Raw genomic sequence first — 138554 nt, forward strand, 5'->3', positions numbered from 1 at the left:
ATTTGAGCACAACGTTTATTCTGTAGTATGTGTCTGTTAGGTCTGTGTGTCTCTGCAGTCTGATGTGTTGTTCAAGTCAGCTGTTGGATAGAATAGCCAGAAAGAAAAGCAATTATTGGAAAGCTATTGATTTTTGCATATTGTTCTTATTTACCTGCTTTTTAATTCTCATTTTTAAGTAATTGCTTTCCTGTGATTTTTTTGGGGCGGGGAGAGTTGTGATATTTAATTGTATCAGTTGCATAAAGAATAGTTTTACTTCTTCCTTTCCAATTCTCAGATCTCTCTAATTGCTTTTTTTGTCTAACTGAATTGGCTTATATGTTTGGTAAAATGATAAATAGTGTGTCAATGCGCGGCATCCTGTCTTTTTTGATTCTTGTCCTTGACATTAGCGGAAAAAGAACTTCTAAAAGATGTTCCTCATTAAGTAAAATACTGGTTTTTGGAGAAAAATATATTTTATATATGTATCATATATATAAATGATATATATGTATATATGCTACATAGACTCATATTAAGGAGCATTTATTAATCACTATTTTATTGGATTTTTAAAAAGACAAATGAGGAGTTCTCACTGTAGCTCAGCAATAATGAACCTGAGTAGTATCCAGGTTCAATCCCTGGCCTTGCTCAGTGGGTTAAGGAACCACTGTTGGTGTGAGCTGTGGCATAGGTCACAGGTGCAGCTCGGATCTGGTGTTGCTGTGGTTGTGGTGCAGGCTGACAGCTGCAGCTCTGTTTTGACCCCCTAGCCTGGGAACTTCCATGTACCATAAGTGTGGCCCTAAAAAGACAATATATATTTTGTCGTATTCATACATATGAGTGATGAATATTAAATTTTGGCAAATATCACTATCTTGCTAATATTGAATCAACCTTGAATTCATAGAATAAATCTCACCTAGGCAAGATTTCTTAAACTCTAATGTTGGATTCTCCTTGCTTATAAGATTTTCACACTGATATTCATAAGTGATATTGGTCTGTAATTTTATTTTTATTTTATTTTATTTTTGTCTTTTTAGCACTGTACCCATGGCATAACGGAGGTTCCCAGGCTTGGGGTGGAATCAGAACTGCAGCCGCTGGCCTATGCCACAGCAACGGCAACGCCAGATCTGAGCCACGTCTGCGCCCTGCACCACAGCTCATGGCAATCCTGGATGCTTAACCCACTGAGCGAGGTCAGGGATGGAACCTATGTCCTCATGGATACTAGTCATATTCTCTCCTACCGAGAAGAGAACTCCCACAATTTTATTTTTGGATGGAATCTTTGGTATGATTTAGAATCAATGTTACATTTCATAAAAATAATTTTGCAAATTTCCTTTGGTTATATGCTGGAATAATTTAAGTGGTATTGGAATTATTTGGCCTTTAAAGGTTTAGAAGGATTCCCCTATAGAACTCTCTGGGTCTGGTGCCTTTTTCCTTTTCTTCATTAGAAAACAATTTTTAAGTATATACACTGAAAAAATTCACATTATAGGTGTACAGTTCAATGAATTTTCTCAAATAGAATGTATTTGTTTAATTGGCATTTAGATTGAGAAACAGACACTGCTGACCTAGAAGCCCCTCATGCTTCCTTCCACTGACAAGTTTCTCACTCCAAGAGCCCGAAGCCTTTTGTCACAGTGCTCTCTAACCAGCCTCTGCATTCCCTCTCCCCACCCCCTACATTTTAACTAGTCTGTTTAGATTTCTTTTGTCTCTGGTGGGGTCAATTTTGATAAATCGCATTTTCCTGGAAAATCATCTATTTCGTCTAGGCTCTCAATCTGATTTACATAGAATTATGCAAGTTAGTCTCATGATTGGAAAGTTTCTACCTGTTATCTTGACAAATCCTTAACAATGACAGGCTGGGGAGTTCCCTGGTGGCTCAGCTGGTTAAGGATCTGGTGGTGTCACTGCTGTCGTTATAGGTTCAGTTCCTGGCCTGGGAACTTCTGCATACTGTGGTTGCAGCCAAAAAACAAAACAAAACACAACACAAACAAACAAAGAAAAAACTACAGGCCCTGGATGTATCTTTCTAGACATTCCATCAAAATCCAGGCAACAAAAAATTATAAATACATGTGTGTATGATAGTGTTCGTGAACAAATACTTCCCTGTCTGTCCAGCAAGCTAGCTATTTAATCTAGCCATATAAGTCTTTATCTTGCTATCCAGGTATCTATGTGTATTTCACATGGTGGAGAGAATGAAGGGCATTTGCAAAGCATTTGGCTTCCTGATGAAAGAGAGTTGCCTGGGCTGTCCTCTTCTTCTTTCTGCGTTGGCCTAAGACATCATACCATTTTGCAACCCCGAGAGGGAAGCCAAGAGAATCGTGGAGCCATTGGCCCTGCTATTGATTTAGAATCAATGTTACATTTCATAAAAATAATTTTGCAAATTTCCTTTGGTTATATGCTGGAATAATTTAAGTGGTATTGCCTCCAGAATTCTTGGTAAGTGAGAGATCAAAACCTCTGTTTGTGCCTCTCCAAGTCACGCTTCTGTTATTTGCAGCCGAATACCTTCTTAAATGATACAGAGCCTAAGACAGACAAAAGCAGCACATTTTGGTTTTTCCTAGTGTATAAATGTTTAAACACAGGAAAATCATCATGGAGACACCAAATCCCTCAACTCTAAAATAGAAACCTGGGTAGCAACTACACAGATTAAGTGCTTCTTACGTGGTCTTTTTCATGAAACCATTGTTAAAAGCATAGTTTGCATAAATTATTCACATTGTTTTAGATATAATTTACCTTTTTCATTTTTGTGCAATGGGATACAGGCTGGGCACATCTTGTGCAGATGATAGGGTATCTCTTTCTACGGTTTCCAAGTGATTATATGGGATAATCCACAGAAAGGGCCTGGGACAGTGGGCCTGTCCTGTGTAAAGTGCTCTGTAAATATTAGTTAGCATGCTTGAATAATTAACATTAACCAGGAATAGTGACGCGTGGCGTTCCCGCCGTGGCTCAGTGGGTTAACGATCTGGCTTGTCTCTGCAAAGGCGCAGGTTTGATCCCCAGCCCGGCACAGCGGGTTAAGGGTTTGGCATTGCTGCAGCCGTGGCCTAGATCACAACTCTGGCTTGGACTCGATTCCGGGTCCGGGAACTTCCATATGCTGCAGGTGTGGCTGAAAAAGAAAAAAAAAAGTAGTATCGTGTTACTGAAATGACTAGCTCCTTGTCATCCTGTGCGTACCCATGAGGAACGTCACCTCCCTGAGAGGCCCTCCCTGGCCAGTCTATCCAAAGTGGAGTCCCCCCCAAAATACCTCCTATTCCCCAGGGCCCCCATCCTGTCATCATCTGTAATTCTTTCAATTCTTTGGTGCATGCGTGTCTCCCCTGATGGACTATAACCCCCCCAAGAGCAGAACTCCCAGAAGCTGGCATAGACGCTGTATTCTCTGTATATTTGTTGAATAAAAAGATGACCGAAGTTGTCTAAGAAACCATTAGGATAAGAGAATGCCATTTGACAGAGGGCTTTGCTGAGGAGGTCGTTTCTTTTGCTATAAGTTTCCCTCATTTAAATAAAAGTATAGGAGGCTAAAAAGTTTGCCCAATTCCATACCCTCCGCATAGGAAGCCTCATCAGGGGGCTTAGCAGTTTATTATTATTATTGTTATTTTTTTCGTCTCTAAAAGATCAAAAAATAGTTATGCGTAACATTTGGCCTATAAACCTTTATAAAGTTTGGCCCAAATCGTTACCTTTCGGAAAAAAAGGTAAAAAAACCCAGTGGCTTCTTGTAGTCAGATATTGAGATGAAACCATCATTGGCTTTCTGACGATCCTAGAACGGAGGTCTTAACACAGCCCTGCAAACGCTATGTTTGGTGCCAGGTGGCAGGGAAAACGGAAGAGTGTGCGCCCAAAGGGTAACCCCCCTGAGAAGGGGTGGCCAACCCACGAGCGCCTGCAGGTGGCCCCACGGCGAACCTCTGAGCCGGGGGGGGGGGGGGGGGGAGGCGCACGTGCAGGGCCGTTCCGGAGGGAGGAGGACCCCCCTTCCCGCCTGGCCCCCAGCCGCACCACCACTGGATGTGGAATCCACGGAGCCAGGCAGGATCTCCCCGTGCAGTCGCCTCCGACGCGCGACATCCGAGGCAGGACAGCAGGAGCCCTCTTTTCGCCTTTCTCTTCCCGAACGACAGGGCCGTGCAGTCGCCGCACGCGGGTTTAGAGCCCACCTTCCCGTCTTTCCGGCCCTGAGCTCCCGGGGCGAGTCGCTCTGGCCTCTCTAGGCCTCGTTTACGTGGTGGTAAAACGGCGGTCACAGGTGAACCTGTCTCCTTGGGCGGTGACGTAGTTGGCACACAGGCCGTGTGGGAAGCCGGTGACATTTACTGCCCTCTTTGTAGATGGCATCACAGGGCCTCCCCCGGGGCTGACCAGCAAGGAGGTGGGGCGGGCGGGGTTCTGGGGCATAGTTTTCTACGTGTAAATGTGCTTCCGCCTGAGACTGTTCTGATTTTGACGGCTGCGTGGCTGGTGCTATGGCAATAATCTTAGATGCATTGTTCAGAGAAGGTTCTAGAATGTCTGTGTGGGCGGGGCGTGCAGGCGGCCGTCTTGGATGAGAGGCTCGGGGCTGATGGTTAACCTTGGTCTTCCTTGGTGCTTCTCTTGGATGGGTGTTTGGGGAAGGTGGGCTTGTGGTTGCCCAGGTTTTAATTATTTGTGCGTATGAGGCCTATTTGGGAGGATTATGGGAGTTTAGGGCTGGTCTTCTGGCTGTATTTGCATAGCAAGTGCCCATGCAGAGTGTGTGTTAACTGAGGAGACTGTGTTAATCTGGGGGGCTTCTGAGGGTCGTTTTGTAACGAAATCTACCTAGTGAGCATAAATTTCATCGGTAATAAATGTCATATAGAAAGCTTCGGGGAGGTTTGTGGCCACGGAGTATTTGCTGCTTTTTCTGCCCCCATGGGGCACATTTTTCTCACTGCTGGTACACTCTTCTTGAGGATTAATTGGCCGGGATTAATTTGATCTGGAAAACGGGACAGGAAGTGGGCTTTGGGTCTAAATTACGGGATCAATTTGCTTAGTGTCCCATTGATTGGCCAGTTTCAGAGGGTACAGTGGTTGATGCAGGGGCAAGTGGATGTCTCCTTACCACCCCTCCAGGAAGCCACACAGTGGGTGACCACGCTCATGGTGGGTGACCACGCTTAAGGGATGAGCCTGGGGGCAAAAGACTAGGGAGCCCATGTGGACCTCAGGTCCAAGCTGCAACCCATGGAGGGGTCACTGGGTTTGATGTGGGGCCCATGAGCTCTGATGGCCCACCCCGTCCTCCCCAACAATGGTGGGAGATCATTTTATTTGTATGGCACCTCATTATGAGTGAGGTTGTGTGGTTTCCCCAATGGTGATTGATTATTTATACCCTTTTAAAAAGTGAAATTGCTTGTTCATGTGTCTTGCCCATTTTTTGTGACGGGCTTGCTTATTAATTCTTAAGAGCTCTTTGCTTATTAGCGAAATTAACCCTTTGTTACAGATTTTCACTCAGTCTCCATCCCGACCCCCACACACATTCATATTTGCTTTTAATTTTTGTAGTCTTCCCCGACCCCCCATCATGGTTCTTGGATCTTAGGTCATGCTTAGAGAGGCCTTCTATAGACCAAGATTTTAATTGTGCAACTAGCCATTTTAAAAGTATTTTTTGTGTTTAAACATATGTGATTGACCTACACTGAGTTTATTTGTATATGGAATGAGGTAGGGATCCAGCTTAAATCTTCCCCCAAATTGCTACCCCTTTGCTTTCTAATTGTTTGATAGCTTTGTACCAGCTTTCTCCCCCACCCACCCCCCACTTTACTGAGCTGTGATTGATAAAATTATAAAAGATACTTAGTGTGAAATGTAATCATTTGACTTACATGTACATGGTGCACCATTTCCTGAGTAACTTCCACTTTTCCTAATTTGAAACTGCATTCCTAAATTCCTCCCACCTAATTGAGTCCCTATCTTAAAGCTGGATAGAGAGCCCCCAAAATCAAACACTTATATTGGGGGGACTAGGTAAGCAGGTGCACCATGGAACACTATGTAAGGGTATAAGGTGGTAGACTCTTTGGGTAGGGCAGCAATGATCAGACTATAGAATTCTTTGATGGGGCTTGATGGTTTTCTATGGGGCATGGGTTCAGCAGGGGTTATGGTGGACATTTTTCATTGTCTGCAAATTGTTTTCAGAAACCCAAGATTAGGTCAACAAAAACAAAATGGCAAGACTTTACACCCACTTTTAACCTTGGGGCCTTGTCACCTCAACATGGGGGCCTCCCAACTCTTGATGCAGTCAAGCTCTGAGCAATGGGTTATTTATTATTATTTGCTCGAGACCGCAAATAATTCACGGGAGTCACGTCCTTTGCTCACTTTTAATTTTTATTTTGAATTTTTTTTAATGCTGCACAACACAATATTTATTTCATTTGTTTCATTTGTTTCATTTATTTCATTTATTTCTTTTATTTCTTTATTTCTGTTTGCTGCTATTATTTTAGTTACTTAAAGAGAGAGGGAACGTTTGTGGCCTTTTTTTAATTCTTTTTCTGTAGGCCGCCTTAAGCTTTCTAAATTTGGAATATTTAAGCAAGCGGAAGGGTAAATGGGGTTTCGCAAAATCACTTGAGGGACAGGAAAGGTTGCTTTGTTAATCAGGCCCTATGGTGGGTGATCAACCGCGTGTACAATTACATTTCACGTTTAATTAATTGTGCTTAAGGCCTTAATTAAATTTAGAGGTTCCCTTCTTAGAGCAGCTCGTACTGACGGAGGTGCATGCGCTGGATGATGTCCCGGCAGTCGTTGAACACACGGCGGATGTTCTCAGTGTCCACAGCGCAGGTGAAGTGAGGGTAGCAGTAGTGGCGCCCGTCTCCACTAGCAGTGCTGATTCTCTGTGGGCACGGGAGGAAACCCGGTCAGTGCCACCTCTCCAGAAGCCACGCCCTCCCTTGGGGGGTGGGGTCCTCTACCAAGGAGCCCTCACCCTTTTTTGACATTATGTGAAAACACACCCGAGTCAAGGGGCGCAAGGGCTAAGAGACACACTGGCTACTGGTGAAACGCCAGTGAGGAACTGGATGGTTTGATCCCGGAATTTAGAGTTAAGTAAATCTACACCCCCTAGGAATAAGAGAACCAGCCAAGAGAGGATGAAAGGCAGGCTCTACGCACCAGAAATTCATCTCGAATGAAGTACTTGGCCCGGGTCACGCGTGGGTCCTCTCCGGGCTCGGGAGTTGCTGCAAAGAATATAAATATTTAGTTACTCAAGGAATTAAAATAAGGGTTTGTGTTTTTTTTGCTCCCCCACAGATCCCTAATAGTGTGGTGGTAGTGGGGGTGGGGGGGGGTTCCATTCCTGAAGGCTGTTTGTTCCTTCAGGTGCTCTTTAAAATCCAGAAAAGAAACTCTTTAACATGTGCACGACCCACAGGACCAGCGGGGAACCGACCCACTGCAGGAGGCCACACATACCATCCTCAGGAGTAGTGTAGCGAGCAAATTCTGGAAAGTAGTCCTCAATCTTCGATTTTCCAGCAAGGACTTTCTCAGCCAGCAGATCTTGCTTGTTGAGGAACAGAATCACAGAGATGGTGCGCAGCCATCTAACACAGAGGAGAGCGGGGTCAGTGCCCGGGAAAGGGGGGCACTCTCTCTGCAGGGGGTTGGGGTGCCTGCACAGGAGTCCTTCCTATGCATCATGCAGATCCAGGGCCTCGAGCTCAGTGGGGAGGACGCCAGGGGGTCACCGCACAAACCTGTTGTTCCAGATGCTCTTGAAGAGGTTCAGAGCCTCCTGCAGGCGGTTGGTCTGGTTGTCCTCCCGAATGACCATGTTGTAGCTGCTGCTGGCGACCACGAAAATGATGGCGGTCACGTCTTCGGCACAAGAGAGCAAAAACGATGCAGTGTTAGAAGTGACCATGAGCCTGAACCATCGGGGGGTGGGGGTGGGGGGGGGAGGAAATACCCTTAAAGAGCAGAGAAGCCCAGGGCTTCCATACCGTTGAAGCATTGGATCCATTTGCGGCGCTCGTCACGCTGGCCACCAACGTCAAACATGCTGCAGGAGAGAGAGGACGCCTGGTCACCACGAGGGCTCACACGGGTCCACCATGCTCCCTGCCGGGGGGACCTCGAGAAACCTATTTTTCTTTCTAAAAAAAAAGGGACCGTTTACTTACTGGAAGTTGACTTTGTCCACCTGGAACTTGGTCTCAAAGATTCCAGAAGTCAGGACGCGGCAGCGGAGCAGGTCCTACAACAAAGTCTCAGATTAAGCGGTCTCCCCAAAACCAACCCCAATGTTAATCACTGCCGACCTGGAGCAAAAATGCGGACTGGCTTGGAAAGAAGACTCCGCATCCTCTGCCCTGTGAGAGGGGTGCGTACCTGGTCGCTGGGCACGTAGTCAGCCTGCTTGATGACGTCAATCTTGTCCAGGAAGCTGGGAGCAGAAGACAGACACACGGGGTGACCACACGGTCGGGCCAGTTTGCCCGCTACTCCTGCCCAGCCACAAGGTCCAGCGACGTGGAAACGACCATCCCATGAAGTTCATTAGGTTCAAGACTCAAAGCGGATGCCGTACAAAGGTTCGCGCAAATACGATTTACGATAAATCAGGACCCCTGGCTTACAGGTACAGCACAGGCCAGTTGGGGCGGGGGGGGGCGGGGGGGGGGGGGGGGGGGAGGGAATCTGATCTGGTTTTAATTTGGAAAGACTCGTTCTGTGCAAATCCATCAGCCCAGGGCCCCAAATCAGGCCTGATTGTGTGCCACTGGGTAATGCCTGCGTAAAACATTACACCCTCAGATTGTTTGGCTTTGACTAAAATGGCAAGTCGTTTGAAAACTGTACACTTCCATGTCAGGGAGTTTTTGAAAAAAATGAAAGAAAAAAAGGGCACGCTTAAAAGAAGCAAGGATTTTTTTCGCCCAAAGGACGAGTGAAGATGAGATTGCTGGATTAACTCAGAAAGGGTATCTCTCCTTTTAGGAAGTGGCCCTCTCGGCCCGCACCGCACCGAACAGGAAACAGACACCAGTTCCCTTCCGTCCTGCTTGGTCCGTGAAACAGACCAGCCCAGAGAGGAAACTTTCAAAGCACCTCACCGCCATCCAGGTTTGGGGCCCCAGGCAGGCAGGGGGTGCGCACCGTGGCGGCGCGGGGTCTGGGGGTCTCAGGGGTGAGAACGCGCTCTAGGGAAAGGCCATGCTTCCTCCCGCCCTCTCCACGGCCACGAGCGCTCCCAGAGTCGGGAGGCTCTTTGCTTGGGTTGCCCGACTGGACACACTGTTAGGAAAAATAACTTTTAAAAGATTGGACTGAGGTAAATTACCAGGGAAAGTTAATGTGGAAACCAGCTTTTTTTTTGGGGGGGGGGCCGGAAGGGGGGTTGGGAGGTGTTGGAAAGTGAGCTAATCAGAGAAGAAAATCAAAGCGAGAAAAATTTAAAGAAATTCTATAAGATGGTGCCTCCCCCCCCCTTTCCTTTTTACCAGTTTAAAGTTAGTCTGGCTTCGAGGATACACTAACTTGCCCAATCAGGCTTACATTACAGCACCAGGCCAGAAATAGCTCCCCAGCCGCCCTGGCCTCCAGCACGTTGCCATGGCAACCGAACCACAGGTCTATAAATAGCTCATCAGCACCAAATCTTGTGAGAGAGACATCTGGAGGGGGGCCAGCCAGAGCCCAGCTCAACAAATAAAAACAGGCACCTTAAGGAACGGGCACGTCCCCAGGATCTCGGCTGTAACCTAAAGGCAGTTACGCCAGAAACAGGCTGGCTACTAAGAAGGCAGGGCTGTTGGAATCGGCTGGCTGGGGAAGAAGACATTTTAAAAGGGTCAAGCTCTGTTCTCTTTTTCTCGGAGTTTCCTTAAAACTTTCCATAAACTGTGCACATGCTGCCATTTGCAGATAAAGCTGCAGGCATGCGTGGATAGGGCTTTCGAAAAACTTTAAAAAAAAACTTTTGAAATGGTGTGCGATTTAAAAAAAAAAAAAAAAAGGCTGGCTAAACTGAATTAATGAAGTTGTTACACCCCGCCCCGCCCCCCCCCCCCCAGGGCCCTTAAGAATGGGATGGTTAAAGCTGCCTAATCCTGTACCTGTGCTTCTGACTTGGATCCAGAAAACAAAAGGCAAACAATTCCAGGATTTCCATGTGTTTTGTGTTACTATAATTAGCACTTCCAGCTTTAAGCTCAAACTTTTGAGAAAATCAGGGACTTTGTTGAAGAAGGGGTGGGGGTGGGGGGTCACGGCGACCAGCCCAGATGGACTGTTTCTCTGTTCCTTGAAAAAATATACAAGTTTGCTTGCGTGTTAAGTCACAAAATAGCTGTAGGGGTGACAAGTGAAAAGCATCGAGTGCCCTTGCTGTGGGAAAGCAGGGCCAGTGAAGGGACGTGGACAGCTTTCACAGACCCCAAGAGGAGCTCGGGTGCTGTGCAGATGACGGGGTTCTGGGGAGCTGGCTTTGTGTCTGCTCTGTGCACGCCGTGGCCCCAAGTTCCTCAGGCGCGGGGCTCCTGGGTAATGCAAGATTTTAGCTTTTAGCTTTTGGCTCCTGGGTAATGCAAGATTTTACCCAGCCTCGTACCTGGGTCCTGATCACTGAACATTTTCCAAAGCAAAATTGTTGGAGTTTCAGTTACTTACACGAGGGGCTGACACAGGATTATCGCACTGTCAGAAAAGACAGTCCAACTTGAGAGCACGTTGCCTGAGGCCGCTTGGTACGTGTGTGCGACACGAGCAAACAGAGGGTCTCTTTGAGGTATTCTTCACGGCTCTGAAGGCCATGTGTCTACCGCATGATGCACAGGGTAAGACAGGTGGTCAAGCTGCCTTAAAGGCAGCCTCCCGGCTGGGCATTATCAAGCCCACTGCAAGAGAGCCTTGAAGGGACGGGAGGACAGGGCAAGGACCCCTTGGCAGGGGAGGCCCCTTGAATGAGGAACAAGGACAAGAAATGGCATCCAACATGGTGCCCACGCGAGATGAACCACACAGGGTCTTGGGCCCTGGCAGCTGCTGTGGTCCCTTACAGGCGGGGGGAGGTTGGGGCGGGGGCAGCACATGTCTGTCCTCACCATTCCTCTTTGGCACGTTTTTCAGTTGCAGTAGATACGATACAAAATTTCCACATTATCCGAGGTGTGAGAGCTGTCCCACCTCCCTAAATGCTTGCAGGTCAACTCAATTAATTACTTTGAGCTCATTAATGACGAACATGGCTTTATGGCAGGTGATTATCGCTTTGCTCTGCCAGGCATTAAGTGTTTATATAAAATAACGTAGCTGCACTAAAACGTGCCATGAAGGCCCCTAGAAGATAAATGCATCAGACTAGAACCTTCTAAAGGCAGGTGAGACTACCTGGCTGGCTGCTAAGAAAGTACCTTGGGGCGGTGGGAGTGGAGGTGTGGGGTGTGCCCCGCGGGGCTCGGGCGGGGAGGGCACTTACTACTGGGCGCAGTCGATGAGCTGGTACTCGTTGGAGCGCTCGTAGCAGGCGCGCACGCCCTCATCCTCCCACAGAGCCTTGGCGTGCTCGTAGAACTCCTGCAGGAAGGACCAGGGAGAGGGGTTGGAGGGGGCTGCACGGCGCCCGGGAGACCCACCCCAAGGGCCGGTCCCGATGTCCAGGCAGCTTTAGGCAGGAGCGTTCCTATAGGACGTCGGCGGGCTCAAGGGCCCCCAAAGTCCAGAATTACTGCCCCCGGGTTGTCATCAGCCTGTGCGTCGGGGGCCTGGGGGGGGGAGAGGCCGGACTGGGCCGCCCAGGAACTGGGTTTCTTCAGACAGTCGCTTCTACGGGAGGGTGTGAGCTGGTCAGGAGGCTCTGGGTGGGGAGACAGGACATGTCTTTGTGATGAGGTTGTGGGGCACGTTTTCTCAGCTTTGGCCAAAACTATGCCGGTCGGGAGCTGCTGGCCAGTCTGCCCTGGTCAGTCGGTTGCCTGTGCTTCTGGGGACAGTCTGCCAGGAAGAAGCCAAGGGCAAGCGACCTCTGCGTTGTTCTCAACGGCAGTAGGTCACAGGTCACAGGTCACATCAGGTGGGGGCACGCTCCCCTTTACAAGGAAAGAGAAGGTCTCTCTCCAGTGTGAATTCAGAGGGAGAAAGATCAAAAGCGTGTGCAGCTCGGTGGCCGGAGGACCAACCAGCTGGCATGTCGCTGTCCCCTGCCTTTCTAACAGGCTGCCTTCTTTCTCCTCTTCCCAGAAACACAAGTCTGGCCTTGGCGTTACGTGTGCTGGGTTTGCCGCGTGAAGTTTTTTCTATCTTGAAAATGTTACCTGGCCATCCCACTAACACTGCTTCCTCGCTAGCAGCGGTTTGCAGCCAAACCCATTTGAAATACACAAACACACATTCCCACGAAAGCCTGACCCATGGCAACAATACGCCATTGTTTTCGAGTCAGACAAGCCTCCTGCTTCTGGGCCTTACAGACATGCCCATCGTTCCACCTTGTTCCCCGCTGCCCTCTGATAAACTCTTCTTCCCCCACAAGGGGGTCCAATCCTCTATGCTCGGGCCGTGGGCAGTTTTCTTTCTGAAGCAGGCAAACCCTGTCAATAGGGCCCTGCTCGCCAGCCAGGGCGCACACAAGACAGTCTCGGGGTTGGGATGTAGGTGAAAGTCTTTCTCTTGCCCCCAGACAAGGACTTCAGCAGAGGTTCACGGGCAGATGGCTTAAAAAGAGACTGCCCTGCGTCTATAAACCTCCGGAGCTGGCGCTGTACTCCTGTGTTCCTTGCTTTCTCAGGGTCCCCCACCGGCCGGACGAGGGTCGCTGGCGCCGTGCTTCATACACAGCTTTGTTTGTCACAAGATGTACAGGAGGGAGTAACTAAGGCTGCCACAACTCAGGACTTTTTTGCTCATAAAAATGTGCACTCGAATACAGTGAGAGCGGCAGAGCTGAGCCGTAATGTTTCCTCGGGGGGCCGGGGGGCAGATCTACAAGGGGTGACAGAGCTTCCCCTGTCCGTCCTGACCAAAGCCTGAATGATGAGGATTAGCTGCTGTTGTTTCAGTAATACTCCTATCAGTGTCCTGGCCACCAGCAGCAGTGTTTTGCCGGCAGTGAGGCTTTGACGCAGGTGTGCCTGTGTATGTGTTGAGGGTGGGGGGGTCCCTGGTGGTCTGCATGTGTGTGTTGTGGGGGGGGTGTGCGTGCTGGGGGGGAGTCCCTGATGGTGCGTGTGTGTTTGGGGGGAGTCCCTGATGGTGCGTGTGTGTTTGGGGGGGGGTCCCTGGTGGTGGGTGTGTGTTGTGGGAGGTCCCTGGTGGTGCGTGTGTTATAGGGGCGTCCCTGGTGGTGCGTGTGTGTTATAGGGGGTCCCTGGTGGTGTGTGTGTGTTTGGGGGGGGGGTCCCTGGTGGTGGGTGTGTGTCGGGGAGGCGTCCCTGCTGATGCGTGTGTGCTGGGGGGGGTCTCTGGTGGTGGGTGTGTGTTTGGGGGGTCCCTGGTGGTGGGTGTATGTCGGGGAGGCGTCCCTGCTGATGCGTGTGTGCTGGAGGGGGTCTCTGGTGGTGGGTGTGTGTTGGGGAGGCGTCCCTGCTGATGCGTGTGTGCTGGGGGGGGTCTCTGGTGGTGGGTGTGTGTTTGGGGGGTCCCTGGTGGTGGGTGTATGTCGGGGAGGCGTCCCTGCTGATGCGTGTGTGCTGGGGGGGGTCTCTGGTGGTGTGTGTGTGTTTGGGGGGGGGTCCCTAGTGGTGTGTGCATTGGGGGGGGGGGGGCGTCGCTCACGGGAGGGAAGTCAAAGTCAGGCACGTTCATGACGCTCAGGATGTAGTCCACTCTGAACTGGTTCTCAGGGTTGGCCAGCTCCACCGGAGGCACCAGGTTGCTCATGGCGGCCACGATGGTCTGAAAGGGATGGAGCAGAGCGTCAGGGGGGCAGCGCCGTCTGGGAGGGAGGCTCAAAGGACACAGAAAGGACTGAGCACGTACTTCAATGGCCTCTTTCAGGTTGTTCTTGATGTCCTGCACTTTGGTGGCCTTCTCACTACAGTGGGATTGAAAAGAAGAAAAGCCATCATATTGCATGATGTAGGTGCACGGGGCCACTGCCATCACAACATTCCAACTAAAATAGTATTCTGTTCTCGGAGGAGTCGTGGGGTCCTGAATAAAGGGGTAGATAACCTCCCAGATTGCGTCTGAGGACATGTGCCCAAAGGGGGCAGGCCACCAAATCGGCATCTGGACAAGGATGAAGGCTACTGTACCACAAGTGGGCTGGTTCCTCTGCCCTGCAGATGGGGGTCCACTTCCTTAAGGCCCCCACTGCACACCTGCACTTCCTACGAGGCTCATCCTGACCTTTTAATAGCGTCCCTGTTGGGAGGGGAGTGGCGGGGATGATGTGTTATTGGGGGAGGGGGGGTTACAGTTAGTGGGGGAGCAAGGGTTCAGGGTCAGCCTGGGGCTGGCATGCGGGCAGCCAGGGAACGCAGCTGGTGGTGTTAGGTGCAGATTCGAGGCGGGGGCCCTGCTTGTTTCAGTAGTCACTGTGCTTGTCACTGCAGCCAGCAGCAGGGGCCATCTCTAGTTGATGCCGTTAACATGTGATTAACCCCTCAAGGTGAATAGAGGGAAACGAAGACTTGCGCCCCGGAGTCTCTAATACCCAGGGCTTCTTGGGGGGGGGGGGAGGAGGGGCGGTGTGGCCCACGGCCCCCAGTTAGGAGCTTGGAAGCGATGCTCGGGATCCCTAGCTCGATGTGCAGGCCGGCCTTCGGGGATTGATCTGCATTCAGGGCCCCTGGGACCCCAAGTAAAGGCCACGCTCTTCGGCTCTTGGGTGCCCCCCCCCCCCCGCGCACACGTTGAGTGTGTCCTTGGGGGTCTTTCGGAAACTGTCCTTCATCAGCGGCACAGCCAGGGAAGGGGCTTGGGTTTGTGTTTTTGGGGGCTAAGGACCTCCTGCCCGCGGCATAAATTGTGCCACGACTGTTTCCCAGAGATCACCTCCGGGTTTCCAAGGGGGGAAGGACCCACTTGCAGGACGCACCTACTGGCCGGGGCCGTGACAGTAGTGTCACGGGGGCCCAGGGAACTGAGGCTGGGGGAGGGAGGGGCCCGTGAGAGGCAGAAGGGACAGGACTCGTGTCCTTCCTGCTGGCTCGTTCAGGGAGGGCGCTCGAGAGTCCGTTTCTGCAGATGCCCCAGGGACGTGGAATTAAACACAGGACCTCTGGCGTAGACACGACAGGACGCTGACAGGGACACGCAGCGGGGTGGCTCCCCACGGGGAGGGCGGCAGCTGGTCCTGCGCTGGGGGCGGGGCGGGGGGCGGGGCCTCGCCTGCAAGGGCCCCGCCCCCAAAGAGCCGGCTCTTTGGCTCCTTCCTTCCATTTTATCCTTTCCAAGCAAATATTTGCCTATCTGTTTGCGGGGTGGGCCCTGCCCTTTTCCGGGGTCAACCCTCTCTCAGTGGCACCGGCCTTTTAGACCCTGCCCCTTTCCTATAGGACTTCGGAGTTCCTTTAGAGGTTTAGCTTCGTTCTCATCAGCGGTGATGGGGCCTATGTTTTTGGGGTGGGGGACGACCGATGGGAGGAGGAAGCCCCCCGTGGCCAGTTAAGTGAAAGTGCTGCAAATCCGAACTCCAGGGGCGGATATGAGTGAGGGGTGCGCTGCCATCCAGGAGTGTGGGATTCGTGCCCCCAGGCCCCAGGCTCTTCGTGAGACCACCTTGTACTTATAGGGAAAGTCCTGACCCCTCGGCGGGCCTATCCTGCTTTGTATGTTTCTGGATTTACTAATAGTGTCTAAACTTGGTGCTACAGTCTGAATCAGTTACACTAACGTGAGAATTTCTAAAGGACATGCGTTTGATTGTCCCTAAAGATCACCCACGAGTTCAAATTAACAACCCCCCCCCCACCGAGGGACGAATCCATCCCCATTCATTAGAAACAGGCTCCGTTTCCACTTGGTAATGAGAGCCATTAACCTTCGGTTTTAAGATCCCACAAAAGTTAAAATTAGATACGTCCGGGTATTTAATACCCAAATGAACACAGAGCAAGAGAAAAGTTATTTCCAGAATCCAGGTTCTTTCATTCAGTTTGATATTTTGGTCTAAGTAGTAGTATGATAATTGGAAAACTTCCAGTCTTAAATACGGATATTTTGAGAACGTGTTCAGTATTCATCTACGTATGTGAATAGACGTGGGAGTATATCAAGTATAAAACAGCTAAAATAGAAATCTAAAATCTAATTCGGGTGTGTAATACTAAAACATAAAATCCCTCCATTGAAGCAATTACTTTGTAGATGGAGATATTATACTGGGGGCTGGCAAGTTTATCATAATTTTTACTATGGCTTAATGAATTTAACGTTGATTGTGAAATTCAGAGAAACGTCTTGAGATGTCTCTGACTGCTTAACCACTCCAAACTATGTTACCAATTGCTAGAATTCTGAGGGACTGAAAAATGGGGGCTGGAAGTACCTTTAAGGTACCAGAGCCCCTCCTCCCCTCCCTGCATAAAGCAAGGAGTAGCCCTGCCTCCACCCCCCACCTAGACTAAGAGTTAGGGGGAGGCGATGCTGTGCCAAGTTCTCTATCTTTTTTTTATCTTTATGCTTTTTTTTTTTTTCCCCCTGGGTGGGAAAAGACAGACAAAAGAAAGACAGAAGACAGACGCAAGATACAGGGATTGCTGAGACATGCAGAGAATTTTTATTTATCACATGTTAATACTTAGATTTACTTGTAGAACAGAGTCACAGAGAGACGAGCAGGCTGTTAGTAGGTATCAGTAGGGGTCAGGGGTCAGGCATAGCATCTAGTACACGATACACAGTAGGCTGTTTAAGAGGGAAGGACTTGCCATAGCTGTCAGATGCCAACTTTTGGTACAGTAAACTGTCAATCACTTTTTATGTAGATGCCTTTGGTGGGGGTTACACTACAATATTGTCAATTAGGGATTTCATTACATTTTTTTGTGGTTTTTTTAGGCTTTTTTTGTTTTTTTTTTGTTTTTGTTTTTTTTTTGTTTGCTTTTCAGTTATCTTTAGAGTTTAGGTAGTAGGGCCCATCCCCCCTCCCCCCACAACAGAATAGTATTCTTATTAGAAGAGTTCCTAAGACGGGCAATTCCAGCATGCAAAGTGTGATAGGACATAGCCGGGAAGGTGAGCGAGTGAAGCCATCATCTAGGGGGAATATATTCTAAAAAAAACAGATGAACAAACATGTGTCAGTTAACTTTGTCCCGACCCCCCGGTATCCTTTGCCCCTCCCCTCCCAGGCCACAGAAGCTATTTCTTTGAGATGCCCTAGTCTAGGTCAGTCGGCTCCGCATGTTCTCAGGAGAAATAGCTGCCTCCTCACTGCGTGCGGAATACGCAAGCAGTACTGGAGCGGGTTACCTGGCATGCGTGTGTGTGTGTGCGTTTGTGTGTGTATGTGTGTATGTGTCTGTGTGCGCGCGTGTGATGGGTATTGCGGATGCAGGAAGTGAAGAAAAAAAAATCAATAATGAATGGAAAAAGATGGAGGCCATCGTGAATTTCCTACCCACTCGCTAAAGTAAAGTGCCTTGGATTAAAATAAATTTGACACATTTAAAAGGGACCAGAGGCTTTTCAAGATCATTATCAAATGACCTTCCTCCTCAAGGTGCCAAAGTCCCCCCCCCCCAAAAAAAAAAAAATGATGGTGTGGCACCACGTATTTTAATAGAGGTAAAAAATTTTTTTTCCTACGCGGTCTGACATTTTAAAATCAGACCAACTACTGGATAGAAGGAATTTATTAGACAGTTTTAAAGACAAGTAGCCAATTCAAATGGAACGCTGGGGGGCGTGGGGGGGACAGAAACCATACAGAAAAAACATCAGTTCTCCAAATCCGAAACTGATGGTCTAAGGCTGACATCTATAGCTCCCCCGAGCTGGATCGAATTATACTTTAAGGATGGCCAAAGAAAAAACCAGTTTGTTTTGCACTTCACTTGCTTTGCGATGTTAAGAAATTGTGTTGTCCGCAGACGTATAATGAGATGGCTGATGGCCCTTAAATCATTTTGGGTGTCTTCCCCGGGCTGCGTCCTCAGTTTCCCGGTATGATCTTCGTGTGTGTGAAGCGTGTGTGTCACAAAGTTTTTCTGTTTTTGAATGTGCCTACCCATCGCTGTTGCTCCTTGCAGCCTGCGGGTCCTCTTCGCCGCCCCTTTTAAAGAGAGATTGAAAGCTCACCTAATCTGCAAGGCACCGCAATTTCACAAAAACCCCACACAGCCTCTCCACATGCTCAAACAAAGGGCCGCCATCCTCCCGTTAATTCCTGGGCCGCCTTTCTGGCTAAATTGGAATGTCTACTGAGACTGCAGGCCTAGAGGGAAGCATTCCACACCTTTGCTGCAGCATTAGCAGAGTCCTCTGGAGACTCTGGTCGGTACAGAAGGGATGGATAATTATTTTCCTGTGCTTTCCCTAAATGTACATGCATTAGGGAGCTCAAGGAGTGCTTTATCGCACAATTCTTTGGAGAATGATAGCAGCGCACGAGGGCTCTGACTGTCCGGGGACCTCCGGCTTCGGCATGTTGCATGTGAACACAGACGGCAGAGAGACCTGGGTGGTGTCTGCCCCTGGTTTCCTGCTGCAATATTCATTTCCTCCCCTCTTGTCGTCGGGAAACTACCTATAAGATGTTTTTCTTTATGTATAATTGTTCCCCATAAATTGTCATCAATTAAGTGTGTCTGGACCATGAGGCAGCAAAAAAATCAAAAAGAACCCCCCCTTCCAACCGCCCCCCCCCCAATCTTCCTGAATGGCAGGAAGCCCTCCTTAAAGGAGGGCAGAGCAGGAGGGCTTCAGCCATCTAGGGGGGGTTTGTAATTGATTAGCTTATTAGCTCAACCAGTGTTAATGGCACTCTTTTTTTTTTTTTTTTTTTTCCAAACGTAAGGAAGAGAGTTAGCGTTGAGTTAGGAAAATCCGCATTTGACCTCTGCATTTCGGAAGGTCAGAGGAATATTACATGTTACTCTGAAAATGTCCTCGGCACAGCAGTCTGCGGATAGTTCAGGCAAATTTAAGAGCTCAGCCCAGCCCGGACAAAGCGCACATTGACGGAGCGGGAGGAAAGGACCCTGCAGCCCCCAGACGCCCTTTGGGGGGTAGACGCCCCATCTCACAGAGAATTCCTAGGGAAGAAGGAAACTGCTTTTGTTGCAATACCGCAGCGAGGAGAAAGAAAAAAGGAGGCTCAGTTTGGACGAGATAAAAGTAAGGTTTCTAGACTCACACGAAGAATTCCCCTGGAGGTCACTTTTAGAGGCTAAATATAACATCCTCAGAGATTACCTATGGCTTCCTCTACAAAGCTGGGACTGCCGCTTCCTCGTTTTAAGAAAGAAAATAGAAAAGAGAAGTTCTGGTTTAAATGCTGCATCTGCGTTACAGACTGGGTCACTGAGGAGCTTTTCTCTCAAAATTAAAAAATTGGGGGGCAATCTGTAAAGTAATACAACTTGAAGTGAATTATTTCAAGGATGTCCTACCGTCTAGGGGACTCAAACTGAGGTGAACAGTGGCTGTGGCATCCTTTTAAAAATGCAAGCCACGTCCAGTTGTCATCAAAATATTTACCTAGAAGGTACATGGTCAAATCATTTTCTTCTTAACTCGTCTCATGGAGAAGGGCTCCCCCGGCAAGTTGCAGGGGGAAAATTATGCAAGATTTTTCTTTAGATTACAAAATCATAGCTAGAAGTCTATTGCAGGCTTTTTGTTTTAATTGACCCATGGCGCTTTCTGGTGGCAGGGCTTTATCAAAATGCGTATCAGCAATTAAGAATTTCAGGATTAGTTTGTGACAAGTCAACATGACTTATTTTAAAGCTAAAATGTCCATTTCTAATGGGTGATGTCATCCCCCCCATTATTTGGCCTAAGAAATTCTAGAATTTTCCAGAAAGAGCTGCCTTGAGTGCAGTTCTTTTATCTCTGAAGGGTGGTAAAATTCACCTTTGTTTCCCCCCATGATCCGTGCCCAGGAGGCGACAGGAACTGGCTGCGAAAGTGACTTGACGTAAATGAAGCCGCCTGACTCAGTCTCCCCTTCTGAAACTCACCGGGAGTGTAATGAGGGACACATTTTCAATCGAATCCAGGTTTAAGAAAGGGAACAGGGCTGCTAACCTGCAGGTAACTGCAAACTAGTGCCTTCAGGTGTCTGCAACTGAGTGAGGTTAAGTGCTCTCACTGCAGTGAAAGCTGCGCGGGTCTGGGCCGTGGGAGGGACCCGACACCCCCCTGGGGTCTGTGTTCACGACCAGCAGGACCCCGCTCGCGGCCTTTACGCCCCGCACACCGGCCCTCTCTTTGAATCTTTATTCTCACTGCGGCATTGTCACGTTGTCCTGTACCAAGAGGCCTGGAAGGACTTTTCAAAGGCAAAAATGCCCCTTGATCTGGCCGGAAGTAGCTAACTTAAAAGGGCTCCTTTTTCTTTTCTTTAGGTGAGATTATCAGTTTTTAGAAAACTATGATTTGACCCTGGTAATTCCAAAGGGGGGGGAGAGGGCATGAGGAATTAATAAAGGCGGACTCTTCCGACTTTGTCTAACGTGAGAATATTTTTGAAACATTGTTTCCCTAATAGTTGAAACCCTGCTGCACTGGTGCATTGCGCTGAAATCCGCTGGGGGGGCGGGGGGGGGGGCGCGTTGTCGCTGCAGTGGTCAGCGTCGCCAGGCAAAGGGGGTGGCTGCGCCCAGTGCCAGCCACGGTTGGAGACCCACTGCACCAAAACCTGCCAGCAGTGCTGCTGCAGCCCTGTCACGGGGCCAACACGGGTGCTGTATTATTATTCCTATTACTGTTTGTTGTTGCACCAAAGAGGAAAAGGACGGGGTGGAGCGGGGGGACCCTCAGGGGCGCTTCCCTGTATTTTCTCTATGTAAGGTGAAAAAATTAAGTGGACATGGGCTGTCCAGCCCCCCCCCCCAGCTACCTAAACTTCCTAAAGGTTAGTATACAACGTGGAACTCCGCCTGTCACAGCCTGGACACTTACTCTCCATTAAACCCATTAACATGCAGGATCCTCATCTGCTTCACAATGGTGCTTTTACCAGATTCTCCAGCACCTAGAAAATGAAAGTAAGTCTCAGGTTAAGAAGGAGGCATTTCACACACTTGGGCAGGGAGAGAGAGAGAGAGAGAAAGAGAGAGAGAGAGAGAGAGGACTGCTGTTTTCTCCACAGAAGCAACACGCAAAAAGCAAACCAAGTAAGAGACTTGCAATTTTCCTTGACATTGCCGCGACGCCGAGCAAAGGAAACAAACAGCCAACTTTGTGTCGACCTGCAGTATTTCACCATCAGAACAACAAACAAGAATTAAAGGTTTTGCTATGCGGAGGTGTTTTTTCCCTTTCTTTTTTTCTTTTGGTGGTTTCAAAATTGGTGGGGTGGGCAAAGGGGCAAAGAGAGAATGACGCAATTTTGTCATGGGGTGGGGGGGGAGAAAATTGAAGTTAAAATTGTGAAACTGGATTTTTGAAATGAGCCTTCTCTGGTTAAATGTACACATTAAGATATGAAGCCACATAATTCATTGTTTGTCAGACGTTTCATGGTTAAAATACCCCAGGATTCACAAACAATGCCCAGAAGATCACACTGATGCAGGAACGCAGCTTCTTTGCAGGTTTCTCCCCCCCACCCCGCGCGGGGGGGGGGGGGGCGGGGGCGGGGGCTACTTAAAAGTCAACCCCTAAGCCCCACAAAATCACATTTTATTATTCACCCCCCCCCTTCCTGCAAACTTTGTCTTTCTGAAGATGAACTCTCTGGATACAGCAAACATGGTGGGGGGGGCACAAAACCCATCAATTTTCTGTCATCTCGAAAAACATAAACATTAAATACAGCACTTGAGAACACCCATATTAGCATATTTAAAGGACAAGACTTTAATCACAGGGAAGAATATTCCTGGAAACCACTTAATTTCCAAAGATTTCAAACCTTTCTCAACTAAAAGAGCAAAGAGAAGCACGTGCCCCCATTTTAAATCACCTTTCATTTGTAAAAACATGTATTTTCTGTAAAACAAACAAACAAACAGTTTCACCCAGTTAGAAGGAGGATGCTAGTTTCTCAGTTGCAAATAGATACGCTAACAAATTATCCTGAGGGGACCATTTTTTTTTTTTTTTTTTGCCCTCCTCCCACACAAACCTGTTTGGGTTTTTAGCCCCCCCCCCTTTTTTTCCACTTTTAATTTTATTAATTGTTTTGTTTTACTGCCCAGAGAGCAAAGCATTCCTCCTTCTCTTGCCTTTTCACAAGGCTATGATCGATATCTGTAAAAAGTTAAAATTAGTTTCCACAGAAACATTGATTTCAAAGCAAACACTGTATCTTAATGAGCCTCTCTCATAAATTAAAATATTAAAGGCCCTATTAAGAGATCCCATGAAGAGAATACACAGTATTCATCAGAATCTCCAACCTTCCTATTTCACAAGTGTTCAGATGTGTAGCACCTCTTTTACAGGCACAAACAGGTTTGTGCCTCAGTTTCCACATTTATGAAATTAGAAATGGACTGAAAAAACGACTGCAAGATCTTTTGAGGTACTGTAATTTACTCGATTTTCATGGTGTCAAATTAAGATGGATTAAAAAGAGGATTCTGGGCATCATTATGTTCCCTCTTTTTCGGGGAGGGGGGCATTATTTGCTGAGAATCTCCATTTTAAAGTGCAAATGTGTGACACTGGCTTGGGCAGTAAACCCCAGCGCCAGAGGCTGTCAATCTACTTTGACAAGGGCTAGGACACCTGGGGAAAGGTTAGCCCAGTGATGCAAGGTGTGTGGAGAGCAACAGTCTCAAATTAAGTGGAGACATTGTGCAAAGGTGTTCGAGATTTAAGGTACCGTTAGCATGGCACTTGGCTGAAATTAGTATTCAACTAGCAAGCTAGTGTGCCTAGGAAAGATTCTAGACTTTTCTAGGCTTATACTTTGAAATCAAATCATATGCATATTAATAGTCACACAGCATAATCCCACCTTTAGAAGTCTTGCCAACACTCCAACATATGTATCATTTAATTATTGTCATTGCAAATGCATCAACACCAAAGAGACTTATTTTCACTTAATTAGTAATTTTCTGCTTTAGATGAATCTGGACCCAGGAGAACAAAGACGTGACCCATCAAAAGAAGCCAACCCTACTCCATCACAAAGAAAAAAAAACAGCCCTTTTATATTTTATTCTTTACAATCAAGCTGTTTTGTTGATATGCGACCATGAACTAGGTCTTAACCTAGCAAATTCACAAATTAACTCAGCCAAATTAAGGAAGTGGAAAACTTCCATACTAATTAATGCTTGTGTGATTCTTCTGGTCATTTCAACAATTTCTCTTATGCTTCTTTTACTTATTTTTTCCAAAGCAGCACCTTGGAGGAAAAAAGGGGGGAAAGGGCCCTCTCCTTATAGTTACCACCACCACCCCCCACGCCTTTTTTTTTTTTTTTTTTGGCCAGAGAGGAAAAACCGCAATCAAAAGAGAAAAACCCAAATCCAAACAACCAAATGTCACTTGACAAACAACTAATTAATGTATTCTCATCTCCTTCCACCTGGGAAAAGTCTTTTTCCTTAAAGCGCTCTCAAGCCCCCCTCCCACCTTGAAAAGGACAGAAAAACCACGCCATTTCCAGACCAAGAAGCCATTTCCAGACAAATGTCATTTTCCAGTTCTGATTTGTGAATGTCTTTTTTTTTTTTTTTTAACAAAGCACTCTCAATGTGGCCGACTAACAGGAAAATGTGTGTGTGTGTGTGTTAATGGTTTATGGGGGGGGCGCTGCTGCGGGGGGGGGGGCGGCAGCTGCTACAATTAATTCTCTTCTTTGCTTTTCAAAAAGCCTGCATATCTGGAAGGGGAAAAAAAGGTCATACTGTAAAATGACGTGTCATTTGGCTTCACTGGGCACTTAGCGTACTAACTCCATGTTTTTTGTTTTTTGTTTTTTTTTTTCGGGCTCATTTTATTTGATTCTCCTCTTCCTTCCACGGCCCGGGACACGTCTGCTCCGCGCACACAGTGTGTCCTGCCCGAAACGCACCAAGTCGCGCCCAGCGGCCGCCGCGCTCCCTCCTCCCCGCCCCCCCCCCCAGTCCGGCGCCACGACTCGCCCGCGCCCCCTCCCCCTCGCTGCACCACCTTTACCACTCCGGTCCCTTCCGAGGGGCTGATGTCACCCGCCCCCCCCCACTCTCCTCGGCCACTTCCCCAGCCACAGCTCCCCTCGGCGAGGCCCCCTCTGTCGCTGCGGCGCCCCCCCCGCGTCACCCCCTCCTCTACTAGCCCCTTTCTTTCTTTCTTTCTTTCTCCCTGTCCCTCTCCCAACAAATCACACACCCCACGGAGGCGGGTCCCCCTCCCTCTGCCCGCCACCCCATTTCCTGTCCCCGAAACCCTCTTTTTGTCGCAGTCTCGGGAGCCCTGTGGGACTCCCCTCCCCCTCCCCAACACGCACCCAAACCCCTGGCGTCGTGTAGGCCTCGCGGAAAAAGAGACAGAGAAAAGAGCGAGGGGGAGGGCGAAAGAGAGACAGAGAGCGGGCGGGCCGGGGGAGGGGGACCCGCGCCCGCGTCGCCAAGGCCCCCCGCCCCGTTTTGAGCCCCCGCCCGGCCAAATTGCGCCCCGGGGTCCCCCTTCCGGCCTCGCCCCCCAGAGACTGAACCCGCGGGCGGGCGGCGGGCTCGGGAGCGCGCGCCCGGGGCGGGGGGCGGGCTCGGCGCGCGCAGCCTGCGGGGCGCCCCGAGGGGCCCCCGGGCCGGGCCGGGGCCGGCGCCCCCCGCCCCGCCCTTACCCAGCAGCAGCAGGCGGTGCGTGGCCCGGTAGACCTGCTTGTCCTTCTGCAGCTGCTTCTCGATCTTTTTGTTGGCCTCGCGCTGCGCCTTCTCCTCGTTGCGCTGGTCCTCGGTCTTACTGTTTCCGAGACAGCCCATGGCGGCGGCGGCGGGGCGCGGGGCGCGGCCGGGCTGCGGCGGCGGCGGCGGGGCCGGGCGCGGGCGGCCTCACGCGGGCCGAGAGGGCCGGGGCAGCGCCGGGCGGGCGGGCCGGGCGCGGGCTCGGCTCCTCGGGGAGGAGCGCGCGGGGAGGGTGGTGTCGGTCTGACCGAGGGGAGCGCGCGGCTCCCGGCCCCTCGCGCCGAAGCCGAGGGGTCTGATGGCCGCCGCGGGGCGAGGCGGACCAGAGCAGGAGCTGCGGGAGCTGCTGCCGCCGCTGCCGCCGCCGCCGCTCTTATTGCCTCGGCCGGGGCCCCGCCGCCGCCCCGACCCAAAGCTCCGCGGCGGGCGGGGGGAGGCGGGGGGAGGAGGAGGCGGCGGCGGCGAGGGGGGTGGAAGGAGGAGGAGGAGGAGGGATGAGGAGCAGCCGCGGCAGCGGCCGCGGCGGCGGGGAGGGCGGGAGCTGGCGGAGGGAGGCGCCCCCCCGGTATCCGGGGAGGGGGGTCCCTCCGCCTGCGCCCGGCCCGGGACGGGACAGGCCTGGGAGACGCCCCCTCACCCCCCTGGCTCGGGCCCCAAACGGGGCCGGCCGCGGGGGGGAGAGGGGGCGTCTCCGAGCCGGTGACGACCCCTCGCACGACGCCAACGCTCCACCCCCCGGGCCGCGTCGCCCGGCGGCCCCCGAGGCCGAGGCCCCCCCCCCCCACCTCCCGCGGGCGCCGCCGAGGGGCCGGGGTGGGCGGAAGGGGAGGGAGCGCGAGCCCGAGCCCGGACTTAGGAAAATTTTCGAAAAGAAGAGAGAGACACAGAGAGAGCCAGAGAGCAGGGAGTGTGGAAAAAGCGAGGCGAGCACGAACCAAAGGACAGAGCAACCGAAAAGGAAAATGTGTCCAAACACACACACAAATGCTCAATAAAACTCCACACTACACAGCGATGGTGGTGTCTGGTGGCGGTGGCGGGGGAGGGGGCGGGGGGTCTGACTAGACGAGCCGCTCGTCGAGCCCCCGGCGCCGGGCGCCATGGCCCGAGCCGAAGGCACCCGAGGCCCCGGTGCGCCCGCGGCCTTTGCGCTTGGCCCGGCCGCCCAAGAAGGAGAAGAAGGCGCAGCCCAGGAACATTCGGAAGCAGCAGGTCGCCCCAAAAAAGAAGCCGCAGCCGCGGCCCTGCTCCGGGCGCTTCTGCAGCAGGAAGTCGAGCACCCACGCGGGGCTGCGCACGGAGAACACGAGGAAGGCCAGGAGTGGCAGGTGGGAGCTCAGCCCGCCGATCTTGAGCAGCCCGGACCCCCACGAGGTGCCCCTGAAGCCTGGAAAGGCGTCGGAGATGTCGTCGTCGTCGTCGTCGTCCTCGTCGTCGTCCTCGTCCTCGTCGCTCGAGTCCGAGTCCGTTTCCCACTCGACCCAGATCCTACTCATGCCCACGGTGCCGGCGCCCACGCCGCCCCCGTCGGCGCCCTCCGCGGCGCCCTCGGCGGCGGCGGCGGCGGCGGCGGCGGCGACCCCCGGGCCTCGGGCCTCCTCCGGGGCTTCGGGCACCTTCTTCTTCTTCTTCTTCTTCTGCATCTTCTCCAACTTCTTCCTCTCCTTCTCCTTCTTCTTCTCTTCTTTTCTTCTCTGCTCCAGCAGCTTCTTCTCGATCTTCCTCTGCTCCTTTTCGGTGAGGAACTTCTCTTTCTCGGGGGGCGCGTCTCGCGCCGGCTTCTTGGGGGGCTTCTCGGCGTCCCCTTTCTTCTGCGGCGCGTGGGGCTCGGCCAGCGCTGCAGCCACCGCCGCAGCTTCGGCAGCAACCTCGGCCGCAGCCGCCGCCGTCTTCCTCTCGCTCTCCGACATTCGAGCTTTGATCTTCATGACCATCTTCAGCATGGTGGCTTGGCCACCTCGGGGTGCCTGGCTCTCGCCTGGCCCGGGCGCCCTGCTTGCCCCCGGCCTCGGGCTGGCCGGACCCCGTGCGCCCCGTGTCGGGGGAGTCGGCTGCGATCCCCGCCTGCGCTGTCCCGGGGCCGCAGAGCGCGGCTGCCGGGCTTCGGGCTGGCTGCCTAAGAGTTAGCGCCAAAAAGGATGAACAAACGAAAAAGGGGCGAGAACAAACCAAAAAGCACCCAACAACAGCGAGAAATCAAAAAGCACCAAGAAATGTCAAACAACTCAAAACAGAAAAGTGCAGAGGCGCGATGGCACGAGTTTGCTGTTACCCTCAGGCGCTCCTTGGTTTAGGCTCTTGGGCATGCCAATGGAGAAGAGAAAAGAGAAAAGAGAGAGAATTGGGGGGTGCCCGGGAGGCACGGGCAGGGCGGCAGCGCCGGGGCGCCCCTGCCCCGTCCCAGCCCCGCGGCTCTTGCCCCGCGCCGGGCGACTCGCACTTCCGCGGGAGGCCACGGTGCACCCGGACTTACATGTGAGTGAGGTGCACTCACACGCAAGGCAGTGCCTGCCGGCCGCCCGCCGCCGCCCCTCGCCGGGACAGGGGTTCGCTCCAGCCGCGGCGCCGCAGCCTGGAGCCGGAGAGCCAGCGAGCGAGCGAGCGAGCCGCGCCGGGCCAGCCACCTGACGCAGCCCGCTCCGCGGTGCCGACGCGACTGAGTGTCCCCTCCGGAGAGCAGCGCTCCTCACCAGCCCGATGACGCCCCAGCCTCTTCAGAGGACCGACCCACCGCGGCGGCCCCTATAAATCGAAGGGGAAGCCGAAAAATCGGCCCGCCGGGGACGCACCCAAACGGGCCGCCGCGCACCCTAGGGGTGCAGGCCGGTGTGGGGGTCGCAAGGGGGTGGTCGAGGGGCGCGGGCGGTGCGGTGGCCGGGGGCTCCGGGGCGCCCGAGGCGGCGGGCGCCGGACCCCGCCTCCCAGACCTGCCTCCCAATTTTCGGTGAGTGGTGTAGCCCTGGGCGGCGTGCAAAGTGTGCGACGGCGGCGCTTACCCCTGCTGCGCGCCTCCTTACCTCCAGCTTCCCGGTTAGCGCACGCGGCGACGGCCACCCACCCCTCCCTCCCGGCGGCGGCGGCGGCGGCGGCGGCGCGTGCCCGCGGCGGAGGTAGGTGTCGGCGAGCTGAACGAATCGCGCGCGCGGCGCCAGATCGGCTGGCCGGCGGTGCTATGTGCGCGCAAAACTAGCGCTGCTGAGCGAGGCCGGCGCCGGCGGCGGGCGGGAGAGGCGAGCGGTGAGCAGCGCTGCGGAGCGGCGCCCCGGAGTCCTCCCCGGGCGGGAGAGGTGCTGGGCCAGGGGGGTCCCACTGTTCTGCGGCCGGGCGCGGGGGAAGCTCTGCAACAGACGGAAAAGTAGTTTATTGACCTCGAATGTGCCGGAGAACTGTTTAAAGAACTTTGAACCCAAGTTGAAAGCCAAGAGACCCTCTCCCTCGTCCCACACGAGGATGCGGCAGGGCGCACTGGGTTAGGAAGCAAGGCCGCCTTCTCCAGGACTCGGCGGCCGCCGCTCACTCTTCCTGGGACCTTGGCTGAGGCCTTGGTTGAGGCACCTTAAGCTCGGCGGGTGTCTGCTCGGGTACCGTTCATTCATTCACTCAGTATGACTTTGGCCCGTGCGGCCCACCTTGTGCCCAGGTGAGTCGGAGTCGCCTGGCCATCGACCGAAGACACAGCCACTGCCCTTGGCGGGTTGCGGCCAGCCTGCTGGCCAACCCCCCCCGCTGCAAAGTCACCGTGAACTCTCTCCCAACTAACTTTTTTGGACTTAGATACAGTCCGTGAGACTTCGGATGTTTGGGGGATGAAAACGCAGAGGAGGAAACCTGTCTGTAAAGGGAAACACAGCAAAGACACCTAAGGCCCTGGGGTGGCAGATTCCTTCAGGGGCCTTGAGGAAACCGTGGGTATCGTTTTAAAGTCTTTGAAAATGGAAAGACGCTGTTAACCGTTCGAGGGGACCGCTGAAATCCCCCCCTTTCCCCAGTCTGCTCAGCTCAGCGTAGGAAGAGGTGTAGCAGATGTGGGGGTGTCGCCCATTATTTTTCTCGGCCCCATCAGGCACACCTCTCTCCCCCGCCTTCTGCAAGCCCTCTCTCTATGCATCTGAAAGACAGCGGAGGGCAATTCAAGGTCACCAGAGAACACTTGGAATTGAGAACAGGAAGCAAAATCCGCAGGCCAGACCCTCAGAACCTGCAGCTGCTACCTCGCCCGACTGGGGGGGCCTCGCGGACTTTCTCCAACTCTGCTGGAAAGTTGCCGTGCCTGCCCCTACCCTGCTCGCACCCACATGAGCCAGGTCTCAATCCCACTTCGGATGTGGCCTCACCTTCCACACGAAAATACACCTTCCCTTGACAGAAGCGCGAAGGAACTACTGTTCCCCTAAACAAAAGCCGATAAAACATCAACCCATTGACCGAACGTTCCCGCAAGCTACCCTGATGGTGAGGGCTCACCACCTGTGAGTCCATGGCTGTTTGCAGGGATCAGGACTCAATCATTCACTGGCTAGATTAGAAAAATACTTGAAAAGAGGGCCCAGGCTTTTATGTCTTTGTATATTAAATAAAAACCTCTTGGTTGAATTGGACTAATGGATTGTCATTTTTAAAAAAAATATGGTGAAGACGCAGAAGGAGGAGGAACAGGCCAGAAATTTTTGTTACGCTCCATTTGTTCAAAAGCATCTTCCTTCCTGCTTCTCATGTGGCAAAGTGCAAATACAAATACATTGTATTTAAGAGGAACAAGGTAAATAGTAACCAACGCAGCCCTGATACTTATGCCAGGAGCTACACCTTACTGCAGTAAATATAATGAAGAGTCTCCTTATTTGGAAATCCCTGAGTTGGGTCACCATCTCCCCCCTTTTAGACAAACATCACACCTGAACTTTGAAAGGGGTGAAGCTGTCCCATGTCATATGCTGACACCCGGTCCAGCCAAAGGCACAATCAGGACTATTGTATAAAGCAAGGCCAGGCTTCAGTCATTTCCACTTCTAAGCTGGCAGGCCGTCCTTAAAAATTAAAAAAAAAAAAAAATCTTTTTTTTGTTTCAGCGTAGGTTTCACCTATATTTTATTATGACCAACCACCGATGGACAAATAAAGCATTTACGTTGTAAATAACGCCAGCAGGTGGAAGCAAGGGTTTACAGGTAAGCAGATGACACTAAGAGCTCTGAAACACAAGCTCGTTTGTGGTCTGTTGGGCTTTCTGTTTTCACCCGACACAAAGTGAAAGATGAGAGTTTACTTAATTGGCGTGGGGAGCTGATACCGTCTACAGTTTTCGGTCTAGCATTTGACCTACCCGGACCTTAAAAGTTTTAGTTTAAAAAAAAAAAAGTCAGGTTTGGAGGCCACCATGCGTGACCTTTTCATATGAATTAGTAATTTATTTTAATAGGTAGTTACCATTTTAAGTGCGTGGTTTATGCTTTGAGAGTCGTGCAATCCATTAGCATTATTCTTGGAACAGTCTAGACTCAGAGAGTTTTCCAGTGGAAGGGGCCTCTCATTTGGCTTGGGGAGAGATGGAAGTCGTGGAAATTCCAAGCTCCAGAGAGGGGCACGGGGCCAGAAGGTCCCGGGTGCCAAATGCCTAGGGAGGGCACGGGTCCCCAGCTCCAGGTGACCCGCTTCACGTCGAAGCCAGCAGGTTGGGACAGCAGCACACCCCTACCCTGAAACACCAGGTCACCTGACGGTGCGCCTCGGCTACATACGCCGCCCCACGCTAGACCCAGGGACGGCCTAGCGCCAGACCTTTCCAGCAGTGCGTAGTTCACAGCCATGGATGGATCCCACGGCAGCCTTGGAACGCCGTGGTCATCGCCATGGGTGGGTGTGTTCCTTGGCTCCCGTGCACCCTCCTGTCTGAGTAAACGTGCCTCGTCTGCTGGAAGCCGTGGGCTCGCTGCAGCTTAGACTCTAGAAAACATTCTGGCACCTGACGAAGTCATTGGGTTTTTGGACAAGGGTGTTCTTCTCGGCCTTTCACTAGATGGGGTCACTGTGAGATCCCCGAGAAAATATAATTCTCCAAGAGCCCAGGGAAAATATTATTTTAATAACCTAGGACGTGGCAAATAGGTTTCCACTGAAACAGAACACTTAGCTGTCAGGTTGTAATAATAACGTCGCAGCCCCTCAGTGGTGCACTCTGTCTTTAAAGCACATTTCGCACTCTGACTAGAATTACTGGAGTCATTTTTGCAAGTGAGTGTGACCTGGGGCCTATGCTGTACAGCTGCCGAAAGCAGGTATTCTAAAGAGCCTTCTCCTAGTCCCAGTTAATCCCTGCTGAGAAGGTTCTATCACTGAGGACCATAAAGTTCTTAGAAACCTAATTACCGAGAGCACCTTTTATCTTGTCATATTCACTAGGTGTCATAACATCAACCACAAAGTAACCCTGAACTTGCATTCAAAACGAGACACGGTGTTCGGCTTCGGAAGGCGCCGTTCAGAAGGCTCGCGATTAAGGAGCAAATTCCATGGCCCTATGAAACTCCCTGATTGAATTTGCACCTGCCCATTCAAAGATAATCCATGTTTAATTCAGAACCTACTCTAATCCAACCAACATGTGGGAGCCAGTGGCCATCGCGTGGGGACCCAATTTCCTGAGCCAGTGGCTTTGAGACACCCATCAAACATCCTCAAACCCTGGTGCACAAAGGGAGGTGGCTGGGGGCTTTGGGGCCTTTCTGGGTCTTCCCTGGCTCTGATGGGCAGGCCCCACGGAAGAGAGGAACCTCCCAGTCCCCTGGATGCCCCGTGCCCGAGGCCATTAGTGCCTTTCCTAGGACAGCCACAGGAGCCCCAGAGGGAGATGGAGGGGACTTTAACAAAGCCATGCTCTACCTTAAGAGGAGGAAGCAATACAATAGAGCATAACTCTGGTCCTTGAAAAACAGCAAGAAAACCCCCTTAAACCTAAACAACGTGATACACACACGAGCCCCGAAAAGAGTCTAAATGCATCACTTGGATTGGGGGCTTCCTGACATCAACTAGAGGCCAACAGAACCACTTAGTGGCGACAGTCACTGGGAAAAGAAAAGGAAAAAAAAAGACGGGAACGTGTTACCCTCTACAGGAGGGACGTGAACATCCCTCTGTTAAAATATCTGTAAGTTCCCTTGGGAGGGAGGGGGGACTTCATGGGGACGCAGGTAACGGGAAAACCTGCTGCTTAGAAGTTTTCATTTGGCCTCGAGGATGGAAACGCCTACAGGATGGGGGTGGGGGGAGCTCATGCAGGGAGGACGACTTAAAAATGGGTGTGGGTCCGCTTACTTTTGTTTTAATTTACAAGATGCCGTGTCTAAATCACATTTGGATCCAACATCTTACTAAACCAGTACCAACAGGAAAAACCAAAACACAGAGCAAGTGAGTGAAATCTCGAGAGTGCTGCAGTCCTGTCGGGACCTCTGCTGAGAAACGAAGCCCTCTTCTTGGGCTGATTTTAAAGATCTTGCTTTTTCCCGTGGCACTCAATGCTTCAAATTTAGCTCCGTGTAATTGAGAGTTGAGAGAGCTAAGCACTGTGGACAAACCAGGTAATACATTTCCTCTCGTTAAATGCTGCTTTGTGTATACAGACATACACAGGAGGGGACGGCTAAATACAATGTTTACCTCTTGGGGCGTTTTTCCTTTACTTCCCCACCAACCACGAGTGGCTGACCACTTTCAACTCGACAGGCTTGCGATGAGGTGCTGGCCTCCGTTCTGGACAAGTGAGGTTCTGACTGGGCTGTGGGTGTCACTTGCCTTCCTGGCTGAAACCCCCTGTCTAAACCCACTCCAAATCCACTCCCATCTGCTGTTGGTCAACCCGGAATTAAGCAATTAATGTGACAATCATTAGTCACACGTTTCACATACCCAGAAATGTCGGTACCTTTTCATCGTTTTTGTGTTTGGCCCACACACACTGAAATTGAAATTGACGAACGTGTAATTACAGTTTGCTCCACTTTCCTCCCTGAGTTTCTGGTTTGGGGAGGGGGGTGGGGGCACAAAGACCTGGTCCCCAGAGAGGCTTCCTCCTTTGCACATGGCTGCACATAAGCCCCCCAGTTTCCATGTAGCCTCTATTTGGTCAAAATCCAGTGTTTGCCGGGGAGCTCAGAGGCTGCCCCTCAGCCTCTCCCTGGGCAGTTTACCGAGGGGCCTGGTGGCATTCACAGCAGTCTCCCCAGCCTGGCACAAAAGCCCACGCAACTCGGCGGAGCCTAGATGGCACTGTGGCTTTCTAAAGTCTCTGCTGACCTCTGGAAATTATGAGGAAGGAAGAGCGGTCCAGCCAAAGCATCAGGCGTTTGCAGTCAGTCTGGGGGACGAAAAGGGGATGTTTTCATGAGCCACAGCCTGGGGTCCCTGCCTGCCGCCCAGAACTGGAAAAGCCGCCTCTGCCTGCTTTCTAGAACATTCCTGCCGCTTTCTTGGACATTCCTGTCTCTCAGCCGCCAAAGTCTCTACTACCTTCTCAGATTACGGCTCCTTTTGTGCTAATTACACCAAAAAAATCGAAAGAATGTCGCTGACTTTACAAAGAACACAAAGCAGGCTTGCTTGAAAACCTAAATATAGCCAATTCCTTTTAGAAGGCAAGGCAGACAGACAACTCAGCTTTCAATCGATGTGTGCTACGTGGAGTAATTGCAGATGGACAATTCATTTATGAAGGCCCAGGTGACAGAAGGGTTCGGCTATTGGGAGGACAACTTTGAAATGTGTGTCGCTTTGCGGGCCATTTACATAAAAAGAGAAGATCTGACTCACGATGGAACCCCCCCACCACCACCACCTAATTGTAAATTTAGACTTGCCAACCATGGCAGGCTCAGAGAAGCTACCAGGAAAAGAGAAAAGACACAGAATGCCAATGAGTACAAAGGCTATGTACTCTGCAGGTGAAAAGAGAAATGAAATGAAAAGACAGAATACGCGGATGCGGTCTTGGCAGCCCCTGTTCTCCGTTACACAAGAAACGGTTTTTTAAAGACGGGATCGGAAAGCGAGGGCTGCTGGCCAAGAAAATTACAGATGACACCTCATCCCTCCTTCTGTGAAATCCGCTAAGGGTTAACAGGTGAACAGTAGCTGCTTGGAAGGATTTATTTTGTAAGGAACATTAAATACTGAATTGCTCATGCCGAGATAATGCTCCAGTTGTGACCCTCAGGGCTGGATTTTTGGACACCGGCTCAAGTGACAGGTGTACTCCATGGATGCCCAGCTTGGCTGGAATTGTGATGCCTAACTCAGTCCCCCCTTCCCCCCATTAATTGGCGGGGACCCTGGAGCCAGGCAGGAAAGGGCCTTTGGCCTCAGAAGACCACATGTGCCCAGCCCGTCCTCAAAAAGGTCGGCCTTGGGGGAGAATGGAGTCACTTCTTCCCAAACAGAAAACAGGAAAATCAGGACCAACCTCAGAAGGCAGAGGACAAGGCACGGGGGAGCCAAGAGGTCCGATGAGGACCAAACCCCTCTGGGCTTTCGGGCAAACAGATCTGTCCAATAATCGGCTCTTGGAGGATTTTAGCAATCGAAGCCAGCCTGGGATTCTAGGAAATGTGTCACCAAAATTGGTATTATGAAAGGAAGTGGCACAAAGCTAGAAATGCAGTCTAATCTGTAAATACTAATTAGACCTATTTTTATCCCAGGGTTGCAGTGACCTAACACTAAGAAGGAAAAACTCTAGAAAACCAGCCCTTCACGTGGGCACGGCATGAAGTCCTTAGGTCTGGGAGTCACAGCGCAAAGCCCCTTCCTCCGACCCCAGGTAAGAAATCAGCAGGTGCTCAATGAAAGGAGCTGATTTTTGAGGGGCTCTGACAGCTGTGGAGAACGGCCAGTGAAGCTATAGAACAAACCAACCCTGGGAGCTCTGGTGTCCCATCGGCCGGTGCGTGGGCACCTCTGAGATGCCAAAGACGGGCCTGAGCAAAGCGCCACAGGGTGTCACCCGGTCTGCAGAGGGGAGGAAGGAGGAGCCTAGACGAATCTCTCCTCGGTCCGTCCCACCAACCGCAAAGACCCCGGGTCCCTATCTTCTGGCAAGATGGTGCCATTGGCTGATGGACAGAGAACCCCCTCCAGAAGGTGATGAATCTCCCATTTGGGGGGCTGGTTCCCATGAGGATGCTTCTCACTATAATGCTACCGGAAGGCATCGACCACCTTGAAGCAGCAGTAGGTTTCCTGCTGCCTTACTCTGCAAAGACCAGTTTCTACCTTCTGAGTACCAGGATTGTTTTCATAATTGGCTCCTTCGAACAGCCTTGCTGTGAAAGAACCTTCAAGGGACACTGATATAAAGCAGAGTCGGACCCAAAGACATCTAATCTGCAAATGAAATGGAGACTCTACTTACTCATAACCATTAGAAGCATCTCAAAGTCTAGAAAAACTAGATCTCAAGTTCCTATCATGTGTTATTCTGAGCACACGCCTCATGGGGGCGCCCCAGAGCAGGGTAATTGAAAGTCATTCTCGGCCTTAAAAGTGAACTTCTTAACTGGTTTTCTATTAATTCAATCAGTAACTAGTCTAAACACATCTATTAATTGAATCAGTAACTAGTCTAAATACATCATTTCAAAGAGGCCCCAGGAGTTGGTTAGATGCAAAATGTGAAAACAAAAACCAAAACACCCGACTGTGGCCTAAGCAGTGTGATCCCAAGGACGCCTACTGTTTTCATCTTAGATATGAAACTTCTACCGGTCATTCACCTTGCAGAGTCTTATAGGTGTTAAATCAAGGTCTTCCTCAACCTGACAGAACCACACGTCCCCTGGATGTACTGAGGGTGCGGGAGACAGAGGGGGGGGCACTTGGTCAAAGATAAAAAAGAGCAAGAATTAGAGAAAAGAAAACTCAAGACTAGAACTCTACAGCAAACATGTAGTTTCTAAAAAATGGATGCCAAGTAGAAGAGATACTGGGGGAAAAATATATGTGTAATGTCCGCAAAACTACCAAAAAAATGTTACTAGCAGCACGAAAACCCCACAGAAACAAACAAAAGGCACCCTAATTTATAATAAGGGGACCCTGCCTTAGCCTTCCTCCCAACACCTGATGCGTCTATGCAGTCACCCAGCGGTCACTCTCTCCCTTCCAGAGACGTGACATTGATCGGGAATTGGTAGAAATTCTGGGGTCTCCTTAATGGGGCTCCTAATAAACGGAAGTCATCAGGTTTTGTCCTTTTTCCCCTGAAATTCTCAGGCATGTGGTAAACTGCTGAAAACACATTCTCAAGGTTCGGGGGCCACACCAGAAAAATAAAGAATGAAGGCAGGGAGGCTTTGGAGGTCTGAGCACACCTGGGCTCCGGCCTGCCTGCACCCCAAAGGGAAAGGAAGTGAGACGGAGGAGAAACAGCGTCTGGGGCCGATATCCGTCCTCTGCCTTGGGCCGCGCGGCTGGCAAACGGGGGGGCACCGCAGAGCCAGCGCCCTTCCTCCCCCCCCCCCAAGGCCTGGCCCCCGAGGGCTCCCTCGGACTATCAGGAAGAAACTGCAGCCCGGAGAGTGGCAGTGAGCTCTGCGCGGAAGAAAAAGAGGACAGAGTCCTGGTCGTGGTCGCTGCGAGGGAAAGGGACCGGGAGGGGATTTTTCAAAAAGAAGCAAATCATGCCTCCCTCCTTTTTTTTTTTTTTTTTTCTCCCTTTCCTACAAAAGCACCTCTTCTCATCCTTACTCCTCACTGGTTACAGCCGAAGACAAAAGGGGGGCAGGTGGCTTCAGCCTCCTCTCCCTTCTAAGATGGCTGCAGGCCCCTGCCCGGTCCTGACAAGGACGCTGCTGAGGGCCGAGTCGGGCGGATTCCCCTCTGCAGGCCTCGCCTTCCCTGCACCTGCCCGTAAGGACCGGCTTGCTCCCCGTCGCCACCTCCCCGCTGCAGCGCGCTCCGGTCTGGCCACGGCAGCGAGAGCCAGAGGGCCCAGTACCTTCGTCCGCCCCCCCCCCCACCCCCCAACCCCTTGGAGCACAGGCCTGTCCCCTCAGATTCCTAAGAGATGACCCACGGCGCTGGGGCTGCATGGGGGGGGGGAGGTCAGGGCAGGTGGGTGGGTGAGCTGAGTCTCCCCAAGGTCAGACAGACTGCCTATCTGTGGACAAAAGAACCAGATGCTTTTTTCAAGATTGAACTTTTGACCACATGGATTGGATGCCTCAGTGTCAAGAAGATAAAAACTCAAGTCAGAAAGGTCAGCAGAAGAGGAATCTGTGGGGGACGAAAGAGCCCCACCACAGTAGGAAGCGGTCCCTTTTGCCAGCCAGGAAAATCCGAGGTTTTCAGGTTGGGCTAAAGGACTCAAAATCTGCCAGAGCGAAGCCATGGCATTAAGAATGGGTTTTTAAAAGGTCGTGTCGTTCCTATTTATTTGGCTTTGCTGCCGCCAGACAGGGGCTTGGAGCCCTCTTTTTTTTTGCACTCTGTAAAATGTAAATGGCCTGAGTTAAGAAGCCATCGCATCTTAACCAGTGTCCATTCTGACGTGAAAAATGAGACCACGGCCTCAGACAGGACAACGACCCTCCTCCTGGCTCTCAAAGCGCCTCTTTATTTCGGAGAGAGGACAGACGCCTCACTTTCCTGATGCCGACGCTGAAAAAATACAGCCTCCTAACGCGGGCGGCGGTGACCCCCCAGACTCAGCAAAAGCGTCTGTGTCTTATTTGTCTTTTTTTTTTTTTCCTTCCAAACGAAAATCCCTCTAAAATAGCACAGAGCCCCTTCAGTCCTAAGTTAGGATGCTGCTCCTGCCTCTTTCTCCTTCCCGACCTAACTGCCAGCCCCTCATATTGTTTTTCAAGCAGAGAAGGGAAAACGGGGAAGATTTTTCTTCCCTCATGTTTCCTCTTCCACCGGTCCACCGAAACCAGCACCATCACGGTTCCTCCTTCTCTGCAGCAGACACACAGAGTCGCCCTGCGTCTAGATAAAGCATCTGCCTTTCGGCTGGGCTCAGATGGGGACACTGCAGTTGTCCTAGAGAAGGGAGCCATCTCGGTGGCCCCGCAGGACCGCCCTCCCGTCCCAGGACCACTGCCCCCCCCCCATTAGATCCTGCGGATGCTGCATTGTGCCTGCGAAGCCTCTCGCCAAACGCAGGAAACAAAGTGGTTTCACTCGTACCCGCCCATCACTCACCTCCCACAAAGCCCCAAGCCCCTGCTGTTTCATTACCCACTGCCCATTCATAATCATCCGCCTCTGAGGTGTCCCTAGCCGTGTGACAATGAGGGTGAGGGACCCCGGAGAAATCGCGGGTTGTTTGGCAGAACTTGCCACACAGGGAGCCTCCTTGGGCGGGGGGGGGGGGGGGGGGGGGGGGGAGAGCAGTGCCCCTGCCTGGGTGTTTTCCTGCAAGGCTGCGTGAACCTCTCAGCTGCGACGTCATTTTTAACAGAGACGTTGGGTCCCTCAGCTACACAAAAGCTGCCACCGAGATGAGCAGGTTGAGACACCTCCCCTTGTCTGGGGGGGTCTGGGCCAGAGGCTCTCAGGCAGCCGGCTCTTGGCGTTTCCAGGGCAGGAGAGAGCCCCACAACGGGCAGTGGAGCTGAGCGCGGCAGATCATGCATCTTCTATGTCTTTTTGCCTCCCCCGCTTCTGCCCCTCCAGCCCTGGCGACCCGTGGGGATCCCTGGGTGCATGTTGCTGCTCTCTTGCTCACATCCCCCAATCCCAGGAGCTAAGGCTGTTCTCAGCTGTGACTGTAGAATCCACCTTTATTTTTCTCCTAACGCTGCCAGCCTGAATCCCAGGGCCACCTTCAGGGGCTGTTCAACTCATGGGGCCAGAGGGGCGGCTTCCTGGAGGCTCAATGCCTAAGGTCAAGGCTGGGATGACAGACAAGCCTGGGCAGTGGAAGGGGAAACCGGGCCCTTTGCCTGATTCTCGCCTGAGCTGAACGAAGCCGACCACATCTGCCTCTCCAGCTCTCTTCCCATTGCTAAGACACTGCCCCTGCCTTCATCACAGCAGCCCAGGCCTGCAGGGCTCGCTCTGGCCTCCTCTGCAGCTGCGAGGTCCTTGAACGTCCATTTGAACCAAGCACCTGACTTGAATAAAAAAAAAAACCCACCCCCATTTTCAGCAATGACACGCATGACCACCGAAAACCTCTCGGCTGCCTTCAAAGCCGGTGGAGCAGAACACAAGCTAGACTCCCCCCTCGGCCTGCACCCAGCAGCTGCCTAAGTTCTGCCTTATGGACTCTTCCTATTCTGGGCTCGTCCCCCCGCCCCCCCCCCTCAAGCAGCAGCACTGGACCCGCAGAACTGGTGCCCCTGCGCGGGGAGGGGGCTTGGCTCCCTCCGTAAGTGTATCTGTCACCCGCGGTGACAGCCTGCTCCAAAGCCAAGCTCGATAAGCTAACATCCGTCTCCTCTTTCAGAGCCCCCTTCCCCCCCCACCTCAAGCCTCCTCCGTACAAACCGAAAAACATCTTGTTCTTTCATTATAATTAAAGTGCTGTCAGGGAACATGGCTGATTTTTGCCGCAGTTGAAATGACCCTCTGCTTCCCTCTCCTCCCACCTGCGAAAGTGGTCCTTTCTCTGCCTGAACGCAGGCCCTCTGGGGACGGAAACGGTGGCTGGAAGCGGAGGGTGCTAAGCAGAAGCCTAAGCTTGGGAAGGTGGGGAGGGATGGATGTCTGGGGAGCCGGCCTCTGCGGCAGCAGGCGAGGGCCCGGGGCCCGGGTCGCTCGGAGCCCTCTCCTCCTGCAGCAAAAGGCTGCATCACCGCTGCTCCACCCACGCCAGGCTGCCCGGTTCCCAGTCACTGTCAGGGGTCGCAAATTCAGCAACGTCTGGAGGTCAATCCTCCCGCTGACTTATCTAAGGGGCAGGAGGAAGCCGCTTGGAAGGAAGTAAACAGGTTCTGGACCTGGGAAGATAAAAATCCAAGCGCCGGCCTCGCTCAGAGGGAAAGCCCGGCTGCATATTTAATGTCCTTGCCGGCCTGCGTGTTTGTGTTGGAAAGAAAGCTGGAACTTACACGCATAATTAAAAGCCCCCCACCCCACCCCCCGCCGAGGGCTGCGAGCCCCTGGGTGACACTCCCGCCTGTGGCCGCCACGCAGGGCCCAGGGCTCTCTCCCCGGTCCTGGCCATGGCACCTCGTCTCATCTTGGGAGAACGTGGCTCTGTCCTCGCTACCAGACAACTTTCTGCAGAGGCCCTTTCAGGTAGAGACTGTGTTCGTGCTTCAAGAGAAAAAGAAGTGCGGGGTGGGGGGGGGAAGACCAAAAACAAAAAGGAAAGGAACCCAGGCCCTGAGTCGTTCTGAGCTGTGCCCTTGGAATCCATGACATATATTCAAACACGCATCATGTGAACAATTCATAATATTCATCCCAGCCTTCAACTAGTTCGATTTTAAGGAAACATGTCAGGAGCTTTCAAAATTAGCTTAATTTCCTCTTCCTAAATATCATGCATCTTGGAAAGGCCCCTTTAGAGTTTCACTGGGGAGCGTAATTGGCAGGCTTCCGGGTTTCCAGAAGGGTATGCTAATATCTGGCAACTCCGAATGGCAATCCAGGCCTCCCTCAATTGAATCATTAGTTGTTAATGCACCTCTGAGTAACTCCAAGCTCAGGTGTGAAGCCAACCCAAGTATCACTAAGCACCACTTTCTCCTCGGGCTGCGACGCGGGACGGTGGGGCTGTTTATGTAACAAGCCAGCAACAAGCTGGGCTCTGCTGCTTCATTATTTGCCGGCCTGGCCTCATGCCTCCTTGCTCTCTTCTCCCCACCACCCCCGACTTTTTTTTTTTTTTTCCCTCCTTTTTTAAAGAAAGCAAAGCAGCTGTATAGGACTCAGATCTTTTATTTCCTGACTATTCTGTGTGTCAGAGCAGTGGACGATGGAGAAAAACGCGGGGCTTGTTATTACCGGCCTGAGCCGGAGTGAGTCAGGCACTGAAGCTTCGATCTGGACCTGACTCTGCCACCGGGGCCCCCTCCCGCCGCCGCTGCTGCCCATTGGTACCTGGGGGGTGGGGGGGTCCTGGGCTCAGGGGGCGGGGGGGGGGGCGACTGCCCAAAGCCCCCTCCCGGTCCCCCGAGCGCTTCTGGTTAGAATGCTGCTGCACTATTAAAAATGGGGCCCTCTCAGCCTTCTGGCCTCAGAGAGCCCTTTATTAAAATGCAAATGTCCCTTAAGGGGAGCCCCACAGCCGCTGCCAGCTAATGGGATTAAGTGAACAGAACACAGCCACCTGCAGGGAGGTGAGGAGGCCTGGCCAGACCCCCTCTCGGAGGTGCCCCGGCCCCAGGTCTCGGATCGGGGACCCTGCGGCCGCCCGGCAGGGGTCAGCGCAATTTCCTGCGCCTCGTGGCCCCACGGCTTTCAAATCACTTCCCCAGGACGGCCGTCGTTCTCAAGGCATCCGGACACAGGGGTCCGGACTCGGGAGGGCCTGGGGCTGGCGGAGGGGAGGTAATTGCACAGAACTAATTCATTTACAGAGGCAGCCTCTGTAATAAAGACGTTTTCAAAGTGACTTGGCAAACGCATTTCTCTGAGCTGGTAAACAAGCTTCACCTCACGTCCTGAAAATGGGTTTTCACTCGCACTGATTGCTGCTCGTGCCTCTCCGGTGAGGACGGTGGAAAGGCCGCACCCGCGCCGCCGCCGGGACCCACGCGGGGCCCAGAGCCAGTCCCCGTCTCTGAGCGCGGCTGCACAGAGGCGCCCCTCGTCGGTGCCCGACCCCCAGACCCTCCCAACCTGTCTGTGGACACACGGACTTTATAAAATCACCTATCGGATGCGGAGCCCCCGGAGAAGGCGGCCCTCCGAGGGCAAGGGATAGATGAGGACTCGAAAGTGTTTGTGAGAGGAAAGCCGGGGATTCAATTCGGCAGTTAAAGGGCAATTTTCTCTCCACGATGACAGGGAATTAATTACACTACTTGAATATCGACTATCTCTATTTGCATTAGAAAAAAAGGCTCAGGGCTCAGGATCTAAGACCGGGGGCAGCTCAGATCCAAGAGGGAGGATGGAAACTAAGATGGAGGGCAGGCCAGGACCTAAGATGGAGGACAGAAACTAAGATGGAGGGAAGGCCAGGACCTAAGATGGAGGATGGAAACTAAGATGGAGGGCAGGCCAGGACCTAAGATGGAGGACAGAAACTAAGATGGAGGGAAGGCCGGGATCTAAGATGGAGGACAGAAACTAAGATGGAGGGCAGGCCAGGACCTAAGATGGAGGACAGAAACTAAGATGGAGGGAAGGCCAGGACCTAAGATGGAGGATGGAAACTAAGATGGAGGGCAGGCCAGGACCTAAGATGGAGGACAGAAACTAAGATGGAGGGAAGGCCGGGACCTAAGATGGAGGATGGAAACTAAGATGGAGGGAAGGCCAGGACCTAAGAGGGAGGATGGAAACTAAGATGGAGGGCAGGCCAGGATCTAAGATGGAGGACAGAAACTAAGATGGAGGGCAGGCCAGGACCTAAGATGGAGGACAGAAACTAAGATGGAGGGAAGGCCAGGACCTAAGATGGAGGATGGAAACTAAGATGGAGGGAAGGCCAGGACCTAAGAGGGAGGATGGAAACTAAGATGGAGGGCAGTCCAGGACCTAAGAGGGAGGATGGAAACTGAGATGGAGGGAAGGCCAGGACCTAAGAGGGAGGCCTAGAACCAAGATGGAGGGAAGGCCAGGACCTAAGAGGGAGGCCTAGAACCAAGATGGAGGGAAGGCCAGGACCTAAGAGGGAGGATGGAAACTAAGATGGAGGGCAGTCCAGGATCTAAGATGGAGGACAGAAACTAAGATGGAGGGCAGGCCAGGACCTAAGATGGAGGACAGAAACTAAGATGGAGGGCAGGCCAGGACCTAAGATGGAGGACAGAAACTAAGATGGAGGGAAGGCCAGGACCTAAGATGGAGGATGGAAACTGAGATGGAGGGAAGGCCAGGACCTAAGAGGGAGGCCTAGAACCAAGATGGAGGGAAGGCCAGGACCTAAGAGGGAGGCCTAGAACCAAGATGGAGGGAAGGCCAGAGCTAAGACGGAAGCCTCCACAGTACATCAGGAGCCCTGACTGCAAACTACAAACAGCATTTTCCCATCCCATCCTTCGCACAAATCCTACATACAGAGAGAGGATCCTACGTTTAGGTGGACAAACTGGGGGCCACCCCCTAGGAGAAATTTCAGCCCTGGAAGCCCCTGGGAGGCCTGGTTTGGCTCCAGGCGGCCCCGACCCGAGAGGGAGCCGGCCGAGGGCAGCTCTCCTCCCTGGCCCTGGGCCGGCCCTGGCGTCCCTCCGCGGGCCAGCCCAGCCCCGGGAGGCCAGCGCGCCTCCGCCAGCGCCTCCCGGAGAAAGGCCTGGTGGGCGCCCCGCACCCGCAGAGGCTCCCTCAGGGCTGCAAGGGAATCCCAACGGGTGAGCCTGTCTAGATACAGTCCCTGGTTTCTCCCCAGCGGATCCCTCTGGGTTTTCTGCAGTCTCGTTACCGGGACTCAACAACGCTTCTACAGAACCCCTGATTTGGTTTGCTCGACTAGGTCGGAGACGTGTTGGGAGGTTGCTGAAGTCTGTTTTTTGACAATGGTTCCGTCCTGTCTGAGCTCCCAAGTCTAGTCCCTATTTAGTCACCCAGTGGAGACCACCCGCTGTCTTCAACTTCCCTGTAAAACCCCATCAAAGGGAGCAGCAGTGTCTCATACCTTCGTCTTCCCCGTGGGGAAGGGCACATATTAGGCGCTCAATCCGTGTATACTGAGTGAATGAATGAATAAATGAAAATGCCTCAACGAAGGCAGACTCACCGACCCGGCAAGGATCTCATCCTTCTGAGAGGCCTGGCAGACGCACAAGTGGCTGCTGCAAGTTAAGAGATGCTACTAGAAAGGCAAAAAGGAAACAAAGCCATTTTGACATCCACCTGAACGCCTCAATTAGGAAATCACTTATCAGTGAGGGAAAATGGGTACAGATGCACCAAGAACTGGGCAGCATCCCATGCTCTTTGCCAAGCTGGACACCATCTACGTGTGAGGTAAACCTCAGCTCTGCCAAGAGTCAAAAATTGGAAAAATTAATTTGTGACAACTGTTTTCATGTGGAACCATGATTTCTCTCATTTCAGCATGTCATTTTCTGCCCAATTCCCATTAAACGCTTCCCCCAAACTCATCCTTTCTTTCTTTCTGAAGGCCAGCCAGGACCCCCTGTCCCCCAGCAATTCCAAAAGGTCACAGAAGGCCCAGTTAATAAGCACATTGGGGGTGAGTCCCCTTTCCTGGCTCTTAGGACAGCAATTGTTTTTCCCGCATGGGCCCCTAATCGGCCATTTTGCTGGGTCTCAAAGCAATGCAAATTTAGCTCCAATCAATTAGTGACACATTTCTAACTGGGGGGGCTTGGGAAAAGTGTCAACTTTTCCTGGTAGAAGAAGTTAACCCTTGAGAACAAACTGCATCACGATCAACCCAGCAAACGTCTCCTGCCTCAGTGAGCTGTGCTGTTTGTTTTCCCCCCTTAAAGGCCCAACTTGCGAGAATGGGGTCCCAGTCCCACAAATTAGGACAAGACTTTTTTTTTTTCACTTGAGCTAATGAATAAAGCACAGGACACAGAGGCAGCTGACGGAATATTTTCCCCACGAACGCCAGGAAGCTGAAATCTGCTCTCCTGTTGCACTTTTTTTTTTTTTTTAAACAGCCTGAGTGATTTGGGTATAACGTGCACTGGGCCCCCCCTCCCAAGCCCTCAGCAATCAATCTTGTCTCCTGCACAATCCCCAGCCCCCCTCCTCACTGACTAGAATTGTCTCTCTCTAATGAACATACCCAGGAGAATAAAACTTGTTTTTCAAAAGTGTGGGGAAGGAAGAAGAGGAAGGGAGGAAGGAAGGAAAAAAAAAAAAAGAAAAAAAAAAGCACACAATGCTGATACTGGGTCTAGCCGGAGCCAAGTTCTCGAGGACAAGCAACCTGTAAACGGCTAAGGATTTCCTCCGTGTCTGAGATGTATGCCTACCGTACAGGGAGTTTGCTTTCACCCTTCAGATTTACCTTGTCTGGTTGTGAGGAATTACCAAACCAAAGAACTCACAAAGATGGGTTTTTTTTCTTGAAGGGCAAAAAGGTCCCCGGGGGGGGGGGGGGGGGGGCCAGTGGTTCTTACAATCCAACCACTCAGTGGGGTAAGGCTTGCAGAGACACTCAGAAAGTCGAGTTTGTGCTAGAAGGGGGCAGAGGACTCCGTCAAAAAATAAAATACAAAATAAAAAATGGAACCATCATTTTAGAATGTGGAGAGGAACATTTGGGGGAGCAAGAAAGGGCCCACTGGGCGAGCAGGCAGCGGTCAGAGCTCAGGGGACCGTGGGGAGGGGAGGCAGGGGCCTTGGTGCTGCCCCCCCCTCCCTGCAGCCTCCCCCTTTGCTCGTCCTACCCTGCGCTCCTGGGACCCACAGGGGACAGCGTGGGCAGTGGGGTGGATGCCCCCTCCCGCCCTGGACTCCTGGGCCTGCCTCCCCAGCCCTCCTCGGCCAGGTCCCAGCCAGCCTGGCCCCTCAGCTGCGCTGGCCGCTGGCCCTGGCCTCTCTCCAGCTCTGCCTGGTGCAGCTTCAATGACTTGCAACCTGATCAGATCGCTTCCCTTCCAGAAGCTAAGTTCCTAGAGGACAGGCAGCCGTCTTGGGTTCCTGGGTTCAGAGCCCAGTTTACCAACGGCGCTTTTTTCGCTCTCCCTTCTCTCTCTGTCAAACTTTTTATTTCATTCCTGTGTTCCCCTCTCTCTCCCCTTCCTTTGGCACCTCTCTCTCTCCAGGAAAGAACAGGCTGGCGAGAGTTGCTTTTTAACCTCAGGGGGGTTCGCAAACGTGCAGGGGAGGAAAGACAAGGGCAGCGGGTCCCTTTGCCCCCTGCGCAACCCGGGCAGAAGGGCTGAGCAAGGACACCGGCCCCGAAAGGACACAATGCGCAACGTGGGAAAAGCGCTAAGGAAATCAGTGCGGCGGGGGGGGCCTCGAGATGAAATGGTGCCCGCGGGTCGCATCCTCTTTAGAGACATCCATACATCTGGGCAGAGGACAGGGGGAGATAAGGAGATAGAAAACCCGGACAGGATAAGGGCGGGGTGGGGGATTTCCTGTAATATTAGAATGTCATTTTAACAATAAGTACAACTTCTGGAAGAAAAAGGGAAAGGGGCCGGGGAGAGTATGGGGTGCGGGTTCCCAGCGCCGAGGGAAGGGGAAGGGGCTGGCCTGGCACCGGGGGGCATTGGGGCGGGGGGACACTGAGCTGAGCGGGCATGGCCCCCAGAAGGAAAAAGGCGTGTGTGTCGTGGAGGGGGGAGAACCGGGCAAAGACACCCACCAAATGCACAGGCCCCATGGCCCCCAAGCCCAGAATGGCAGGATGGGTGTGAAAGCCAAGCTCCCTGGCACCCAGCACAGTTTGAGACCCCAACCCCGAGACCCGCCCCCCTCCCCGCAAAAACCTGCGGCTTTTTTCCCTTGCGCTTCCTAACATTTCATCTAGAAAATTCTAAGTGATCCCACTTCCTGCGAGCTTCCCAGGCATTCCGCGCTCTCTGCTGACCTCTGGTGGGGGAGGCGCTCTACGGCCCAGAAAAGGGGCCGGACAGGGGGGGAGCCCACCTGCCCTGCCTTCCCCGCGCCCCCCACCCAGAGTCCTGGCGCCCCCGCATCCCGGCCAAGGGGCGGGCTGCACGTGGGGGGGGGGTGACGAGCACGAAGGTAAGGAAAGCTTTCTAGACGCCCCAGAAGATTGGGCGCGTAGGCGAAGAATGTGGGAATAAAGTTTGTTAACTTAAAGAAGAGGATTTTCATGGCAGAAGGGGGAGAGCTTTTGCCCGACGTTGATGTATTTTATCAGGTCCTTTGATTTTTCAACTATGAAAGAAAGAGAGGAGGGGACGCATCTAAGGATGGGCTCGGCGGGTAGGTTTCACTGGGAACGGATACGTTCCCATGACGGGAGGGACTCGGGAGGCCCTGGCAGGAGGAGTTCTTGAGGCCCTTCTCGAACAGATGAGCTCATGATTTTACAGCTGCTGCGGGACGGGGGAATGGCAAGGATGCCTGTTCTCTTTGGAACCGAGGAACTTGGCCCCAGCCACCATCAGAGGCAACCTCCCCTCCCCTGGAGACTTGGCCTCAACAAGGCAGAAGTGACCTTCCCCCAAGTCCAGGGTCAGGCCTGGGATGGAGGACAGGGGTCCCAACTTAGCTGGGAAGACTCTTCCTAGTAAGCATGCGCCTTAGCACACAGGGGTTTTGCAGCCCTGAGAGGTTGGGGGGGGGGGGCGGTAGAGGGGGGAAAATGAGAACTAGCCCTGCCATCTCGGTGACCCTCAAACCCCAACGATGTGCTCATGGATGAAAAAGCGATAAGGAGTCCCCCTCAGCCAGTATGTTCTGAGACAGCATCACACATCCACCCCAAATCCTATTCCCTCATTTCCCTGCATCCTCCCATACTGTCTCAAATGCCACCTCCTCCAGGAAGGCTCCCTGGGTTTCCCTGATGGAAAAAGGGACCTCTGCCCACATCTGGAGTTCTTTTCTAGCTCTCGATTGGGGTGAGAAAAAAGTCCCACACTCCTCTACTTCCTGCAATGTGATGGGTACCCAGAAATTATTAATTATGAATCAAGGGGCAAGAGCGAGGCCTAGAGTTTCCTGTGCAATCTGCCATCTTGGAAGGCACGCTTGAAAGGGCAGAGTGTGTGTCTGCGGGGCTGGCGGGCGTCAGGGAGGGGGTGTTTGGCATACCTGTTCTATTCAAACTTTTTAGGAGAGACTTGAAGAAGTTTTACAGTGAGGAGGACATACCCCTCATTTTTCAGATGGGGAAAGCAGGGACCCAGAAGATAAAGGATTTGCCCAAGGCCCCAGAACTGGTTCCCGGAAGGCCCAGGGCACGCACGCGGGCTGAGGATGTAGCGGTCACTCTGATAGTGCGTTTTCTGCCCTGGCTAGGGTCTCACAGAGCCACTAGTTCCAAGCGACAGGATCTGTCCTCTGATAGCCATTGTTCAACTGGAAAACCTTTCAAGCTGGCCCTGGGCCTTGGGGGCGGGGCTGGGTCCCTGGGAAGGAGGATCAGCGGAGGGGCTTGGGGAGCTGAGCCTTCCGCCAGCTCACAGGGAATTCTGAAAAGCCAGGCTCTCAACAGTAAAAGCCGAGCGCCATCTGCCAGCCAGTTTGGAGCAGGCTTGCTTTATTTTAGTGTCTGCTTCCTGGGCCTACATAGTTGGGGTTTTCATGTCTTTCCCTATTAAAAAAAAAAAAAAGAGTTCTTGCTCAGACCACCCCCTCCCCATAAGAATCTTATCTTTTAAAAAAAATCTCAGGAGAAAGAGAGGTGGAGAAAGAAAAGAGAAATCAAGAAAGAAATGAGGGAATATTCCTTAAGAGGCTGGTCTCGGCTTCCCCGTCTCTGAGCTGGGCGGACCTCTGCGGGGAAGGGGATGGCACCCTCTCTCAGTGGAAGGCAGCCCTGGTGGCCTCTGTCAGGATCCCAGCTTCCTAAACTCCTGCCTTGTTCCTGGCAGAAGGAAGGATGTCCCCCGGTGCTGGGGCGTCAGACACTGTCTCCGGGGAGTCAAGGGTTTAGGGCCAGAAGAAGAGAGGAGAGACCTCTGCCGCTGTGGACTTGAGCCTCAGGACAAGATGTCTGCAAGGATGTGGGGTTTGGGGTTGGCCCTCTCGGTGCCCAAAGCTGAGCCCCGAGGGGGACCCCCGCCTGTCTCTGGGACCACCCACCACACTGAAGCCCTTCCCCTGACCCTGGCAGAGTTATCGCAACATGGTCCCTTGTCAGGACTTTGCAGAATCAAAATTTGGCCTTTTCTGGGTGTCACTTGGCAAATTCATGGACTCCTTGACTAGAGCATGGGAATCAACCAAGGTTCCAGGCATGAGAACCCTCTAATATTACCCAGTGATCTCTGTCCACCATCCTGGTGCCCCCCTAGAGAAGCTAGGGCTCCTCTGCCCACCCCCTCCCCAATCAGAGCAACTTGGAAAAATTACAGGCAGTGGTCACCAGAGGCTCTCACTAGAAACCAAACCGCCCAAGGATAACGATTTCCTGTGGGTGCTGGGGGGTGACCGGGTCCCGCCAGGAAAACGTCTGGAGACTCATACTGGGAAAGGGGAACCTCCTTCAAGTGTCCATCTTAAAACCAGCCCTGGCTAGTTGTTGGCAAAACAGAAGGGTCTAATATGCTTCCCTTCGAGTGGTGAAAAAAGGAAGAAATGAAATCACTTAAGTGTTTAAATAGGAAGAGCTATTCGTTTGCTGGCAACCCAACTTTAAAAATTTTTCCCCTGACATCTGGCCATTTGTTTTTGGGTTCTGGCCGGAGCCTTCGAAGCATTTCCTTGAAAAGACGTTGCACTTGGTCTCAGGCAAAAAGTCAAAATCAACACTCAAAAAACATGCCACGTGTAGTTTCGAGGACTCTGCAATAAGATCTTTGGAGGCACTTTGCTTACCTACACTTGGAACCTATTTTAAAAAATGGCATTTTCAACTGAACATGTCCAATATATAATTTATCAAATTACCAATCAGGCTCCACCCTGAAGTAATCTTGACAGTAAAAGCAAAAGTCTAAATTCATACAGCTGTCTGGCGTGGAGAGGAGGGTTTTGTTTTGTTTTTTTCCTTCTAGACTTTGCAGTTAAGTGAAAAGACCACAAATTCCAAGGTCTCTAAGGGGAAAAAAAAACCTTTCGTCCAAAAAAATGAATTCTCTGATGCATCAGTAGCATCTGAAAGCTCTACTAGAAGATCAGAAGAGGGCAAAAATGCAAATATCTGCGGCTCAAAATATAAGAAAGAAGCAACTGTCTGCTCCCAGAAGGGTTACCTGGGGGAGAGGCTGGTTAGGTACAAGCTGGGGGACTCGGCCACTATTTGAAAATAAAATCATGTATTCCTATTGTCATTATTCCAAGGTATTGGTTATAGAATCTGTCCTAGCATAGGGGGTGGGGGTGTGGAGGGCTTGGCCATCTTATCGAAAACCAAGTGCAACTCTCTTGACCGGGAAATGGCCCTGGGTTATGTATTGACACAAGGATGTTTTATTTCTAAAAGATCTTTCGAAGTTGCATTGAAGTACAGCTCATTCGCAGGGCTGTGAACATTTCTGCTGTACCACAAAGTTAAAGGATCAATTTTGCCTTTCTCAGCATAGTCATTCAGTGGCATTCCTTCCACGGCCCCCCTACCCACCCCACTGCGTCACTTCCTGCCCTGAAACTTCAAGTGCTCCAAGGCCGGGGGCGGGGGGGACCTCTATGCTATGAGCTGGTTCCCTGAGGGCCTGGGACGGAGAGGACGCCCCTGGCAGGCCCCACACCCTGTGGGTGGTGGGCACACACTACCAATGACAGGCCCCCCTTGTGTCGGGGGGACACAGGCACAGTGGGGCCCCAGCCGCCCCAGAGCGGATGGGTTATCCGCAGCCATGGGGTAACGAGTGCTAGTACCAATGACAGCACGAATGAGCAACAATAATAGTAATATAACAATGACAATTAGTGCTGGTCTTGTCATCTTGGCCCCCCTTCTCTACAGTGCACGGCAGACAAGGCCAAGACCCTGCCTGCTGTGGACCAAGGCCCCCAAAGGACCCCTGAGTGGCGGACGTGATCGCCTGAGGGTTAAGATCTAGGCAAGCCCTGGTTCACTCAGCCCACTGGTTAGCTCCAGGCCCGACTCAGTTAATCTCAGTCTTGGGCCAATTCATCATTTACTTCCCTGGACGAATTCCCTTTTCTCATCTATTTAGGGTCATCTGGTGACCTTCTAGGTCACTTCCTTTTCTTTGTTTGGCCACACCCACGGCATGTGGAAGTTCCCAGGCCAGGGGTGGAACCCGCACCACAGCAGTGACGACACTGGTTCCTTAACCCACTGAGCCACCAGGGAGCTCCGAGGTCCCCTTCTTTTCAGAGATTTTTGGGAATGATTTCTACCAGGAAGCACCAACACTGCAGTCACCATTTCCGGCGGGTTGCTAGTAACCCTCTCTCTGAGGATAACTTTTTAAGGGGTTCGAGCGACAGCAGGAACGGTCTGCACCTCCCCCAGAATTGGCTGTTGATAATGTTAGGGTGGCGGTTCTCAACTCGGGGTGACATCTACCCACCCCCCACCTCCCAGAAGCCACCTGGCAATGACTGGCATTTCAGCTGTCACACTGTGTGCGTATGTGGCAGTGGTGGGTGGGGTGGGAGGCTGTGTGTGTGTGTGTGTGTTCCTGGCATCCAGTGGGTAGGAGTTACGGTCCCCCTGGTTAGACAGAGCCCCCCGGAGATGCTAAAACCCCAGCCCAGACTCAACAGGGAAAAGTCACAGCTTAACAATAAAAGGCTAGGTTTGACGGACGCCTGGGGGCCATTAAATCCAGGCTTTGTCTGGGGGCAGGGGCGGGACTGGGGGGGCGGGTAAAGGTGGGGGGGACCCTGCTCTGCCTCTGCGGGCTCTTCCCTTCCTCTCTCGTTTTTTCCTGTGGATGTGACACCTTTCTTCTGCCTGTGTCATCTCACCATCTAGTGGCCACCTGGAATAGCAGCTATCTCTGGGCCCCTCCAGAAGCAGTCATGAATAAAATTTCTCTTTGTGGGGGCAGTGGGCAGAAGGACCCCTGAATGACGGGTCTGATTTTAGGAGTAAGTTGATTAAGCATCTTGGAGTCCTAAAAGACCCAGACAGGGGACGGCTAGAAGGAATTAAGATGGACACTTTCTATGATGTTAGAAGCCCACGGAGGCCACAAAACTCAGGCGTTACCTTACAGAACCACCGATAAGCACGCGGCATCTCTTAAAAGGGTGTGTCTGAGCGGCCCCAGCCATTTAAGCAGCGCCACACTTCCCAAGTGCCACCGCCTACTCAATAGGTGGGTTTGCGTTCTTTCTGAAAGGGGCCAATCGGCTACGTTTCCTAAAGAAACTGAGGCCCAGGCCTGTGGTCCCCACGGTCGAGGTTGCTGGGAAGAACAGTAGCTAAGATAGGGGACCTGGTCCCCAGGGGCCACCACGAGGCCTGCTTTGAGTTCTTGCGCCTTCTCATACGAATTACGCTTTCATGTCCAAAAACACCCCACGGCTGCGAACTTACCTGAATGGAGGCTGCCTGCAAGAAATACCTTCACAGCCGTGTGCAGGCTCGCGGTCAGTTTGAGGCAAGGCAGAAGCCTTCAGGGAGGAAAGAGGAGGGAGGTAGCATGGTCTTTGGACGGAGGGGGAGAGGCGAGACCTGGATACACGGAGCTGGACGGCCGGCTCCCTGGAAAGTGGGGGCCAGACACCTTCCTCCGCGGCCCCCGCTCATGAAAGGAAGTTTAAGTACTCGCAGTGTCCCACACACCACGTATGTGTGACAACTTCGGAAGCCCCGACTGAGTCATAGCACATTCGGGATCGGATGGCAATTGCTACCTTGCTACCTCTCTCCTCGCCCCAAACTGAATCATTAAGACACGGAGCGAGCGCCAGCGTTCACGTTCTGTGGGCAGAGCTCGGCGAGGCAACACGCTCGGGAATTCTCCTGGGGTTTCACAAATTACCCTGCGGTGCCCCGTGGGATTCTTCCCTCTAAGTAAGTGCGACAGGCACACGCCCTTCATTTTCATCACCGATCAGTTACCGATCAGTTACCCGACGCCCTGGTGACAGCCCCCGGCACCGCCTGCGGAAAGCTCCTCCAGGCGTCGCGCCGGGAGCCGGGCGCCCCTCCCTGGAGACCCCCGCATCCTCCGTGGGGCTGAGCACGGGGACCCCCCCCCCCGGTCATGAAACGTTCAACGTGGCTGTTGCGAGGTGTTCCCTACCTGGTTCTTGGAGGTCTCCTCCTCGCCGTCCCCCGTGGCTGGCCCGCGTCACCATCTGGCTGTCGGGAGGCAAAACTAGAGACAAGCTTTTTTTTTTTTTTTTGCATGTGGCACAAGCACAGAGCGACCTGTGCTCAGGTCCCCAGGCTCCATCGCAGAAGCGAGCGGATTTACATAAAGGGGCCATCACGCGAGGAGGAGGAGGAGGCGGCAGCGGCGGCGGCGGCGGCAGAGGGGACGGGTGACCCTTTCTCAGGACAAGTTAAAAACAACAAAGAAGGCCCCTCCGCGTCTGGCCGCTCACCCAGCAGGGATCCACACGCTCACACATGTGGCAAGGTGTCCGCGGTCTACGGCTCGGGTTGATCCTGAGGCACAAAACGGGGCCAAAGAGTGGCTTCTGAAATGCTGAGACAGAGAAACAGAATGGGTGCCTAGGCCGCGCCGTCCGTCGCCCGTCTCACGGGGAACACGGCAAACAAAACAGCACCACTGAAGACAGCAACACGCACACATGAAAACAGACAAGACCCCCTCGTTGGGAGAGAAAAGTCCGGGAAGAAAAGCAAATTCCTCATCATAAGGAGCAGCATTTATCGGTGCCAGGCCCTGGGTTAAAGGGTTCTCTCCATTTCCGGAGGGCGGGGGGCGGGGTAAGGTCCCTTCTGGTACCCGGCCCCCCATTTTAGAGGGATTAAGGGAAATGGCACATCCTCCTCTGACTCTTCTGGACATGCCCCTCCCTCTCCCGTTCAGTCCCCTTGGCCCACCTCCATGCCACGCGCCCACCTCAGTTCCTGTCACTCTGGACCTGCGGATGCTTCAGCAGAAGCCCAGAGACAGAGACGCGAGCCCATCTTTCTCTCGCCCCCCGAAGGGATGAGGAGCTTAGGCCCAGGTGGCCACAGGCCAGAAAGGGAATGTGAAGGCCAAAGAGCCTTTCAGTCTAATTCAGAGACATCCACTGAGGGTGGCGTTCATGGGGCCGGAATGGGGTGGGCACCGGGGCCGAAGCGAGATCCCTGGCCTGGCCCATGCGCCTGCCCTCCTCCTCTACTCACTCTTTTAATTGTTGGTGGGAACCCTGGGCCATCGATTGGCCCTGCCCTTTCTCTTTTGCAAAACTGCTGCCCTTCCTGGGGAATCCGATTTTTGAAATGGACCTACCGGCATGTTCATTCCACATTCCAGGAGGAACCGCGGGAAAAACCCTGGGGAGGGGGCACAAACCCCACCGTGGCCCCCGGGGAAAGAAATGGACAGGGGTAGGAACCACTTTCCATTTGCTGAGCCCCGGAAAAGTCGAGGAATGTGGAAAGCCACTGTTTTGCTGGGGGTGGGGGTGGGGGCTAAGTTTTATCTGGTGGGGAAACTGGGTGTATAAAGAAGACACAGGGCTGGTCTGGAGACTTTCAAATGGAGCCAGTTAGGTCCCCTTCTCTAAAAAAATTTGGGTTTTTTTTGTTTTTTTTTTTGTTTTTTTTTTTGCTTAAGACCAACCTTCTCTGATAAAAGTCAAAGGTGATTTTTTAAGGTTATGCAACAACTCTCACGGAGAAGGAATTGGCCCTGACTAAAAGGAAAGAATACTTTAAAAAAAATAATCGCTATGAAGAATTATTATTGAGCAAGAGTTATTTTAATAGAGTCATTAGATCCAGGCCAGGAGATTCTAGCATCTATTAGAGGCTAATGCTAAAAATGGAGGGAGCTAGGCACAAAGTCAACGGTGTTTTTAAATTACCCTTGTAGCGGACACCTGAATAGAGAGAAAAGCTTCTGACCCTGCTGAAAAACACTATCAGGAGGTCTTCAAAAGACTGTCAAGAAAACCTGCATTAAAAAAAAAAGAAAAGAAAAAGTCCCACAAACAAACTAAGGCTGCAGTGTTGGCAGATGAGTTGAAGCAGATGTGGAAACTCAATCTGGGCCACAGCAATGACAGGTATCCAGAAATGAGGAGGCGTGAGTTTCATGGACACGCAATGGACATTTATAACCAGGGAGCTGTCTGGCTCTGGCGATAATTCTGGAAGCAGAAGACTGGACACCTGTCATCTGACAAGGGATTTTAAGAACATACAGAACACCTAGCATGATCATGCCTTCTATTGAAACTATGCTCTATGGCTCCTTGCCCCATTTGGGGGGGGAGGAGGGCACTGTCGTATCTGAATTAGAAACTTGGGGTCCCTTTTGCAGCCTTTGAGCTAAAGGCCCTGACATTTCATCTCTGAGCTTTTGGTTTATTTGCCTATGAAATGGGGGCCCCATGATATTTTTAGGGCCCAAGGCTGATGCAAAGGACAAAGACGACTAGATGAAAGGCTTTTAAAAAGACAAGCAGCATGTGCCATCACTATGTATACCCACTACTCCTGCAGGTTCCTAAGAACTCTGAGGCTACCCCCTTTCAAGCTGGAGGTGGGGGGCGGCAGGAACATACAAAAAAGGGACAAACCCCACTTTCGGGGGTTTTGTACCAGTTTTCCATAGTACATGCCATGTCGGCAAATTATCAAAATTAACTTGGCTGTATAGGAAAACTTTTTTTTTTGGAGAAACAGCCTATAGGAAATTGGATGTTTAAAGGCAAAGAAGAGGTGTGGGGCCTGATAAACCATGCCCTTCCCACTGCACCCACCAGCTCCGTGGAGGCATTTTGAAGGTGGCAAAATGGCTAAACCGAAAAAAAGAAGAGAAAAACGGGGCACCAGCAGGATGAGATGGCTGCAGCAAGGTTGCACCTGGTAGCATAAATAAGTTATCATACAATTAATTGAGATTCACAGTATAAATAAGGGGCCATGGCAGAATAGCCATTATTGTAGGTAGCATTTGCCTGCACGCCTGCAATACATGCAGCAGGTGCTGAGAAATTCTAACTAGCAGTCCCTTCCATTCTTTACAAAACTGAGGCTCTCACCCAGATGAGGTTTCCCAAATATGTTGAAGCCACCAAAATTATCCAAGAAGACAATAGGAAGGCAGAAATAAGTCTGTTATTGGACAGTGTTAAGAAAAAGGCTTCAACTCTTTAGCTCTTCCAGAACTGTAGCCATGCCACTGGTCATCTATCGATTTATCTATTTCTGCCGATTTATCTTTTTCCTTTTGAAGATGCCCTGTCCTGTGGTTAAGCCGTATGGGCAACACAAATGGAGAGGGTATAGAGACATGAACACACACACACACACACATTTTTAAAGCAACAGATGAGTCTGCTTGCCACGAATTCGGACCATGTCAAAGGATGGTCTTGGATCTACACTCTCAGGGCTGCGTCCATATACGGATGCGCTGCTTTGGATGTTAGGAATTAAATGTTAGTGAAAAGCCTTCTCCTAAGTGTCCTCCTCTCCCCCTCCCCAATCAGGAATGCAGACCTCGGCGGGGGGGGGGGGGTACCTCTCTTGTCACTTTGGCTAAGGGAGACCTTGTCAGGGAGTAGCCTGGCTCAACAGTCAGCACTGCCCCAGCAGGCACGCTGGCTCTCTGAACCCCGGTTCACGCTAGGCAGGGCCCAGGGTTCAGTCTGCAGGACTGCACTGCATCCAAACGGGCCTGACCTGGGTGCAGAGCCAGGATGATGGCAGAGTGGCCCCAGCGAATGTCCTTTAATTCTGGGGAGTTTCCCCCCTGGATACGGAACAAGGATAAGCAAGGGGAACTTCTGATATTCTGAAGGCTCAACCCCAGACATGGGTTGTTTGCTGTGGGGTTGGTGTTGCATCATCTATGGCATAAGCCTCCAGCCCTGATTTAAGTGGACTGTGCTCCCCAGCCCCACCCCAACCCCCCAGAAGAGAGCTTCACCACACGGAGCAAAGGAGAAGCTCGTGAGGATTTGCTCCAAAGCTCCATTTCACAAGTGAGGCAACCGAGGCCCCAGCATCTAAGGGGGCCAATTAAGGGTCAAGGGCACATGGTGCACTTGGCTCTCCTGTCTGTCCCCAATTGTGCCCCCCACCCCCGTCACAGGCTGGCTTCCCAGAGCTATGCTTAGAATATTGAAATGGAACTGTTAGCGCAAAAATCAGTTGTCAGCAGGAAAACAGCACGTTGTCATGTGAGGCTCTGTGCCTTTACGGCAGTCAGGACATACGACACGTGCAGCTACCTCCCTTCTGTATGTTCTCGGGGAACTGATGTTGTCATCACTCCCCTGGGTGGGCATAAAGAAAATGACCGTCACATTTAAAACTGTGATTCATGAGAGGCACACATCACAACAGCATACGACTATGTCCATAAGGTCAGAAACAGAAGGCATCACACAGTATAAAACATTTTGCAAACAGATGTAGCACAGCCTTAAAAACACTGATCTTGAAATCCCTTGAAAGATCTTTGACAATCAAGAAATGGAGAGGGGGAACTTTCACTTTTGAACTTTTCACTTAAGCCACAGAGACCACTGCTAATGGCTGCTGTGATGAACGGGAGTCAAGCCCCAGGTTTGAGCTCCGGAGAGTCTAGGGGAGGGGGGCGGGGGGAATTGGGTGGGGCCAGGGAAGGGCTGCGAGACCCGAGAGGAGGGTCCTGGGGAGGGGAGGGGCCCCTGGAAGGTGGCAGGGGTGCACAGAGAAGGAGGGGCAGGGCCAGGGCCCCCACAGGGACCCTTCCAAGGGGGTTATTCCTGTTTTTGTCTCCCAAACCCATATGCAGAGGAAGCTTACCTTCAGCCTCTTTGCCCCCAGCTAAAGCTGCTTGAAAAAATTCGCATGTGAACATCGACAGGTCTCACAGTTTTCTCATATTTTGTCCACACATTTAAAATACACTGGAAACATTTTTTAAAAAGTTTTATTTTAATTGCATTGCAAAGACAGGATGGGCATTCGCTCCCAAGCCATGACCCCTCTCTTTTGAAATCAAGCCCCTCCTACTGTATTTATTCTGTAAACGTGTAAATGATTGGCTTACCTCAGGCTCTTCCCTAGGAAAGAAATGATTTCATATTTTTTAACCATAGCCACGCCCACCCCGCCCCCGGAAGCGGCCCCCGCGTGGTTTGGGATCCAGACTTGCCTGCAGCAGGTTAAGTGGGTTGTTGTTTTTTTCCTCCTCCTCCCTCCATCCTCCACCCCCCCCCAGGTGTGCCAAGTGTGTGCAGAATACCGAATTTATGCGCACAGCCCCGGACTCCCCAGATACCTGAGTGTCTGGTTTTTCAACCGAAAAGGCGGGAGGGTTTGGCGAACGAATGAGAAGTGAGGAAACGCTTAGCGCAAGGGGAAAAAAGAGAGAAAGAGAGAGACAGACAGAAAACAGGTTATGGAGGCCGGCCGGAGGCGGCCCCCTCCCCCCACCCGGCCAGTGGCCCCAACATCGCCCGCTACCTTTTCCGCAGTTTTCACGCCGCCCGCTGCAGAGCGCCAGCGCACAGGTACCCCCGGAGTGTTGCGAACACGCAAAGTTTTTGACCGCGCAATGGCGCACAACACAAGACAGCCCACTCCCCGGTACAAATACACAATCGGCGGGTGATTGGGGTGCCAGGGATGGGAACTGGCCAACACTTGAGCATGTCATGCACAGGCGGACACAATATGGACACCGACACACACCAACAACAAGCTGTCTGGGTCCAAGCGGCCGTGCCAGGCGAGGCGGGGACGCGCCTTCCCCAGCGACCCCAACCCACCACCACGGCCCCAGCCAGCCTAGCCTGAGCAACCCCACAACCCTCCCCGGCAGTTCCTGGCTCACCTGAATCCCCCGCCTTTCTTGCCGTCCCCCACCCCACGACTCGGCGCCGTCTTACGGTCGCTGGCCCTGGTTTGTCCAGCTGGAAACGACCCTCAGTGTTGTAGGGCACCACTTTTCTCCCTAAGGGGCATATACTTCGCCACCCGAGCCCACCCAGGACCCTCCCGTTCCTGGGGCTAAGTTGGGGCCCTTCACTGGAACTTTCTAGCAGGCTCTTCCCGCCTTTGCCCAGATCCACTCCTCCCGCGGCCAGGCCCCGGGTCCCACCCGGCAGCCCAGCCACCCGCTCCCGGGGCGCCCGGGCGGCCCTGCTCTCCACGGGCAGAGTCCGCCGCATTACCTAGAAGCAGCAGGCGGTGCGTACACATGTAGCCCATCTTCTCGTTCTGGAGTTGCTTGTCGATGAGCTTGCTGCGTCTCTTCTCCGCGCGCTTCTGGGCGCGCTTCTCGATGCTTTCCTTGCGTGTTTGTCTGCGCTTCTCCGCCAGGGGAACCTTCTTGACCTTGGGGCCGACTGAGCCTCCGGACTGGGGGCTCTCAGATCCGCAGAAGCAGCCTCCGAAAGCCTGGACGAGGAAGTTGCGGAGCAAGTTGCGCCGGGGCTTTCGGCGGCGGCGGTTTCGTCTGGACAGGAACCAGCGGCGACATCCGAAGGTCCCATCGTCGGATTCGTCTCCGCTGTCGCTGCTGACCGAGATTTCATCGTCGTAGCGGTCGCAGCAGCGCTCAGACCTGCCCCGCCAGGCATATGCGCGAGGAGGCTGCGGAGTAGGCGGGTCGGCAGCCTGGATCTCGGGGCTGGGGGGTCTAAGGAAACCGATCTTGGGTCGGGCTCCGTAGTCAGGGGCGGCCCGGGAGGCAGAAGCAGCCCGGGCGGCTGGGGCTGCCCGGGCGGCAGGAGCGGCTGAGGCTGACCGGGCGGCAGGAACAGCTGGGGCTGCTCGGGCGGCAGGAGCGGCTGGGGCGGCTGGGGCTGCCCCGGCGGCAGGAGCATCCGGGGCGGCAGGGGCTGCCCCAGAGGCTGGACTATCAGGGGTGGCCGGGGCTGCCCCTGCGGCTGGAGCCTCAGGGGCTGCTCCCGCGGCCGGAGAGGCAGGGACGGTAGGGGCTGCCCCGGCGGCTGGAGAGGCAGGGGCTGCCCCGGCAGCCGGGGCTCCATCCCCGGGATCGGGGACTTTGCTTCCCTCTGCGGCAGCGGAGGCTGATCCTCCTTCCATGTCGGCTTCTTCTCCCTCGGCTGGGGGTCTCTCTCCCTCCGCCGGCTCTCTCTTAACGGGGGCTCCGGAGACCTCGATCGGCGGGCTGTCAGGCGCGATTGGGGGGCTGTCCATGTTGACGGGAGCGTCGTCGACCCCATCGGGGGCGATGCCAGCTTCGCGCTGGGGTCCGGAGATCTCCATTGGGGGGCTGTCGCCTGCGAAGTGTGGAGGAGGTCTGACAGCCTCTCGAGATGGGCTGCCGCCGCTGCCTGGGATCCGGAGGGGGGGCTCGTTCGCGGCGGGAGCGAGGAGGACCTCACTCGGGACCGCGACCGGCGCGATCTGGCTGTCGCCACTGCCGTCGATTTGTGGGAGAGCTCGGGGGAGCCCAGGGGGTGGGCTGTCGTCCCCAAAGGCTGCTCCATCAAACTCACATGGCATATCCTCCTCAGGGGGAGGGCTGCAGCCTCCTCTGAAGCCTGCGTTTGCAGGTCTGAGAGCTCGGGGCTCCTGGGGAGGAGCTCTAAAGACCCCCGCACCTGGGCCTCCTGGAGCAAGGTCTGAGACCTGCAAGAGAGGTTGGCTGCTGCCTCCCTGGGCAGGCTGCTCAAACTCAAAGGGCATAGCTTCTTCTGGCGGAGGGCTGTAGCTTCCCAGGCTTGGTATGGCCTCCCTGAAGGCTCTGGGCTCCATGATCGCTGGGCTGGAGGTCTCAAGGCCTGCACCGGCCCCAGGGGTGTCTCCAGGGTGCTCCTGGGCAGGCCAGAAGCCCCCCAAGCTGGACTGCTCGACCTCGAAGGGCATGGCTTCCTCAGGAGGTGGACTGTAGCCTCCATGGGCTCCAGCTCCGGCTTCCTTGATGGCTTGGCCGAGGCTTTGGAAGTTGGGCCGGGAGACTTCTGGGGGTCCACTGGCCTCGCCTTCAGTCTTGATGGGGATGGGCTCGCTGTGAGGCGGTTCGGTCTCCATCTCTTCGGCTGTGCCAGTCCCAGCACCGGAGGCAGCTGCCCCTGGGGCCTCCAAAGGTGGTTGCTCGGGCTGTTCCCCGTGTTCAGGGGGGCTATTGCGTTGTCCTGACATATTATTGCCGTCGAGGCAGTTGCGCACGCCCATAACACGGTGGCGGCTTCTTAAAATAAACTTGGGGCCCCGTAAAACGGAGCACCCAACCGAACTAGGGTGAAAAAAATTTTTTCTAAAAAAATCAAAGTGCCAGTGAGGAAGGTCTCCAACCTCACTTTCCACCCCTCTGAGGTCTGGGGGTTCAGGGCATCAACCCCTCCTTGGTGGCAGAAGCAATTCTATTGTTGCTCATTGAGTCTTGGCTCCTTCTTGGCCACTTTTTATCCTCTCAGGCTGCCCCTGGCACACACACACACACACCCCACCTTGGCCTGCCTCGTCCACTCTTATCTCTTTCTCTTAGCTCCAGGCCAGCCCCGCCTGTTTGGATCAGAGGAGCGCGCCGATTCGGTCCGAAAATCGCTCGTAGTGCTCTTTCTCCGCCACCAGAGGACGCCGGCCGCGGTGCCAAGGTGGCTCCGGTAGCCTGCTCCCGGCGCCGGGAGCCCCGGACTTTGGGTAAGGGGTCTGATGAGCGCAGGCCTCGCAGGGACGTTTTGGCTCCTTCCAGTCCTCTCCCTGACTGATTTGGAGTCTTTCTCCTCTCTTCTCCCCTGGCCAGAGAGCTCTCTTGCGTTGAGGGACACGTGACGCAAGACGTGGGCCCCGGGCTGCTCGAGCGCAGGAGCTGAAACCCTCCCTCCCAGACCCAACAGACTCTCCTCGGGGGGAGGGGGGGACTGCAGGAGTGTTTCGTAACCCCAAATTACCCCAGAACCCCTGAGCCGCAGCCCCCCAGCCCTGGACTGCCTCCAATCTTAAAGCTTCAAGTCTGGAGCGCAAGGCTCTGGGCGCGGGGGAAGGGGGTGTAGGACCGCGCAGGGATGCGACAGGTGGTCGTGAGCCCACCGGCGGAGCAGAAAGGAGGCGAGGGGCAAGGGGCTGCAGCGTGTGAGCACGCAGTTTGTTTTTAAAACGTGTTGGGTTACTTTCCACCGTTTAGTCGTTTCGGTAGCTTTTGTTTGCCGGCTTGCCGAGGCTGGCTCCTAAAAAACACTTAAATGTCCCCCATCCTCATCACACTCTGGGGTCTCCGCAGTAGCCAAGGGCAGCGCAGGCAGGGTTCTTTCCTGTTTATGGGGATGATGAGAAATACAAGGGGATAAGAGGGTCTCGCGCACGCATCACGGAGATTCTCTAAGCGGTACCTGCCGCGGCACGGAACGGGGGGCGCAGGACGCACACAGGGACCCCAGAGAGTGCAGGCCCCAGAGTTCTGGGGGGTCCTACCGTTCGGGGGGAAAGGTTAAATGGAATTTTACTCGAAATTTATGGCTGGTTTAGGGTGGTCTCGGAGATTGAACAACCCCGTGCGCACCGAACCCAACGATACACACCGTGCCGAGCCGGCAGCTGCAGCCGCGGCGCGCCGCTCCCTGCCTCGGGCACCGGCTGCGGGGTTGGTCGGACAGTTCCTCTAGCTTCTCTCCAGCCCCTCTCCACCCCCGTTCTGCCCCCTTTCAGTCCCTCTCCTCTTGCTACGGTCTCCCACAGCAGCTGCTTTACTTTTCCAATGCTTGAGCCGCCACGGCGGCATTAAGTCCGGCCAGAGATCCGGCAGACGTCTGGCTGCGCTCCTGTTGCCGTAGGGCAATGGTGGGCTCAGAGCTGGTGGGGATACATGCCCTCAGCATCGGGGTGGGTTGGGGGCGTGCATACATACTGCTTTGGGTTTGGGGTCTACAGAGGGATTTGAGCCCCGCGAAAAATTTCTGCTTGCGGTTCACGTAACACCCAGGACACGGGCATCAGTTCTGTCTTGCCAGTGGGTGACATGGACCCGTGAGCCACTTTTAGGTGCAAGGCAGCTAGGCAAGAGGGAGGTGGTCCCCTGGCCTTGGGGTGGGGAGAGGTGGCAGGACGAGCGCTGCACGGAGTGGGCTGCGGCAAGCGGCAAGCGGCGCGCACTGCCTGGATCGCTGTATCTACGAGCTGCAGGAGGGCGAACCACGTATGCACGCACGCTCCAATATTGGTAAATCGAACGCATCCCTCTTAGAACAAGGGGGCCACGGCCACAGCGCATCATTGCCCCCGCATCGACCATGCTCGCGGCCGCGCTGCGCAGAAGAAATCTGACAAAGTCGGACCCCGGGTAACGTTTGGAAGCCCCCAAAGGTGTATCGTCTCAGCTCTACGGGTCGATACCCTTTCAAGTGCCAACAAAGAACTTTGGTTCAAACTTTGGACAACTACCCCCACGCGTAAAGTCTCAGCCATTTCGGCATCCACTGAATGGGCTACCTGGGTCGCAACTGTCAACTCACTCTCCTCAGACCCCAGACTGGGTCAGCCATTGGGCCGGGGTCACGCCAATCAAAGCTGCCTGGCGAATGAGCAGGGGGCGCCGGACCGGAAACCGGATATGAGTGGGAGGTCCAATAGGGGGCGCCGCGTTGGAACGCCCTAAGAGGTTGTGAGGCTGGGGTGGGTTGGAGCGGTCGGTGGGCGGGCGTATGGCGGCCAGGCCTGGGATGCCACGAGGCCGGTGGGCGCCGTGGGGTCACGCTTCCTGGCGCCCCAAGTCCCGAAGGCCGAAAGGCGAGGTGGGGGCTCTCGGGAGCCAGCCCTTGCTCTCGCTGATGGCGGTGGGCAAACCCACCCAACACAGGGATCCGCCGCCGGGGCGGGGCGAGGCGAGGCGAGGCGGGCCTGGAGGTAGAGGGCCCCGACCCCGAGGAGAGAGGGGGCTCGCTGCCCCGATGCAGAGGAGCAGCCCCAGATGGATAAGCAGTTGAGGTCCCGGGGATGCTGAGCCCTGCCGAAGTGGAAGGTCAGTAGATGTCGGGGTTTGGAGGCCCAGGGAGGCCGTGATGGGGCCCAAGGAGACGGTCTGCCTTCGCTAGGCCCCGCGCGCAGCCCGGCTCACTCCTGCCCTTTCCCAAAGCGGCGTTCCTCAAGGGATGGGAGCAGGGCCTCTGTTCCGCATGCCCACGAGCCTGCAGGGAGGGCCCCTTCCTTCAGCACGCCCTCTGGCATCCTGGTTGTTTGCCAGGAGAGCACATGCGTGGACGGAATACAGACCGGGCAGGGAGCAGGCCTCTCTCGTGGAGGAAAAGCCACATAAAAATGAAAGAAAAGCCCCCCAGGTGGGGGACCTGGTTGGAGAAAATGCAGTTTCAGATGGGCCTCCACAGAGGGATAGACATCCAGGCTGTGAACAGAAGGAGGGGTGGGGACGGGAGACGATGGCCTACCAGCAAACAAAGATCCAAGAGCAGGAAACTCGGCACATGGCTGGGTAAAGAGAACAGGCCACCTTGTCCGGCTTGGAGGAGCCGTGGGAGAGAAAGGCAAGACAAATTGGAGAGGAGCTCTCTGAGGACAGCGTGGGGTATCAGGGCAAGCAGTTTTAAGGCTATTTTGGTAGGAAATGGAGTAGGTTTGTTTGTTGTTGTTGTTCTTCCTGGTCCTGCAAGTGAGGTTTTGAGGTTAATTTTAGGACAGGTTGAGGCCGGGTGGAGGATGGTGAGAACAAAGGAGCCCGTGGCTGGTCATGACCTTTAAGGCAGAGAGGACCACATGCAGTGAAGCAAGCAGGCGGGCTGAAGGAAGAGATCCCCAAAGACCCCTAGCAACTTCTGCGCTACGCACAAGGGGCGGGGGAGCCAACGTTTGGCACCTAGAAGATCCGACGGACATGCACGGGATGGGGAAGTTGGGGCCAATCTGGGGAGAAGCTGGCACGGTGGCAGAGCCAGTTTGGTTTTAGACCTGGCAGATGGGAAGGAAGGGTCTCTGGGTGGAGATTTTTACAGTCTATTAGGAGGATGGGACTGAAGTTTAGAAGAAAAGGTGAAGACCCCACCCTCAAAATGACAGTATCCTTATCTGGATATGAAATCCCTAGAGCAGAGTAAACCTGCAAGGGGAGAGATCTACCTGGTGATAGAATCTGAAACACTTGGAGCCCTGGAGAGGAAAAGGGGGGATATGCTGCGGGAGAGACCAGTGGGGGCAGGTACACAGGGTGGGGGCAGATTTAGAATTGGTCAGCATTTCTAAATTCGATGGTGGTTTCTGACAGTTGGGGCAGGTGGTTCTGTGCTGTGGGGATTCTCCCATGCCCCAGCAGCATCCCTGGCCACTACCCTCTAGATGCCAGTAGCATTCCCTTAGTTGTAGCAACCAAAAATGTCTCAAGATTTTGCCAAATGTCCTCTGGGAGGCAAAATCGCCCCCAACTGAAACCACTTCAGTGGGCTGAGAAAGCACCCTTAGACTCGAGTAGGAATCACCTTAATTTAAAGATGAACTAGGAAAAAAAAGAACCAGGAAAAAAAAGAATTCCAGCGCTTAACTCCAGCGTTCCCCTTTTTGTCCACTCTTATTTTTCTGAAGGGACTGACTACCAGAATCTGAAAACCCCAAATCATTTGGGCAAGTGGGGGAGTCAGAGCTGAAACTCCACCGTGAGACTTGAAAGACCCCAGAAGTGTGGCCAAATGTTTGAAGAGCTGACTGTCCCGAAAGGCTGCTGGGCAGCCTGGCCCCAGGAGCTGGTATGGTAAGAGCTGAGAGTGATCAGCTGGTGGGTTGACTGGGGGCCACCTTCATGGGTGGGGCTGTCTGGCCAGGCCCCTCGGGGCTGGCCATCTTGCTGGCTAAGACAGAAATGTGGCCTTGACCTGGATAGAGATGGCCAGGGCTGGATGGCAGTGGGCAGCTTAGCTGGGACCTAACCTCACCAAGGCCCAGTTTTTAGGATCTGTCATTCTAATTTAATAATAGCAAAGTCCCTTAGGCATAGATTTCCAGTGCTGGATGGATTTCTATCAGGGAAAGAGGTAAATATTCTACAGGAAAGAGCAAGAAGGCGGAAGGAAAGTTGGTTCATGGGTTCACACACCCATGAAGACGACGACTGAGCTGGGGTGAAGATGAAGTCCCCACGGGCGCAGCATTGAGACAATGTGTCGGGGGAGGAGGGGGAGGGCCCTGGCCGTCGAAATCCAGGTGAAGGTTTCTTGAAAACTGTATCCACTCAGCTGCGTCAAACAATAGATTTTCTGCCCTTGATCCATTAAGAAAGGAATGGGAAACGCTAGTCCTATTTCAGTTAAATGCTGCATGTCTAAGGAAGGGCAGCCTGTTCCAACCAGATGGTCCAGGTGCCACAGGTAGCAGTCAGCTGGCTTGGTGTAAACAGGTGACCCTGAATGGGAAGAAGGTATTTCTTCACTGCTGACTCTCAACAGCAGTCAGTACCTGGGCCACCTGTAGGGACATGACTCCCTGGGCTTCCCCAACTACGTCTTCCACGCCAGCACACATCAGACCCAGCCAGCCATCGTCAGGGGACTTAGGCCTGGGGATTCTCACTCCCTGCCAAAGGCACGGGGCCGTCCAGATTGTAAGTAGCTGCCCGCCTGTCAGCTTGCTTTCTTAGTTCATCCCTGTATCCAAGAAAGAGAAAGCAAGTGCAAGAGGCTCTGAGAGGGAGGGAGCCAGGCCAGAAGAAAGGGACGGAGACCAGGATACCATCCTCCCTGGGTGGTGGCACTTCTGGGGGCGGGGGGAGGCTGGCCTGGGGGCAGTTTGCAGAAGAGCCTTCTCTGCAAGCCCCCTCGTGCCACTGCTTGTCAATGGGTTACTTTCAAATGAGGACAGTCAGTGCACCCGTTGCGAGGAAAAGGCAAAAGCAGGGAGAGGAGGGCCCAGGAAAGAGAATTCTGGCAATGATGATGTTTCTCACCCCCCCCCCCACAACTGTTTTCTGAGTGCTGATGGAGGAGCAATAAGATTCTGAAGCTGTTCAATTAATTACTGTTCAATTAGGACTTGCCGTGCCTGGGTTTCCCTTCCAGCATCTCCTCCACCAGCCTCTGGGCGGGGTGGCGGGGGGTGCAGGCGGCAGCAGCAGCCTACCGCTGTCTGCAGCAGGGTCTGCGCGACCAGGCTCTTTCACGCAAATGCCAACAGCCGGGAAAACACCTCACAGGGCTGAGGGTTAGGAGGGCAGGCAGGGCTGATGGTAAAAGACAGTGGCAACCAGACAGGAAGAGCCTTGACCTGCTCCAATGAAAGGGCTCCGGCTGGAGCCCCAGAGGCCAAGGGTTTCCACCACGAATTCAGCACCCCCCCCCCCCCCGCCCCCGTTCAGCTCACTGGCTGTCCTGGGTGTGGCCCTCATCCTGCAAGCGCTGCTCAGGTCTGCTGCAGCCAGACTCCAGACTGCGTCTGACCACCGGTGATGGTACGGGGGGCCCAGACATTCTCTAGGCACCTGGCAGTGGGCTGGCTGATGATGCAGCAGGGAACTGCAAGGGCCAGTCCAGAGAAGAACAGTGCCGCCTGGGAACGGGACTGGCGGGGGAGGGGGTAGAGTGGGGAGGGGGGCTGGGGCGGCAGGAGGGAGTCCCGGAAGATAAATTTGGCTTTAGTGGAGGCTCTGTTTACAATTTCGGTAATTCGCGGTGGAAATTCCAGGCACCCTGGGGGCTTCTTGGCAACTTGATTTGAATTTAAGGGGAATGGTCTATTTCACCTTCGTGCACAGCCTCAATTACCCAGAGCGAATTTTCCTAATGAAATCTAATTGAGACGGCAACATAAGCCAGGGCACTCAGAAGCCAGCTCTTGCCTGGGGCGGAGGTAGGGGGTGGAGTGGAGGCGGGGACTTGGCTTCTTCATCTGGGGGCAGTCCTTGGCTCTGTGCCCCTCTCACCCCTCAAGTTTGGGATTCGGGACTGTCCTTGAACCGGATTCCAAGACTTAGAATTCAAAATATATAAAGCAAGATTGCCTGGCTTTTAAATCTTTGGTTGAAACAATTGAGATATGGGTATGTCAGCTCTGCTGTACCTGTGAAATTGAAACGTCTGGGCCAGGCCTGTAAGAGACTCTCAGAGGGAAAGCGACATTAGGGGCGACTAATCTGAGATCCCCATTAGTGGCCGTCCACCGCCATCCTTGGCTGTGAAAACGCTCTTCCTAAAGCTGAGCTGCCCCTGCTGCCACCAGATATTCAAAGACGGCCAGGGAGGCTCCCCCTGAGGCTGTTCTCCCCAGCTCTCCTTGCTCCTCCAGCCTCGCGTCTAGGGGCACTTGGCTCTGGTCAGGTGTTTCCACCCCAACATCTGTCTGTCTTCCCTGTGACCCCCCCAAACCTTATTTTCCGTCTGTCATCCTCACATTGCCCCCCATGTAACAGCCACTGTCTACCCTCTCTCCGGGAAGCCTGGTCTTCCTCTGGCCTTTCTGATGGCAGGTTCCCCCCACCCCCATTAACCCGCAACTGCTCATCCTAAAATAAGCCCATGGGATAGAAACAGGCCACGTCCACATGGGAGGCTAGGAAGGCAGCCTCCCAGTTCTCCCCAGGAACAGGGAGTTGGGGGGGTGGGGTGCCATGGCACCTGCTCCTCTCCGATGTCCCCGCCTCTCCTGGCTGAGAGCTGTCAAGAGGGGATGGTGGCCCTGCACTGCACTCTTGGCCTTGGGAGGACTAAGTCCCTAGACCGTGTGCTCTGACCTCTCGGCCATGTGAATTACCTGGGCCCTAGCACCAGCGTGGCTACCAGAGAGGGGTTCGAGGGAAAAAAATGACATCTTAAAAAAGAGAAAACAAACATCAGTTAAAAAAAGGTCACCATATCTATATCTATCTATATATAGATATATATATATAGCTTTGTAATATGTAGCCCCCAAAAGGTTCAAATAGAAAACAAAAATGAGATGGTAAATCATCTGACATAAAAGTTTTGTTTTTGTTTTTTAAGGGAAAAAAAAAGTTTTCTTTATTTCATGGCTTCGCAACAGAAGCAAAATTGGTTTGTAAGGAGTAGGGGGGGGGGAATCTTAGCTGTTAGCAGGTCCCTCAGTAGAGAAACAGGTACACAGTATGCTTCCCTATCTGTGACATAGGAGGGACCGGTTAAGAAAAAAATGCCTGAAGAAGCTCCTGGGAGGGAGTGATGACGGGAAAACAAAACCGGGTTGATCCTAACTGCAGCCTCTGAGCCATTTTTTCAGGTCTAACCTAATCAGGACACTTAAATAATACAGTCAACACCTGTGGTCAGCGAAGCAGCCGGCGGGGCTGTCAGTCTGCTCTCCCCCAAAGCCGCCGCCGGCGGCATCTCTAGCTGCAGCGCAGGGCCAGGCTGGCTCTGCACTGAGATCCGGGAGAGGAGGTGGGGAAACGGCGCACCTAAGACGAACACCACTCATCTGCTGTCACGATGCCATTTCTCCCCTCGAGTCAGTGATAGGATACAGCGGAATTCTCTGTGCTCCAACCTGCCTTCTTACTTACTTATGTATTTACTTATTACTAACTTGCCTCTAAACCATTGTTGTCCCCAAGTCAAAACCAGATTTGAGAAAATCAAATTAGAGCAACGCAAAACAGATTTCTTCATAACTGGTGCTTTTATTTTATCAACGTTTAAAAATCTAGGGGGGGCTCCATTAGCATTAAAGTCATTAATAGAGTCAGATGGGCAGCTCTGGGCTTCTGGAGCGAATCACCTGCAGGGATTTGCAGCAGAGAGTGACGCTGGGACCATCTCTTGAGCTGCTTCATTTTCCACGTGAAGAAACTGATACCGAGGGCACTGGGCCTGACCCTTAGCTCCTGACCCCATTCCTGGGGGGTCAGGAGTTCCTGACCCCCATTCCTGGGGGGTCAGGAGTTAGAAAACAGCATCATAAATGTCAGACCCCGAAGGGTAGGACAAGGAATCCCACCCCTCATTCTGGAACCTGGGGATTGAGGATGTAATTTGAGAGTCTCACCCCCTCTGGCTGGGCAGTTTTTAAGAGATAGACGGGCAGCACTTCAGCTGGCATATGACATCACTCCCTCTGGAAGCTTCCTCTGATTCTAGTCATTTGTTTTTTGTTAATAGGTAACCTTTCTGTTCCGAGACCTATTTTTCCAAACACCATGCTTTCTGCTCCGTTTCCTCTCAATAGCTTCCCTTTGCATGAAGAGCAATGATAATACAGACAAGTAAAATCTAGGCAGGTTGTTGTTATTATTATTATTATTAGAAACCTTTTTTTACCAACACTGAAATTTCAGCTTTCTTCCGCAGTAAACCTATCACAGCTGCTAAAAATGAGGGCTAAAGAGTAAAGGATTGTAAGCAATTGTGGGGGGGGGGAATTTCTAGTACCTTAAAGAGCCATCATCTTAAAACAATTCCAAGCTTGAAAATTCCCAATCCTTGAATTAATAAACATAAATTAAAAGTTTTGTTTGTCAAACCCATGCCAGATTTTTGACACCACACCATGTTTGCTGCAAGATTTTCAGCGCAAAATTAAAAGTGCCCTTTTGTCCAAGAAAAAGCAAATTTCTATTAAGCCAAGTGAGAAATGTGGCAAAGTCCGGAATACTGGCACATACAATTTAACTAGCTTTATTCTCCTCCTCTTCCTCTTTCTCTCTCCATTTGAAACATTGTAACTGGCTGTTAATTCACCTCTGTGGTCAACTGTAGGGTCTGCTTTTTTGGAGACGATTTCCTAAATTGCAGGAGCAAGTTAAGCCCATTCAAATGCTAACTCCCCAGTGCTCCTGGGAGAGACAAAGGACTAGTTGGAAGACTAGCGAGTTGGGAATGCTGGGAGAACTTGCCAGAGATGCCTCTGGAAAAGACAACTAACCACCCAGTGCTTGGGTGGAAAGGAGTTGCTGCTGCTGCTGCTGTTGTTGTTGTGACGTGCAGGGTCTGTGGGGCAAAATCCCCTCTCCCAGGGTGGGTCCCAGGCACTCTAGGGGTTTGGTATATATTCCTCAGTGGTTTTGTAAGCTCCCTGGGGACTCTGGCACCCTGCAACCAGGAGGGAGGGAGAGAGGTGGGGGAGGGCCGCTGAGTGGGGGAGGGCGTGTGTGGGTAACAGGTTTTTAGTATCCGGTAGTTTGTGGAGGAGTGTCTGAAAGACGGCAAACTGTGCGTTCCTAGACGGGGGGACCCTCCCGCCGACAGCTAACCTGGTATATTGCTTAGTTAAGAAAGCCAGCCCCGCCATATGCAAGCCTCTGTTTAAAGAAACAGCCCAGGACTGGGGCGCCGCGAGCTGCGGGCTGGGCACTGAGGACTTTCTTAAAGACTTGTTTATTCATCCTGCTACAAGGCAACATGCTAATTTCTCTAATGCAACGCCGCCGAGCCCTGCAGGGAAACTGCCCCCTCCCCCGCCCCCCCGCCTGCGAGGGCAGCCCCCACACTGAAAAGCACGCCCGAAATGCCAACGGCCCCCTGGCTGCTTTTGCCTGTTCACCCCCCCCCGGGGGGGGCATTTTCCTGGGTGACCTCAGTCTGCTAAGACATCACCAGAGAAAAAGCCAGAACATTTATATGCCACGGACAGGAGCACAGCAACGCTGTTTTGACACTAAGTAGAAATGTCGGCTTCGGGGAGCCAAAGCTTAGGCAGGGTGCCGCTTTCGAGCCAAAGACCCTGCACGCCGGACCCTTTGACCAGTCCCCCGCAGGCTCCAGAGCTCTGGACACATCCGCCGCTGCCCAGGGAAGCCCCCTTCCCGGCATTTACCGGCAAACACCAGAACCGCATCCAACAGTCGTTAGTCAGCGCCGCAGCCCAGCATAACTTAAGTTCCGGGACGCCGCCACGCCTCTCCTAGCTGACCTGGAAGGAAGACCCTTTAACCTGTGTTCCTTCTGGCGACTAAGAACCTGACCCGTCTTTTCAGGTCTCAAAACGCTTCACTTTACCCCCCAAACATTCTCATCAGAAGAGCTCAAACCGTGGCAAAAACGAGACGCGCGCGCATCACCAAAAGATCAATTTCCAAGTCGGGTGAGGTTTTGTGCATACATTTCACTAATCAGTCTTTTCCCCCAGGATTGGCGAGAAAGGCACACTATGCGCACCGAAGATGCGTTACCAGATTGCGGCTGCGTTTGTGCTCCCAACACCGGGGCAATTTCACCTCCAGGTCACAGATTCCAAACTTAGCTCCACGGGAGCCGAGCTGAAAATGGCCGGTGCGCGCCGCCTCCCTTCCCCTCCCCAAGGCTGCCAAAGGCACCGGCCCCTGCCCGCTCTCAACGGCGCCGAAGGACCTGCGTCGGCTCCGGCACCTTTGCCCGAGCTCGGCCGGTGCGGCTCTCTTTCGGGACGCGTCGTAGGGCTTCCCTGAAGATAGACGCGACTCCCTCTCCATCCCGTTCCTTGTTCCGCTTTACCTTTCCGCTAGCAATCACCTCGCTGACCTCTTAGCCCCTCTCTCACATCCTCAGGCTCTCGCGCAAACAGCCCGGGACCCTCGCCAGACAAGCTGCACTCAGCCCCGCCGCTAGACCAGCTGCGCCAAAAGGTTGGCGATGCCCCGACGGGACCAAGTCCGCGCTGCCGACCCCGGTAGCCCGTTGGGCACCTCCCAAGACTCCGGTACCTCCTCTGCTTGCCTTCCAAGCACGGGTGACTCACGGAGAGCCGCCGGCCGGCTCGGAGAGGTTCGCTCTGGGGCGCGCGGGCAGGTGCGCACGGCTCTTTGCCACGGTCTCTGGCCCGGCGAGCGCCCGGAAACAGGCGGTGGCGGCCAAGACTGGCTCACAGCCGCGGGGGACACTGGCGCCGAGGTCCCGCGGCCCCAAATTGGCAGCCACTGGACCTGGGCTCCAGGCTCCGGGCGTCCTAAGCCCTTGCGCGCGCGCCTTTCCCCGGAGCCAGCGGTCTCCGGAGTTCTCGCCCAATGCCAATCTGGTTACTTTTCTCGCATTGCAACTGTGTCGCTGCAGCGCGGCGGCTCTCACTTTCGGAAAGTTGGTGCGGGCACCTCCGAACCACGTTTCTGGCACCCGCCAAGGCCAACTGGTTTGAAACCAATTTCTCTAGGAGGGAAGAAAGGGAAGAAAGCGCGTAAAACGAGTGACTTACCCTTGTCTTTTGGGTGTGCAGCTCGAAACCTGGGGCGCACCCGGGGTCCAGTCGCGCGTCTTGGACACCAGCTCGGAGACCTCAGGCTGTCTCCAACGGGGCGCAAGGAGCGCGCCCCGCGGTCCGACAAGCCTTTGGCCACCTGGGCGCCCGCCGGCGCCCTGGGGGAGATTTGGGGAGCCCTTCCCAACTCACCCCGGCCCCCAGCCTCCCGGGCTGGCTAGCTGAGCCCACTCTCTTCCCACCTTCCTTGCAACCTGCCTTTCCTTCTCCCTCCCTCCTTCCCGCCGTTCCCGCTCCCGCACCGACCCCAGACTCCCCAGTTTAGCCGTGGGCAACCAACCTGGGTCAAAGAAAACAAGGAGAATCTGGGGCGCGTCCTCCATTAGTGACGCCGGATGGGGATGGGTCCCCTCTTGGAAGGGGACTCCGGGGACGGGTCGCGGCGGGTGGGCTTCTTTGGCTTGCAGCGGCGCTGCTGCTTCTTCTCCTCTGCCTTTGGCTCCTCAGACTCTTCGGGGTCCCTCGGATCCTTGTCCTCGGGCTTAGGCTTGGGCTCCTCCCCTTCCCGGGGGCTCTCAGACTCCCGAGTGCTGGGCTGCGCACGACTCGGGGAGGCGTCGGGGCTCTGCAACCTCAGAGCGTTGAGACGCTCGGTGAGAGATTGGGCGAAGCTGGGGCGCTTGGGCAGCACGGGGCCACGCTCGTCCTCGGGCTCGGTCTCGGGCTCAGTGGCGGGAGCGGTCTCAGGCTCGGTCTCGAAGTCAGTCTCGGACTCGATTTCGGACTCGGTCTCGGTCTCGGTCTCAGACTCGTAGTCGAACTCTTCCTCGTACTCTAGGCACTCGGGGAGGGAGAGTTCGAGGTCTGCCTCCTCCTGCTCCTGGTCGGATTCAGGGGGCTGGGGGAATACCGGGGCGGCGGAGCGATGATGGGCGTTAAGGAAGCTCCGGCGCTGGGCAGCCGCGCGCTGCTGGGCGCGGGTGGTGGAGGTGGCAAGGGCGCGGAGGAGCGCGATGGAGCAGGAGAGCCAGAGGAGCGCGGTGGCTGCCCGGCGGCCTATGGGTGGGCACAGATCGCTGTAAGTGTGGCGAGCTCGGCGCCCCTGCTGAGCTCGGGACCTGCGATCCATTCTCACGCACACACGGCGAAGCCGACCCACCCTCTGGCTCTGCAGAGAGCAGCTCCAAAGCGCATCGGCTGCTGGAGCCGACAAAGGTGCCCCTTGCGAGGTAAGAAGCCGGGTCCGGAGGTCCCAGCCCCACCTCGGCGGGAGGAGAAAAAAAGGAAGCCCCTACCTTCCTGACCTCTCAACTTTCTAAAGCTCCGCGCCTCTGCTGGCCTCTCTGAGCAAAAAGGAGGGATGGGAGAAGGGAAGAAAAAGTCTGTCTCCTCCCGGGCTCCTCTCTCTCAGTCTTAGACTCCGCAGCCTAAGACTCAGGAGAGGTGCCTCCGCTGGTCCTCTCGCCTGGGAGAGGAAAGAGGAGACTGAGGCGAGGAGTGTCGGGCGGAGAGGTTCTGCAAAGTTGCGCGCCCGGACTTCAGCCGGGCATGTGCAGTAAGGAGGCGGGGGCGTCTCCCGCGAGCTGCGCGGCGGCGCCGAGCCTGAGGCGCAGACTCTCGTGGGCCGGCAGGTGGCAGGAGGGAACCTTGTATGAGAGGATCTGGGCCGTGCGAGGGGCGGGGGGCCTGGCAGGGGCCAAGGAGCTCAGGAGCGCGCGAGCTAGCCACAGGTTAGAGTACTTGCGCAGCTGGGCCGGGGTTCTCCGTGGGCTCCAGACCCCTCCCCAGCTTCTCCTGGGTTCTTGATGAAATGATCCAAGCCCAAAGCGGCAAAAAAGCAGATGGCGCAACTGCAGATATTTAGGAGGAACGAGCGTCTGTATTAAAGATGCGGTTCCGGGCTTTTTCCAAGGGCTTAATAGTTTAAAGATGGTAACCCCAGGCAATCGTTAATCGTGAAACCACCTTTGGCAGATCTGGTATAGTGACTGTAACCTGAGAAGATTCCGGAAAAAACCACCCCCCCCTCCCGCCCCCGGCGGTCCCAAGCGGCTCATTGCCTCAGGGATAAAAAGCGCCTTTCTTTAGAAGGGGCCCTACCGAGGTGGGTGGTGACCCCCAAACCCATTGGTGGACCACCTGGAGCTCTGGCCGGGAACTCGTGCTGAAGGACTCAGCTAGCTAGAACCGCTAGTTAAGGGGAGTCTTTCTGTAGGTGCACCCAATTTTCCGCCCCTTGGGGGCGCTCCAGGGTGATCCGCTATCAAGGAGACCTCGCTGTGGGCTCAAAGCTCTTTCCATAAAGATTTTCAGCGAGTTTAGTTCGTTCAACAAATATTGAGTACCTAGGACATGCCAAGCTCTGTTCTAAGTGCCGGAGGTAGAGTGGGAAGAAGAGAAAGGAGAGGCTATTTAGGATGTATCTGCGATTAATGAGAGCATGAAACCCGTCTCCCTCCTTACCCACCATGGCCGTTAATCCCGCCTGCATTCTACGGGAGAATATTATTGGATCGACCTGGGCATTAGGGTTAGGGGACAGCTAGGCACCCCCAGATCACATGTTGAACCCCTAAGGAAATTGGTAACCTCTTTCTCAGCCCTGGACAAGCAAGTGAGCTCTGTGTCCTGTAGGGGGGATCCCTGGAGGGGTCCGTGTGCAGGAAAGGATGGCGCTCAGGGAGTGTGGGGATTCCAGCTGTTCTGGGCCGTGCATGCTCTCCTGGTTAAAATGCGGCATGTCCCTTTTGGTGACAAGTCCCCAGGTGGAACCATCTTCCTGGAGTCCATGGAGGTATCAACGAGGCTTCACGGGTGGGACAGGTAGGTTTGGGTTTTCTTGTCTGTTGATTCAAGGTGGGGGAACTTGGAGAAGCATGATGTTTTACCGTTCTGCGTTCCCTTCTGGGGTGGGCCCCCAGGCGTCCCTTCCTGGGGCTGCTTCCTGGTGCCCAACCCATCCTGCACCCACAGCTGTTCCTCAGCATGGCGGGACTCGCCCGCAGGCCTTTCAGCACCAGGCCTGCCTTAAAGCTGTCAAGCCCAGAGTTAAGACCTTATTAAGGTTCTCGCAGCTGTTTTTGATGGGCTGAGGTTTTGTTTCTGTGTCCTGGCCGTGGATGGTCTGGAATGTTCCTGACCTGGCTTCTTGGCTGTGTCTGTCTTGCATCTTGTATTCTTCGAGCTAGTTCGTAGCATTAAAATACTGATTGGTCTAATAAAGTGGCATTGATTTGGCAAACCTCTTAAATGCACAAATGCCTGATTTCTAGTTGCTTCTCCCTCCTTAACATTTTCTGGAGAGACTGAGAGGGTTTTATTAGCACAAGTGCCTGGATGGCTACGGTCATTGCCTGGCTCTTACTGCGGGACCCGGGACCGGGCCCTTCGGAGCAGTAGGTCTCACATCCTGATCTCTTAGCCTCAGCCGAGGGGGTGCGTTTGTAACGGTTCTGCTCTCACGGATCCTGTGTTTCTTTCAATGGCGCAGCTCCACCGACGGTGTGTGGAGCATAAAGACGTCATTCAAGTGATTTTTAGGGCTCACCGGGAAATAGCAGGAATATGTGGGTGCTGCTGAATGCCCTTTCAGTGGAGACAAGTGCCAGCTGTCAGCAACGAGGTGGATTCTGATTCTTTAGGGTACGGAAGAACTTCATTTTTCAGGAGTGCTTTACGGCTGTGATGGAGATGGCGGCCCAGAGCTGATCCGCTCATACAGATACACCGCGATTGCCTGCATTATTAAAAAAATGTGCATTACATAATACATATTTTTGGACTAGATTCTGCATTAGGAAGGCACTTGCTTTGCAGGATGCATGCTCATCAGCAAATGAACATTTAACAAAGCACTGTGTTTAGAGCCCTGTCATGTATAGTTACAGATATATCCTGGTGTACGCTGGACGTTGGATGCAGGCTCCGGGGGTAGGAGGACTGCGCTGAAACACTGTCCCATCTTGCACTTAGTGCCACGGCCGCACGCGCTTGGCTCTGTGCAGAAAGCGCTCTTTAAAACGCATCCCGGGCGTGACTTTCGAAGCGCTAGCTGCTCAGGGAATTCCAAAAAGGAGCACGTGGGGGATGGACGCCCTCGGGTTGTGAGCGGGCGGAGGAGCCAGGGGCTCTGTGGGTCTGCGGTGAACAAAGCGTGGACCCCGATCCCCTGCGGCCCCGCCGGGTGGGGGGTGGGGGGGCTCCTCCACCAGCTGCGCCGGCACCTGCAGTTCCCAGTTCCTTAAGGTTCTGATTGGGATAAATTGTGAAGAATCCTGCCTTCAGCCCTGAAAGGATTGTCCTGTGGAAGAGGCATGAGGATGTATTTTATTTTATGTGGCTCGAGGGGGCCATGGTAGAACCCCTGGGAGGCAGTTGCAACGGGTGGGGTTCGGCTCAGCCCCAGGAAGCTTTTTCTGACAGGCAGGCCTCTGCGCTGGAGCGGCTGTCACTGGCGGCATCCCCTCAAAGGACAGATGACCACGTGTTGGGGATGTTTTGCGTGGGACTCTCGAGCCGGGTGGGATTGGAACTCCACGCCCCCCCGGTTCTTTTCGAGTTGGATGCTGTGTCCATCCGGGGCCCTGGAGGGGGCCGCGTGCTCCTCTGACTCTGCTTCTGTTTCGGAAGCGTTTGAAAGTGCCATTGGCTCAGCGGCAGGAAGGAATGTTTGGGTAGCGGTTTCAGGACACGAGCAAACAGCTCCATGCGAGGGAGCCAGTGGCCGGCGATGGAGCCTTTGTAACTGGCCCAGGGCTCTGCAGCTTGCTGGCTGAAGCGAAGAAATTAGTCAAGTCTGTCTATTAATGACATCGGGGCTCTTTGCTTCCCTTCCCTGAGCTGTCTGGGAAATTTAAAATGAAATTGGTTATTTAGCAATCACACACGGTCACTTCTGGGACCAAGACCCCCCTTCCAGGCATCGTGGGGAGATGGAGGCAATGGAGAAGTGACCGACTCCGCCGTCCCACGGCGGGTGGCTCGATGTGAAATGCCCCAACTGGTACAGAGCGGACTGCCGGTGGGCCCCGAGCACAAGGCCCCCTGAGCGGAGCAGCAGCGGTGGTACCCTCGCGGGGAGAGGGCATCTGTGGTTTTCTGAAAGAGGTGGGTTTTCACCCAGCCTGATGTTGAAGCTCACTGCGGACCGCTTGTAAGCGAGCTGTTCCCGCGCACCTACTGTGTGCAAAGCCCTGCTCTGGTCACTCTAAGGGAGCCGGAACTCATGTGAGTTCTCCAGAGGATGGCCATGCTATTGTCACGGGTCCCTTCGACACCAAGATGTTTTCCAGGATGAGGTAGAAGACGGGTTCTGCTCTGCCAGGCGGGTGGGCACAGCCCTCTTGAGCTTAGTTTTTGGACAATCATTGGAAAATACTACTTTTGGAGATGGAGAGCTTTCCAAACGTTCCTTTGGGTAGAAATGAATTCAGGGAGTCTCAAGTGCTCCCCACTCTGCACTGTGGCAATCAGCCGGAAAGGCTCAACCCTGCTGAGAATTTGGCGTCCGCGCCCTCCCCCAGCCCCCCGCAAAGCGCTCTGGGTGCAGTACACAAGCATTTGGCTCATTTCTCAGGCCATGCTGGGATCCTCTGGCTCCCACCAGCAGAAATGCCGACAGGCCTAAGCTCCTCATTTTGTGATTTTGGGCACGTGCCATCTAGAGCCAGGAGCAAACAGCAGGGGGAATAACCATCTTTCTGGCATGACTGGGCGCTCTCCAGGCCCCTGTCGGGGGTGCAGCGCTCTGTGCCCTTCATACTGAAAGGGAGGCCGTGCTAGGAGTGAACCCCTCTTCTGCCTGGAGCTGCCGGGCGCGCCTCTCCCCTGGCTCTGGGCTCTGTCGAGGTTCTCCCGCCATCCCACGTCCCCCTGCCTGCCTGCCGCTTTTGCCACGAGAGGGGCAGTGGGAGGCCCCCGTGCAGGCTGAGTGCGGGCCTGGGCCTTCGGGTCCTCCTCAGGCCAGCGCTGCCCTTCCTCAGCCCCACCCTGGCACTCTGGGTCACATTCTGGACCCTGGCCATGGGCCTGGCTTGTCCTGGAGAAATGGGGAGACGCCAGTGTCCGAAGCTGCCTGCAGCCCAGGTGGGCTGTTCTCCGGCACCCCCTCCACCCTGCAGCCCCCACGTAGCTGGTGGGCTGTGGTGGGAGCACTGCTGATGGCCCTGGCCCACTCGGCTGTCCGGTGCATCCCCGGGTGCCTGGCCTCAATTCTGTCCAGCTCGCCTGCTCGTCCCACCTTGCTGCCCTCCAGCCACCAGCACTGAATGAGAGCCTCAAAGTTGTTTTTCTCTGCTCTGCTGAGAGGCTGACTCACCCTCCAGACTCGGGGGGGGGGGCGGGGGGGCAGCTCAGCGCGAGTCCGGACAGAGGGTCTCGCCTGTGTCATGGTTCAGGCGGGCGCTCAGCCATCCTTTCAGCTCAGGCCCTTCACGGGATGATTAGACCAATTTCACACGTCCAGTCACCGAGGCTCGGGGAGATGGAGACGGTTCCTGTATGTGCAGAGCGAAGGGCAGGATTGCGGCAATTATCTGCAGGCAAATGACTCTGGGCTCTGTAATCAGTTCGCCCGGATAATGGGGACTCAGCCTCTCACGGCCGCTCTGCTTCGGGCTGAAGAGGGTGCTGAGGTATTTGTTTGTTATTTGCACTCAGCCTTGTTTTTCCAAGAAGCAGGCAGGGAAGGGCCCACCTGCCCGCACAGGGGTGAGGGGCTGTGGCCCCCGCCAGCCAGGCAAGGGGTTGTGGGGGCTCTGGGCCAGTCCACAGGCAGCAGCCCGCTGCTGGGGGCGGCCCAAATGACTCCCCTTTGCTGCCTGCTTCCGGCGGCAGCCCCCCACTCCTCCTCTTCTCCCCCTGAGCATCGGGGCCCTGAGGTGTTGGGCCAGGTGATGGACAGGGTTGACTCCAGTGCCAGGATGGTACGGGTCCCAGTAGCCCCAGGTCAGACACAAACATCCCAAGATCAAGAAAATGTTGGAGTTCCTGCCATGGTGCAGCGGGGTAAGACCCCAACTGCAGTCGCTCAGGTCACTGTGGAGGCGCGGGTTTGATCCCCTGCCCAGCACAGTGGGTTAAGGATCTGGTATTGCTGTACCTGTGGTTTGGATTCAGCCTCTGGCCCAGGAACTTCTATATGGTGCAGGTGTGGCCTTAAAAAAAGAAACACACACACACACAAAAAAAAAGAAAAAAACCCCAAAAACCTCATGAAATTAGAATAAAAGAACAAGTCTTTTCAAATCAGAAATGAAAGCTCATCTTTTTTTCTTTTTTTTTGTGGGCTGCACCTGTGTGTGGCATATGAGATTTCCCAGGCTAGAGGTCAGTCAAATCGGAGCTGCTGGCCTGCACCACAGCCACGCAGCTCCAGATCCTTAACCCACTAAGCGAGACTGGGGGTCAGACCCGCATCCTGTGGCTACCAGCCAGTTTTTTAACCTGCTGAGCCACAATGGGAACTCTTGGAAAACTCATTCTAAGCTGGTCATGACCTCTGGCCTGCCATCTGGTTTGGGATTTTTTCTGATTTTTTTGGCCAAAAATCATTGTAAATTGGGAGCCTTTCCCTTTGCGGATCTAGAAATTCCTTCCCTCCCAGCATTTCACTGCTCAGAAAAGACGGAAGACCAAGAAAGACTTTTGTTTTTCCAAATCACAGAGGTCTGACGGGTTTGCAGCAAATGAGGCCTTGAGAACAATCCATGTGGTTAGGAAGCCAAGCCTGGCAGGAGATCTGCGTGGGCCTCCAGGTGGGCCTCCGGGGGACCCGGGGCCATGACGAGGGAGCCCGGAAGATTCTTTGGCACCAGCTGCCAGCGCCTCCCTCCCCCCACACTGGCGCTCAACCCAAGAGCAAGGGGAATCTGATTCCAAACGGTGCTGTGGATGCTGAGCAGCTGGGGGCTGGAGGTGACCCTAGAAAAATGCGCAGGGATTAGAAAGCTCTTTTTAGATTGTCGAGAAATCTTCATGTTTGTTTGTCACTTTGAAATTTTTCTGACGTTGCTTAATTATTAAAAAAAAATCTGAAACTTCCTGTGCACAGTTGTGAGAAGAAGGTTTTAAAAACCGTCTCTCGGCCCTCGTTGGTGGCCAGTTGATCCCTCCGCAGTTTGCAGTTGGCTAATTTGCGACCTCTCTCCTCCGTGTTAGTGGTTTACAGCCGTAGGGACCACTTGTTCATGCTCTGTTTTAAGATCTGCTGCGGCCAGACCCCTGAGGGTTTGGCCTGTGTATTTTTTTCTACAGAGTCTAAGAATCGTTCTTAGCAAGTTCTGGGATGACCTTGGTGATGCCTCGACTGGAATCGCATTCAACCTATAAATTACCGTGGGAAATCGCATCTTTTTCTCTGTGCTTAGTCCTCAGCCAGGAGTGCGGGGTCTCTTCATGTGTTCGCGTTTCACTTTTTCCCGTTAAGGACTTGCGTTTTCTTTGTCAAAGTCCCGTATGTCACATGCGGAGTTTGACGCGGGACTCAATGCCACTGGGCGTCCCAGGGATTTGGCGTCTTTGTTGCCCTTGCGAACGGCTCCTTTTTCCGTTCTACCCAGGCTGTTTGCTGTGTGGTTGGAGGGCTGGCGTGGCTTGTGATGCCTGTCTTCTCGCATCCTGCTGCCTTTGGGACTGCGTGGTTTACGAGGCGGCAAACGCTGCGTGGAGGCTGCGGGAAGTTTGTAGAAAGGGGGAGGGGCCGAGTCGGGGGCCAAATGCCTTTGCCCCCCAAGGTGAGATGAGCATGGACGGGTTTCCATCGCGTCAGAGGTTTTCAGGGAGGGGACCGTTCTGATGGGGGGGCTACATGGGCTTCCTACCTTGTAGTAGTTCTGTGTCAATTCTCTGGTGTTTTTAATCTTAATTTTCTGTTAGGTTATAGTTGATTTGCCATGGTGTGTTAGGGTGTCATTTCTCTTTGAACGACCGTAGGAGGTAATTTGGATTTTTGATTTTAAGATTTTAGGAGGTTTTTAAAGAGTTTTTTTAAATGTGGTTTTTATTTAGTTTTTTTCAATGGCTTGACTTAGCGTATTAAAACAACCACCACCACCACCTAATTGGCAGCCCAGGCTGGCATTCCACGTTTATTTGGAAATGGTAGCATTGTCTGAAATCTCAAAATCAAGGGCTTGCTACTCATATCTTTTTGGACCTCAGAGTTTGGTGATATTTGGTAAGTGTGGGCTTCTTTTTTTATTTTACAATAGTTTTGGGGTTATTCTTTTGTATTCTTCTAGTTAGTCATGGCATTTCGTTAGGTTGATGTTTTTATTTCTTTTGTTGTTGTTGTTTTGTTTTGTTTTTCTAGGGCTGCTCCCAGGCATATGGAGGTTCCCAGGCTAGGGGTCCAGTCGGAGCTACAGCTGCCGGCCTCCACCACAGCCACAGCCACAGCCACGTGGGATCCAAGCTGTGCCGGCGACCTACACCACAGCTCAGGGCAACGCTGGATCCTTAACCCCCTGAGCGAGGCCAGGGATGGAAGCCGCGTCCTCATGGATGCCAGTTGGGTTCGCTGGGTGCTGAGCCACGCGGGGAAGGCCTGTGCTTATTCTTCTCTCATCCCCTTCCGGTTTCTCCACCCTCGCTCTGTGCCGCCGCCGCCACCGTGTTCCCTGACGCGTAGGTTCCTCCTCGTCGGGCTCTTTCTTTAAAGGAATGTTCTCCTCCTGTGTTTTCTCTGACAGGATTGAGGTGGGTTCGCGATGGTTTGCTGTGAGGGGAGCTCGGCAGAAAGGCCGGGAGGAGAGGCGATAAGCCCGATCGATGTGGGACCAGCAGGGCCCGGGTGTACATTTTGCCTCCTGCTTCTCCACTAACCAGCAGCATCAAAGGCCTGGCCTTTGGCCTCCACGGTGCAAAATAAGGTCTTTCTAGGGTCCAGAAAACCCTGCCTTCCGGGCTGTGGCGTGACCATGGTGGGGGGCACTAGGTCGCACCTAGGAGTGAGTGGTCCCAGGCAAACCGGTACCGAGCTGGGAGACTGACCGATGGCTCAGCCGACGCCGGGGGTGGGGGTGGGGTGGGGGTGGAGATAAAGGCCGAGAGGCGGGAAAGCGCCTAGTCGGAGCCGTCGGGCAAATTGGGTGCTGTCTCTCCGTGGCCTCTCGTGTAGCCTGTCCTCTTATGCGCTCCTCTGCCGACGGACATTCAAGTCGCTTCCACGTCCTGGCCACTGTAGAGAGGACTGCTGTGAACGTCGCGGCGCGTGTGTCTTTGAATTGGAAATCGCTGGTGGCTGCCCAGGAGTGGGGCCGCAGCGTCACGTGGCAACTCTGGTTTTAGTGTTTGAGGCACCCTCCCACTCTTGTCCGTCTTTCGGTTCTTCACGCAGGGAACTGAGTTCTTTCATTTTTCTTTGTTTACTGTTTGTCTTTTTAGGGCCACACCCTCTGATTCCCAGGCCAGAGGTGGAATTAGAGCTACAGCTGCCGGCCTACGCCACAGCCACAGCAACGCCGGATCCTTAACCCCCTGAGCGAGGCCAGGGGTCGCACCTGCGTCCTCATGGGTGCTGGTGAGGTTCGTTATTTCTGCGCCACAAGGGGAACGCCGAGCTGAGCTCTTTTAGACACATGCACGTTCAGGCCGCTCCTGCAGGTTTGGGGTCTGGCTCGGCAGTGCTCTGAGGAGAGCTGACCTCTTCACTTGATTGTTTGAACCTGAGGGCCCCTCCTGCCCTAACCCTGGGTCTGGATAGTTTAACGTTGGAGGGGCCGCGGTTTCAAGACCGCTCCCAGCCTTCGAGATCGAGGCCCTGCCCCCACCCCGCTCCCTGCTGGCACAGACAAGTCCCTCCTGGTGGGTAACTCGGGGTTGGTAGGATTTGTCCTCCAGCAGGAAGAGTTTTGAGCACGAAAGGCAGCACTAGTGGCGGCGGTGGGGGTGGATTCCGGGATGAGAGACGCACCAGGACTTCCCCGGCCACGCGTGGGCATCCTGGCTCGTCCTTCGTCTGCCACTGTTGCTAACAATGCGGCGCTGCAGGCCCATCTGTGAGTGAGCCAATAGAGTTAACATTATTTTTAACGTGTTTACAAGGCGCTAACTCTCATGGCCACGTTTCTTTCCAGTGGACGTCGCTGTGGCAAGAGCAAGTCTGCTCGCGAGAGCGCCTGTTGGGTTGGGTGACCTGCCCACACACAGGGGGACGCTGTTTCTTCCTGAGGTCGCTGCGGAAGCTCAAGGGAAGGAGTGAACTCCGGCGGGAAAGTGGGAGCTTTCCCATTTGACTGGAGGGCTGGGCCCCGAGACCCTGTGCCTGGGGGCTTTGCTCTCTCCACGGGAGGGGAGACGGTGCCCTGGGTGGGGGGGCTCCCCGGTGCAGGAAACAGCCAATTTTAGACAGAGAACGTACTGAGAACTTTCTGAGCTCAAAAGTACCTTCAAAGTTCGAAAAAAATTCCACCGTCTTTTAGAAACAGCGAGATCATTTTTGCTCCAGCTTCAGTTACTCCTGTTCTTCGTTCAGGAGTTTCGCCCCAGCCCCACCCTGTCATAACCACTTAACGCTTTCCTTTAAACCGACTTGCTTTTTTTATGGAAATGAGTTTGGTTTTAAAGGGAAATTATACCAATATCACTTGGCTTCTGGCTGAGTATTTTTTAAATAGCTGCCAAGATCGGTGTGTAGCTCGCGAAACGCACCTCGGAGGCCATCTAGCCCAGCTCCGTCTTCCCCACACACCTGCCAAGGGGTCTCCACCCCCCTCCACCCAGGAAGATGCACCCCAGGAAGGCTGGGAGCCTGGGGGTGTCCCTCGCCTGTGGACTTTGCCCTCCGAGGGGACAAATGGGACTCTGACCCCAGGACGCAGGAAGGCCCCTGTCCGCTGAGGTGCCGTAGGAAGGATTCTGGCTCCAAGCAGCTGCAGCTGTTGACTTTGGGCAGGACTGAATTACTTGGGGCGTATTTTTTTTCCATGACATTTGCCTCCTAATAATAAATCGACAGATGCAGTCGTCTTGTGCTGCCTTTACCATGACATCTGCCAGCACCTCACATGTTTTGGTTTGCAGATGCAGCCAAGAAACAGACTTATCGGGGAGGCCTCACCCTGCGCCCTTGGCCTCCGCGCAGCCGCATCCAAAGGGAGGACACGGAGCCCAGGCTCCTCCGACTTCCTGCGGCGCCTCGCAGGACGCCCTCCCCGGCCCGGGCCCTGGCCTGGCCGCTCATGCGGGGCTTTTCCGGGGATTGGGTGCAGGGAGCGGTGCTCTCTGTTCTTGATTGGCTGCCAGGAAATGCCAGCCAAGAGCCTGTGTCTGGAAGTAGGGATTCACACGGGCGGCAGGATCCGCTTTTCGCAAAGGGCAGAAGCAGGCAGGACTGAGCCAGCGCGTGCTGATAAGCTAAGGTGGCATTCTCAGGGAGCGTCTGATGACCCAGGGTGCCCCTCCTTGTTCCCTCTGCGGGGACACCTTGGGGGTTCGGGGCCGTCTAGTCTAGCCGGCGACGTTTCCCACTGCGCTTTCCCAGCTTGGCCCGAGGGTTCCGGCGCCGGCGACAGTGATCCTAAATCCTATGCCTAAAAGCGGGATGTTTTGGGGAACCTCGGGCGTGTGGGGAGCAGGTCGAGGAGATGGTGTCCAGGCCACGCCGTTCCTGCTCGGCACTCCCGACTCTGCGCTCCTTCCATACGTGCAAACCACCAGGGTCCAGAAGAACTGGCGAGTGCGAGGCTGGGCCCTCAGCAAACTTTTGCTGAATATTTTTGTCCACGTGTATATTTTTAAACGTGTTGTCATGGAGATTTCTAAGTACACCGAGGTGGGGGTGAGCCCAGGGCCCTGGCATGGCTGCGGTACCACCAGCCCCTGTGCGCCGCTTTCCTCTGAGCCCCAGCCTTTCTCCACATGTCCTTTAAAACATCTAAATCCCAGAAAACATGTCCTCTCGCCCCAGCTCTTTCCGAGCTCCCTGGGGTCTGTCCACGCCGCTGTCTTCCTCCCCCTGGAGGAGGGCACGCTGGGGTCACGGACCTGCTCTCCCCGCCTCTTCTCCACGAAGCCTGATCACGGCACAGACCTGGGGACCCCAGCCCGGAAAGTAGCCTGTGAGCCCCGTCTCCTGAGGTCTCCACCCATCGGGCAGATGCCCTTAACAGCCCCTGAAAGGATCGTTGGCGATGCCCCACGCGAAAGGGAGACGTTTCCAGTGGCCAGGCAGATTTCAGCCACGGTCTCTTTAAAAGACCGTGCGATGTCAGTTGTCACTGTCGTGTGGAAAGAGCTGGCCGTGGCCGGCTGCGGGGCCCCCTGGCGCTGTACTAATAGCAGGGCCGTGGGGCCCGCTGGGGCCGGGAGCCGGGGAGAGTGGGACAGCTGTGGCGACATCGCACCACACTCTGGGCACGTGGTCCGTGTCCCTGCCCCGCGCCCGTCTTCTCCTTGTAGGGTCGGGAAAGGGCTCGAGCTGCCAACACCATTGGCGAGGGGGCGGCCTTTAGGGGGGCAGGGGTGGGCAGAGGGTTGGGCGGCCCGAGCTCGGGGTCAGCTTACGCTGTTACTGGAGGCGGAGGCACATGCGGGCCGAATGGGGGGCTGGCATTCAAACAACTGGGGGATTGGGTTCTCTATGCCAAGGCTGGGCAGATATTTTTAAATGTCCCGGGACAAATGGAAGCCCGGTTGGCGGCGGGTAGAGGGGCCGGGGGATTTGGAGGACACCGCTCTGCCAGGCTCCATGCAGTTGGAGAGCTGGGCGGGATTAGCGTCTGGGAAGAGGCCCAGATGTCGGGTTCAGCGCAGAGGTAGCAGGGGGAGCATCTGATGAGCGGTCGGCGCCGGCGGGTGGGCCGAGGGCCAGGTGAGGACCGAGCGGGTGCTGGGGGCAGGGGCACGCCAAGGAGGGTCTGGCGTCTGGGGTCGGCAGGGCTGAGACCCGGCCCAGAGGAGCGCACGGGGTGCAGCCTGCGGTCCAGTCCAGGTCCCGTGTCAGACAGCGCCGCGCGCCAGCCTCAGGGCCGCTGTCATCAGCACCCCTGTCCCCTGTGCCCCCCATCACTGCTCACGCGCCCGGCTGGCCAGTACCCTCCCCGGGAAGGAGCAGGCCCCCGGAGGTCGATGCCTGGTCGCCGCCGCTGTTGTTCCCGGCCCAGACTAACCTGTGACCACCTGCATCCCGAATGGCGCTTGGGAGCGGCCCCCAGGCCCGAGCCCCCCGGAGACGGTTGTCTCACCCGCACAGACCTCGTTTTCGTTAGGTCTGACTTAAGGACCACCGCCGACGCTGAGTCCTGAGCCTGGAGATTTGACTTCCGGCCTAAGGGAGCCTCTCGTCGGCTGGGGCCCGCTGCCCCCCGGCCCCTGAGGCTGAGGGGCGGCCGCCCCCTGTTGGTGATTCATGGACCCGCCGTCCCCGCGCCTCCACCTGGCCCCGTCACTCCTGGCCGAGCAAGGCCTGGCCTCTGGAGGCATTTGCACGTGCCCTCCACCCCAGCAAAGTGGAGCTATTATTATCCCACGAGGAACGAGGGCCTTTGGAATGAGCCTCTGAGCTGCTGGCCGGGGCCTCCTTGACTTTGCTGTGACATTGGGCCGGGAGACCTGGGCTCGTGGACGTTCTCTGGGTGGCCCAGCCTGGGGGGGCAGGGAAGAGGGCATCGAGCCTTCACCAGGGCCTCGGCTGGGCCCAGGAGACCAGTGGGGAGGCCCAGTTTTCTCCCTGCGGCCTCTTCACAGCCTGAACAGCAGAGTGAGAGCAGTTAGGGTGGCACCTCCAGCCTCTCCGTGTCTCGGCCTCTCAGCCGTGGTGATGGCAGCTGAGGAGGCACCGAGGAGGCCAGGGCAGCTCCCAAAGCCGGGCGTGGCCCTTCAGCCCAGGGGAAGGAGGGAGGGCCGTGGGGGGGGGGTTCTCAGGGGCCCTTGAGTCAATTCCTCTCCCTGTGCAGAATTGCCTCCTTGTCCTCTGCGATCTCAACGCCTCTCCCATGTGTCCAGGCCCCTGGGAAGGACCCAGGACAGCTGTGACTCTGGCGGGGCCTTCAGGGCCACCTCCTCGAAGGCTTAGAAGAACTGAGGCTCCGGGCCGTAGGAGCGGCACTCAGGGTGGGAGCAGCACGGAGATGGGAGCAGCACTGGGTGGGGGGCGGGGGGGCTGGTCCTGCACCGCCTGCCGCACGTGATCTGGGCGCCAAGGAGCCTTCCTGGTTTGTTGGTCCCTCTTATTTGCTGTGTCTCGTGGTGCCACCCCGTCCCAGACAGGAAAGGACTGCGTTCACCACCCAGTCTCTACAGCGGCCCTGCCGGGAAGCTGAGGCCCAGAGAGGCTGCCCCGCTGGCGAGTGCTGTGCCCAGATCCGAGCCCAGGTGCCGGGTCGGGCTCCAGAGCCTACCTTCCAAACCACTGCCTTCGAGTGCCGCTGCCTGGGGCGAGGGGCTCCAGGCGGGGTCCGAGGTGGTCTTGGGCTGAGTCAGGAGCCTGGCAGGTTCCAAGCTGGGGAAGGGCCCTGGCACGGGCAGAGCTGGCCGTGGCTTCTCCTCTGCGGCCCTGTTCTCGACGGTGTGGAAGGGCCCCTAGTACTGTGGACCTTTCTGCAGCCCTTTGGGGCTCAGCCTGGCCTCAGATCTGGGTCCTTCTGGCCTGGTGCCCACGTGGTAGGGAGGTTGTCTCAGCTGGGGTGATGGCCGAGTGGTAGGCAGAGCAGTGTGTGCGGCGACCTGACCTCCAACGGCGCCTCCCTCGTGCAGGGGCTGCTCATCTTCATCCCCGTGGACGGGATGTTACCGGTTTTTCTGGGGTTTTTTGGACCCTGGAGAGGAGCAGTGCCTGGGGCCGCTTCTCCACCCCCGATGGGAATCACAGGCCCCGGGGTCAGCGGGGACTGTGGGTTCAGGTGAAGGGGTCTCCTGGACACCCCCGGGCTCCCGCTGGAGCCCCTCCCAGCGTCCTACCTGGATGGTTGACATTCCCGGGGCTCGAGCCTTGGCACAGCTGCAGGACCGACGCCGGTGGCACCCCTTTCTCAGGAGACTCCTTGGGGTGGGGGCTCCTCTGGCCCCCCGCCCACCCTGGACACCTCTTGGACCTGTTCACGGAACCAGCCTTGTGGCCACAGGTAAGTGACGTGACCCGCGTGGGCTCCCTTGTGCGTGTGAGGCCTGGGTGCAGAGGGGGTGGTCTCCGCAGCTCTGTCATCTGTCACGAGCAAGGCTGCACGGTGGGGTCCCCCCCACCCCGGCCTGCTCCACGGGATAGGCAGGAGCATCACGGAGCTCCCCAACTCCTTCCTCTGGCCAGCTGGAAGGTTCCAGAGAAGCTCCTCTAAGCTTGATCCTCGTGCTGTGCCCTTGCCTGGCTGCAGGCCCCGATGCCCTAATGCTGTTACCTCTGAGCGGGTGGTTGGGCTACGGGGACAGAAAGGCCTTGGAGAGCTCCACTCAACCCATGCCATTACAGCCTGCTCTCCATCTGAAAAGGGGCCACAGATTCAAAGCCGTGACTGTTTCTCTCTTACGTTAACGCCAGACAACAGTCCAAAGAGGCCTGTGAGTAGCAGCTGCACCGAGGGCTGTTTTGGCAGGTGAAAGAGACATGCGTGGAAGGTCCATCTGAGTGGGACCTGGGGAGGGGGGAGGCGGGGGCTGTTGGTCCTGTTAACCTTTCCCCCTTTTTGTCTTTCTTTCCACCCAAGCCTTTCTGCTTTCAAGTGTCCTTGGAGCCAACCACAGCCGTGTCCCCTTTGAAGCTCTGACACTACTCCGTGTGGCCACCACAGAGCCTCAGTAATGCCGCCTCCCTGACCCGGAATCTTAATGCTTCGGCCTCTTCTTGATGGGAGTCTAGCCGTGCTCTCCGAAGGGAAGGTTTGCTAAGAAAATAGTTTTGTGAACAAAGTCTGGGGAAGTAAGGCGTGCCCTCTCCCCCTCAGCGCCAAACCGCCCTCGGCCTTCTGCTGTTGCATTAGCTCTCCATCCCTGAGAGGGGGGTCACGTCTAGCTTTGGTTTTTTTGTTGCTGTTTTTTTTCCCTAGTTCGTAATGGCTTTTATTTTTTCCATTATAGCTGATCTGCAGTGTCCTGCCACTTTTCTGCTGCACAGCAAGGTGACCCAGTCACACATACATGTACACATTCCTTCTTTCTCACATTATCATGCTCAAGGGGTCATGTCTGGCTTTGAATGAAGCCCCAGCAAGGTGCCTCTCAGGAATACCTGGTCTCAGTGTCCGTGAGGTTCACCACGGGGCTTCTTTAAGGCGGCCTGATCGGTTCCTAGTGGCCACCCCTCGGCCCGCAGCTCCCTGAGACCGAGGATTTACTGCAAGTTCCCTGCCACATCAGCTGAGATCTGTTTAAAAATAAAAATAAAATAAAGTAACAGCAGAAGAGCTTAGAGCGAACACTGCACCGCTGCATAATGAACAAGCCCGACAGCCATGGTGACCCGGGCTGAGGTAGCCACGAGCGTGCGCTGGCTGCTGGGGTCTGTGGCCTTCCAGCTCCTGGAGGGCAGGGCCGCCCAAGGCTTCCTCCTGCAGCCCTGGCTGCATTCGCAGTCTTCTCACGCTTCTTTAGGCCGCAGCGAATGTTCTCGGGCAGGAGGTCCAGTCCCATCAGCCTAGCATCTCCACGGTCAGTGGCATGGACCTGTCGTGGAGGCCCGCCAGCGGGGCAGGACCCAGGACCCAGGCCCAGGAGGGGTGACCACGAAGAGGCAGCCTTGTGCTTTGTGTGGGAGGGAGCTGCCCGCCCTTTTCGATGTGCAGCTTTTGTTCAGGACCAGGCAGTGTCCCCGCAGCTGCAGGGAGGCTACGGCTCACAGCTTTTCTCCCAGGCCCCTCAAGTCTGGGGCAGCAGAACCTTCAGAAGTGCAGTGTCGAGGCTGGTGTCATGCTTGAGGCCGGACAGAGGCGAGTCTTTTCCACGGCGCCCTGAGCTCGCTGCAAGGCCCTGTCCAGCCACGTTCAAAGGCCCTTTCTCCAAAGTGAACGCCGCTGCCTTTGAACTGGGAGGGAAGCGGGCTGGTGGAGGCAGCGTCCGAGGTGCATGCTTGCCTGGGGGCAGCGGGTGTGTGATTGCATGACACCTCAGGGTGCAGAGGGGGCTGCGGGTGTCCGCCCTGGGTCCCCCGTGGGGTGCGGCTGGGAGGGGCGGCAGGCACAGCCCTGTGGGCAGTGACCATGAAGGACCCTTCCGGAGGGCCCCCCCCAATCCTGTTGTGCTGGATTCAGAGGGTTGGGCGGAGGCTTTCCTGAAGGCTCTGAGGAGAGCTGCGCCCACAGGCTGTGTGGTCAGGAGGCAGGGCATGGGGAGTCGGAAAGGCCGGCCCAACGACATCGTCTGCTGCTCCCCCACAGAGGCCCCACCTGCTCCTCCGGCCCGTGGCGGCCACTGGGCACGGAGGCGAAAACCCCGTCCGTCGTCCTGCTGCTCTGGCCTCCAGTGTCTCCCCACCACCTGGAACACGCCCACCCCACCTCGGCCTTGAGCGTCGGCAGCCCCCGCCCCCGCCCCTTCGTGGGATGCTTGTTCGCTGCCCACCGGGTGATGGCTGCGCCGCCGTGCAGACTGTGACATTCTCCAGCCTCTGTCTCCACGTGTGGTGCCCAGTAGGTGCCTAATAAATGCGTGTGGAAGGAGTAAGTGAGTGCCTCTCTCTGTGTTCGTCCTCCGTCCGTAGGGCTTGCGGGCATCCGGGCTCGTCTCCCCTTCCACGTGTGCTTCCAACCCGGGTTCCACTGCCCCCACCCAAGACCAAGTCGGGTCCCCACTGCCGTTTCCCTCAGGATGGTTTGCTCTCTTCCTCCGTGGCACTTGTCACAGCACCAGGCTGCGGGCCACCCTCCCAGTGCCCGGCTCCCCACCACACGCAACCCCAGAGTACACTCAGAGCAGAGGAGGTGTTCACGGGATGGCTGGCCTGGTGCGTGGGTGGAGGGGCAGATGAGTGGATGGACAGACAGAAAGACGCAGCCACCTGAGACCATGAAAAGAGGCAGCCAAGGGAGAGGTATGTTGACATGCGGGGTGGCGTCCTGACGATTCTCGGGGCGCCCTGGGCACAGGCAGGGGGTGTCCCCAGAATGTGCTGAGTAGAGGCAGGGGTGGGACTCCTGGCCATTAGCACAAGTGAGTTCTTCACTTGGGGTCCCTCGGAGAGACCGGCGCCGGCCCCCATCACAGCAAGGACGTGTAGTTGGCGCGGCATCCCTGGCCGGAGGACCCGCCACCCTCTCACACCCACAGGGTGTGTCCTGGATCCACAGTGGCTTTGTGTGTGTGTGTGTGTGTGTGTGTGTGTGTGTGTGGCGGGGGGGAAGCCCCTCTGCCGGCCCCAGGAGTTATGCCAGCCAGGCCTGGGTGCCCCCAGAGCAGAAAAGGCTCCAGGGGAGCAGCACAGGCTGGCCAAGGGCCCTGAGAAAGGCAAAGAGAGGGACTGCAGATGAGGCTGTGGCTTCCGGGCCATGCCTGCAGCTGGGGAAACCGGTCATCGACTGGAACCGTGTGAGAGACGGGTCATCAGCCCTGCCGCCCCCGTCCCTGCCTTCTCTTCCAAGTGCTCCCCAACACCCGAGATCGCCTGCTCCAAGACTTTTCTCCTTTAAGCCCACATCTCACAGCTGCACACTGGCTGCAGCCCTGGCCTCTGTCCTGTAGTACACCTGCCACCCATTTCCCACCTGTAGCCGCCCCTTCTGTCCCAGGGAAACTGCCACCATCCTCACGAAGGCCGACTTTCCTTCTCGAAGCTTCCCCTCCCCCTCCCCACCAGTGGGCACATGGCCCATGCTCGGCTGGGCTGCCTCAGTGCACAAGTGAGGCCAGCACCCTTCCACGCAGACTTTATGCTCTGGTGGGAAGAGGAAGCCTCAACAAGAAACAGGATTACGTGGGCTTAGCGGGAAGAAACCTGACTGGTGTCCATGAGGACGTGGGTTCCATCCCTGGCCTTGCTCAGTGGGTTAAGGATCCTGTGGCTGTGGTATAGGCCAGCAGCTGCAGCTCCCATCCACCCTCTAGCCTGGAGACTTCCATATGCCACAGGTTCAGCCCTAAAAAGAAAAAATGGAAAAAGAAACTGGTATTATGTAGTGTATTGGAAACATAAATTCTGTGGGAAAGTGAAGTGGGAGAGGGAGACAAAACGCATTATGCATGAACAAGGCGAAAAGACCATCTACAAAGTAGAATGTAGTTGCAAACCATGTGGCTGACACGGGCTTAATTTCCAAAATCTACAGACTGCCCACACAACTCAGGATCGTAAAAACAAACAACCCCATCAAAACGTGGCCAGAAGACCTAAGTAGACATTCTCCAGAGAAGACAATGACGCAGAGAGGCCACAGGCGCGTGCGAAGGCGTCTCGTGTGTCTAATGATCAGCGACGTGCAGGTCAAGTCCACAGTGAGGTTTCACCTCACACCTGTCGCACTGGCCATCACCAAAAATCTATAAATAGTAACTGCTGGAGAGGATGTGGAGAAAAGGGAACCCGCCTCCTCTGTTGGGGGGAGTGTAAATTGGTACAACCACGATGGAAGACAGTATGGAGATTCCCCAGAAAACTAGATGTGGGACGACCACAGGATCCAGCAATTCCGGCCCTAGGTGTTTATCTGCACAAAACCACAATTTAAAAAGATACAGGCACCTAATGTTCACTGCAGCACTATTCACAACAGCCAAGACATAGAATCAAGCTAAATGTCCATCAACAGGTGAATGGATAAAGATGTGGTACATATACACAGCACCATATAACTCAGCCAAAAAAAAAAAAAATACATAATGCCATTTGCAGCAAGATGGATGGATCTAGAGATTATACCAAGTAAGCCAGATGAAGATAAATATATACTGTCACCTCTATGTGGAATCTTAAAAAAAATAATAATGCAAATGAATTTATTTACAAAACAAATGGACTCCTAGGCATAGGAGAAAATGTAGGGTTACCTGGGGGGGGCGGGGGAGGAATGGGGAGCATGGGATTGACAGCTACCTGCCGCCACGCACAAAATAGATACCCAACAAGGAGCTGCTGCATAGCACAGGGAACTATACTCAACACTTTGTAATAACCTGTAATGGAAAAGAATCTGAAGCTGAATGTGTGAGACCAACACAATGCTATAAATCAGCTATAGTTTGGATTTTTTTAAATAAAGGATTAGAATATAATAGATGAGAATGTAATGCATCCCTTCTATTAAGCACTTTTATGAGAATTTTAAAAAGTGTCAGGATTTTAAGTGGGGGCCCCCTCAAGAATTCCCTCCCCTTTGTATCTTGTGCCTGAGGCTTCTCCATCTTTAGCAATGCTGACATTTGGGGCTGGACCATTCTCTGCCATGGGGCCGTCCTGGGCACTGCAGGGTGTTGAGCAGCATCCCTGCCCCCCCCAGCGTGAGATGCCACCCTTACCAGTTGTCACCCCCAAAATTGTCTCCAGGTGCTGCCCAGTGTCTTCCCAAGGGCAGTTCACCCCGGCTGAGAACTCCTGAGGCACTATTAGCTTACATAAATTTTACCTTCACCTGCTTGGCAGGAAGAAAAGAAAAATTCAGCACATCTCCTGTTACCCCGTTTGAACCTGACCTGGACTCTAATGCCCCAGGGCAGCTGAGCTGTAGAGAAACTGCCCTTCCAGGGTCCTGGAGATTGAGGGTGTTTAGCTTAACGTCACACTTGACGGGTGGTCCTGGAGCAGTTTATGTACAGTGGCTAGTGTATGTGTTTCCTGGCTCTCACCACGGCTCTGAGAAGCAGTGACACCCCATCGTGATAAGCACACCCCACACTCAGATTTTGGTTCCTAACACCATTTCCCGATAAAAGGAACCAGGTTCCTTGCAAAAAGAGCTTATTCCTGGGCTGAGACAAGGTCTGTGGGATGAGCCTGGAGCCCCACGATATGACTACCCAGGAAATAGGGGATCATAACCCCACATTTAGAATAAACGTCCATGAGCCACACTGAAGTCAGGAGCTACAAAGCCTCCCACAGATGCTCCCTCAAGGCAGGACCGTAACTTCCACACCCTGACGTCGGCAGCACGTGGGGACCTGCTCCCAGGGTCAAGGGTGGAAAGGAGGGGAATAAAGGTCATAGCCCCGAACCACGACTGCCCGGTCGTGCTGAGGGCTTGGACCTGAACGGACGCAGTGAGGGGGCCCGCGTGTGCTGGGCTTCCTCCGTGCCCGTGACCCAGACGCCAGGGGCACCCTACAGAACACCTGCTAGCACTCCCCAGAATGGTCCTCAAACACAAGTGAGATGGAGTTCCCCTCGTGGCGCAGCGGAAACAAACCCGACGAGTATCCACGAGGATGAGGGAGGGTTCGATCCCTGGCCTCGCTCAGTGGGTTAAGGAGCCGGGCGTTGCCATGAGCTGTGGTATAGGTCGCAGACACAGCTTGGATCTGGTGTTGCTGTGACTGTGGTGCAGGCCGGCAGCTACAGCTCTGATTAGACCCCTAGCCTGGGAACCTCCATGTGCCGCCACGGGTGCAGCCCTAAAAAGAAAAAAAGAAATTAAAAAAACAACTAGTGAGACCAGATTAACCCCTGCAGCTCAGTTAACAATAATGTATCGATATTGGCTTATTGGCAGTGACGAATTACCATGGCAGTGTGATGGGGCAGGGCGGGGGCTGGGCACACAGAAACTGCTGGGTGGCAACATCTCTGTCAATCTGTAACTAAAATACAAAGTTTAATCACTGACTTGGAGAACAGACTTGTAGTTGCCAAGGGGGAGGGGGAGGAAGTGGGATGGATGGGATTTGGGGGTTAATAGATGCAAACGCTTGCCTTGGGAATGGATAAGCAATGAGGTCTTGCTGTATAGCACTGGGAACTGTATCTAGTCACTTATGACAGAGGATGATAATGTAAGAAAAAGAATCCATACATGTGTGTGTGACTGGGTCACCTTGCTGTACAGTAGAAAAGTGACAGAACACCGTAAACCAGCTATGATGGAAAAAATAGAAATCATGAAAAAAAATGTTTAGGAGTTCCCTGGTGGCTCAGTGAGTTAAGGATCTGGCATCACATCCATGGTCTAGGAATTTTTGTATGCCGTGAGCACAGCCAAAAAACAACAAATAAAATAAAATACAAAGTTTACTTAAAATATAGGTGTACATATATGAAAACAGATTTGTCCCAGCCTGTGAGAAAAAGAAAGGCACCAGGCCTTCCCGGATGGAGAGCATGTGGATGCCCACATCCGTGTCCGAGTCGCAGTGTTTCATGTGCATGTTTACAGGGCATGGGCTTCCTCTCTGGTCAAGATGCCAGCCACCTGGCGGGTCTCCCAGTGCCAGGGGCTGGCACCCGCCAGGTGAGTAGCTGCCAGCCGGGTAGGAAAGGTGAGGGCGAGAGTCCTTTATGGGGGGTGGTCTGTGTGCAGGAGCGAGGAAGTCAGTGCAGAGGAGGCGCAGGGTGGTGGGTGGGTGGGTGGGGGGCTTTGGGACCAGAGATGGGCGGTGAGCGTGGGCAGGGGGCGGACGCGATGGGTCTGAGTTGAAGGCGCAGGACAGGAGCTCCTGTGGGCATCAGTGACACGCTGGGCCGGCCCAGAGTATCCTGGACCCACTGCTGGAGGCTCTGTCCACCAGCCTTCCCCGCTGCTGGCAGTGGTTCCCACAAGTTGAAGGAAGAGGCCCGGGCGGGCCTGTCTGCCCCCAGCACCCCACAAGGCAGGATGCTCTCGCCGCGAGGGGCTGGGACGGTGCCTTCCTCCCAGGAAGAGAAGATGCCCGTGTCCTGGGCACTTGCACCCGCCCGCGAATCGGAGCCAACTGGGGCCCGTTTCTTCGCATGCAGCTGTGACGACTGGCCTGCGGTCCAGGCCCAGGGCGGCTGCCCAGGGCTGGAGGGGCTGGCTGGGGCGATCGGAGATCTGCAGGGCCTTTCCTGGGCAGAGTCCTGGAAGGGCCAGGGGAAGAGGACAAAGAGCAGGGCCCAGCCCCCCCCTCCGCCGCCCGCCCTTCCTGCAAACAGTCTGAAAAGAGATCTGCGCCTGTGCCCACCGCCTGTGGGCCCCAGGGACATAGGGAGCAGGATGGACATGGGCCTGCTCATGAGCGTAGAGCCCATGCCTGAGACAGACCCTGGCCGTGTGGTTTAGTAGGGTCTTGACCGGGAGAAGCCAGGAGGGCTTCTTGGAGGAGGTGGCATGCACGTGGAATGAGAAGGAGGTTGCCAGGAGGCTAGGCAGAAGGAAGTGCAGCCATGGGGGAGGGTGAGGAAGTGCGAAGGCCTTGACCTTCCAGGGCTCCCTCAACCCCCACCCCAGCTTGGATTGGACTGAGAAGAGCAGGGGAGAAAGAGCCACTGAAGTGTTTCAGACGAGGGATGATGCATTTGCATTTTGGAAAGTTCCTCCTAGAATGCTATCTGAGGCCAGAGTGGAAGTGGGGACACGACGGGGGGAGGCTGTTGGAGGGGCCCCTTGAGAGGTGGCCGCACTGGGCCAGGGAGAAGGTGTGGGGGAGGGGAGTGCAGGTGCAGGTCGCCCTGGCTGCCGGGGGGCCACCGTGGGCCTGACAGGGGAGGGGGTGCTCTGGGGGCCAGACATTTGATGAGTCTGGCGTGACCCTCTGGTCTTCGGGTCCCCATCTGGACATAAGGGAGCTGGAGGGGCTGTGGGCCCTGAGACATCCGGATGTGTGACATGGTGGCCGAAGGGGCCCAGACCCTGGCACCCACCCACCCCCCCAAAACCCCAGGAACTGAGACGGCAGCCACCCCTCACTTTGATTAAACACTTAGCCGTTCCCCAGCACAGCCCACGTCCACAGCCGCCGGGTGCCCTTTCTGCATGGGTGACTCACCAGAATTAATGTTCATTGGATTTTTACTATAAATTACGCCGCACATAATCTCTCCAGAGCTGGCGAGGACGGCCCCCGGGAAGGCAGGAGCAGGCCTCTCGGTCACCCGTGCGGGGAGGCGCTGAGTCACTGCCTCGCCCACACGCTGGCTGGCGGCTGCCGGGCCATCGCAGGTGGCTTAATGGATGCGGCTGCTCAGTCCACTAATGGGAGATGCTCACCTGGGCCCCGGAGGGGGGGTGGCGGGGGGGACCCGAGAGATCTTATGTTCCTGTGCTGCTGCAGCATGGAAGGGGGTGAAAAAGCAGATCACTCTTTCAACGGTGGGAGGGTCCCCTGGCCTCCCTCCCTCCTAACTTTGTTGACTCTTTCTTTCTGTGCTGACCGGCCGGTGCTGTGTGACACACTGGTGGGGGCAAAGTGAACCAAACCAGGCAGAGGGCCACTGCAGGATGAGAGAAGCACCTGCCAGACTGCTGCCGATGAGCATGTGCAACAGGCTGGCTGGTCCTCCCTGGGGAGGGGATGGGGGCCAGGAGGGGTGGAACTGCAGGGTCAGAGGCTCCGTGGGGAGAGCCCGGGGGGCGGGCTCAGAGCTCAGGGCTCTCGGCCCACCCCACGGTGCTTTGTCCTGGGGGGGGCGGGTGCTGTTCTGCTCTGATGAGCCTGTGGGACATAACCAGAACTGTCTCCCAGGGTCATTTTATGGATGAGGAAACGTGGGCGGGCCAGAGCGAGCGGAGAGGCAGCCAAGACCACTGGGGGCCGTGAAGAGAGGGTCCCAAATGGGGGCTGGGCCCAGGCCCCGAGTCCCCTCCAACAGGAGGCTGCAGGCCGCTTTTTCATCAGCATTGAAACCAGACGCTTCTTGGTAAAAATCAAGGATTATGACTCATCCACCCCAATTCCCCCGGCAATGGAATAAACCAATTTGCTTAAACCTCCACTGATCTAGTACATTTGTCTTTTTTTTTTCTTTTTTTAATATCTGAAGCTGAAAAGAAACCAAAGTTTACACGAAAAGAAAGAACCTGGCCTCGTAGATTGAAGCAGACGTGTGCTTATCTGTTTTCCGAAAGAATTGAATTAAAAAACAAAGCCCACAAACAGAACCTCACGACACCGTCTGCGCCAGCCCCCTCACCGCTCCCCTGGCCTCAGTGCCTGGAATAAATCACCCTGGAGCCCACCCCTCCCGCCTGGGAAGGGCCCAGCCTCCGCCAGTCTGGGGGGCCCCGTCAGAGGAAGCAGTGCGAGGCGTACTCGGGACCGACCCAGCCTGGACTCTGGACGGGTCCCGGGGGGACCCCTCCTGGCACAGGCATCCCGTCACTGTCCCCGTCTGTGGACCGGAAACGGTGGCTCAGAGAATTCAACTAACTTCCTAGAGGGCTTTCCTCGTAAATACCAGAGCTGGGCTTGCATGTCCAAGCCTGACACTTAAACAGAAGGACACCCGCGTCAGAAACCCTCATCCTCCTCTCCCTCCAGACACGGGTGTTCACAGAACAGTGGGGACAGGGGTCTGCTGATTTCAGCGGTTCGCAACTAGGGGCAGTTCTGTGCCCCCCCCCCCACCCCCCCCCTGGTCTAGGGACATTTTTGGTTGTCAGAGCTGGGGGTAGGGAAATGACACGAGCGTTCGGTGCATGGACACCAGGGACCCTTCCAAACATCCTGCAAGGCACAGGACAAGGACCCGCCACCAGCAAGCATGACCCAGCCCGGGCTGCGAAAACCCTGGTTTTCCGACCCTGATAAGGGAAAAACAGGCTAAGTACAATATATGCAGACGCTCCCTCACAGAGAAAGAGCTGGAAAGATAAACACTGAAATGTCGACATTTGTTTATCTCTTGGTGAATGGAGTTGGGCAATTTTTTATTTTTCTTCCTCATGTTTTGTGGTTTGTTTGTTTGTTTTTTTGTACCATTTGAATTTTTTCAGGAACACTGTGCATGTAGCATTTTCATCATCAGAAAAGAAGAGCTGTTTTCATTTTGCAAAAATAAAAATGGGACCCAGGACTTATCGATTCTGATCCTGTTCCCTCACTACCAGCTGTCGGGAACAGCTCTCGGGAAAACACGTCTCTGTCTGGAACGGGAGAAGAACAGCCCTTCTCGCAGGATCTTACAGGAATATAACGTTACGCTGTCCCCACTCTGAGGAGAAAAATGCTCAAGACTTTGGAGAGAGCGCTTTTCCCGCACCCTTCCCCGCGGAGGTGATGCGGCCGCCTTTGCGGGATAGGCGCGCAGGAGACTGCGCTGCCGTGAGGGTCTCTGTGTGCCGGAGACTGGGAGAGAGAGCCGGGTCCAGCAGCCTGCCGTCCTCCGGGGTGGGCGGCACGGGGGGCTCCCACCTTTCGGGGACAGAGCATGCAGCCCCCAGATCACGCGATGTCCTCCCCAGGGTACTAGCGGCAGCTGGGGGGAGGGATGCGGACAGAGATGCTGTCGGGGGTTTAGAAGCCTCCCCAGCCACGGCCAAGGTGCTCCTCGTTCTCCTCCTCCCCCAAGTCATGACAGCCGTCACCAGTCAAGGCCAGATGCCCGGGCCGGGCATGCCCAGTGTTTTAACGAGAGGCCCTCGAAGCAGTGGTGCAGCTCCTCGGTCCGGAGGAGGACGGGCTGCATTTCTGAGCCCCCGTCTGCCTCTCCCACCTCCATCCTGCCTTTGTGGCTTCGCCCCTGGAGACACAGCCCTTCACCCAGGCAGGACCTGAGGTGGCCCCAGAGCCCCCTTGGGCAAGTCCCACAGGGAGGCAGTGAGGCTCGGGGCTCAGGTTTTCCTACAAGTAGCGACAGGCAGGCAGGCCGAGCTCCAGCAAAGCCGTTTGGGGCCCGGTCACCACCCCCCAGGCCTGGCTAATTGGGAGCGGGCCTTAACGGTGCCGCTGGGCAGCGCAGCACTTAAACCAGAAGCTGGGGGTGCACTGGAGATTGAGGAAGATAAAGCCAGTTTGGAAATCCAATATCCCATCTCCCTTCCTGTCTTTTTAAAGACCCATAATTCATAGAGAACCCAGTCAGGGGTATGCAGCTCAAATTGAATTAGCCTTTTTTCCTAAAGACTAAGGCCGGGAGAGGCATTTCCTTGACATGGAGAAAAGAAAAAGCAACTCTCTGGCACTCCTGTCCCCTGATCTTGACCTCCTGGGCCCAGACCTCCATCCCACAAGGACGGGAACATTGCAAACACTCGTGAAACGGCATTAGGAGCCGCGTGCTAATTGCACTGCCAGGAAACTGTCCTGCCGCCGTCCGCGCTCCGGCTGGCGGTGATGAACATCCAGCTTTATTCACCGCGGAGCGGTTGGTCATAGCAACAGGCTGGAGCGAACGTAGGTAGCGGCCATAGAGGACCCGTGAAATAACCCCAACTCCTGCCTTGCGCCGGATTTGCTGGGCAGCGCTAAAAGCAGACCAGAGATGCGCGGGTGTCGTCACTGGGGCTCAGTTGAAGTGCGGTAGGGAACAGTGTGTATGGTACGTTCCCGTCTGTGTTTATCCAAAGGGAAAAAACATATGCGCGTGCACTGGCTTGTGTGTGCCTGCCTGTCCCTGGGCCGCCCGGTTCCCAGGAAGGGTGGGGGCGGGGGAGGTGGCCAGGGAGAGAGGGAAGCCACAGGACACCTCCCTGGACACCTCTTTCTTTCTTTCTTTCAATTAAAAAAGAAAAAAAATGCTTTTGGCCCTGTTCGGGGCGTGCGGAAGTTCCCCAGCCAGGCGTGGAACCCCAGCCACAGCAGTGACAATGTCGAATTCGTAACCCCTAGGCCACCAGGCGTGGCCCCTGCACTTCGTTTCTGTGTTTTTGTTTTTGAGCCGGAAATATGGGCTCAGAAATGAATACATTTAAAGTTCCTTGAAAAAGAACCTCCCCCGCCCCGCCCCCCACCATGCTATCTTGTCCTGCAAAGCGCATCACAGGCAGGCGATGAAGAATTGCTAGGAAACAAACCGCAGGTGCAGCCTTGGGCAAACCCACGCCCCTTTCTGGATCCCAGAATTTTTCAGTTTGCAGTTGTTTCCTAAGACTCTTTGCTTTGCTCATCTTCTGTGATATTTTGGCTTCTCCAAATTACAACGTGCTGACCACAGCCTCCAGTCGTGGGCCACGACTGAGTCCAGAATTCTCCTCTCTGCGCCTCTGTGCTCTAGGCGAGGTGGTGTGCGCTCTGGCGAACGCGCGTTGCTTGGTATGCTGGGAAGCATGGACTTGTTTTGATGGGTATTCCCTGCATGTGGCACGTCATGTAGACTTTTCCCATCACTATGGTCGTGTAAAACTCCCTTTCAAATGATTTACTTAAGTAATGCAGGAGCAAAACAATATTAAGTAAATAATAGGCCAGCTAAGCCCACAGATAGGCACAGACCACAGAGCTGGAACCCTGGAACCCTGGGGGCTGAAATTTGGGACATACAGCTCTGCAAAACACCCCCTTCTCCCCGGCAAACCTACTTCACTTCCCCTGACCTGGCCTCTTGGACTCCCTCACTCACTATGATCAAGACAAGAGGAAAACGAATAGGCTTCTGCAGTGAGGTCTCAATTCCTGTGCCAGGAAGCACCTGCAGGTGTCCTGAAACTAGGTGGGTGGGGCAGCTCCCCAAAGCACGCCGGGGTCTTCTGCTGGGTCTGTCCACCTCTGTTCCGTCTTAGGATTGCTGTCCATTCTCTGGTGTCAATCATGCCTTCAGTGCCACAAGTCCTAAGCTGATAAGGGAAGCCTCCCGAGCTCCAGTCTTTGGGCTGGATCAACACTTGCCTGCAGCCCATTCTCAGAGCTACCTTGGACAGATAGGGCCAGAGGTGGGTCTTCGGATAAAGCTCCCTTTGGAAGATCTAAAAACTGGCAAAGAAATGCGCTGGCAATAGTGCTTTACAGATACTTAAATGCTTGTGAGCACTCAATCCCGTTGCGGAAGCTCATGGGGGGTTCTGATGGAGGAGGGGGTAAGCGTTTGTCCTGACGGGCAGAGGGGGCTCCAGCAGAGCAGGCGGAGGGTGCCAGGTGGAGCCCCTGCTGCACAGAGGCAGCGTCTCACAGGCCCCGGGTCTCCCAGCCACCTTCAAACCCCCAAGTGCTGGTTGCCACCTATCTCCCTGGTGTGAACTCCGTCGTCTCCCCGTTGGTGTGTTACTTTCTTTCAGAAAGTCTGCTTAATCCTTCTGCCCAACTTTGATTGAGGCAAGGTCCTGGGGAGCTAGAGCCTCTGGGTGGTCCACGGAGAAGTTTCTGGAAGGTCGTTTGGAGGTTTCAAGACAATCGTGCAAATGGTGCCGAGACTACTGGGCACAGAACGTGGAGCGTAGAGGTGGCCTCACGGAGCCTACGGCTCTCCCGTGGGAAACCCCAATGACACGACGTGCAGAGAAGCCCAGGCCGGGCTCGCCCTGCACGGTGGAGGGAGTGGGCGTGGGAGCAGGGCCGTGGACTCCGGTGGCCGCACGTGTTGAGCGATGACCGTTTTGATGCAGGTGGCGGGTGAGTGTGAATGGAACTAATGAGAAAAGAATTGTCCGAGCCGGGAAGCCGGGAAGCCGCCAAGGCTCTAGAGGCTGTGACTTCGATGCTGATGGAATCGTGGCCCCTCTCGTACTTTCCTGAACGTGAAGCTTCTGGTTCCCAAAGTCCTGGGGTGGGGGAGGGGGGAGAGAGCCTCCATCTCAGCCTCCAGGTTTCAGAACCAGGTCCTTCCTGGACTCTGAAGTGGGGCAAAGTGGACAGAAGTGAGACTGGAGATGGACGTTGGCGGCTTTGACTCGGCGGGGGCAGGGGGAGAAGGCGAAAGATCGACTCTTTCCACGGACCAAGCACCTGTTGATCAGCACCCATCCCAGATTCCCCTCTTCTGGCTTAAGAAGGGTTGGGGAGGATGCGGGGGGGGGGGCGGGCAGGGGGACACAGGCAGGAGGCCCTGCAGACCCCCGAGGGCCACCTGGGGCCATGGCCTCAGAGCTGGCGTCCAGGCTCCTCTTCCGAGTCCTGCTCCCCGGCTCGGCTCCCTGCTCTCAGGTGAGGAGGCGGGACTGTTTCTGAGGGAGGAAGGGACAGCGCCCAGCTGACATCTGCCACCCCAGCCTTGGCCCCACCAATTGTTTCTCGCGCACCCTGGCCGTCCATTTGGGAAAGCTGCAGGGGGAGATAAGCGTGACCTTGACCTGCTCCAGGGCCAAGTCTGGGAACTCCACCACCCGGCCCCCAGCCCCCTCCCCACTTCCTGGAAGCCAGGACAATGACGGAGCCAGAGCGGGCTGGAGGTTAGGGACCCTCAGAGACGCACAATCTGCAAAGTCAGGTCGTTTCCACAGCCGCCCCCACCCCCGCATTTCTAGGGGAGCCGAAGTGCAACCGAGTTCGTGCTGCGCGAGGGGAAAAGCCACCTTTTGAACCTCCAGCTTTGGTCTTAAGGCAGCACATGGGCCAACTTGTCCAGTTTTGCTTTCTCTTCTCATGGTGTGTGTGAGTCGGGGAGTGGAGGGCTTGGCCACTCTGCCGCTCGGGCCTTTACACATCCAGGTTCCCAGGCCCCACCCCAGAGCGGCCACTCCCGAGTCTCCAGCAGTGGTCCCAGGCCTGTGCTCTGATTAACTCCTACCCCCGCTCCCCCAAGTCAGCCTTGGAAACACTGGCCTCAGGATAATTCCAAAATGGATTCTTCAGTCAAAGGATTCAGGAGAGAGCTGGGGTGGAGCGGGGAGCAACCGGCTTGATTTGCATGGGGTTGGGGGGCAGATAAGTTTTCTTCTACCTGGAGACCTGCTCTCCGAACAACTTGAGGCTGTAATTATACATGCAAAGTGAAGCTAACATTTCATAGAAGTAGCTGGAGAATTCAAGTCAGAAGCAGCACGTTCATCTGAAATACCTAGATAATTAAAGAAAAAATATATTCATGGCATAAATTGCTCATTAATTCACTCCTCCGTGGGGGCACGCAGCTTAAAAGCGGGCGCTGTGATTAATCCAAGCCATATTAAATCCTCAAGATGCCTTTTTTTTTTTTCTTTCCCCTCCCTGTGCCTGGATCGTCATATTTCCTTCCTCTAAAAAAATCATCAATAAAGTTGTCCCTTCGCAAAAATGCATTTCGGATTTGGCTTGGCAGAATGAGCCCCATGGTTGGTAGAATCAATTTGGATGCTCTTTTTCTTTTTTAAGTACACATTTTGAAATCAGATGCATTCTTTCCAGTTCACTGGAAATGCTAATTTTTCTTCCATCACATTGCGAAGTTACATTGTGTGTGGCTGAGCGCATCCTAGCCAGCACAATAGCCCTTCAGAAAGACGGAGGGGGACATGATCCCAATCAGAGGGAGAGCCAGGGAAACGGTTAATTTCAAAGGCCGGCAACTGATTGGGGAGAAGGATCCATACAATTATTTATTTCCTTTAAAAAAAAAAAAAACCCGAGAATTCAAAAACCACTTGGAAAGAACAAGCATCTAATCCTGACAGGTTGATTTTCAAGACCCTCTTAATGAAATTTCAGCACATCTGTTCCGCACTCACCCCCCCTGCCTGCCTTCATTTCCACGGCAGGGCTCCTGGGGTACCTTGCCCCCCCCCCGCCCCGTTTCCTTCTCCCTCGGCTGTTTTATTCAGGCACGGTGGCTGCTCAGTGGTCTATCTGGCGTTTCTGCTGCAACCCCACTCCCACCCCCTGCCCTCGCCCGGCTCCCTGAGAGGTGGGCCAGCCCCCCAGGAGGGCAGGTGGGTTGGGGAAAATGAATGAAATCAGATGCCAAACGTGCAGATTCCATTGTCCAGCCTTTTAGAAAACTAGCTTGTCTGTGTATGTTGGCTCCAGCCTAAGAGTTTGCTCAGTGTCTTCCTAGGGACCAATGTCAAACATTTTCTTTTTTGCCTGGCCACACGCACGGCCCAGGGAACTTCCTGGGCCAGGGATCGAATCCGGCTGCAGCTGCCGGCCTACACCACCACTGCGGCAACACTAGATCCATAACCCGCGGCACCGCAGTGGGAACTCAGATGGCAAACGCTTTTCCATGCCCGGTTTTCAGAGCTGGCGGAAGAGCGCAGAAGCACCCGTGTCCAGCGTCCTCTGGGGCCACAGGAGGGAGGGAGAAACGTGGGGTGTTTCCAGGTGTTTCTGGGAGATTCCTTCCCAGTAGATTAACTCATTGGGAGATTGTACCTAGTATTCACTGAAGGAACTGGTCTCCAGATTTGGGATGACAGGGCCAGTAAAAAAAGAAAAAAAGGGGAGTTCCCGTCGTGGCGCAGTGGTTAACGAATCCGATTAGGAACCATGAGGTTGCGGGTTCGGTCCCTGGCCTTGCTCAGTGGGTTAACGATCTGGTGTTGCCGTGAGCTGTGGTGTAGGTTGCAGATGCAGCTCGGATCCCGCGTTGCTGTGGCCCTGGCGTAGGCCGGTGGCTACAGCTCCGATTGGACCCCTAGCCTGGGAGCCTCCATATGCCGCAGGAGTGGCCCAAGAAATAGCAAAAAGACGAAAAAAAGAAAAAAGAAAAAAGGGGAGTTCCCGTCGTGGCGCAGTGGTTAACGAATCCGACTAGGAACCATGAGGTTTCGGGTTCGGTCCCTGCCCTTGCTCAGTGGGTTAACGATCCGGTGTTGCCGTGAGCTGTGGTGTAGGTTACAGACGTGGCTCGGATCCCGAGTTGCTGTGGCTCTGGCGTAGGCCGGTGGCTACAGCTCCGATTCAACCCCTAGCCTGGGAACCTCCATATGCCGCGGGATCAGCCCAAGAAATAGCAACAACAACAACAACAAAAAAAAAAAGACAAAAAAAAAGAAAAAGAAAAAAGGAAAACCAAGAGGGAGGTGGCTACTTTGTGGTTCCTCGAGAAAAGTCATCAAAAAGCAGCCACCTCCTAAGGCCACATCTCGTAAAAGCAAGAGCAGCTGGACTCCCTAAAGCGATGCAGCAAGAGGCCAGATCTCAGGCCTGATCAAATAGTGTATCACGCGACCTGCGTGGGCCGAGGGCCTCCCAGGCGCTCAGGACACAAGGCAAACCAGGCCTGGGAAGACCACCCTTTGAACCGAGGGCGTCCGGCCTCCGGAAAAGCTGGCTCTCTGTCCCCGTTGGGCTCACATCCCCAGGGAGCGGGACCAGCTTCGGGAGAGGCCTGGCTGTGTTCGCCAGCACTTGGCCAACCAGCCTGTTCCTCCCGCCCTTTGCCCAGGGAAGTCACGGCTCTCTAGATGGGGCCATGCCAGTGCCCCAAAGCCCACGAGGTCCCTCTCTGGGGTCCCAGGTGGTCAGGCTGGGCTCAGAGGGGCTGTGAGTTCTTCTAGAAGCAGACCAGCGGCAAAAGTGCCAACACTCAGAAGAGGGGGTGAGAGAACGGAAGAGGCGGCCCACTTCATTTCCAGTCCTCGGCACCCCACTTAGGCCACCACCCAGTTGGGGATGCATTCCTGGTGGCCCAGCTGGAGCGGAGGGCAAGGCCTGGCATCAGAAAGGGCATTGCCTGTGCCTGCCCCCCCCCACCAAGCTGCATGGACCCCTGACCATCTGCTCCCCCCGCCCCTCTTCCAGGACACACACTGCACACCGTGTGGGCACCAGCGTCCTTTTCCTGCTGTACGGGGGGCCCCTGACAGTAAAGACCTCCTTACGCTTAGATGGGGGCGGCTGAGGGCTCGTGCGTGCCCGCACCCTAGAGAAGGACCACGCTGGCACTGGCCCTTCCTCTTCCCATAGCAGCCCCTCACTGGCTCCTCCCAAAGGCTCCACGCTTCAAGGGGGGGACTCCCCCTCCCTCCCCAGCAGGATGGGTGGCAGGCGGGAGGATGAGGAAGGGAGGGGGGCTCTGGACGGGGGCTGACCCACTGAGGGCCCAGTCCGGCCTGCCAGCAGAGAAGGGTCTTGACATTGTTATTTTTATTTTATTTTGTCTTTTTGTCCTTTTAGAGCCACACCCGTGGCATATGGAGGTACCAAGGCTAGGGGTCGAATCGGAGCTACAGCTGCCGGCCTACGCCACAGCCACGGCAATGCAGGATCCGAGCCACATCTGCAACCTACACCATAGCTCACGGCAACGCCGGATCCTTAACCCACTGAGCGAGGCCAGGGAACAAACCCACAACCTCACGATCCCTAGTCGGATTCGTTTCCAATGTGCCACAATGGGAACTCAGTCTTGACATTTTCAAATGGTTGGGGTCAAAAAAAAAAAAAAGAAAAGAAAAAGAAAAGAAAATCAAAAGAAGAATATTTTTCTTTTTCTTTTTAGAATATTTTTCTTGATTCACAGAAATTATTGATGGGAGCTGAAATTTGAATTTCCCGTAAAGTTTTATTGGCGCCCGGCCACTCCTGTTCACGCACACATATTGTCCAAGGCTGCTCTGGTTGAGGCATTTGCTCCCCGGGCTTCGTAGAAGCTTTCTGAGCCTTGTTCTAAACCTGTGGATGGACGTTCAGAGCGTCTTCTAAATTCCCTGGAACTGTTTGCAAAGGGGGGCCTGGGCATTTTTGTCAGGAGAAAGCCCACCGTTCTCAAGGGGCCCAGGTCCCCCAAACTCAGACTGCCAGAGTTAGTAAAGACCGGAGACCCAACTGCACTAGAATTCCACATAAACTAGAAAGAGTGTCTCATGGGAGCTTCTTCCAGATATTTCCTGGGGCAGACGCCTACCCAACAGTTGTCCAAGGTTCATCTGAAGTTCCAGCGTGACCGGGTGGCTGTGTGTTTATCGGCACCTGACTGGGAGGTCAGGGGGTCCCCGCCCCCCAAGCTGATGCCCCCTTTCTCCTGGTCCCTCCCACGGTCCTGAGTGTCGCTTGGCTCATGTGATGGCCTGTGTTTAAAACCCAAAGGTAACATTGCTTTCCTCCGAATTGGTTTCTATAACGTTTCATGGCATGAGCTGTGCTCTGATTACCGTAGAAATCCATACGTGTCGTTAAAAAGTAAGCCCTGGATGAAACGGCGCGTCCGTGAACGGAACGCAACCGTGAGGGGGCCACTGGGCACCACCTGCCCCCCCGAGCCTCCTCCGAGCTTCCCAGGCGCCCGGGCTGAGGCGAGAGGTCGCTCTAGGTAGCTTGGCTGTTATCGTCGCCGTGGAATGATGGGCAGCGGCCGTCTTTCCCGTCAGCACAGTGCACTGACCTCGGTCTCTCGCTGCTGCAGCGGCTCGACGGATGGCCCTGCCAGCCTGTACGTAGCAGCCCGGATGGACCTCACGTATCTCGTCCCCAATCCCAGAGTCTCAGAACCTCTGGCTCTGATTGGAGAAGTTAAGGCGATCGAGTCTGCTCTAACGTCTTCTTTGCATCAAGGTGATGCGAATTCGTACTTTAAAAGCCAAGGGATTCCCTGCGTGCTCGACGGAAGAGGCAGTCCACTGTCGCGCCCTGGGGTCCTTCCCTGCTCTTTTGGTCACTCTTCGCCTGTTTCTAACGAACATGCTTCTGGGCAATTCCTGGCCTTCCCTGTCCGGGTCGTCACCCACGGAGCCCCCTGCTGAGTCCCCGCCCTCCGTGTCCTCAGGACTCAGCCTCGGGGTGCGCCTGTCTGCCCCCCACTTCAGGCCCCCCCCAGCCTCTCCCCGCTGGGGCCCTTTCTGCCCTGAGTGACCCCTGACTCTGCCACGGCCTTCAGCGAGTACCACCGAGTCGTGGGCAGGAGGGAGGACACAGTGGTCCCCTGCCCGCCGGTGGTACCGGGAGGAGATGAGCACAGGGCTGTCCGCACCATCCTGCAGAGAGCCGAGGTTCCCAAGTGTCAGCCGAGGGCCGGGCCTGGCCCTCGGTCACCCTGCATCCCGGCATCCTGAGAGCACCTCAGAGGCTGGACTGAGCCACCGCGCCTCCTGCAGGCGCCGTGTGGGAGGTGGCCTTCCAGCATCTTGGAGTCGTCAGGTGAGGTGGCCTCAGGGACTGGGGTGGGCGGCCACCAGGGCAAACGCAGACCCAGCAGCTCCTGTTTACGGAGAAGCTTCTGGATGACAGTCCCGGGGTGCGCATTCTGAGGGGGGACAGCAGAGCAAGGCTGGTCCTTCCCCAGACACCTGGGCGGACACGGGCCCCGCCCCCGGAAGCATAAGCTGGCACGAAGGGCTAGAGGAGACTGGGGAAGTCCTGGGGTCGGCGAGTGAGCGCCCGGGATCCGCCCGCCCCACCCCCACTCCACACACCTGCCAGAAACCCCAGAAACGCACCGTCTGCTCTCACAGCAGCCCCGGAGGTGAGGAAAAGCGAGGGCGGGGGGGGCTGGTAACTCGCCAGCCACACAGTTGTAAGCGGCAGCTTGGTACAAAAGAGCATCACAGCCAGTCGCCCCCGATGGTGTTGCTGTGACGCTCATCGATCGCGTACTTCTCACCACGCCCGCGGACCACAGGCTCCCTCACAGCCCTGCTTTACAGAGGAGGAAACGGAGGCCCAGGGGTGTCCGCAGGTGACGGGAAGCCTCCGAGGGCAGGTGGGACAGCAGCTGCCTTTCCTGGAGGAAGGGGAGAGTGGCCGTGTGGGGGCTGGGGCGCCGGGGGCGGGGGGGCAGGACAGCGGGCTGGATGCTCAGGTTCAGCCGGGTCGATATGACAGACAGAGCGCGCCTCCTGGCTCCAGACATCGGGATGGCCCCGCTGGGCCGTGTCCCCTCCAGGCTCAGCCGCAAGCTGACGAGGCTTCCGGGACGGCAGCATCTTCCCCTTTCGACACCATGGGCCACGCGGAGGAGGAGGCCGCCAGAGAGGGGACAGCATGGAGGTAGGAAAAGCGACACCAGGAGACGCGCCGGGCCGCCTGTTCCACAAGATGCTGGGTGGCATTCAGGAAAAAACCAGAAACACAAGTTCCTCAAAGTTAAAAAGAGTCAGCCCTGCAGGCCTTATCAGCACTTCTTACCAGAAAATGAGAAATGCTGAGTTCCTCAAAGTTAAAAAGGATCAGCCCCGCAGGCCTCGTCAGCACTTCTCAAGGCAGAGGGCGTCGGGCCTTCCTGGGAGAGCCTGACCCCAAAGCAGCCCTGAGCGCTCACTTTTGTGCCCCAGCACCTGAGCAAGGCCGGCCTCTGCCAGCTGAGTACCAGCCGTGAGTCCCAGCCGCCCACTGGAGGCAGGGCTGCAGCATGTGGCGGGGAGCCAGCTGCTCCGCAGCTGCGGTGCCCGCTCTGAGGGGCACGGCCCTTAGAGCAGATGCTGGCGAGGCTCCCCAGACACCCCGGCCACCAGGCCCGACGTTCACCCGGAGGGACTTGTCTTTCCAGCTGAAACACGAGTGCGCAAACGGGCGACTTAAGGGCAGGTGTTCCTGGCGGGACCGGGGAGACTTGGGGGCCGGTCTTCCTTCATTTGAGGTGGAAGCAGAGGCCTGTGGGGATGCACCTGTGTGAGGTCCCTGCACCCCGTGGGGGGACCATCTCAGTTTCAGGAATTTGCTGCCAATCCTCTCAGAACTTCACCCTCTGGTCAGGATTATCCCGAGCAAGGGCCCAGCGCGAGTCCAGTCGAGGGCTGAGACTGGCTTCCAGGCCTCTTGGGCGCTTGCCCTGATCTGAAGGTGGGAGGGTATGACTTAGAAAGAGGCGTGTTTCAGCTTCAGGAGCAAAGGGACGGCCACAAACTCTAGCTGTTTTTTGATGGAGGTCACTGAGCTTCACCTGTGCACCTGTTGCCTTATAACTTGCTCCCAGCGATTCCAGGAGGTTTTGAGGGCCCTGATTGACAGAGGCCAGGGGCCCAGAGGAAGTGGAGGGAACTGCTTTAGCAGGAGGCAGGGCCTGTCTCCAGAGCCCCTCTTCTGAAGTCCATTGCTCTTTGGCGCGTCTCTGCCTGGTCTGGACGCCTGCAGTGTGGGAGCCGGGAGCTTGTCAGGAATGCGTCTGCGGTCAGCTGGGTTCACATCTGTCAGGAGCCCCTGTGGCCACAGCACAGTCTAGATGCCCCTACCTGCTCAGCCCCGAGGTACCCTCTGCACCCTCACTGCCCCCCAGGGCGCTGTTCTAGAACAGTGCTGCCCAGCGAGCAGAACCTTCTACAACAGTGACTGTGGCTGAAGCCTTCTCTGTGGGCACCAGCCTGGGGGCTTTTGAATCCTTGGAATTTGGCTCTGCGACAGGAACAGATGTTTCCTTTTACTTAATTTGAATGAAAATATAAAAACCAACACTTGCCTCACTTATCGGGAAACTTGAAAGTTTGCAACAACTTGGGTGCGTGGATCTATGTTTTCCACTTTAAATTTCATGAAATCCACATACAGGCCAAAGTACTTCCGAGGAAAATGCAGCATCCAAATTGCAATACACTGGGAGCAACCCCCCCACCCCCCGGATTTAACTGCAATACACTGCAAGCACAAAATAGCCCCTGGAGTTTGAAAACTTGCTGTGGCAAAGAATGGAAGCTGTCACAGCCTGCTGGAATCACGTCTGGGTGCTCCCGGCCCCGCCCCCACGGGGTGGAGCAGAGGAAGATTTCGGGGAAGGAAGTCCCACCTGAGGATCTGGCAACCTCAGGGGCGGGACTTCTGGGGGGCAGAGAAGCCACAGTTTTGAACACCCCCCTGTGGGATAGTCCCCTGCAGGGAGGGTATCCTAGGTACCCACAGTCTCGGAGCTGGGATTCTGCACATGGGGATTTGAAAGCCATGCTTTCCTCCAGAAGCGGGAAGAGAGGGAGACGCTCCCCGTGAGGCCACCGAGCAGAGGTGAAGACCTGGTGCACACTCTGTGCCGTGGACCTTGGGTAGCGAGGACGCGCAGGCAAGACGCGCCCAGGAGCACTCGCTACAGCAGCTGCTTCCATTCGAAGTGGCATCATGATGACAGGGACAGCTGTGCTAGGAAGCCGACCTGTCCAGGGTGTGCTGGAATGGCCAGGTGCCATTTCAAGTGCTTTATGTTGTCATCAGGCTCACTCTGCCGACGAGGAACTGAGGCAGGGCGGGGGGAGGGCATCACCTGCTCAGGAGATACCTGTAGCAGGTGGCAACGCTAGAATTTGAATCCAGTGAGGCACCAGGGCTTCTGTCTTAGGAGCTTAAAAGATGCCAATGCTTGGAGTTCCTGTCATGGCTCAGTGGTTAGCCAACCTGACTAGCATCCATGAGGATGCAGGTTTGATCCCTGGCCTCGCTCACTGGATTAAGGATCCAGCATTGCCGTGAGCTGTGGTGTAGGTCGCAGACGCGGCTCGGATCCCGCGTTGCTGTGGCTGTGGTATAGACCGGTAGCTGTAACTCTGATTCAACCCCTATCCTGGGAACCTCCATATGTTGTGGGTGTGGCCCTAAAAGACAAAAAGACCAAAAAGAAAAAAAAAAGGTGCCAAAGTTGAGTTAAAACAACTAACCAGGAAACTACCAAGCTCAGCAAACCAGATGGTGCCAGTGGGCAGCAGAGCCAGAGATCCAGGCTTGGCCTGCAAAAGCCTGTGATGGGCAACGGCTGGCGCAGGGGGCTGAGCCAGGGGCCGCCTCCCTGTAGGGGCCAGAGCCTGACACCTGCACACCTTTCTTTGCTTGGAGGAGCACTTGTGGGAAATTGAAGTGGCAGGCGCGAGGCACCAGGGGCTGTTTGGCAGGCGCCTCTCATCCACAGCGGGCTGGGGAGATGCTCCCAGAAGCAAATAATGCGCCCAAGGTCACCAGCCCAGCCCCCCCTCCACCCCATGAGACGCTGTCCATCCTGGAAGGTGGCGTCTGAATGAGTAATTGCCCATGCCACTGCTCCAGGGTGAGCGCGCTCCCACTCACCTTGGCGGGACGGACCTATCCTTTATCTTGTATCTGTGTCTGTGCGTAGCCCCGGTGACAACTCAGTGCCCAGGTCCAAGGGACCCGGGGGACAGATTTGTAATACATGAAGAAAGAAATCTGCAAACAGCCTGCTATGCTCCCTGCAGTGAGAGCAAAGCTGCAACGTGGCTCACCCGGAACCCTCCCCCCTCAGTCCCGTCACTCCTGGACCTGGGGGCAGGCCTGTGACTTTGGACTCGGCGACGGGCAGCACGTCACATCCTCGGCAGACCCGGGAGCACCTTCTCCTCTCCCCACAGAGCCTCGCCCAGGACTCTGGACCCAGTTTGCTCTCATACATAGCTTGTCCGGGGTTAATCTGGCAGCCAGCTCCAAGGGGCGGGGAAGCAGAGGAATGCAACTGATAGACTACAGGTGGCCTTAACCCCTCCACCCCCCGGCCAGGCTAGGTCCAAACTGCCTTAGAGCTGCCCGGGCAGGAAAAGTTCAAAGATAGAAGCTTGGACGCGTTAAAAAAAAAACCAAACAGTAAAACCAAGAAGCCATCACCCCTGTTTGTAAGGCTTTGAGTTCCTCTCTGCGTGGAAGCCATGAACCTGAGACCCTGGCCCGCCCAGGACGAAGTCCCCTCCCCCCATGCTGTGGCCACTTTCACAGTTCATCCCAGTAAGAACCTTGCTGTGCGACGCCGACACCCTAAGGAACTGGGAACGGCATGCGCCTGCGCAGCTGATCGAGGAGCCTCCCCCTGGCGGGGCCTCGGGGGATCGGGGTCCACGCTTTGTTCACCGCAGACCCACAGAGCCCCTGGCTCCTCCGCCCGCTCACAACCCGAGGGCGTCCATCCCCCACGTGCTCCTTTTTGGAATTCCCTGAGCAGCCAGCGCTTTGAAAGTCGTGCCCGGGATGCGTTTTAAAGAGCGCTTTCTGCACAGAGCCGCGCGCGTGTGGCCTCGACTATGGGCGCAAGATGGGACGGTCTTGTGGCCAGCACCTCCCACGGCCTGTTGGGAACAGGCACCGAGAGATGGACGGGGGGGCTCTCCCGCCCGGGCTCCGAGGGGCGGTTGTTGTTCACACTGGGGCTGAGAGGCGACTCCGTGTAAGACCCCAGGCGTGGGATGGAGGCGGCTACAAGACTAGGAGGCCGGGGGTCTCTTCTCCAGAACTTACCGCCCAGGCCGGGGGCTAGGACCTGCGTGTTAATTGCTGGAGAGCCGGGTAGGAACCCTCTTTGGTGCGGCAGGCGCTTCCTGCCGGCTTTGGTCTTGGAGGCCAGAGACGGTTGTCTCTGGAGCTCCCCATGCTGCCTCAATCTGGACGCCGAGCGAGGGGTGGGGAGAGCTTGGCTTGAGGCTGGTTTGGGTCTCTACGGACGGGGTGGGGGCAAAGTCCGTTCCTGGCGCAGTTCTCTGCTGGAGAGAAGCACAGGCTACGTGGGGGCTGGACGTCCGAAAAGCCCCCAGTCCTCACCTGCCCCAAACAAGCCTCAGGGTGGCTCTTTCCTGAACGTCCTGCCTCGGGGACAGAACCTCCTTCCACCCAAATTTTGCAAACGCGTCCCCCCGCAGGAGGAGAGGGGCCTTGTCCATCAATGGGTGTTCTCGTGGAGCTCCTGTTACTTTGGAGGAAAGCGGGGATCACGGCGCTTAAGTCCCTGGCCCACGTGAAACCATGTCGGCTGACTTAAAACCCATGCACTTAACTTAATCCTAACTTAATCCATCCTCCGGCAGGGTTTTGCCACCTCAGCCCTGTCAACCTCGGGGGCGGGGTGCTTCCGTGAGTGGCCGTCCTGTGTGATGCAGGATGCTCCGCGGCATCCCCGGACCTCACCCCTGCCCCCGCCCGGGGCCCGTGGTTGAGGGTAGGTGTGCTCGGCTGCTCTTTGCCAGCCTGCGATGGCCGGCAGTCTAGACAGGCGTGTTCCCATCTTCCACCCTTGCTGCCTTCTGGGAAAGAGGCTGAGGGCCGAGCAGCACACACACTCACGCGCCACCACGTGCCGAATTCTCTGGCCTCCAGCAAGTTCTTGGGACTCTCTCTGTCCAACTAGATCTTTTCACTCCCTGGAGGACAGAGCTAATGATGCTTGGTGGTCCCTGCTGTGCCCTGCACAGGCCGGGCATACAGAAGACGCTAATAATAGCTTCCTGAAAGATGGGACACCAGCGACTGCTTAGAGGGAATTCCTAAACCTGCTCTGGGTGCTGCACTGGGGACATCGGGCTTGTTCATTTTTATTCTGGAAATATCTGCCAACCCACTGTCAGGCCCTCCAAGAGGCCCCCATAATAGGCGCTCAGACCACCTGCTGTAGGGCCTGCCTGTCGCCTGCCATCTGGCGGTGCTCTTTGCTTGTAGGATGCTCTGTCGCTGCCACCCCCATGGAGTCGGGGCCCAGTGGCACCTCGGTCTTGAGCCATGAAGCACCACTACATCCTGGCTCTGGTCACCGTGATGGTGAGTCCTGGGAGGGGACACTCCCTGGGGAGAGGCCGGGGAGCCAGGTAGCGGGAGCCCTGGTGGAGGCGTTAGCCAACCCAGGGGGAGCGGGAAGCTCAGGCGGGTCCTGAAGGCGACGGGGATGACAGAGCACCTCGGAACCCCGAGGTCCCCTGGGGGGACCTCCCATGGCCACCCGAGATGCGTGTCACGCCTCAGTTGGGGCTGGGGGGCTGCACAGCTGTGGGGCCCACTGCAGGGCAAGGCGTAGGCTCTTTCTGGCGTGTGGGCATGAACTTGGGGTTCATCTTTTCGGAGGAAGAAGGTTTGGGGGTGAAGCCTTGCTCAGACTCTACCTACTGAGGCTGAGGACACAACCATCCTGCGTCCCACCGGCTCCCAGCGTCTCGTGGAGGTGGCCCCAAGGCTCTGTGACGGGCGGGCTTGGAGACAGAGCCCACCTGGGTTTTCCTTGGGGATGGCGCAGCTTTGGGTTGAAGGAGAAAGTGCATTTTTGGTCCTGGCAGGTGGAAATTCTTTTGAAGTATAGTTGATTTACAATATTGTCTGAGTTTCAAGTATGTTCAGTTATGTATATTTTATATATGTATATTCAGTTATATATATATATTTATTATTATTATCACTGTCTTTTGAGGGTCGCACCCAGGGCATATGGAGGTTCCCAGGCTAGGGGTCGAATCAGAGCTACAGCTGCCAACCTACACCACAGCCACAGCCACGCCAGATCCAAGCCACGTCTGCGACGTCCACCACAGCTCACGGCAATGCCAGATCCTTAACCCACGGAGCGAGCCCAGGGATTGAACCTGCGACCTCATGGTTCCTACGCGGATTCGTTCCCGCTGCACCACAATGGGAACTCCTAAAGCTTATTTTCAATTAGAGATTGTTTCAAGATATTGACTGTAGCTCCCTGTGCTTCGGGAACTCCTGTTGTTGATCTGTTTCATCTACAGTAGTTTGCGTGGTTTAGTCCCCGGCTGTTACTTTACTCCTCCCCCGTTCCCTTTAACCTTTACTGACCACAAGCTTGTTTTCTCTCTGTGTTGGTTTCTGGTTTGTGTACAGGTTCATTTGTGCTATTTTTTAGATGCTGCCTATGAGGGATACAATATTTGTCTTTCTGTTTGACTTCATTTAGTACGGTAATCTCTAGGTCCACCCATGTTGCTGCAAATGGCGTGATTTCATTCTTTTTATGGCTGAGTAATGTCCCGTGGCGCATATATACACCGCCTCTTCTTAAATCAATCATCGGTTGATGGCCATTTGGGTGTTTCCATGTCGTGGCTGTTGTCAACTGGGCTGCAATTAGAGTTTTCCCCTTTTCTGGATCTATGCCCAGGACTGGGATCGCTGGGTCCTAGGGTAGTTCTGCTTTTAGTTTTTGATGGACCCCCGTCCTGTTCTCCACTGTGGCTGCAGCAGTTTACATTCCCGCCAGCAGCGTAGAAGGCTCCCTCTGCTCCACACCCGGCCCAGCATATTCGTTCTCTGTAGGCTTTTTGATGATGGTCGTTGTGACTGGTGCTGTGACCTGCGTTCCTCTGGTAACCCGTGCTGCGGAGCACTGCTCCGTGGGCTCGCTGGCCATCTCAATGTCTTCTTTGGAGAAAGGTATATCGAGGCCTTTCGTCCATGTTTTGATTGGGCTGGTTCGTCTTGGTTGTCGCGTTGTAGACGCTGTTTGTGTGCTTTGGAAGCTACCCCCTGTCGCCACATCGTCTGCAACTCTTTCCTCCCGTTCCGTGGGTTGTCTTTTCATTTCATCGATGGTTTCCTTTGCTCTGCTGACGCTGTTAAGTTTGATTCGGTCCCATTTGTTTATTTTTGCTTTTATGTCTTTTGCCTTGGGAGACTGATCTAAGATGATATCGCTACGACTGACGCTCGAAAATGTTTTGCCTGTGTTTCTTCGGGGCGTTTTATGGTGTCCTATCTTAGATTTAGGTCTTTGGGCTACTCTGAGGTTTGTACCTGGTTGGAGGGAGTGTTCTGACTTCGTTTGCTCCAGGATGCAGCCGGACAGGGGGAAGCCCTTCGGCCTCTGCCACAAAAGACCCCACGGTGGCCTGGGTGTCCTGACCAGGGCCTGAGGGCGGGAGGGACTGGGCTGGAGCCCCAAGTGTCCTTTTGGTAGTGAAATGACTCTTCTGCCTGTCCTTGTGGCTGAGATGGCCCGGCATTCATCACCTTTATGAAGGAAGGAAGGACCGCTGGAGGGGAACGAGTCTGCAGGTGGTGGCGGGTCTCTGGGGAGGGTGCTGCCCATCCTCTCCTGCTTGGACGTGGCTCCCGTGGTGGCTCTGAAGAGGGGCTGGGATCCTCAAATCCGAGATAACCTCTAGGCCTCAGCCGCCATGCTCGGAGCAGAACTTTGGCTATTGACAAATGCACTTACGCAAGTTTTTATATCCAAAGTGGACCTGAGAGAAGGGCAAATCAGCATATGCCACGTTGGGGACACCCTGCTGGGATGCCCTTATAATGGGGCTGCTGGCGGCTGTGGAGAGTGGGGGAGGCTGGATTTGGCAATGAAGTTTTAAGGAGGCCCCAAACCCCTGGTCCCCACAGTGGGCTCTGAGAGGAGCTGGCCCTTGGCCGCTTTCCTGCAGGTATGGATGTCACCTATGCCAGCTGGCTCAGCTTCGTGCTGCTGCTGTGGGCCTGTGGCATCTGCGTGATTGGGGACCACGGCCGCCTGGCCCTGTGACGTTCAGCCTTCCTGGTTGGCTATGCCCACCTCCTGGCTCTCCTCAACTTCGTGGCCGGGCTCCAGGTGTCCCAGGAGGAGCTGTTTCCGGGGGTCCTGGGCTGGCTCCTCGCCGACCTGGACCTCAGGCCCTACCTGCAGCCCTATCTGCATCTGGGGGCCAAGGTAGGGCTGCATCTCTTCTTGCAGCTCTGGGGAGGGGGTGGCGGGGCCTGGGGATTTTCCATTTCAGAAAAGCCCACAGCACAGGGCTAGGAACAGTGGGGTAGGGGGCAGGGAGGGAGGGGCTCAGCCCAGCCCCAGCCCCGGGGACCCTGTGTGTCTCTGCCTTCACTCTGGGCCTCAACTTGCTCCTCTGCAAGATGAGGGGGAGGAGCTGCACCGACAGCAGGAGATCCGCCGACTGACACCTGTGAGCTCCGAGGGGCAGGTGCGGGTGGTGGGAAGCAGGTGCTGGCCAGGAGGCGGAGGGACATGTCCCGGCTGTTCCCCACCCCCCCAGGCCCCCTGCCACGGAGCCACTGCGGCTCACGGGCCCCAGACCGGGCTCTGCAAGCAGCAGAAGGCTGTCTCCAGCCCTGGCCCCAGTGACAGGATGGAAACCTGTGATTCACGTCCCGGGAGGCTGCGGATAAGCAATGGCGTTACCGCTTGTTTTCCACTGCAGAGCCTCTTATCCATTTTCATTCTGGCTGCGGCTGCGGCAGCAGGTCCTGGAAAGCCGGATGCTGTCGGAGGCCTGGGAGGGAGGACTTTGGGGAAGCGAGAGGTGAGGACCCTTGGACGGCCTGCCTCCCGCCCGCGTGGCTTTGCCAGACATCTCTGTGCATATTTGGAGGCTAACCATTTCCCCCTGGGAATCCCAGAGTCTTAGGGCAAGGGGTGGGGACCCCCAGACCCCCGCTCCGGGCCTGCCTTCGGCCAGCCCCTGCTAGCTCTCAAAGGACACACGGGCAGTGGTCCCAGCTGACGTGGGTCACACCCGGAAACTCCGAGCAGGATGCAAGGACAACCCATTGTCCAGGGAAGTGCAGTGTCAGGCAAAGGGCTCGGGCCTCGAGAGTTTGGACAGAGCTCTCTGCGGCCCCAGGCGGGATAAGAGCCACCCCCCTGGGAGCCAGGGACCCTCAAGGGTCTTTGGAAGAGGCTCTCTGACCGTCCCCTCCCTCCCGGGTGGTTCAAGAGTCCAGCATCCCGGCCCTAGGGCGCTACTGCCCCAGCCCCGGGCAGGCCTGGAAGGGAGCTGGGAGGTCTGCAGTGAGCCTCTGATGCCCGCAGCCCAGTTCTCTCAGCCTCTGAACCCCTCCCCACCCCGGCTCCCATGTCCAAGAGCGTTCGACCTGTGGGCCATGTTGGCTGTTGTTGCAAAGGAACGTGGTAGAGCCACGAGGAAGTAGACCCTGCCCGGGCCGCCCCAGAGCTTTGCACAGCACCAGGTGCCAGGAGGAGTCGGAGGGGGTCAGGGCAACACGGCCACCACAGAGTCCCCATCTGACAGCCCCCCCTCCCTCTGCACAGGGCCGGACAGTGTCCTGGGGGGCACTCTGGGCAGGCGCCGCCTCTGCATCTGTGCCGCCCTCTTCTTCGTCATCAGCGTCCACGGCAAGGCGGTGGCCTATAAGGCAGGCTGTGCCCTCCTCTTCCTGTCCTGGGTGGCCTGGTACCAGCTGAACCTCGGGGAGACCCCACCCCAGGCTGGCCCCGCCACCGGCTTTCTGACACCTGGCCCGGGGCTGTGTCACGCCCCGTGTGACTGTGCAGCTGCTAAGCTCTGAGGCGGGTGCCTGTGCCCACTTATCAATGAGGCCACACGGCCTGATCCACAACCAGACACGTCAGCGCTTGGCTCCAGATAAGCGAGCGGTTCCAACACGCAGGTAGAAAGAGACAGTGCGTGTACGGGAGACACGGAAGGAGGGAGAGCTCTATGTCCAGGATCACCCAGATGGCTCGACAGACAGACAGACAGACAGACGGAACGCCGCATCCGAGGGCCTCCTGCTCCGGCCAGGGCAGGGAGGGGGGGGCCCGCCCACGGCTGTGCTTTGCTCGTGTGCAGGAAGCTCAACCAAAGGCCTGGGCCCCTGACTTCTCTAGGGTCTCATGAAAACCTGCTTAGGCCCACGGATAAGAATGAGCTCGGGCTCCGGCCAGCAAAGATTTCTGTTGGAAAAACGAGTCCTGCACGAGCAGCCCGTCCTTCCAGCGCGTCGAGCTCCCGGAACGGTGATCTGCCGCCCGAGGCTCTGCCGCATTTTCCTTTTTGCCGTCCCGTGACTGAATGAAGCCTTTGGCTGTGGAACTTGGCTTTTAAAGGCTTCCTAATTTTCAGACCGAGTCTCTAACATGTTAGACTGTTTCGCAGAATTCTTATTTTTGAAGGTGGTGCGCCGCCAAAGCAACCCACTTTTTCACTAAGGAAAAGGCGGTGGGGGCTGGGGCCTGCTTAAGGCCAGGATCTGTTTTTCGGATCAGACGCTGCTGTGCTCCCCACACATTTCGTGGAACAGAACACAAAATACCACAGCTTGATTGTCTTTTTCCCCAGGGCTTGTAAGATAGTCCTTTTTGTCAGCATCGTGTGTGGTTTGTTTCTGGATTTGTTTGTACCTGAGGTGGGATTTCAAAGCTCCGAAGGAGCAGGAGGGGTGCGGGGGAGCCTGTGGGTTCTCCCTGCTCCCCCAAATCATGTGAAACACAGAATGGATGCCTGCCGCAGGGGGAGGGGAAACTTGGGGAGAAACCTTCTCTTCTGAGGCCGCCTGGGCCTTGCTGGGTCAACCAGGATGGTGTGAAGGGGCTGACGGTGTCTGGGGACTGGGTTGCCATGGTTACGTAAGGGGACCATCAGCCCCCGCTGTGCTCCCAACACAAGCGCCCTGTGATCTGTCTCCCCCAGCAACGGGAAGGAAACCGACGTGCGTCTCTTGCCAGACGTGTGAGTTCTTCTCTTTAAAATTCCTCCCGCAAGGCATGCCTCCCCCGGGAGAGCGCCCGCGTCGAGTGTGCCAGCCCCGCCGCCCTGTTCCTGGTGTTCAGGTGTTGATCTCATTCCTTAAAAAATTCCAGCAGAGAGTGAGTGCCCATCCCTAGGGGCACTGACTCATCAAGTGACGGTGTGTCTCGGCCACTGGATGCTCTAAGACTCTGCAGCCGCTCAAGCGGGGGCAGGGGAGGCAGCTCCAGGGACGCTGATCTGGAACAAGCTTCAGGAGAGATTGCCAAAAGGAGAAGGCGAGGGGCAGCCCTGCCTAGGAGACATGCTGCCCTTCGCCTCAGGAGCAGACGCCTGCGCCTGTGCTTGTACATGCAAGGCCCACCTTTGGGAGGCCTCAGAAGACGCCTGCCACGGCGCCGGCCTCGGGGCGGGGCCACAGGGGGAAAGGAGAGTTACTTTTCGCCACGTACCCTTTCACCCTCTGAATTACTGTTGTTATTATTTGAGCCGTGCTTGCAGCCTGCAGAAGTTCCCGGGCCAGGGATCAAACCCACGCCGCAGCAGTGACCCGAGCCACCGCAGTGGCAATAACGGGTCCCCAACCCACTGAGCCACCAGGGAACTCCCCCTTTGAATTATTTCTTGACAATGTGCATATGCTTTGTCCAGTCAATATAATAAATGAGTAAAGTATTAAACATTTATTAGAGAGTGTGCGGTTTCAATAAATCCAGCAGGAAAGGAATATTTGTACAGACAGAAGGCTCCCTCTCTCTCCGTCTCTCTCGGGCTTGAGGATACCCTTCGGGAACTTCAGAGGAGGTGAGGACTGAGGAGTGAGGGAAGTGCATATTCTTCTCCAGAAAGTGGTTTCTGGCGTCAATTACGCCCCAAGAAAAGCATAAACGTGATGCCCAAAAGATCAAACTTTTCTGCATGGCTGAGTTCTTGATTCTGTCCTTACCCCTGTTTCCTGGCGGCCTGGACCCATTTTTCTTGTGGGCTTTGATAAAACAGGCCAACAAGTTGGTTTTCAGGTCCCTGTGTGGAAAGGCCTTTGGTTTTCAGTCTACAACCCAGTGGGGGACAGGAGGCAGCTCAGCACTGTGCTGACCAGGGCAGCAGTTATGAGTGGAGAACAGAAGAGCCGAGAAGGCGGAGTGGACGGTCCCTGCAGGTTGGAGATGCTGCTTTCCCCAGGAAGCCCTGCGTGATGCTGCTGGGGGGCTGCTCTTTGGGGTTGCCAGCGGTCCTGGGCATCCAGGCAAACCATTGATTCATTAAAGTAAGAATCATCTACCATGCTTGTTGACCTGGTTCCCTGACTCAGCACCACCTCAGCATGTGCTGTTCTCACATTTTGTCTTGGGGGCAGATCAAGTATCCCAGATGTGGGGTGGTCGGGATATTACACTACTGCCACCTGCGAGCTGGCTTGCTTTTGCCTGAGCAGCCACATTCATAGTGCCGTGCCTGCTGGGGAGCCAGTTCACGTTAGTTGGACCCGCAAATTCTTTATTATTGTGATTGTTATTAATATTATTATTTTGTCTTTTTGCCTTTTCTAGGGCCTCTCCTGCGGCATATGGAGGTTCCCAGGCTAGGGGTCGAATCGGAGCTGTAGCTGCCGACCTACACCAGAGCCACAGCAACTCGGGATCCGAGCTGCTCACGGCAATGCTGGATTCTTAACCCGCTGAGCAAGGCCAGGGATCGAACCCGCAACCTCATGGTTCCTAGTCGGATTTGTTAACCACTGCGCCCCAACGGGAACTCCTGGACCTGCAAATTCTGATAGCAGCTGGGTGGACAGCTGCTGTTTTACTTTCAAGTAAAACAGACAGTGCAAATCACAACTGATGGAGGCTCCTGGAGTCTGTTTTGCTTACACGGGGAGCCAGCGACGTGTCTTTGATTCAGCTTGTGGTTTGGACAGAAATAAGAACCCGACAGATTCTCAGGGCTCAACGGGTGCTGTTTGTCTCATTTTGCCAAACGAGACTCTTTCTCGAATCCTGAGAAAGTAGAGAGTCTTCTCCCGGGTGGTGGGGTGGTGGCTCTTGAACTTGGGCTCCTCTCGTGCAGCTCCTGCGCGTGCCCTTCAGGCGTGCCCGGCTTGAGCATTTTGTGGGTGCCTTCTGTGTGCTAGGCGAGGTGTGGACGTTGAAGGGAGAGAGGGAAGGGCTGGCACCGCTCCTCCTCGGAGGAGCTCTGGGTCTGAGGCCAGGTCGGCAAAGCTTGGCCCCAGGGCCAAATCTAACTTCGAGTCTCAGATAAGGCCACACCCCTGGGCCCCGCCTGTGGGTGTGTTTGTTCCCTGAGAGCAGAGGGGTGACACAGATGCTGCGACCCGCCCAGTCTGACAGATTTACCATGTGGCCCCTCCTAGGAACCTTCTGCCAACCCTGCTGGAGGGGACAGGAAGGAGAGCGGGCATTTGGAGGGGAGAGTGCCACCACAGGGCCTCCGGGCGGTGCCAGGAGCGAGAGGAGGGGCTCCACGGGGACAGAGCGGGTGCTGGGCACGGTCGGGAAACAGGATGCCTTAGAAAAAACAGCCATGCCACAAAAGCAGACCCCTCGGAATCACCAGGGGCGCCCGGTCAAAGCCTTTCTCTTGCCCCCAGAGGAGGAAGTGGGTGATTGGGATCCGGCTGTTGACAGGCTGATCGCTGGCTTTCTGAAGCTTCTAGAAATGGTTAATGGACCTCAAGCGTTCCTGAGTGCCTTCTGCAAACACACATCGTCAAGCTCGTGGCCCCTGCGGTCATCTGGCTCACACGGCAGGTCAGCGGCTTTCAGGGCGACCACGGCTGTCGGGTTCCGAGACCCTTTTCTTTCTTCTGCACAGTGTTGACCTCTCTTCGAAGGTCCAGCAGGTGTCTTTTTCACTCCCGTTTTTCCCGTAACCGGAAATGCTCTGATGGCGGGCGGGGCGTGAGGGCTGAGCCACGGCGCCCACGGGCTCCAGCGCTTTCCCTGCAGGTTTCTTGGATGAACGCCGTGTTTTATGTGCTCTGGCTGGTGTCTCTGCCCTGTTCCAAACTATGGCCCCTCGCGTCCTGCATGTCCACAGTCTGGGCCTGCGTGATGGTGGCCTGCAAGCTGACGTACCCACTGAAGTGGGTCGTGCCCTCTGCCTACTCTTCAGAATGTACAGAGGTGAGCTCTGCTCTAAGCTGAAGTTTCTCCTCTGCCAGCCGGGAGGGCCTGGGGCGAAGGCGGGGACGAGGGCCCCTGTCCCCTGCATCTGCCCCCCAGGTCTCTAAGGAGAGTTCTCGAATGGACCATCAGAACACAGTGGTCCAGGAAGAGCCTTCTAGAGTGATCTTTGCCATTTCAAAGATGGGAAAGTCGAGGCCCAGGCGGGAGGGGTGTGAAGGGCTTACCTAAGGTCCACCCTATGTCCACTTTTTCATTCAACAAACATTGATGGAGAGCCTGCTCTGTGCCGGGCACCATATCGGGGGCTGAGTGTGCAGGAGAAATGAGATTCCCAAGGGACAGACAGACGCATGCAAGTGAGTAGAGACCCCGGGGCTGGGGTGGTGGGAGGAGCTGGGAGACGATGCCCCACCTGGGAACGGAAGGCTCAGGGCAGGTAGGAGACTCCCGGGCCTCAGGCCCCAGGCCGGCCTTCCTTCTGAGGCCCCCACACTGTGGACAAGAGGAGAGGCACAGCCGCTTGGGGAGCCAGGACCTCTGGGCACAAGAGAGCCAGTGCCCGGCTACCCCTCTTCGCTCCAGGTTGCCCCCTGGTCTGAGGTCAGGTGAGACCCATAGGGATGAAAAGACGGCCTGGGGAGCTGCTTGTCCTTATTGGGGAGCTGCCCCTCCCAACTCTCCCATTTCAGCGGGGGGGAGAAAGCCTGGCAGTAGGACTCAAGGACCCACAAATGAAGGTGCTGGAAGGGCTGGCTGGTCCTTCCTGGTTTTACAGATGGGGAAACTGAGGCACAGAGGCCCGGGGTCTTTCAGCTGGAGGCCCTTCCTAGGCCACCCTGCAGCCACGTCCCTTCTGGGTCCGCAACACCACGCACCCTGGTGTTGTTCCTGCCTCCCCCGAGGTGTGGCGAGGGAACAGAAGGCACCCGCCCTCCAGGCTGGCCGGAGGACCCATCATCTTCCTGCAGCCCATGGACCTGGCAGAGTGGCTGGGAGCCGTGACGGAATGTGACGGTGGGGTGGTGCCTTGTCCGGAGGTGGCGATGAAATAATGGCCCAGGATCAGCGGGTGCAGACGATGGGGCTGTCAGCGACGCACACCTCCGGCATCCACGCGCCAGGAAGGAGGGGGGAGGTGGAGGGCCCGGCCGTCCTGGCGCCCAGTGGGTGCCCACCGTGCAAGCTCGGTGTCCCCCTTCCTTCCCAGGGAACGTTACATTAAGTCATTGCTTCGGTGGCCAAGTTGCGTATTACCGAGATGAACCTGGCTCCGACTTCTCATTCTCTGTCACTGCTTTGCCTGGAGAGGTTTCTGTGGCAGCTCAGAAAGCCAGGAATGAATGAGGACAGAGGTGACATCAAAGGCAGGCTGTTAGCAGTGGCGAAAATTAAGCAACTCCGCCAAAATCGAAGTCTGGTAGCGTCTTGCCTGTGTGAGTGGGGAGATTAATTACTCCCCTTCTGGAGCCTCTTCCAAAGTGCTGGGAGTTTGCAAGGAATTCTCTTGTGATCCCGACCCTTTCAGCTCAACCTTGGGCCCTAAGGGTGGTGGCCTTTATCCCAGAGGAGGATGCCAAGGCTCAGAGAGGCAGAAATCGCTTGTCCGAAGTCACACAGGGAAGGAACGGCGGGGCTGGAATGAGATCCCATCCCAGGCTCAGCCGGTGGCTGGAACAGCCCCCCTGGCCGGGTGGTCCCTGAGAAGTAGAGGCGGCCCCGCCCCAGCTGATAGGAGACAAGGCCATGCGAGCAGGTGCCGTGGGAGGGTGGGCACACACGCCACCCTCATTCCAGCTCGCCGAGCGCTCCCAGGCCTCAGCCTAGAGCACAGAAGACCTAAACAGCAGGTGAAAGGAGGCCCCAGGTGCTGTCTAAGCAGATGGGAGCACAGGTATGGGCCAAACATCCCTAATGCAAGAAGCTGGGGTGCTCATGACAGGGCGGGTGCTTCTCCTGCCCTATCCTCACGCGGCCATCCCGCTTCTCAGAGGGGGACTGGGAGCCAGAGGGCTCGAGAGCCCCCTTCAGCCACACAGAAAGCGGAGACTGTGTAGGCCCAGCTCCAGAGCTCACTCGCAGAAGGAGACGGGGGGTGGGAGCCCTGGGACCCATGATCCACGTCCCTGGAAGGCACGGGAGGCTGGCCTCGCTCATCAAGGAAGAGCAAGCCCTACGCGATCCCTGCGGCTGGCAGGGCAGGGGAAAGCAGGAGCCCTTTCTGTGCAACAAGTGGCCCAAGAAGATCAGCCACTGGCTCCACTCTCTTTGGAGTCTCGGGGCAGCCCCTCCCCCATTCACTTCCGGGGAGCGCGGGGAGTGGGGCCTTCGGAGTTGGTTGCCACTCGGCCCCAGACCTCGCTCCCCCGCAAAGCTTCTGGAAAAGGACGAGCCGGCCATCCGAACCCTCAAACAGAAGTCCTACTTAGTCTCCAGGCCCTAATGTGCAGAGAGGATGCACAGGGGTCTCTGCCACGGCCCCGGGAGGCTGATCAGAACAGAGAATCTCTATGAAGTTCATGAAAGGGGGGACAAAGACTCCGGCCACATCTGCATGGCACGGGGATGGCGCTCCGACCGTCTGGGGCACCGAACAGACCGCTCCCTTCATCTCACATAATCGGCGAGTCTGTTGCGAGGCGCCCCGTTCAGGCACGCAGGGTACACTTAGGGCCGACCGTGACCTCGTAAGGTAAAATCCTCTCCCTTCAGTGTCACATAATCAATAGGGAAGATACAGCATATTTATAACCAACAATTAGGCTTTCACTGCATCCCTCCCCCCACTGCTCATCAACAAACACCCTCTTATAAACCCCCTCCCCGAATCCAAGTGTTGCTCCTCCCTGGGCGCAGGGAAAATTCCCTCCCACGGCTATCACATTTAAAAAAAGCAGCAGCAGCAGCAGCAGCAGCGGCCGCGGCCCACTAAGGGTGATATTTTAATCCACACGTCGCACCGCAAGATGGATTTCAGCATTAACGGCCGGCGTGGTTGGGAGGAGCCGGCCTTGGAAGGGGCTGTTGGGGTCCGTATGGCGTTATAAAAGCAATACAATCAAGCACAGTAAATGAACTCATTATGATCGGCGTTTTATTCCCAGCTTGTCAAGAGTCATAAGTGTATGAAGCCCTCTGCACCCTGATCAATCGGAAAATCAATACCCTGGTATTTGTGCAGAGCGTCGCTGCTCGGGAGAAGTGGGAGGAAGTGTTTGGGGACGAGATGGATGTCACTGGGCCGCCCGCAGCCTGGGTCTTCGAGCAGGCCCTCCGCTTCGCAGGAGCTGGCGCTACACCAGCGCTGTCTCTGGGGAGGGGGCGGCCTGGCTGGGGTGGTAAATGACCTTCCAAGCTGCACTTGGACTCGGGGATGGAGGGTAGAGAGCCTGGGTGTTGAGTTCAGCGGTTTGCTTAGCGGGCGCCCAGGGAAGCGGGGCTTCAGCCCCAGGCAGTGCTGACTCAGCACTGCTGTGCTTGGCAGGGCCAGCTGGCCAGCTTGGCCCTCATGACTTTGGAGGGGACGGGGAGACGGCATCAGAGATCCCACCAGCTTCCAGATCGGCAGCCGCAGCCTCTCACCAGCACCTGCGTGGACAGCATCACCCAGGCACATCTGGACCACGGGCTGCTCAGTGCTCTGCAGTATTTCACTGACTTCGGATTTTACAAGTTTGGGCTTGAGGAGAGGCCCCCCGCATTTGCTCCACTTATAGACTCCTGCCTTTCAAATTTTTTTTTTTTTTTAAAGCAAAGGACATATCCAAGTATCGAAGCCATAAAAAGGCAGAGAGAACAGTACCCCAAGCCGCCAGGCATCCATCACCACCATCGGCAGTTAGCAGTGGGCGGCCCAGCCAGTTTCTGTGCCATCCCTCTCCCAGCGCAGGGATTATTTTGAAGGACACGCCACACTTCAAGAATACGTCTGTGTTTCTCTCCCAGAGACACACGCTCTTCAATACGCACCTAAGACCTTCACAAACGAACGACTCCTCAAACTCGAACACCAATCCTTGTCCGGATTTCCCCAAGGGACTCCTCTCGTGAAACTGTGCTCCATTCAGGGTCCAAGGAAGTTCTCCACGTTGTGACGGTTAGCTGGCTGATCCCTCTTTGAGGCTCTTAATCTGCAGGTTCTCCCTCGGCCCCTGTGGTTTACGGGTTGAAGGAAATGGATTGAAGGCGGCACAAGTTTTCATTGTCGAGATCTGGCCGATTGCACCCCCACGTGTCCCTTGAAGTGGGGACGGTCTGGTTCTGTCACCACCTCTTTGTTTACTAACTAAAGGACGCTTAGGAAGAGAAACCCTTCCTCATCAACTATTTTATTTCCCTGAGATACAGTTCTTGCTTTTGGTTTTGCGTTTTTAAAGAAAAAAATCAAGAAAAATGCTTGATTTTTCCAAACAGGGAGTTGGTTTGGCAGAACCCTTCCAAGCTGCCCCGTGAATTTTCAGCCTTTCCACCTGATTCAGCTGTTGTCCCATCAGCGCTTGGACCACCCATCCCTTCAAGGCCAGGGATCTTCTTCTTTTGTCTTCTGAGGGCCACGCCCGCGGCATATGGAGGTTCCCAGGCTAGGGGTCTAATCGGAGCTGTAGCCACTGGCCTACACCACAGCCACAGCAATGCTGGACCCTTCACCCACTGAGAGAGGCCAGGGATCGAACCTGCAACCTCATGGTTCCTAGTCAGGTTCGTTAACCACTGAGCCACGATGGGAACTCCCTTCATCTTCTTTTAAGTTACTTTGTTTTTTATTGTAGCAAGAACACTTAACCTGAGATCCACCCTCTTAACAATTGTCCTCGGAGCATGGCACAGCGGCCTTAAGTACAGACACAACGCGGCACAGCAGGTCTCTAGAGATTATTCGTCTTGCATAACACAGGCTTTGTGCCAGTTAAATAGCAACTTGCCCCAGCCTTTGGCAACCACCCTTTTACTCTTTGCTTCTGTGACTTTGATTATTTTCAATGCCTCCTATAAAAGGAATCCTGCCACATCTGTCCTTCCGTGAATGGCTTATTTCACTTAACAGAGCGTCCTCAATGTTCATCCCCGTGGCTGCACACGGCAGGATTTCTTTCTGCTTAAGGCTGAGCAATATCCCATTGTACGTATATAATACATTGTCTTTAGCCGTCACCCACCGATGGCCGATGGCCGTTGAGGGAAAGGAAGTTGCAGTAATTAACCTTGTGCTGGCATAAAGGTCTCCTTTGGTTTTCTTTTGTCGTGGACCTTGCCCTTTGCCTTCCCTTCGTTTTAAATCTCCCGCCCAGTAAGAGCCCTGTGGAGTGGGGGGCGGGGGGGCTCACTGAAGAGTGCCTCCCCCTGCCTCCTAGCCCCTGTCCCTCTGGACAGTCTTCAACAAATTGGGTCCTGTTTGTCCAATTTGCAGGCACATCAAATGGTTGTAATGAATTTCTGGGCTATTGGGGGCACTTTGGCCACAAAGCAAAACCAACTTAATGCACCTGACTCCTCCCCACTGTCCCCAAATCCAACCCCAATTTGCAAATCCAAATCCTGCACCCCGCCCCCAATGCCCCCTGGTTCCCAGCCTGTCTGCACCCCCACGCTGCGTTTCAGCTGAGCTTCCTGGCCGCCCTCCACACCACGGGGCAGCGCGTGGACGTCCACGCCCCGGTCCACGCTGTCTGGCTCATCTCTCTGCTGAGTCTCCGGCGGAAGAGAGCGGTTGCTGAGGTCTGGCCCAGACACTGTGGCTTCCTCGTCGGTCTGATGACCCTCCAGTACTTTCTGTGCCTGGAGCTGCCTCCTGCCTTTTGCAAAGGGGAGCCAACCTGCCGGGCAGGCAGGACTCTCCGGGGCCACGCCTGCTTTGCCCTGGACACACCAGGTCCTGGGGGGAGGACCGGGACGGAGGAGTCCATGCCTCAGTTCCTTCCTGCAGGGAAGTCGCCGCACTGAAGGATCACATGGCCCAGGATGGGGCTCGGGTTCTGGGCATGACCCACAAGCTGACCCAGGCCTAACCTCCTCTCCTGTCCCCGAGCCTGTCCTTCCTTACCGCCGTCTCTGCTGTCACATCACCCCCTTCTGCCTTCGCACCCCCTCTTTTCCTCCCAGGTCAAGGCTGAGCATTTTAGCCCCATTGCCCTTGCCTGGCCCCCGCCCCCACCTCCCCAAAGGGGAAGCCCCCACCCCCTGGGGTCTGTCCCCCTCAGAGGGAGTGCGAGTGGGCTGCTGTCCCCGTGAAGGACCCCAGCACCGCAAGGCAGACCTATTCAGGGTCCCCAGCCGGGTCATCTGTGGGGTTCCCAGCATCCTCACAGCCTAAAACCAGTCCTTCCCTTGATCCTGAAATCACACCTGGCATCTTCATCATTCCCTGCAATTCGAAAGGAGCATCACTGGGACACAGGCTCACTGGCCTCTAGAAAAAATGAGGACAAACAGAAACCTGTCCCTTTCTTTACAGACCTACCCATGGAGAACCATGAATACGGAGAGACATTCGAGTCTCTCTAAGTGGTTGCATCTCCCAGACTTTGCCAAGAAGCCAGATGCCTGTTTGTTGCTCTGTGAGTACCCAGGCTGTCTCAGGGCCTCCCCTCTTCGCGGCTTCCAGTGGGACAGGCGACCAGGGACTGGACACCCACCAAGTGCCTTTTCCGTCCCCTTTCTCGGCCTGTTTTCTTTCCAGCAGGCGACCGCTTCATCTTCTTAGAGTTCTCATCCATACCGTTCTCAGCAAGGAAATATAGTGACCAGGTTCCAAGGTCTCCATCTAATTAAAAAATGCTTGCATCGAAGAGAATTTTAATTCATAAGCATTATTCTGATGGGTCTGGGGGTGGGGGGGGAGGACGTCCAATAGATGGTTTAAAATCCAGAGAATCACTTCGATTCTGAATACATAGTGGCGGCTGATTGGCCAATGGGATTTCCACGTGTTGTCGCAAAGAAGGCCTTCCGAAATCTGGATTTTGTCAGGTAGCAGTCACCCATCCCAAAGCGAGTACTCTGGGCTCTTGTAGGGGTCCGCCCTCCCCAGTTAGCCTAGAAAATGTTCGTTCTTGTAAGCAGGCTGAGTCTTATGGGAGAAGACATGCCTGCAGCTACGGAAAGAGTCATTCCCTTCACTCACTTCTTACTTTGCCCTGAATTCCGTCCCTTGCAAAAGCCATTTATTCTCTCACCCGTCCACCCACCCACTGCTGATGGACCCTATCTGTGTGCCCTTCCTGCTCCTTGGAATCCGGAGGTCCAGCCGGGTTCCACCTGGGACAGTGGCACTTTCTCCGCCGTTGGCTGGATGTGCACGCTGAGTGGAATGAGGGGGTTCCTGGAGGCACAGCTCATTTTGCGATTTTCCAGGGTTCCTTGTGACCCCTGAGACTCACAGTGTTCTTGTGCTCCGTGCACCAGGGAGATGGTGGCGGAGGCTTCCACGCGGTGCTGGAGGAGAAGCCGTCCTCAGGTGGCTCCCCGCGGACTGGGGGGGGGGGCAGCCACTGCTGGGGGTCACGGCCGCTTCCTCCTGTCTTTGCAGTTGGCCTCCTGCTTCTGCTTGCGGCTCCCCGCAGTGGCAAGTGTTTGCGGACGAGAGCACAGCGTCCGGGAGGGTCCGGGCCGGGGACAGTGTAGAGATTGTCCAAGAGCTCAGGCCGGATGGCCCCCCCCGAGCTCAGGCCAGTTCCCAGCTTCATCTTCTGCTGGTGAGACCTGAGCTCCCGGTCCCGGGCACCTGGTGGGTGGGCGGGTCCACTCCCTCCCATCATCGTGGGCCCGAGAATTCCTTCCTTTGGAGATGAAATTACTATGATTTTTTTTAAATTAAAGAGATGGACATAATTTGCATACAGTGGAATGTCCAGATTAATCAGTCAGTGTTGGTGGGTGTGAATCAAGACACCAGACCCTTCCACACCCCAGAAATGTCCCTCATGCCTCTTTCCAGTTAAGTGATTCCCCCCCGGCAACCACCGACCCGATTTCTGCATCACAGGTTAGTGTCACCTGTTCTAGAATTTCATCTAAAGGAAATTGTATGGGATGGACATTTTTGTATCTGGCTTCCTTTACTCACTGGAGTATTTATTACTATTATTATTTCCTTCGTCGCCCCTGTGGCGTGTGGAAGTTCCCGGGCCGGGGACAGAACTGGAGCCACAGCAGTGACTGGAGCCACAGCAGTGACGACACCAAGTCCGCAACTCCTAGGCCACCAGGAACCTCTTCATCGTAGCATTTTTTAGACCCGTCCACTTTTTTAGCATGTGTCGGTAGGTCGCTCCTCTTTAGGGTTGAGCGGCAGCCCCCTGATTATCCCTGGGGCGCTGATGGACCTCCGGGTGGTTTCCAGCATGGAGACAACGGGAAGAAACCTCCATGAATGTTTTTGCATCAGGTTTTGTGGGTGTGGGTTTCCGTGTCTCTGGGGAAATTGTTGGGGGTGGGATGGCTGGGTCATGCGGTGAATGCACACTTAGTATTCTGAGAAGTTGCCGAGGAGTTTTCCCAAGTAGTTGTCGCCCTCTATGACTTTCTGAATGCACCTCCTCCTGGAAATGAACCATGTTGACTGGATCCCTGCCACGTGTGACCCGGTCATTCTTACCTTCGAAATTATTGAGCACTTTTCAGGTGCCAGGTATGGTTCAAGGCACTAGGAATTCAACCGGACAAAAACGATCCTTCCTCTTATCTTCGTAGGCTCTTCCCCCTCCCCCCCACGCCTTTTTTTTTTTTTTTTAAGAAATTGCAAATGTATATGGACAGGCAAAGACCTAGAATATCCAAAAGAAGAGCCGGAGAACTAATACTATCTCATTTCAAGAGGGAATATAAAGCACAGTTGCCAAGATTATATACACTACTAGAGAAAGGCCAAGCACCTCGACAGATGGAACAGACAGCTCAGGAAGGATCCCCTTTTCATCAAATGATGCTGGAACCTTTTTGGGCATGTCCATATCCAGCCCTGCCCCATCCTGCCCATGCACAGTGCAAAGGAGAAACCCTTTATCCGCATGTCATAGCATATACAAAAATTAACTTGAAACGAATTACAGACCTAAAAGTAGAACCCCAACTGTAAAACTTCTATTAAAAAAAAGTAGGAGAGACTCTTTGTGACCTTGGAGAAAGATTTCTTATATTGGATACACAAAACGTGAGCCATAATAGGTAAGAGTGACAAATTGCACTTCGTCAAAATATAAAGTCTGCTGCTCTTCCAAAGACACTGTTAAGATTGTGAAAAGATTAGCCATGGACTGGGAGGAAAGATTTGCACAGCATATGTCTGACGAAGACCTGTTTCCAGAATATATAAAGAACGTTTGCAGCTCAATATGAAGAAACCAATGCAATTTTTTAAAATAGGTAAAAGATCTGAACAGACGCAATCCAAAAAGATAATAGAACAAGCATATCTTGAAATGATGCCCAATGCCATTTGTCACTAGGGAAATTCAAATTGAAAACTAAAGTGAGAAGTCACTGACACACTAATTAGAACAGCTAAGATTTAAAAAAAATCCCAAACACCATAAATTTGATAATCCCAAGAGCTCTCACAAGCTGTTGGTGGAAAGGCAGGCGGGGAGTTTCCTTTTTTTTTTTTTTTTTTTTTAGTGACAACACTTAACTTTTATTCTGATCATATAAATGACACTTGCTGTAATTTGTAAAAATAAAACAATCATGTGGTTGCCGAGGGGGAGGGGGAGGGAGTGGGATGGACTGGGAGTCTGGGGTCAGTAGATGCAAACGATTGCGTTTAGAATGGAGAAGCCATGAGGTCCTGCTGTGCAGCCCAGCGAACTCTATCCAGTCTCCCGGGATAGACCGTGACGGAAGATCATATAAGAAAGGGAATGTGTGTCTATGTGTGACCGGGTCACTCTGCTGTACGGCAGAAACAGGCGCAACAATGTAAATCAACCGTACTTATTTTTAAAAAGTTAAATACATTAAGAGATAAAACCATCATAAAGAAACAGAGGAAAGTCTGTAGCAATTTAGACTTCATACCTCATCGCATAAACAATTACAGCATCATCTGTTTTAGCATATTTCCTTCCAGTCTTTTACTTGAAATAGTTTTTATGTGGTAGCGGCCATATCCGATAAGCAATTTTGTATTCTGGTCATTTTTTGGCTCATAATGGACACCATGTATTAAACGCTATTTACTTGTTCGTAAGCATTTCTCATGGCTTTGAAGGGCTTTGTAATCATGATTTTTTTTTGTCTTTTTTTTTTTTTGTCTTTGTTGTTGTTGTTGCTATTTCTTGGGCCGCTCCCGCGGCATATGGAGGTTCCCAGGCTAGGGGTCCAATCGGAGCTGTAGCCACCGGCCTACGCCAGAGCCACAGCAACTCGGGATCCGAGCCGAGTCTGCAACCTACACCACAGCTCACGGCAACGCCGGATCGTTAACCCACTGAGCAAGGGCAGGGACCGAACCCGCAACCTCATGGTTCCTAGTCGGATTCGTTAACCACTGCGCCACGACGGGAACTCCTGTAATCATGATTTTTAAATGACTACTTTATGGTCCGTCATTTGAATATGTTCTAATTTGCTTAATCAGCAACTAGCTAGACATGTACTTACTTCCATTGTTTTGACTATTTAGAGAGTATATATATCTCTATGTTTTTAATTGAAGTATGGTTGATTTGCAAGGACGTGTTAGTTTCAGGTGGTCACCCAAATGATGCATATGTATACACACGTATTCTCTTCTACAGTGTGTATATTCTTTTTCAGAAGGTACTGAGCACAGGCCCCTGTGCTATACAGCAGCACTTTGTTGGTGGTAGTTTCTTTCCTTTTTTTTTTTCTTCTTTGTCTGCCCACAGCATATGGAGTTCCGGGGACAGGGATCAGATCCGAGACACAGTTGCGCAGCTGCAGCATCACCAGATCCTTAACCCGCTGTGCCGGGCCAGGGATCAGCCCTGCCTCCCAGGGCTCCCAAGACACCGCTGATTCTGTTGCATCACAGGCGGAGCTCCGGTGGTTTCTTACAATGTTGAACACGCGTTTACTGTGTGCCATTGCACTTGTAGGTGCTGGCCCAGGTGAGATGGAAACTCAGTTCCACACAAACCCCTGCTCACGAGGGTTTATGGCAGCTTCACTTATAATTGCTAAAACCTGGACACAACCCAGATAGCCATTAACTGGTAGTGGATCCACTGTGGTGCATCCGTGCCATGAACTGTCACTCGGGATTGAAAAGGCTTGAGTTCCTGACACGTGTGATAACGTGGGTGATTCTCGATAGCATTATGCACCACGGGACAGGTGACACGCTGCCTGGTACTGCTTACATGATGTTTTGGGAAAGACAAAGCTACAGGGACAGAACGACAGAAAACAGATCCCTGATCGCCTGGAGCTGGGGGGTGGGGGGACTGGCTCCAAGGGGAACAGAATGGTGGCAAAGATGCTGTATTTGGCTGGGGTGGTGGCTACAGGTCCGCAGGCCTTTGTCCAACCTCAAAGAACTACGCCCTTAAAACGAGGGCTTTTACTGAATGCAAGTGGAACCTTGATAAGCCCGACTCGAGAAAGACCTCCCGTCTCTCGGTCTCCGAGGGTCTCCCGCTCAAGGCATTTCCCTCTCCCTCCTCTGCCTTCTGTGCGTCCTCCTATTTTAAGACGACCTGTGGGAGGTCGCTTTGTGTCTGTCAAATGACACCATTGTTGCTTTTCCGTCGCCCCTTTCATCTTCCGCTCCTCTCTGGACATGGCGAAAGTCGCGGGTTTTCGGAACCCCTTCTGGTTTGTGCCCTGCCTGGTGTTTCCCGCGGAGATGACACGGATTCGCGTCCTGGGTGCCGGGTGCCTCGGAGACTCTGGCTACTTCATGCTTCGGGGAAGCCACCTCCGCCTGCCGCCTGCCAAGATCATCCTTCGGCCGCGGCACCGCCTGGTCGCCTACTCGGCGCTGGTGGTTGCAGTGAAACCTTTCCTGTCGGCACGGAGAGTCCTCCTTTCCAGGCTGCTCTTTGTTTTCCTGGCCCATCTTAACACCCTCGAAAAGGCACTGCCAAAACCAACCGTCATCTTCCGAGGCCTTTTTCAAAGACGTGTTACTCAAGGTGGAGAGACGTCAAGGTGCCGCACGGGTCACTTTCGATGGTGTCGCTTTTGATGTTGAAGACCTCTGGACCGAAGGCAAGCGGAAGGGAGAGGGGAGGCCACGCAACAGAGAGCTTTGCGCTTGGGGCCCCAGCGTATGCTCTAGCTGGTTGAAGGCAGGATGATGCTGGCGGTCATTGTGCCGGGACGTGGTAGCCGCGTGCACTTGCAGGGCCAGGTGCACGGGAGCACCGCGGAACCAAGCGGAAGCAAGCAGCAGTTTGAGGGCGAGAAAAGTCATGGGTCTGAAACTGGAGGGGGCCTCCAGCGATGACTGGGTGCATTTCCTGCCCCTCCTCGTGTTGGCAGGACTTCAGATTTCCGCCTGAGAGAGGCAGACAGAGAAGCACCGGAAGAGGCCAGCCTGGTACCACTCGCCAGTCTAGGAGACTTTTGGACCCCTGTCTCCAGACCCCAGCGCTGCTTCTTTGTCTGCCTGGCCAGGTCCCGGGCACAGCTGCCAGCTCAGCTCTGCGTTAGAACTCCACTCAGCATCATGGAGCATTTTTGGTTCTGGGGGTCGGGATCTCAGCCTCAGGTCATGATTCAGAATATTGGTCCTTGTCAACCTGAAAACTTCTGAGCAATTGCCTGTCGAATAAACTAGCTTTTACTGTAACGGTGACATCCGCATCACCAATTTATCTTTCTGCCTCTGCATGGGTGGGCTCTGTGTCCGCCAGTGTCATATATCTCAGGACTCCATCCTTCTAATGGCCAAGGGGTCTCCCTCTCTAAAAAATCACAGATCACAAGGGCGAGAAGGAGTGTTGGGAGACGCCGTGGTGACTTTGCAAAGGGAACCCTCAGAAGGAGGAAAGGGAAAGGCAGTGACCTGTCCAGGGTCACCCCATCACTCATGGCCGCTCAGTCTCTTAGGTTCAGCCAATGCTGCTCTTCTGGGGGGCGGGCAGCACCTCAAGGTTACGACTGTGGAGGCCAAAGGATGATGCCGCTGAACGGCGAGGCCATCCTGGGGATGGTGCCCACAAAGCCTGGCCGGGCTTTCCACCCCCTCCTGTCTTGCAGGTCGGCACGTGCGTGTACCTGGAGCCCCTGTTTGTCTCCCACTGCTGGCTGGCCCACAGTCTTGGCGTGTTCTGCATGGTAGCAGGGTACCAATTAGGTAAGTCCCCTGGCATGTCCTCAGCTCAGTGCAGCCAGGGCACATCCTGCTCGGCTGGTTTTGTTAGGAAAATAAGACGGAACGCACGGGAGGGCTGGAAGGTGGGCACGATGGTCACCCCACCCCCACTCCAGGTAGCAGTTCACTCGGCCGTCAAGCTCTCTGTACTCGGGCGCGTGTATGTGTTTGTGTGAGCCCACCGGAAGCAGGGGGGCAGACGCCAAGACGTTCCGCCAAGCCACGCGCTTCGCAGCTCACCCTGAGAGGACCCAGCCCAGCTCCCCCATCCTCGGAGGCCCCGTCGAGTTCCACTGTCCCCAGCTGCTCCTAAATGGTGCGTGACAGCTCTCGTATTATCGTTACTGCTGTGATGACTATTATTTGGCCTCAGGATCCAGTCCAAGGTCACGAGCTGCCCGGGATGGTTTTGCCAGGTCATTGCAAGGAACACTGAGGAAAGGCCCGGAGGAAATTAGGAGACCGCCCTTCTCTCCGAGAAAATGCAGGGACCAGATGAAAAGCAGAGAGAGGATGAAAAGCAGAGACATTGACCTGAGGCCCAATGTCAAGTCCAGGGCAGCAGCGCCCTCCCCGTTCTCGGCCTCTGGCTTTGGGGCGATTCCCAGCCGGTGCCAACAGCGCTTCCGCGGAGTTTGCGAAACTCCAGCCACACGG

At 55.0% G+C, this 138554-nt stretch overlaps 5 protein-coding genes across 15 annotated transcripts; 1 reads left to right on the forward strand and 4 right to left on the reverse strand.

Moving 5' to 3' along the window:
• Window positions 1-6426: 6426 nt before the first annotated feature.
• Window positions 6427-25443, reverse strand: LOC125122438 (guanine nucleotide-binding protein G(s) subunit alpha). 4 transcript variants are annotated; one of them, XM_047770759.1, is made up of 13 exons: window positions 24968-25443; window positions 21145-21217; window positions 18245-18289; window positions 14047-14101; window positions 13843-13962; window positions 11549-11646; window positions 8461-8515; window positions 8253-8326; window positions 8073-8131; window positions 7827-7947; window positions 7543-7673; window positions 7240-7307; window positions 6427-6959 (listed from the first exon to the last, which is right to left on the reverse strand). In XM_047770759.1, the coding sequence occupies exons 1-13, from the start codon at window positions 25104-25106 to the stop codon at window positions 6813-6815; spliced, it is 1185 nt and encodes a 394-aa protein (XP_047626715.1). In that variant the 5' UTR covers window positions 25107-25443; the 3' UTR covers window positions 6427-6812. The 4 variants fall into 4 exon arrangements, with proteins under 4 accessions (XP_047626715.1, XP_047626714.1, XP_047626717.1 ...); XM_047770758.1 differs by having other exon boundaries at window positions 14047-14104; window positions 24968-25157; XM_047770761.1 differs by lacking the exon at window positions 18245-18289.
• Window positions 25444-25573: 130 nt separating this feature from the next.
• On the reverse strand, window positions 25574-27598 carry LOC125122439 (nucleolin-like). The gene is made up of 2 exons (XM_047770762.1): window positions 27502-27598; window positions 25574-27325 (listed from the first exon to the last, which is right to left on the reverse strand). The coding sequence occupies exon 2, from the start codon at window positions 26969-26971 to the stop codon at window positions 26090-26092; it is 882 nt and encodes a 293-aa protein (XP_047626718.1). The 5' UTR covers window positions 26972-27325; window positions 27502-27598; the 3' UTR covers window positions 25574-26089.
• Window positions 27599-40998: 13400 nt separating this feature from the next.
• LOC125122358 (guanine nucleotide-binding protein G(s) subunit alpha isoforms XLas-like) lies at window positions 40999-61516 on the reverse strand. Its single transcript, XM_047770542.1, has 8 exons — window positions 58989-61516; window positions 58681-58768; window positions 58094-58160; window positions 54437-54482; window positions 54104-54147; window positions 52764-52842; window positions 43311-43472; window positions 40999-41075 (listed from the first exon to the last, which is right to left on the reverse strand). The coding sequence occupies exons 1-8, from the start codon at window positions 60958-60960 to the stop codon at window positions 40999-41001; spliced, it is 2535 nt and encodes an 844-aa protein (XP_047626498.1). The 5' UTR covers window positions 60961-61516.
• An 11655-nt stretch (window positions 61517-73171) lies between these two features.
• Window positions 73172-74379, reverse strand: LOC125122440 (neuroendocrine secretory protein 55-like). Its single transcript, XM_047770763.1, has one exon. It carries the CDS (start codon window positions 73958-73960, stop codon window positions 73214-73216), a length of 747 nt encoding a protein of 248 aa, XP_047626719.1. The 5' UTR covers window positions 73961-74379; the 3' UTR covers window positions 73172-73213.
• An 8958-nt stretch (window positions 74380-83337) lies between these two features.
• LOC125122441 (uncharacterized) lies at window positions 83338-91419 on the forward strand. 8 transcript variants are annotated; one of them, XM_047770772.1, is made up of 4 exons: window positions 83338-88892; window positions 89303-89322; window positions 89469-89640; window positions 91134-91419. In XM_047770772.1, the coding sequence occupies exon 1, from the start codon at window positions 85358-85360 to the stop codon at window positions 86435-86437; it is 1080 nt and encodes a 359-aa protein (XP_047626728.1). In that variant the 5' UTR covers window positions 83338-85357; the 3' UTR covers window positions 86438-88892; window positions 89303-89322; window positions 89469-89640; window positions 91134-91419. The 8 variants fall into 8 exon arrangements, with proteins under 8 accessions (XP_047626728.1, XP_047626722.1, XP_047626724.1 ...); XM_047770766.1 differs by having other exon boundaries at window positions 83338-89357; XM_047770768.1 differs by having other exon boundaries at window positions 83338-89322.
• The last annotated feature ends 47135 nt before the right edge of the window (window positions 91420-138554 follow it).

Source organism: Phacochoerus africanus, chromosome 3, assembly GCF_016906955.1.
Source record: "Phacochoerus africanus isolate WHEZ1 chromosome 3, ROS_Pafr_v1, whole genome shotgun sequence".
Taxonomy (NCBI): Eukaryota; Metazoa; Chordata; class Mammalia; order Artiodactyla; family Suidae; genus Phacochoerus; species Phacochoerus africanus.

Excerpts from the sequence above, each read along its gene's own strand:
- LOC125122438 (XM_047770758.1), bottom strand. The coding sequence starts at position 25,106 with ATGGGCTGTCTCGGAAACAGTAAGACCGAGGACCAGCGCAACGAGGAG. Across the intron at positions 13,963-14,046 it reads ACCTGAAAGAGGCCATTGAA|ACCATCGTGGCCGCCATGAG; the intron begins GTACGTGCTCAG and ends CATCCCTTTCAG. Across the intron at positions 7,948-8,072 it reads ATGGATCCAATGCTTCAACG|ACGTGACCGCCATCATTTTC; the intron begins GTATGGAAGCCC and ends CTTGTGCCGAAG.
- LOC125122439 (XM_047770762.1), bottom strand. The coding sequence starts at position 26,971 with ATGCTGAAGATGGTCATGAAGATCAAAGCTCGAATGTCGGAGAGCGAG.
- LOC125122358 (XM_047770542.1), bottom strand. The coding sequence starts at position 60,960 with ATGGGCGTGCGCAACTGCCTCGACGGCAATAATATGTCAGGACAACGC. Across the intron at positions 54,148-54,436 it reads TTTGACTTTTATCAGAGAAG|GGTTTTTCCCGCGGTTCCTC; the intron begins GTTGGTCTTAAG and ends CCCCCTCCCCAG. Across the intron at positions 43,473-52,763 it reads GGCTGTCACCAGGGCGTCGG|CCCTGAGGGAGCCTCTGCGG; the intron begins GTAACTGATCGG and ends ATTCCCTTGCAG.
- LOC125122440 (XM_047770763.1), bottom strand. The coding sequence starts at position 73,960 with ATGGATCGCAGGTCCCGAGCTCAGCAGGGGCGCCGAGCTCGCCACACT.
- LOC125122441 (XM_047770764.1), top strand. The coding sequence starts at position 85,358 with ATGCCTAAAAGCGGGATGTTTTGGGGAACCTCGGGCGTGTGGGGAGCA.